This window comes from Podarcis pityusensis (genome assembly GCF_964106645.2).
Source record: "Podarcis pityusensis genome assembly, chromosome: 3".
Classification (NCBI taxonomy): Eukaryota; Metazoa; Chordata; class Lepidosauria; order Squamata; family Lacertidae; genus Podarcis; species Podarcis pityusensis.
This window is the reverse complement of record NC_138026.1, coordinates 71977372-72099267: the sequence shown is the minus strand read 5'-3', so window position 1 is coordinate 72099267 and position 121896 is coordinate 71977372. Positions and strand designations below refer to the sequence as shown.

Below are 121896 nucleotides of genomic sequence, written 5' to 3'. Positions count from 1 at the left end.
GAGGGCCATATAAAGAGGCCTAGAGGGCCATGTGGTTCCCTCACAGGCCTGAGGTTCCCCAACCCATGACACCAAACAGCTTCTCAAAATTAAGAGATCAAATGAGAGCTTATCCATTCATTTATTTACTTTGGACAGCAGTGCTCTTCATCCAAGAAGGCTCCCAGCGCTGCTTAAATAAAATCCCCCAATAAAAAATAATAACAACCAATAAAAGGTTTAAGAGCATGGCTAACAATCATTCTGTGATAAAACAGCTTTGAAATCAAATCTAAAAGGTCTGGGCAAATAAAGGCATTTTTATCTGGTGATGGAAAGAAGAAAGTGATATGATAGCCATGTTCAAATATATAAAAGGATGTCACATAGAGGAGGGAGAAAGGTTGTTTTCTGCTGCTCCAGAGAAGCGGACACGGAGCAATGGATCCAAACTACAAGAAAGAAGATTCCACCTAAACATTAGGAAGAACTTCCTGACAGTAAGAGCTGTTTGACAGTGGAATTTGCTGCCAAGGAGTGTGGTGGAGTTTCCTTCTTTGGAGGTCTTTAAGCAGAGGCTTGACAACCATATGTCAGGAGTGCTCTGATGGTGTTTCCTGCTTGGCAGGGGGTTGGACTCGATGGCCCTTGTGGTCTCTTCCAACTCTATGATTCTATGATTCTATGATTCTAAAGTTTTCACATCAGGCAAATCTCCCTGGGGAGAGCATTCCACAACTGGGGCATCAAACTGTGATTCTATGCTCTAGTGCTAAGTGCATGCTCATGAGTGTATCCCTTGTGGCTAGAAGCCATTGATAGAAGCCATTGTTGGAAGGTGCTCCGCATACGCATGTAGACCTCTTCTATCCAGGAGGGAGGACTCTAGTCCAGCCAGGGTCTCATCTCACATGAAGGAGTGCTAGTGTGTATATCATGATGGAGAGAGTGGGGGTGGGACAGAGCTGCCGTGCATGTTGGGGGCACATGCCTCCCCTGTCTTCTTCATCCATCCACATATGGATGTAGGTGTGTGTGTCATCCATGCTTACAGTTCAAGTAGCGAAGGCGGGTATTTTCAGGATCAGTTAAGCACGATAAAGGTGACTGTGATCTTGCAAAATATTGTCCTGGGTGTGCAAAGCTAGACTGCTCAGGTGGGGAGATTTTATACTTGTGGAGGTATCTGCCTACTGCAAGTGATTAAAAAACAAACCAACCAGAAATGTTCCTTAAAAAAAAGAAGAAGACAAAACAAGCTTGCATTCTTCAAATGGAAATTTGCCTTTCAGTTTCAAGCTGTCGCTATTTCCTGTTTTCTGTGAGTGCTGAGATGCAGCCTTGAAACTCTTACACAGCCTAATTATTATAATCCTCTCAGAGCTTAATTATTGGGAGCTGATGCTGGTGCAGGCAAGCTTAGTTGACAATCTGGCTCCATGCAGCTGGATCCCAGCATTGTGCTTGGCAGTGTCATGCAAAAAGAATCCACTTGGTGAAGTCATCTAAAATAATTATGCCTTAAATATGCACTGTTTCTGCCAAGCCATGTGCTACTGAAACACAGAATCCAGATGCCATGAATTTTCTATTCTCTCCAGCTTCAAATCTGCCATGTGCAGGAAAGAGGTGCATTATAAAACTTCCCCCTTGCCTTTTCCAGTGCAGGAAAGCTTTAATTAGGCATAAATGAGTTTGATCAATGAATCATTAACTTCCATTAAACTTTAAGTAGATTTCCTGACCCGGCTACTTCATTTTGAATTTAATCTGGTACACACTTGATAATTAGAATGAAAGGGGATGAAAGCTGGAGGCTACCCTCAGGCTTTCACACAAAATAGAGTTGAGTCAGCTAATAAGTTATGTTATAGTCAGCTTATAAGGGCAGGAATTAGCCGTAAAGTGTGATTTCCCTAGGAAAAGTGGAGGGTGAAGTGAACTGGCTCTTTGTTTTGATTTTGAAATTTGTTCCGGAATAGTCCATCCTGAGGCTTTAGAATTCCTTGCCAACCATACCCTGCCAGTGCAACAGATATTGTTCCAGATTATGTGCAGAGGGTTGTTTTGGAACCGTGAAGCTGCAGAGTTAATGTCTCACTGATGGCTCAGTTATCTTTAGGATGAACCAACGACATGTTTAGAAGATCCCAGACTATTCAAAACTACAAGCATGCCACCACTGGTATTTTCCAGCAATCCCTATGAACTCACTAGTCAGTGACTCTGGACTCAGTTCAAGCATTTGATTTTTTTCTATGAGCATTCTCCTGCAATTTCCTTTATATAAAACAACAACAACATTCTCTATCAATTAATGGGAAAAGTAACTGCATTCAAGAAATTTCAAAATGGCAAGAAAATTTCAGTGAAATTTTTATCGAATTTCACCGCCCAAACTTGCCCAAATGTATAGAAATCAAGGTAAAGAATGCTGGAAATGTAAAGAGAAAGAGGGGGATTTCTTCCACATGTGGTGGACGTGTACTAAGGTGAAAGCCTATTGGGACATGATATATAATGAATTGGAAAAGGTTTTTAAATATACTTTTAATAAAAAACCAGAGGCGTTTTTGTTAGGTGTAATTGGAGATGAAATTCCTAAAAAAGATGTAAATTTGTTTATGTATGCTACAACAGCAGCAAGGATACTTTTGGCCCAGAAATGGAAGCAGCAGGAACTTCCAGTATTGGAAGAATGGCAGACTAAAATGATAGGTTTGAGTTGAAATATTTTGTAATGTTAATATTGGGAGCTGGTTTACATCTAACAAGGTAAATTTTATTAAGAAAGAAAGAAGGTAAATAAGTGGTTATAGAAATGCTAAGATGTAAGTGATTATCTATCATAGAATAGAATCATAGAATCATAGAGTTGGAAGAGACCACAAGGGCCATTGAGTCCAACCCCCTGCCAAGCAGAAAACACCATCAGAGCACTCCTGACATATGGCTGTCAAGCCTCTGCTTAAAGACCTCCAAAGAAGGAGACTCCACCACACTCCTTGGCAGCAAATCCCACTGTCAAACAGCTCTTACTGTCAGGACGTTCTTCCTAATGTTTAGGTGGAATCTTCTTTCTTGTAGTTTGGATCCATTGCTCCGTGTCCGCTTCTCTGGAGCAGCAGAAAACAACCTTTCTCCCTCCTCTATGTGACATCCTTTTATATATTTGAACATGGCTATCATATCACCCCTTAACCTCCTCTTCTCCAGGCTAAACATGCCCAGCTCCCTTAGCCGTTCCTCATAAGGCATCGTTTCCAGGCCTTTGACCATTTTGGTTGCCCTCCTCTGGACACGTTCTATGAAAGCCAGAGAGTGGGATGGGGGAAAGTCGAAGCTCAGTTTGAGCAATGTTTTTGGTCATGAGATTATTTAATGGAATGTGATTACGGTAAAATGTAAACTTAATAAAATTATTATTAAAAAAAGAAAAATTCTTATCGAATTTCAGCTGCACAGATTCTTATGGATGTAGTGCAGGTTTTTTGCCATGCTTACCTTTCTTTGAGGTGGCTGAGGGATGTTTGTGTTGTGGCAGCAGCATCAACAGCAATAGCCAGGGGTGCTGACTCCCCCCCCCCATTGAGGGGCCCTGCTCTCCTGTAAATGGCAGGGGATGGCAGCCCCCTCAATATTGATGGGGCTTAGCCCCCTCCCTACAAATATTGAGGGGGATGAAGGCCCTTTCTACCCCCTATAGTTGGTGCCCTGGCCACGACCGCAGTATCTCTTCCTTTTCCCTCCTGCTACCATTGCTTTTTTCATAAGTCCTTTTAGTAAAAGGAAATAAAAACCATGGAGAAGTGTGTTAAAAGGTGCCACTGATTTAAAAAATCTGCCCCCTTGAAGTGTTAGCAGAACCACGGAGTGTTTTAGAAGTCCCCAGCCATTTATCTGACGTTTTAGAAGACATTGCTCATTAGAGAATCCATGTGATGCACCAAGCTAGTTGTGATCTTTGACAACCACTCTCATCACCGAGAGGTGAAGGAGTAGGAAAAAAGGAAGGGAAAGCCACACTTGCAGAACTAGCCATTCTGTACCACTTATTAGTTTTCTGAGAAAGTTTTTATTTTAAAGTCAAAGAGCCTGTTTGTACATCAGCCTGGTACAAACAAAAGTAGTTTGATCAAATAAGGAACAGATAAGGCAGTGTTGAAACTTACAGGGCTTTTCTCCTAACTCTGGTCAATTTCAACAGAGAGCAGCACACAGGGATGATGAAGGTGATGAAGGGGCAGGCAGGTGATGAAGAAAGATGGTGTGTGACTCCATCAAGAAACAGCAATGTCTGAATAAAAAACCCAGCACACACACAAAAACAGAAATTAGAACTAGTCAGTGCTGCAGTTGTGCTGGAAGTTCTAAAAAGGACCACTAAACAGTGGCACCTTAGGAAAAAGACAGGCCTTTGGTGATTTTAAAAGGATGCAATCTGGATTATCAAAAATAAATGAGTGGATGAATTGTGTGGATAGGAGAGAAGGGGCCATGTGAAAGTAACTCTGAGCAATTGATGCCTCTGACTTATTCATACCTTCTAAGAATGTTACTGTGATAGTCGCCTCTCTTTTCAGAGGAGCAAAATGCTTCAACAAGGCTTGCTGCCTCTTGTTCATTTGCAAAGCTCTCGTGTAAATAGGAAGGATTCCCAGTTCCTCTTGCAAAGGATTAGGGACAGAAGCTCAATTAGCCACAAAGGAGCTGAATTTCTTATGATGCATTAATAATAATAAGAGGCCGAAAAGACCCCTGGGAGCTGTCAGTCAGCCGGAATCTTCTGAAGCCTTGCAGCATTACTTTGAAAAGCCATCATGGTTCTGTTCAGCCTGCAGTGCAGTGATACTACAAGTGTCAACTTGTCACATTTTATTTCCATTCACACGATGCAGCGGGAACAACAGAATGAAAAGTGAAGGGACATCTTCTTGCCACCCTTTTAGAGTCATATTCTTCCCCGCTCCAGCAAATGCAGCAACAGCAGCGCCATCTGCACTGGAGCAGAGGTGACAGCAGGCGAGGTGACCCTGTCATTCTTCTGCCTCAGGAAGGAAGAGTGTTACATCCCGCCAAAGCTTCCTTCTCTTGAGCTAACCACCAGGGTTGGAACTGCGGCACCTGCTCCTGACTGCAACGAGGAAAATGGGAAGCAGAATTGCTCTGAGGACATGGAGAGTGGAGGCAGATGTCACCTGGCAAAAACACACCAGCCGGCTACTTATTGCTGGGCCTAAGCTCCAGAGAAAAATCAGTATGAAAGTCACTCAAAGTCCTGTGCACCAGTTCTCCTCCTGCCAGCACAATGATGTTAAGAGGGAAAATGTAGGTTGGGAATGCTTTGTTTCCCTCAGAAATATCTTGTGTGGCCCTTAGTGAAATAAGGAAGTATATCGTTATACAGTGGTACCTCGGGTTAAGTACTTAATTCGTTCTGGAGGTCTGTTCTTAACTAGAAACTGTTCTTAACCTGAAGCACCAGTTTAGCTGATGGGGCCTCCTGCTGCCGCCGCGCCGCCACTGCACGATTTCTGTTCTCATCCTGAAGCAAAGTTCTTAACCCGAGGTACTATTTCTGGGTTAGCGGGGTCTGTAACCTGAAGCGTATGTAACCTGAAGCGTATGTAACCCGAGGTACCACTGTAGATCAAATGGTGTGCATGTGCCATGTCATGTGATCAGTTATATGGGGCGGGGCTTACCTGGGCCCTCCCAATATTTTATTCAAGTTGCTAGCCGTGGATCCCAGTAATATTAACAGGGACAATAAAGGTAAAGGTAAGGTAAAGGACCCCTGGAGGTTAAGTCCAGTCAAAGGCGACTATGGGGTTGTGGTGCTCACCTCACTTTCAGGCCGAGGGAGCTGACGTTTGTCCACAGACGGCTTTCTGGGTCATGTGGCCAGCAGGACTAAACTGCTTCTGCTAAAAGGGGACACTGTGACGGAAGACAGAGCGCAGGGAAACACCGTTTACCTTCCCACCACAGCGGTACCAATTTATCTACTTGCTAGGTTGGCAGGAGCTGGGATAGAGCAATGGGGGCTCACTCCATCACAGGGATTCGAACAGGGACAATACATACTCCCTGATTAGATAAGACTACCAAGATAGTGTCTTATATCGAATTCTTGCCAAATGCCCAGTGGAAATGGATCAGGAAAACCAGTCTCATCCCGCAATGCTTACAGCTGAGCAGATCTCACTGAGCTGACTCCCCATCACCTTGCTCATAAACTGAAGTTCCAAGCAATTTTTATAGTTTTCTGTGGTGGAATACAGTCATACCTCGGGTTACAGACGCTTCAGGTTGCGTGTTTTCGGGTTGCGCACAGCGCCAAACCCGAAAGTACCGGAACGGGTTACTTCTGGGTTTCGGCACTCATGCATGCGCAGAAGCACTAAATCGTGCTTTGCGCATGCTCAGAAGTACCGAATTGTGACCCGCGCATGCGCAGACACAGCGCTGCAGGTAGTGAATGCTGTGGGTTGCGAATGTGCCTCCCGCATGGATCATGTTTGCAACCCGAGCATCCACTATACTTCCTTCCCCTTTGCCTTAGCAATTAGGTCTTGAATTGCCTGCCAACATTAGACCAGTGATGACAAACAAAGATCCAGCATCCATGTTGGCACCTGTACTTCAAGCACCCCGTCTGCACTTTCAGATATGACAGATTGGGAGAGATCCAAGAAAGGGACAGGAAGATACAATAGGAATATCCCTTTTGAACTCTTTAGACCCATAAACAGCCAAGACATTATTTAAATCAATGCATAAATATTGTGAAATCCTGCAGTAATCTTGAAAGAGATTCTCTTTATAATTAAAAGTTTGACAGTTCCTTTGATTTTTGCTGCCTAATTAGGAGGCAATTAAGTAAGAGCAGGCAATCTTTTTGATCACAAAATATGTTCACAGCAGAAACAGAACTTCTCTGGGATGCAGTTCTTGATGGCTGCTGGAGCATGGTAGAGAAAGGTAGAGGCTCTCAATATCTAAATTGCCAGCAGTTTGTTCCTAATATTGACACTAATTAGAACACTGGGTGGCATTCTCTGCAAAGACTGAATGCGCATGGTATAGATTTTCAGACTGCATCTTTCATTCTTCCTTGGCAAAACGTGTTTCATATTTCCCCCTATTATCCAGATCAGTATTGATTTCTTTATAATATGTGTTTATTGCTTTTGTGCATGTTTGTCTAAAACAGGGTTGGGGAACCTCCAGATGCTGCTGCAATACAAGTTGCATCATACACGACCGTTGGCCATGTTGGCTGGGGCTGATGGGAGTTGAAGTCCAACAACTTTTGGGGAACCAGAGGTTCCCCATCCCCACAGGTCTTAAAAGTGGTTAAATCTAACTTAAAACAGCAGGTAAATCTCAAAAACCAGGAAATGACAAAACCAACAAGAAATCAACAATAATTTCATATATAACAACAAACATAAGAACCCCAATTATATTAATTTAATTTAAAATATCTACTATTGTTTTTGTTTTATTAAAAAAAGATGAAGGGATTGGAACTTCCTATGCTGAATCAGTTCCAATAAGCCTGCAATCTCCATAAGCCATAAGATGGGCACAGAGAGTATTGCATTTCTCTAACTGCTCAGACTATTATTAATTATTTCATACATGGGATGGGGGGCAGTTGTAGTATGTCCCCAGTATTTGGCATGGGGGCTGACGCCATGGAATTATCTATGGGAACTGTAATGTAGACAGAAAGAAAGGGAATCAGATTTCTCCTCCATCCCTAGGTGCCAGGCTTGTGGAGTGCCATTGTCGCAGGCTATCTACCTAATCAATCCACTGAATATCTGAAACAAACAATGTTAAATGCTCTCTGCTTCCCTGAGTGGTGAGAACTAGTTCTGGGGCAGTTGTTGCTGGGTGTGGTCTCCTTGGAGGTGAGAAGGCCCAAGGTGTGAGTGCCTGCTTGGATATTTCACAGGTAAGCAACCCCTCACCTCTCTCACTGTGATGCAGTTCCAGACAACTTGGACAAGGGAAACTTATTCTTTGTGGAGGTGGTGCGTCTCCATATAATAACACCATTCCAAGATACATACATACATACATACATACATACATATATATATGTATGTGTCTTTATATCTGTACCTATATCTCTCAATATCTACACATCTATATCTGCACCTATATCTCTCGATATCTACACATCTACACATACCTACACATATTTGGAGAGGAGAGGGAGAGGCAGAGGCAATGGGCAGTAATACATCCTCTGTGGCCCCCTTTTGTGGTTCTTTTTTTTAAAGTGAGAAAGTCAAAAAGAGTTGGCATCGTTTCTTTTCATCCCCCGGGCAAGTTTAGGTCTTCACCAAGTGATGGAACTTGCCGCATTGAGCATTAGGGACTTTGGAAAGGTAACTGGGAACAGAGGAATAGCTGAGAAACTGATACTCCAATCAGAGCGACTCGATAGCTCTGCTCTTCAACCTGCCTCTAATAGCTCCTTGAAGCTTAGCTGCAGGCATCCTTGAAAACTCGCATTATGAAAAACCTGGAACTGAAAATCAGGAGCATCGTTGTCAAATCACTCCAGCAAACTTCAGCGATGTCCCGGCCATTAGTAACTGACCTTTGCGTTGTCCTAACTGTTGACCTCAGGTTCCAGCAGTCTATATACGGACACTACAGATAACATTTGGAGCGCCTTTAAATCTCTCTGGGTGACCTTTATGATTACAGTGACTTCCAAGAGGGAAAGATACATATATAGAAGGATGTCAGAGAAATGTCTCGGCAGCAGGAGCATCCATTCAAAACAGCAAATGGGCTGTTAACAAGGCTGTCCTTTGCTCTTGTCTGCCTGGTGTGCAAAGATCACAGCTTTTTCTTTTCTTTACGAAGACCTGAGCATTGTGGTTTTCCACCTTTCTAGGCCTTCTCACCCTTGAAAGTGCATGGACAGTTTTATATATGAGCACACTGAAGTATATAGGGCACTATCCATTCATTTACTGCTGGAAAAAACATGAAAATGAGCAGACCAATTATACCTTGCCAAGGAAAGGAGAATCACAGGCAGACAAACCTCAAAATCCAAAGCCTTGGGGGCCTTGCACCGGCAGGGCAGAAGTGTGGGAAATGTCCCCCCTGCCATGTGTGTGGCTTGAATACTTTGATCCCTGAATCGGGGCAAGATTAGGGAGCTTTGGACCTGCCCCAGCACACCTCTTTCTTCTCCTCTGTGCTGTTAAAGCACAAAAGCAGTAGGGAGATGGTTATGATGGTTTCTGTGGCTGCAAGGAGACATCTCAGGATGGACATTCCCCTCTGCCTGTGGATCTCTCTCTCTCCATGAGCAAAGGGGGAGATCCATTTTCTTCTATGGATCCTGCGATGCGCCCCAAGAAACCCGAGGATTGTGCCCTAAATGTAATTTAAGGGAAATTAAAGTTCAAGTTTAGAGCTTTGCTCTAGCCTGCACCCATAGGAGTTATTAATGTAACCTTGTGATAGTCACTTTGTTAATGGAAGTGTATGTTAAAGTCTCAAGTGAATTGTTTTGCTGACTCAGATCAAGTGCAATAGAAATGCAAACAGCAATAACAATTCCACTTTCAAGTTTCTCTAGTTTTTGTTCACAGGTCTATAAATAATAAAAGCTGAGATCAAATTTTACTTAAATAGATTTATTTTTTTTACCATTTGAGTGGGTTTTTTCACATTTTGAAATTTTGCATTTGAAATTTAGTTGTAAGAAATGCCTTTGAAAGATCAAAATCTTGTTGGTGAATTTTAAGGTGTTCATGACATGAACTAGTTGCATTACATCTTAAGTTCCAATGAATCTCTAACAGCACCAGAACAGATAATAATAATAATAATAATAATAATAATAATAATAATTTAATAAATCAAATTAGTAAAACCTTCATTTTATCCCCCCCATCAAGTCAATTCTACGTGGGAGAATTTGCTAAAGAATTTCTTCAGTTTTTTTTAGCTCTACAAAATATCCCACATTTTGCAAAATCCATTTTGCACAATTCATGCTTGGCTTTCAAGTGTTCATGAACAATTAACAATTTCAATTTATGTTTGTTCAAGCACAACAATAGCTAAGTTCAGTTTGCCGCTATTCAGTGATCTATTTCAGTTTTATCCATGATGAATGTCAAGTGGTGTTTTTATGTCTGATAGGTTAGGTGTCAGACGGTGTTTTGTATGTGCATGCTTACTTTCCCCCAAAATATATTGAAGTTGCAATGCCATAGACTGTCAGAATAGTAATGATTTCAAGTGTGTAATTTATATCAAATAATAATTCATTTTCAGAGAGTAATTATAGACATGTTGTATTTGGCAATCAAAGAGAAAATATATTTTTACCTTCAGATTCATGACAAACTATTCTAAGTTTCGGTAATTATTTATAGTGCAAAGAACTAAAAAGGCATTTGCTACTGACTGTAAGGACAGTTCCATTAAAAAAAATCCCCCTGGAACTGGGAAGGGACCCTGAGGTTCATCTAATTCTAGCTCCTGAAATGCAGGAATATCATGGTGGTTATTGATCCCTGTTAAAGTCGGAAAGGTAGAAGAAGCAATGATTTGTGCAACAATGGGGCCCTGAGGTGTTGCATCACAACCTCTTGGACCAGCTGGACTTGAATGTGTGACTTGTCAGCATCTAAGGGCTGTGATACCAGGAAGCACTTCTAATATCTGAAGAAAGGAGGAACAGAAGGCTGGCAGGGACCAGACCAAAGACTGTCTGCTTTGCCAGCAAATGACTGTTTTCTTCTCTCCATGACTTCTGGCTACGTTGCCCACTAAATGCATCTTTAAAAAAGAGGTTGTGCATGACAAAAAAAAGAGGTCACAGATTTGCATATGCTAATATATACAAATAGATGCAAACTTATAAATTGTTACTGTAATTTAAATAGAAATACAATGCATGGCACTATTGTGGGGAAGGTTGCGGCTAGGTGACCTATGTGCTTGTTCAGCCTCCTGTCCGGGCACTAACAGTTGGGCAATTTCAAGGTCCCTGTTCCTTATCTTTAAGCAGACCTGGGCAGGATAGCCCTTCAAATAGAAGACTGTGCTCCGACAGTCCTTCAGGATACATGGCCAGCCTGCTTGTTGCTTTGTGTCCCCATGACGCTAAGAACAAAACATTTTCCCTCAGTTTCCAGAGGGAAACAACAACAACAACAGATTGTTAAATGGTGAAAGGAGGGAAAGTAAAGTTACATTATATTAAGATAAAATAGAGGACAAAAACTGGAAAAGATGACGCCACAACAGCAGCAAGAATACTTATCGCAAAGCACTGGAAGACACAAGATCTACCTACCAAGGAAGAATGGCAGATGAAGCTGATGGATTACATGGAACTGGCGGAAATGACTGGCAGAATCCGAGACCAGGGAGAAGAGTCGGTGGAAGAAGATTGGAAAAAATTTAAAGTATATTTACAGAAACATTGTAAAATTAATGAATGTTAGAAGGATGCTGGAAAGAAGTTATACGACTCTAGTTGAAATGTTATAAAGAATTAAGTATGAATAGATTGACAATGGGTAAAGGTTAAACTTAGGTTAAATTGCGTTAAGATAAACTATGGAACTAAATTTGAGAAAGAGGGAAAGGACTTGCTGGAACAATTAATTGAACTAGAATACAAAAAAGGGGGTGTGAGGAAGTTGAGGAAATAAGCAAATGAAAGATAAGGATAATACGGGGTCTTTCTTTTTTGTTCTCTTTTTTTTTCTTTTCCAATGTTTTGAGGTACTGTTGATGTTTTGTATTATTGTATTTCCTTTGTTTTTGAGGTCTTGTAATTGTTTATTGCTTGTATTTCTTTTTTTTTCCTTTTTTCTTTTTTGTGATACTTAAACTCTAATAAATATTTTTTAAAAAAACCTGGAAAAGATGGAAAGGACTTGCTGAAATAGCTAATTGAACTAGAATACAAAAAAGGGAGGTGTGAGGAGGTCAAGGAAACAAGTAAATGAAAGATAAGTTATGGGAAGATTCATTGTATTTTTTCTTTATTTTTTCTTTTTTCTTTTTTTCTTTATTGTGATGTGATGTTCTGTTTTTGCTTAGGATGCTGTTCTTTTTTTATTTCTTCTTTTTGTAACCTTTCAAATTTTAATAAATATTACTTTAAAAAAACAACCAAAACAGTTTCCAGAGGTCTTCTGGAACTGCTGCTGTAAACCTCTTCCTGCTCCACACAGATGGATAAGTCCAGATATGGGATTGGGGTGGGGAGTCTACGGAAGATGACCAGAAAGAGCACTTGTTTCCATCAGAGCTTCAAGGCATGTCCTTGAATGGCATAACACAGGTGGGTTGGCAAAGGAAGAAGCCAGAGCTAGATGTTAGCATGTACAAGGAAATGCATTATGAGTTCTCTGTCTCATGAGACTCTGAGCCATTGTGTCTTAGATACTCTAGTGTGCGTTTGCATCTGTTTAAATACATTAATTAATTAATTTTTATAATGAAATATTTTTAGATTGTGTGATTATTTGATTTTTTGATTATTTGATTGTTGTTAGCCGCCCTGAGCCCGGCTTCGGCTGGGGAGGGCGGGATATAAATAAAATTTATTATTATTATTATTATTATGTGTTCTGGTGTGATAAGTACTCAGGAAAGCTGTCTCTGGTGATATTTTGTTTTGCACTGAGACTACGCCATGGTGATTTGCACAATTGTAGCCAACTCAGCTTTTGTATGGCAAATCAATGAACCGCCCTGTTAGATGGTAATTTAGCTGCCCCTATTGACCTTGCTTGGATTTGAACCCTGGGCGTTAAGGCAAATGCCTACAGTGTCTAAACTAATCCTATGAGCTACTGAGTTCAAAAACAGGCATAGTCTGTTCTTGGCAGTTCTTGTGCTGACATGCAAGTGGGGAATACTGGGTATAATATTTCTGCCATTCAGGCCATAAATATATGGATGAAATATCTGGCTTTGGGGAAATTCATCCACCCTGAGCAAGTGAATATCTGGACCTTTGCCAGTTTCCTACTTTGACTCAGAGAATCTTTATGACAGAGTCAGAATTTCAGTAAGGTTTTCTTACAGGATGATGATTCTTGCAAATTATATTTTTAAGCAGTTTACTTCACTGCTACTGTACAGATGGTGTATTGTATATTTAATGTCATTCCCTGCTGGTTTTTTAAGTAACGTGACCGTACCTCTGCACCTTAGTGGGAATGGAGTACAGGGAAATCTTGAACTCTGAGGAAAACATTAGTGGCCTGGTACAGATCCAACATATCATATTGAAAGGTTCACAAATCATGGAAAGAGTGTCAGGTCTGTACGTTCCTCCCTCACTTTCCCCCTCTTCCCTCATGTGCTGAATTTGAGCAGAAATCCTTACTTGTTTGAGGCCAGAGCTCTCTGTTATATCTAAAATGGGGACAATCTTAAAAAATATGCAGTCAGAATCTATGAATTCACAGCTGGCTCATTACCTCAAGCCCCTGTAAAAGGCTGGGCAAAGAGGTGCCTCTTTAGCATGTGTTGAAAGGCAAACTGCATCAGCATCATTCACCCCAGAGAGAAGAGGGCATTCTATTAGCTGGGTGCCACCACTGAGAAGCCCCTAGCCCACATCAGCACACCATGTGCTTCACCCAACAGCAGGACAGCAAGAGGTGTCTCCCCAGCAGATCTTAATTGCTCTAAGGAGAAGACAGATTAATAATAATCCCTATAATAAAAAATAATAAAGTTTATCTTACCCAAGGCAGAACAAGGTGAGCAATTAGATGTAGCAAGAGTGGTTTGATGACACCCTCGGTCATTTGGTTTTACTGATGGGCTGGGGGCTAATTATTTTATATAGAGGATTCAACTATATTATGTGGTAAAGAAGAAAATATTTCACAACTTCATATCCCCATCTATAAAGGTATATATCTCTATATATCTCCTCCCTGTTTAAGAAAGCCTACTCTCAGATTCTTGAGGGCAAGAAGTTCAGCTGTTGTTCTGAATGTCTTAATTTGTTCTACATGGAAAAACTATGACTTCAGATTTCACGGTGAGAACATAACTCAAGAGCAAGAAATCAATAGTTTCATGCGCACAGTTAAGCAAAATTGGGTTTCATATTGGTAAGCAGATCAAATTAATGCTTAGATCTGTAGTTTTGTAACTACCAACACTGCAACTTTAATTGCTCCTAGAATCTGAAATTAATCACTCTGGGTTTGTGATATAAACAGCATCCCTGAAAGTAATGGGTCAGTTGGTTGATGCACGAAAATAGTTGACAGAAATGGTTTGCCCCCCTCCTTTCATTTTTCTTTCTTTTCTTCCAGAGAATTGAATCTACCCTTGGCTATGTATGCATTGATATTTTTTCCCTCTCCCTAAAGTATTGAGTAAGATATGTGCGAGAAAACAAGCCTGCATCCTAGCAGAAAACACCACAAGGAGATTGATGGGAAATTTCTCACTGCAGGGAAGAAAGACTTTTGCAGATGTTAGTTTTTCCTTGCAGTTCTTAAAGACGTGTCAATGAATGGAGCGCTCTCCATATGCCATTTTTCTTTGCAGCTGCGATTCCTATTTTCTATTAATTAGTCTTATTTTAACAGATCAATTAAATAAAGCTCTTCACACCTACACTCCCTCTGCACAGCCAACAAGTTACTGCTCTTTAAGTAGCTTGATTCATTTCTGACATATAATAAGAGAATCCTGACTGCTTCCTTCCCCCTTTCTTCAGAGGCAAAATATATTGATCACCCACCCCCCCTTTTCATTTTAGAAAAAAAAGGGAAATGTTGGTAATTTTATCTGTGCTGGTCTAAAGAGGATTTACAGCACAATGCTAAGCATATTCACTCAGTATAAGTCCCAGTGTTTCTGATTGGAGTTACTCCCTACTAAATGAGTTTAGAATTGCAGCCTCAACGACTGAGAGAAAAATTCATCATCAATACAGAACACATAGATTGGGGCTACATGTTTCCCCTTCTCCCCACATGTCCCTGATAATGTATAGTTGGAAAAACCCCCACATGCCATGATGTCATTGTGTTGGAATATTCACCCTTCAAAAGTTGGTACACTCCAACTGCCATCAGCCCCAGCCACCATGGTCAGGGATGACCATTTGCAACATCTAATTATGATGCAAGCACCACTCTTCACCATCCATGCTCAAGCATGTGCCTCATAATGCCTCCATAAGATGAGCTTTTCAAGGGGTGTGGCATTTCCTATCACTGCCTAGCCCCAAATCAATCTGGGAGCTCCTGGGTGTCAGTGCTTACTAAATCAACATGGCACATTTCAGCAATGCTGCTTTCTTTCTCTCACACAAACCTGACAGATCCGTTGCAGCCAAACCCCAATTCCATTGGGCTCATTATTGCCTCTAACCTGTCTCAGAAGCAGCAGCAAAATCAGCAACTTCTCAGTGGGTGAGTTACAAGAGGACAGAGCACTCATCTGTTAAGTTGGGGAGAGGTGGGCAACGGCTGCCTCATGAGGCTGAATACCCCTGTTGTCTGGATCCCTGACCCATAGTGGTGAGGCCATGACCCCAGAAGCTCACATTCCATGGTGATGGGCCCAAACGTGACTATTATTGCTGCCAAGCAACAGGGGAAAGCAACTTGGGGGCATCTATTTTTACAGCAAGGCTCTTAACTTCACTGCCACATTCAAAATGAGACAGATCCCCCAAATATTTCATTCAGTAGGAATCTTATTTTATGTTTATGAGATATTTTATGATGTGACCCCAACACCCTCTGACTGGGATTCTACTACCCTGCTGGATGATGTAAATTGGGAGCACATTGGAGTCTCTCCCCCCCTTCCCAAACCCAGTTGTGATAGATCAGATGAGTTTTAGTGATCTTAAAAGTATATTAAGCTACAACTATAAGAGAATCAAAGAAAAAGACCATAGAGAGAATAAGCATTACAAGCAAACATTCTCACGCATCTAGGACCTGTTCCTTCTTTCTAACTTGTTTGCCTTTTGTACCCCCATATCCTATTCTAACTTGGGGTGCCTCTTTCTGATTGGCTCCCTAAATCACCATCAGTCACAGCCTTTCACCTATTTCCTTGCCCTTCCTGTCCCAGACAAGAATATTCCTTCATCTCAACCTGCCTCATAATACATGTGTACCCTGTTTTGCTTCACTATTCCATCTTTACTTTAGGCATCTGTCAAAGTATGCTGCTAAAATGCTCCTAACTAAGCACATTGCTGCTGATATCTGCGCCGTAAGCATATTTTTTATTGAAACCCTGTGCTCATCAATTCTATGCTTGCAACATTGCCCAAACATTTTGTATCTGCCTTACTATACTTCTGATTATCTTGTAAGACAAAGCAGTCAGTATTGCTATTGAACAGCTCCACCACTGGTCAGTTTACCCTAGTATTTAGTTGAGATCTGCCTCCTTGCATTTTCTACCCATTTGTTCGAGTCCTGCCTTCTAGCAGAACAAGTCTGCTGCTGTGTCTTCCTTGTGACAGCTCTTCAGATCTTGGAAGACACCCGTCATGTCTCCCCTTAATATTTCTTCTTCCTCATGAGGAATGGTTGAAATAATTGGGTATGTTTAGCCTGATAAAGAGGAGACTGAGAGGAGATATGATAGCCATCCTCAAATTTATAAAGAGCTGTCACATGGAGGATGGAGCAAGCTTGTTTTCTCCTTATCTGGAGGCTAGGACTCAAACCAGTGGCTTCAAGTTACAAGAAAGGAGATTACAACTAAACATCAGGGAGAACTTTCTGATGGTAAGAGCTGTTTGACAGTGAAACAGACTCCTTCAGGAGGTGGTGGGTTCTCCTTTCTTGGATGTTTTGAAGCAGAAGTTGGGTGGCCATCTGTCATGTATGAGATTCTTGCACTGCATGGGGTTGGACTAGATGATTCTTGGGGTCCCTTCCAACCATAGGTGCCAACTCCCTGAGGCCCTGTGTGCCCAAGCACCCACAAAATTCCCCACGAAGGGGCTGGGCACCCACAGATATTGGTGCTAGGGCCATGCACCCACAGTTGGGGGGCCAAGTTGGCACTCCTGCTTCTAACTTTACAATTATTTGATTCTTCATTTCTCATAGGAGTTGGTTTCCTGATCACCCTCCTCTAGGCATGCTCTAATTTGTCAGTGCCCTTAAAACGTGTCTACGACAAGTCATGCTTTTTAATTTCAACAGATCACCAACTCGATACATTCTGCAACCAGTCTGGCAGATGCAGGACAAGAAAATGTTCTGGCATCATTATACCGGGGTTTGATTTTAACGGAACATGTTCTGACAACAAAGGAACAAACGCGAGGTTGCCATCGTGTCAGCCTCAATCTTCCTTGTTCTCGTTGTGTGTGGCAAAGGGAGAAGGTGAAGAAGTTGATGTTTATCAATGAGATCCTACAGTTAAAGGTCAAAAAATTGTGATGCCACATGAGAGGGGATGTCTCTCTCTCTCTCTCTCTCTCTCTCTCTCTCTCTCTCACACACACACACACACACTTTTGCTTGCTCATTCACATGTTATTAAGGCTTGAAACCTTTGCAACAGGGGAAGAAGTGCTGCTGAACATTGGTACTTCTGAGGTTTTTCGTTTTTTAAAAAAATAAATAAACTAAAAAAGGCATATGTTCAAGCTGCAAATCTCTTCTAATATCTCCTCTCCTCTGTATCTCCTCTAATAACAATTGATCACTGAGCTATGGAGAGAGCCTCCTGCAGATACCATCTTATCAGGAGGCCATTCTACACAAGATAGTAATCATGCCTTTAGTGGTGTGGTACCTGCCCTGTGGAATTTCCTCCTGTTAAATATTAGACAGCAGCTGTGGCTCATCTTTCCGGCACCTTCTGAAGACTTTCTACTTTCCCATACTGGAATTGTATTTAGATGCTTTAATTCTTTTATTGCTTGTGTGTTTGCCACCCTGGGCTCCTTTGGAAGCAAAGGCAGGATACATACATATACATTTGCATGTGCATATCCATGCATTTATGGCGTGGGCAGAGAACCCTCCTCCAGGGCTCTCTGTCTGGTCCTCAGCATTCCTCCCATACCACAACCTCTCCCCAGTCACACTCTCTCCTCCCAGGCTTCACTCCCCATCACTGGCCTTTCTCCACACTCTCCTTGAGCAGCTTTTGGTTGGCTGGAATGCCCCCTTGATCTCTGATGGTGACTCTAGTTTGCTAGGATGGAGAACAGAGGTGTGTGTGAAACTGTTTATATATTCATTCCTCCACCCAGTTCCCCTCTGGCCCCATCCACCAATGACATGTGGCCCCCTGGAAGGTTGCCAGAAGGGCACATGGCCCTCAAGCTAGAAAAGGTCCCCCATCCTGTGTTAGGGTGAGTGATTTGGCAGTAATGCATTAGTTGGATTATTGTCCTCCTTGCCCTGGCAAGTATAAGATAAGCTGCTTTGTATGGGATGTTACAGGATGAAACACAATACGTTATAGAGTATAGCATTGCCCCAGATGACCTCTACAGGCCCTTCCCATCAATTAACACCATCCTTCATTGTTTCTGACCCTCTTTAACCTGTTCTAATGACTCCTATATGTATCTGTACTGCAGCAGAAAAAGAACAGCAAGAGTAAGAGGTTCATACACAATGGAGCATGTACTTAATCAGCCAAGGATGTCACTTCTCATCAGTAAAAGCCTTTCTGCCATTGTTCCCAACTCCCTTCCTCTGCTCCAGTGATGTAATGGGGGGCATATGGAACAGACACTATCTATTTATACAGGGGGTCATCCTCTTCCACATTGATGAGAACTGATGCTCTTTGCAGCTCATAGGCAACCCAAAGATCACTCCCTTTCTTTAAAAGCAAAAAATCTACCCGAGATTCTCCACCCTACTACAACATGGAGCTGAGCCTTATCCTGAGCCACAACACATGACCATCTAACTCAGACACATCCAATCCGATTGGTGAAATTTTCCCAGGTCTCAGGCAGAAATATCCCCCTGATCAGCTCTGCAATGTGGATATGCATTTTGCTGGAGATGGCAGAGACTAAGTTTGGTAACTTATGCATGCAAGCCATGCACTCTGCTACTAAGCTTCTACATGGGTTCTTTGTGACAGGATGTGGCTCATAGGTTGCTGCCGCTTGGTTTTCACTGGTCCTTTGCCACCCTGTTGCTTAAGGTCCTTCAGGTGGAGCTGCTGCTGATTTTTGATCCTGGGACTCCGTATGTACACAATATGTACTTTTCAGATCAGCTTCTGAATTATAGATCCCCACAACTAACAACAACAGTAAACAGCATAAGGGCCTGCCATTCTATCCACCCCTTAGGAAAACCCAGTTGTTTTCATTTTGACAGGCTAACACCTCTTTTTCTTTTAATAATGAGGAGGCCAGCATAGCATCTCCATGCAAGTGGCTTTATTGATTTCACCAGGACTGCTCTTTGGATTGAGGACCAAGTTGATTGGCATTACCCTCCGTAGCAACACTGAAATGAGCCCCATCTTGTGTCCTGTGGGCTCCAGTATATTTCCATCCTGCATTACCTCACACAGCTGCTTCCTTTTGGAATACAAACCCCAATCAAAGAATCTCTCCAACCTGGATTTGCTTTTTGAGCATTATGCTGGCTAGCTTCAAATGAGCAAAGTGCATTTAACCAGCCATTTATAAGCTTCAATTGCATGGCTTTGAAGGGATGCCTTTGTGGGCTTCTCCTTCCCTTCGTCCCCTGCCTCTTCGGTGCTAATGCTGTGACAGTTTCTTGCCAATCACAGCATTAGGCTCATATCTGTTTAAGCACACACGGGGGTTACTGTTTCCAGATTGCTTCATGCATACCTGAAACATTGTTTTCCTTTCCACTGGGTCCTTCCCACATTCATTACAGCCTGATAATGCCGTTCTTGGATACCAGCGAAAAACCGCCGCGCTACAAAGCACAGCAAGAGGCCAAGAAGAATAGCTTTGTTTACCTCTCTTTCTCCCCGCCTCGCCTTGTCCGTTTCCTGCTGCAAGATGTGCATGCTGACCCCAAAAAATAATGATTGCACCTAAGGACCCCGAGTGTAAATAGGAATCAACTAGCACTTGGGTTTCATCTCAGGTCACAAAGGAAGAGTGCATAATGGCTGGGCTGAATGTGTTTGAAAAGGAATTGTTTCTCACCAGCTGAATTTCTTAAGAGTGCAATAATAACTATAATTAAACAGAAATGGGCGGGGTGGTGGGGAGTGGGGAGACATTTCAAACTGCTGCAATTTTGTGCAAAATGCACTGCAATTATCTTTCTATTCCTAGCCCAATCGGGTACAAAGCTGTTTCTCTTCTCCTCCACCCCTTTGCTTTCTACACTCTTGTATAGCATCATTGCAGTTTTCTGTTGATGGCAGAAGCACACTGAATTTCACCAGACTGAGCTGCCTTGGAAGGTTTGATATTAATTGCACAGAACATTGTTACTCAGAGCACAGAGCAGCATGACTGACAAATCTGGCTCGGGAATGATGTTAGCAATTTTCTCGTTGCAGTGGTGATTATGGCAAGGAACATTATGTAGCTCATTTAGGAAGCTTCTTATTGTTTAGAATGGTGTGTGTGTGTGTTTTAAAGCACTGCAGAAGAAGAAAAAGGCAAAAAAAGGAGAAGAATTCTAATTTTTTTATTGCAACTAGTTTATAAAATACTACCAGATTCCATTTCCCCTCTTCACCCCTGGCCACAAGTCCTCCTTTAAATTCAGCCTCTTCATTTTCATTGAGGTACTGGCAAGATCTCACAGGCTGCCTTGACTTTTTTTTGGCTTGGAGTGTGAAAATAAAGAGTTCATTTAATTTAATAGCCAGCCTTAAGGATACAATCTATTAGCAAACTGGAGTGATGTAAGTGTTTAGCACCTTGGTGTGTAATTTCTGCGAGCTCTACATGGAAGCTCTTTGAAAGGAGCCGTAGCTTGGTGGTACAGCATACACTCTGTATGCAGAAGTTCCCAAGTTCAATCCCTGTGATCTCTACTTAAAAGGCAGCAGGACTGGGGAAAACCTCTATTGTGGCTGTGGGGAGCCACTGCCAATAAGACTAGAAAGTAGTGGGGTAGGCAGACCAGTGGTACGACTCTGTATACCTGAAGAGCATAATAATAATAAGATTGAGATAGTAATGGATTTGAAAACAATAATGTGCAAATAAAAGACTTAGGGCATAATCAAACCCAGGATGGGGAACCTGCAGCCCTCCAGATGTTGCTGGACTCCGAGACTTCCGGGTCAGCGCCACTGGTGAATGGCGGAGTTCCTCCAACCGGAGGAACAGGCTCCGTGGAAATTGGGTCTTTCCGCCGCGGCGAAGGTGGGGACCCGCTAGAAATCCCAGGCGGAGGAAGCCTGGGAACGTGGGGTTCGGCAGGGCACCAGAAGCGCCCCCCTACTCGCGGGGAATCCCATCTAGGGGCTCCGGAGCGAAGTGGGGTGAGAAGCGCGGTGCTACGAACTGACTGCTACTTTCACGGAGTGAAGCCGCACAGCCATTGCCAGAGAGCGCTGACTTTTTCCTGTGGACAATTGGACTTAAAACAAGTACCCGTGAGTAGAAACTGAAAATTGGATCAAGAAATTGTTTAATTTGGTATCGAAGCGGGAAGGTGCAAACAGGAAGTCCGCCTTCCGCTTCTTGTATATAGACTAATGCAAAAATTTTGCAAGCTAAAGCCGGGAAGCTGTCAAAAAAAGACTAAATTTCCTTCATTTAGAATCACTGAAACCCCCCTTGGAAGCAGGAGAAAAGGGGGGGGGGACTCTGTTTAACCCTAGCAGGAGAGGGAGTGAATAAGGATAAGTTTCCACCGTCTCTAACCTGGGAACGAGGTGTCAGAGACAGAAACTGTTGGAGAGGTTCATTGACTGTGAACGTAATACTTTGACAGATAGCTAATGAAGAGAAACAAGTTGATTCTAATGTTGCCTTTTGCATTTTAAAGAAACAAAATACCTGAAAAACATCTGAAATATCTGAAAAATGAAAGTAACTTTCCTTTGTCTTCAAAAAAAAAAAAAAAAGGATACAAATAGATTGTCTCCTCTAGAGGGAGCTTGTTAAATTGTTGCTGTAGTATATTTGAGACCCAACATCTGTGAGATTAAGACTGTGGGAACAGTCTTTTCTGACCTTGAACAAAGATGAGCTGGGAGGAAGACTGGGTGCTTGCTTTATGCAAGACAAATGCTTTGCTGGAACAGATGCATGAGAAGATGGACTTGATGAATGAGAAAATGGATTTGACTGTTGTGGTTAATAACTATGGACAAACAGGGAACATTGATACAGAAATCATTCAGGAACCAACCTATGAATCTGTACTGACTGGGCAAGTGCAGATGACAATGGAGGAGGATGTGGCTGCACCTCAAATAGTACAAATGGAGAGACCCGAGGCCCTACAGGAGCATAAGCCGCTGTTATTGAAGATTGAAATTGGAGTGGGAAAGGGGAGTCTGGAGATGAGGAGGTTCCTAGCTTTGGAGAGATCTTGAAATTTGATTTTAAATACATTTTGGATTATATCGAGGACTGTGGGGAGTGGGACTGTGGGGAATGGGCGAGCTGGATGAAGGGTGATGGAGACAATTTTGGGTTGGAATCCCCCAGAGGCCTACTCCTCAATGAGAAAGGAAAGAAACTAAGACAGAGACCAAGAAGAAAAGGCCACAACTTTATTGATTACAGCAGTGAAAAGGTATTGGCTTAGGCATTGGATGTCTAAAACAAGGGGGTTTATTCACCAGTAGGTGGAGCCTGTTGATGCTAATCCAACTATAGGCTCTCCCCTGATGTCACCGGGGGTCGTGCCATGGCCTCCCACCAAGCAGGCATCGGACAGAGTACACGACCGCCAGATTCCTTTAACGGAATACCCAAAAATTGAAGGCATAGGCGATGGCCACACCCAGCCCTTTGACACACCACAACACATTATTCCAATGCCTAACCTACCCACCAATACCACAAAAAGTTGTGACGATTGCTACGAGGTAGGCGAAAAAACCAAAAAGCCTAATGCCAAATGGAAAAATTCCTACCAGGCCCCCTAGACAACCAGGGCGACCAACCTAAGGTCCATAGCAAGGCCAAAGAACAAGGACCCTGAGCTAAAAGGGAGTGGAGGGTGGGTGACTCGCGACGAGAGGACGGAGAAGAATGAGGCCGAGGAGAGGCTGGCGCCGCCGCAAAAGGCTGCTGAACACGCCCCCTCGAAGGCACCTGGTTGGATGCCTGCCGAGGGGGCGTGGGCGCCAGCCAGGTGAGAGGAGGAGGCAGGGGGCTAATGCCCCCTGCTAGGGGCGGTGCTCGGTTTCCCGCCCACAACCACTCCCCTCTCTTCCAGGGAGGAGAGTCTTTATTGAAGATTGAAGTTGGAGTGGGCCAAGGGGAGTCTGGAGATGAGGAGGTTCCTAGCTTTGGAGAGATCTTGAAATTTGATTTTAAATACATTTTGGATTATATCGAGGACTGTGGGGAGTGGGACTGTGGGGAATGGGCGAACTGGATGAAGGGTGATGGAGACAATTTTGGGTTGGAATCCCCCAGAGACCTACCCCTCAATGAGAAAGGAAAGAAACTAAGACAGAGACCAACAAAAGACAAGGAAAAGGGCAAGCACAAACAAGATGAAGAAGAATTGCAGAAGGGACATGGAAGAGACTTAAGGGCCTCGGACATAAGGCTTCCAGGTTGATGGACTAGATGGAATGGACAGTAAGGACTGACACGACCCGAGACCAGGAAGAAGAGACGCTGGATGATGATTGGAAGAGAATTTATAATGGAAATTTTTTATTTTAGAATCAGTTTAATGAATATTAGGGAAAATGTTAGAATGAAACTATACGACTCTAGCAGAAATGATATCAGGAGCTATGTATATTTGAAAACTAAGATTTAAGTTTTAAGGTACTTAGGGGTAAGATAAGGTTAAATAAATTAAGGTAATTTGAATAACAGAATATGGGGAAAGATGGAAAGGATTTGTTGAGTTAATTATTAGGTTAAATTGTTAAGATAAATTTTATAACAAAAATTGAGAAAGATGGAAAGAATTTGCTGAAATAATTACTAAACTAGAATACAAAAAGGGAGGTGTGAGGAGGTCAATGAAACAAGCAAATGGAAATTATGGATATGCAATTTGGGATTTGTGTTTTTTTTCTTTTTTACTTTTTTTGCTATATTGTCGTATTGGTTTTTATATTTTGTGCTTTTCTCTTTTTTATTTTTTTCTTTCTTTTTGTATTGTAGTGTTGTTTTTTATTTTTTATTTTTCTTGTAATCCTGAAATTATCAATAAATATTATTTTTTTAAAAACAACAAAAGATGTTGCTGGACTCCCAGCACCCTTGCTGGACCTGATGGGACTTGGAGTCCAATGGTATCTGGAGGGCCATAGGTTTGCCAGTCTTGTTCTAACCTGTCGGCATCTGTCTGTCTCAAGAGACAATGGAGTGTGCCTCCAGGGGTGAAGTCAAACTGCTGCATTAGCAACACCAAAGTGACCTCCCTGGAGCACAAGTGTGGGCAGTGTGTATGGAGGTCCTGGGCTGCCCAGACAACAAGACCCTCCTCTTGGCCTCTCTGATGTGGTCCAAAAGGAAGCAGAGCAATACATTTGCCACCAGCTTGGCTACAGGAGTTGCTGGAAGGAGGTGTACAATACAATATCCTATTGTCTTAGGGACTCCACTCTGGATTGGTGTACAGTTTACTCCTTAGCCTTTTCTTCTCCTAAAGATATCATGCCAAGTAGCGGATGTTCAGGATCAGAGCTTTCCTTCTCCTAGATGGGCTACCTTCCCAGGTTGAGGAGCCTCATCTACCCCTCACTTCCCACAGCAGCAAATAGCCTTCTTGACCACTGGACCCACTATTGGTCTCATCCACTCAATCCACTAGACCCTGTCTTTGCATGAAGTCCCTAATTCATCAAGGGTTTGAAACCCATCAGCCAACTCTACCTGGTTTAGCTGGCCAGTTTTTTTTGTTTTTGTTTAGCTGGCCAGTTGAAGCAGTTCCAGGGACGTGGCCACTGTCACATGCTGACAGCTTCTAGGAGCCACAGGGGAGAAGTAAGTGCAGTGTGGAGACCAAAAGCGGACAACGTGTCCCACCAGAGGTGCTACCCCCCAACACCCCTTATCTAACCACAGTTAAGCATTTCATCATGGCTTTCACTGTGGTGGTTAAACATCCACCTCTACATTTCCATCACTGCATTGACCTTGTCTGGGACATGCCCTTATTTTGTGTATAAGTCTGCAATTATGAAAGCCACTGAAATATGAAAGAGTTGGATGTTATTATGCACAATGTAGTCTCATGACATCTGAGTAGGAGGTATGCTTGATGGTGTCAAAAACAAATGCTGGTTTATGTTGCTGATCTTAAGTTCTACATATTGTGGAATGGCAATGGAGGCAGTGTGTTCTTCTCTACTTACAGGCTCTAATTACCATAATCAGAATATAAGTTATCAGGTACCCATTATGGAAGACAAATACAGTGGTACCTCAGGTTAAGTACTTAATTCGTTCCGGAGGTCCGTACTTAACCTGAAACTCTTCTTAACCTGAAGCACCACTTTAGCTAATGGGGCCTCCTGCTGCCACTGCGCCACCAGAGCAGGATTTCTGTTCTCATCCTGATGCAAAGTTCTTAACCTGAAGCACTATTTCTGGGTTAGCGGAGTCTGTAACCTGAAGCATATGTAACCTGAAGCGTATGTAACCTGAGGTACCACTGTATAGAAATACATGCCCTGGAAATCTCCTGACCTTCCAGCTGCAATGCTACATGAGAATAAAGGTTCTAGGCTCTAGAACAACAACAGTAATGAATTTTAAATGATAGGGTTAACCCATCCCCAACCGCAGCATCAGACAATATAGATTCAGCTCAGGCACAGGTTAAACCCAGTTGTTGTTGTTGTTTAGTCATTTAGTCGTGTCTGACTCTTCGTGACCCCGTGGACCAGAGCACGCCAGGTACTCCTGTCTTCCACTGCCTCCTGCAGTTTGGTCAAACTCATGTTGGTCCCTTCTATAACACTGTCCAACCATCTCGTCCTCTGTCATCCCCTTCTCCTTGTGCCCTCAAACTTTCCCAACATCAGGGCCTTTCCAGGGAGTCTTCTCTTCTCATGAGGTGGCCAAAGTATTGGAGCCTCAGCTTCAGGATCTGTCCTTCCAGCGAGCACTCAGGGCTGATTCGGAGCAGGAACCGGCAAGCCACTCCAGTGTTCCTGCCAAGAAAACTCAATGGACAAAAACAACAGGCATATAAACCCAGTTACTTTATAATAATAGTTCCAGGATATTTTTGATGCCATCTACCCATTGTCAATAACCTATTCTTAACAAGTCCCCCACACTTTCATGTGTACCAGCTGCCCACTCCCTTCAGTCTTGATTCTGAAATGCATCAAAATCTCAATCGCTCACTTTTCTGTTGCTACATTTTCCATCCTCCTACTACCCCTCACCTTTCTATTACACAGTAGCATTAAAAATAATAATAACGAAAAAAAACTCCTACCTACTGTACTGTTTATGATTCTTCCTACAAATTTGCTACATGCTTTGGTAGTGTCATACATCACTGCTTTGAGTTATTAAAAATTGCCTTTGATTGCTCTCAAGTGCTTGAAATGCATTTATAATCTATACTTGCTGCAGTGTGCTGAAACACAAACACGCACACACGCGCACACATATTGATGATATATTGCAATTTTTATATAATCCAGCCCTTTTATATCAAGCACAGTGTGTGTGTTTCTTGGTTCATCCATACTGTTCTGATGTTTGTGTGAACTGGTTCAATGCTGGTCCAATAAAAGATATCACAGATCTGCAATATTTCACATGCAACTTTCCATCTGGAGGAAAGTATTGTACTCAGTGTCCCAACACGGATGCTGTGCTGACTATTTTTAATCAATCAATTAATGCAAACCTAGGCAGTGGAATGGAGCCTGCTCTTGTATTTCAAAGTCAATCATGTGAACTGAGCTGACTCCCAAAGACATTGTCTAGGTGCAAAGATGTGGTCAAAGGTCTTCTTCATCTGCCATATAATCTTCCTTGTGCCTTGATAAATGTTGGAAGCCACTGATGTAAAATTGTTTGAGAAGAAATGCATATTTGGATTACATGCGCAGGAGTTTTAAACATTGTTTCCAATCCACTTTTTATCAAATGTCAGTGACACATAAGATTGCTAAGAACAAAGCAATCAGGATGGTGATAGGTTTGTCTGTGTGTGCGTGGGCGCACACTTTAGCCCCCCTGGATAAGTCGGCTAAGAAGCAATTGCAGCATTTAAATTCATGTTTTGTCATTTCCATTTCAAAATGTCCTATGGGGGGGAGAGATGGTAAGAATTTCCATACGTTACAGACAGAGGGTACTTTGCTCTGAATTTTGCAATTTACACTGGAAAGCATGCATGCAGCCTGATCTCGTGTATGTTGCTCAGAAAGTTCAATTAAGCTAAGAGGGGCTTACTCCTACCTAACTATGCAGTGGATTTTAATCTTAATATTGTAATAATGCTTCCTCTGCCTTCTATATTACTACTAGTTGAATACACTTTTGATTCTAAATTTAATAGTCATTAAAATGAAAATGTGGTAAAAAAACCACCACCACCACCAACCATAACTGATTATAAAATAAAAGCATCCTAGATATGCCTCAAACTGTTTTCTGATAAAATTTCATTGGGACTAATCAGAAAGAAATGCTTCTACATCCCAATGAGGGAAGCAGGCAGAATGCTCAGAATTCAATTGCTTTAGATATAAAAACAGCATTCATAAAGGGTCTGACTCTTCTTTCTATAAGAGCAGGATGCAGGCTGTCCATTCAGAGAAGTTCAGGTAAAGTTCTTTGTCAGTTCCTGAAATAACAAGACCCAACACTGCCAAGAATCTGTCTGCCATGTCTTAAGAATTCCCCTGGTTCCATTTATTCTCCTCTATTGCTGTTTCTTCTCAAACTGCAGAAGTGTCTAGGATCCACAAAGTTGTGTCATAGAACCATAGAGTCATAATATTGTAGAGTGGGAAGGGACCCCAAGGGTCATCGAGCCCATCTCCTTGCAATGCAGGAATCACAGCTAAAGCCTCTGTGACATATGGCCATCCAACCTCTGCTTAAAAACCTGCAGTGAAGGAGAGTCCACCACCTTCCGGAGGAGTCAAGTTCCACTGTCAAGCAGCTCTTACAGTCAGGAATATGATAGCCATCTTCAAATATCTTCAGGGCTGTCACATGGGAAATGGAGCAAACTTGTTTTCTCCTGCTCTGGAGGGTAGGACTCAAACCAGCAGCTTCAAATTACAAGAAAGGAGATTCCGACTAAACATCAGGAAGAACTTTCTGACAGCAAGAGCTGATTGACAGTGGAATGGTCTCCCTCGGGAGATTGCGGACTCTCTTTCACTGCAGGTTTTTAAGCGGAGGTTGGGTGGCCATTTTTAATTTATGTACCACCCTTCATCAAAAAATAAATAAATCTCAGGGTGGTTCACAAGAGACAAAAAGCACAAATAAATCACCGTCTCGTGTGATCCAGTTGAGGTTCCTCATTGCAGGAGATTGGGCTAGATCATGGGTAGGCAAACTAAGGCCTGAGGGCCGGATCCGGCCCAATTGCCTTCTAAATCCGGCCTGCAGAGGGTCTAGGAATCAGTGTTTTTACATGAGTAGAATGTGTCCTTTTATTTAAAATGCACCACTGGGTTATTTGTGGGGCATAGTGATTCATTCATTCCCCCCCCAAATATAGTCCAGCCCTCCACAAGGTCTGAGGGACAGTGGACTGGCCCTCTGCTGAAAAAGTTTGCTGACCCCTGGACTAGATGATCATTGGGCATCTCTTCCAACCTTACCATTCTATGGTTCCATGATGCTAAGTCAAACTCTATTTTAAAGGCTTGTTTTCCCTCTGCCAGGCTTGGGTTGGCTAAGAAGGCAGCAGCCCTACCTCTGAGTGCAGCTTGGAACAGGGGTGCCTTAAGTCTGTGTTAGTTCCACCAGCTTCCTATACTGTAATTAGGGCTGCTCTGTCACTTACTTGAGGATCAAGGCACTTTAGAAATTAGCTGTCAACTCTTCTCTTCTCCTGCTGGTTATCCAGCTACGGTGTGGAGTATTAGTTAATGGCTGCAGTCTATCAGGTGTGAGGATATGTCCCGCTGATAAGGTTGGACCAACACAAATGTATGTGTTATTCTCCAAGTCCTACCTGCCACTCTTCGTGAGTCATTCTGGACCTTTGGCAGTTTTAAATTGCCTGTGATGGATGGAAACGCTATTGGAGGCCAAATGGCTATCATTTTACTGTGAGATGCGGTGAACCCATTTATTTGGCTATCTGATAAGGTTGGGAGTAGTAATGCCTTGCATCAGTTATACTCCAGGAAGCAAAGAGAAGAAAAGACAGGATATAACCTGAATATTAGAAAAAGAAAAAAAATCTCACGGAATTAATATTTGAACGTGTCACAATATAAATCTTAGCCTAATTAAAGTACAGTAAGTTAACTGGCTCTCGTTTAGCGAAGTAATTAATTAATCAACTAAAATAAATATCACAGTGTCTTAATTTGTGTGATATTCTGAGAAACTTAAGGGAAATAGCACGTACCTTTACTAATACTAGGAAAATATCACTTACGACAAGAACTAAATGTATGAAAACTTTTGTGAACTAAGTGTTATTAAAGATCCATGTTTTGAAATTTCTTTTTATAACTTTGAGGGCTCATATCAATGGATTAATGATTTCTGTCTTACTTTCTAAATTATCTGGTTGCATTTTATTTATTTATTTAATAAGATAATCATTTTTCTTGCTGCCATATGCTTTGGTTTGCTGACGAAAGACTATAAGATGAGACTCCTTGGGAGCCCATTGAAATGTGTAAATTGAATTATGAAATGATGTGCTAAATGAAGTGATAGCTTATTCATAATTAAAAACTATTCAGTGTTGAGCGATTTTTAATATAAAAACTTGTCACTTAAGCGTAGTGATTTCAAGGTAAAAGAGGCTTAAACTTCTGCATTAAGACTTACATTTATATTTGTGATCAAACCCATTGAAGTGGCCAGTGCTTAATCTACAGTGGCTATTTCTACGTTTCCTTAGGAATAAATGTCCTGGGCAAACAGCCTTGTTCAAATCCTATTTTTGTTGGTGCAGGTTTGTCATATCCACACACACCTGTTTTTTTTGTCACCATATTCGTTGCCATTCGTACATATACATTCTGCTCCTTGATGTCCACAGAGGCACATGGAACTTAATGAAACTTATTAGCGCATTTCAGGTGCAAAGAGGGTTGGGTCCCTCCCCATAGTAACATTTCCTTCATTCTCCACAAAATGAAATCAATTACCAAAAACAACCAAAATGAAAAGGAGGAAGGCACAAAGAGCATAGAAAGTCAGAGCTAACCATAAATGAATGAATTAAATTAAGCAACAACCAAATCAAAGGTTTGTTTAAACAGATGAATAATGGTGGGCGAAACATCTCTCTCTTCTCCCTCAAATTATGGCATGATTCAGCCAAGGATAAGAGTTTACAGAGCAATCCTATACATGCCTGTTCAGAAGTACGTCTCATCAGGTCAACAGGGCTTATTCTCAGGTACAGAATATAGCAGGAATGGAAAGCCTATGGCTCTCCAGATGTTCTTGGACTACTTCTGGCACCCCGACCAGTGACTCTGCTGCCTGGGGCTGGTGGGAGTCCAGTACCTGCTGGAAGGCTACAAGTTTCCTACCCCCAGTGTGGAGGACTGCAGCCTAAAGTCAGATGCTTCACTCCCGGCTTTGACTTCAGTGGGCCTTAGAGAGGCTTAAATTGGCAGAAGGCTCATACAATTCATATTCATTTTTAGGTGGGACAGAACGAGGGAAAATATATAAGATAGGTCTGATAGGTTAATTATTAGAGCTGTGTAGAACCCCACTATCTGCCCTGTTGCACTGATCCATACACCCCCCTCAAAAAAAATACAGGCTGACCCACCCAGGGTCAATTCAGGGACCCCTTGCCCCAGATTTAGTTTGGGATGGGGATAATGATTAATTTGCTTTAAAAAACAAAATCAAACCCCTGATTAAACACACCAAGAGCAGGTCAGTTCTGGGGTGGGGGGCTTCTTCTCAAGTGGTTTCCTTGCAGAGAACAGCTGTTGTATGGAAGCATCCATTCTGCAGGGTACAGCCTTTGGCTTGGAGTCAATTTGATTCCCTCCCCCTCTTTCTTTTTTCCTTTCTCCTCCTGTGATGAGGCTGCATTTTAATGTTTTAATGTTGTATTTTAATCTTGTTTTTAAGTTGTATTCATTCAACTTGTTTTTATTATTGGTTGTTAGCCACCCTGAGCCCGGCCTTGGCTAGGGAGGGCAGGGTATAAATAAAATTTATTATTATTATTATTAATGATCCAGGGCTGTCTCAGCCCATCTTTACTGATACCAGAATGCCTCAGAATAAGCCCAATTTGGGCCATATTTGACTTGGCCAAATCTGGTGCACAGCCCTATTGTTTACACATTCATGTTTGCCGCCTGAATCCTGAAAATATAAACATCTCCATTAATTTGTTTGGCAAGATGTAAGCTGCCATGTTTTATAATATAAACCCATTTCTGCCTGCCTGCAGTGGAAGTAAACTTTCTCTTTGGACAAATTATTCTGTAATTGTACACACTGGGGTTTCATGATTTATTTATTTTTTTAAAAAATCTTTTCTAGTACCAGCCGCTGCAAGAGATATGATACAGATCTAGGATGGCCTGCTACTCTTCTCTGTTCACCTAAAACAACTTATTTTATCTGCTACAGTGACACTTGCTTACAGCAACAAACGAGAGAACTTTGACCTTAGTCCCCCCCCCCCCCTTCTGTGAGAGCTGGAATGCAAGCATTCATTTCAGGCGCTTTTTAAAAGGTTATTTTCAGCAGAGCTGAAACAGATCTGGTGATTGCAGATCTGCAAACTGAACTTGAGTGTTTGTGGTTTTCAGTAAAATATCTAAATTTGAATTAATAACCTTTCTGAGAGTAGCTTAGCATTTCGCCAATATCTCACTTTAGATGAGTGCAGGCTTGACAGATTCAGTAAGAGACAAAGCTCTTGTAGTTTTAGTATTTTCTTAAAATGGTACATTTCAGGAGGTGTGGACTTTCTCCTAATAGCTCTGCAGCTATACAAGCTGAGATCCTCCTTTTTGTGGGGCAGCAGTCTGCCTGCCCCCTCTACCTTCCACCCTGCATCTGATTTGCACTATATTAATGACAAAGGTAAATAATTTCCTCCCTCAGACAAATGCTTTTATGGCAGTGGTTTTCAACCAGTGTGCCGTGGCACCCTGGGGTCCCTTGAATAGAAGGGTTTGGATGTGAAGAGTTTGGATATGATATCCCGCTTTATCACTACCCGAAGGAGTCTCAAAGCGGCTAATGTTCTCCTTTCCCTTCCTCCCCCACAACAAACACTCTGTGAGGTGAGTGAGGCTGAGAGACTTCAGAGAAGTGTGACTAGCCCAAGGTCACCCAGCAGCTGCATGTGGAGGAGCAGAGATGCGAACCCAGTTCCCCAGATTGCAAGTCCACCGCTCTTAACCACTACACCACACTGGCTCTGAATGATGGTCAGGGGTGCTGTAGGCAACACTGGCCTCTGTCCCTCTTTCCTTCCCTTTCTCCTCTCTTGCCTTCTTGCATGTCTGCCTCCCAAAGGCTTGTACGGCTGTTTGTTGCAGCAGCCCTCGCTGCAAGCTCTGCAGGCAAATGGTGTCTCTGGGGCTGGCCAGGGGGTATTGGTTGCTAGCAGCTGAGGTGACCTCGGAGTAAGCAAGCAAGTGGGCGAGGGAGCCCAGCCAGCCAGTCCACCAGCCCTTGCTGTTGGGAATGGGTAGATAAGTGGGAAGCCAGGCAAGCAGGCAGACAGGCGATGCCCTGGCCTTTCTTGTGCTTGCTGTATGCAAGGCCTGTCTGGCAGCTGAGTGCCCGGTACTGAAGGGTAGCCTTTCTGCCATGCAGGCCTGGCAGATCCAAACTGCTGCCACTGCTGTCTCCCAAGATAAGGTGCTGGCTTCACGTTCACCTTTGGCTAGTCTACGTTGGGCCACTCAGGCTGGGGGCATCCTCTTCCCAGGCCCCTGTAGGAAGGCACCTCTCTTGGAGGCAGGGGGGTGCAGCTCAGAGACCAGGGGCAGCAGCAGCGACTGCCCGGAGGACTCCCAAAGAGAGGGGAAAAGAGAGCAGACTGAGGGAACACTCCACAAGGGAGGGTGTTCAAAAGAGGATGAGAAGCTGTTAGCTCTTCAGGCAAGGGGTGACATAACTGGGCTCCTAAGCCCTTCAGAGCTGCCAAAGAAAGAATGTGGTTGGTCAAGGGAGCCATGGACTCAAAAAGGTTGAAAACCTCTGTTTTATGGGATCAGAGACATTTCAAGGAAGATCCCAAATCAACTTTTAAGCCAAGTGATTTGAAGATTCTCAGAAATTGGAAGAGGCCAAAAGGGATTGGCCATTGGAAAGCTGTTTTTGCCAGGCTTTGCTTCAACCACTTTCTCTCTATTTCCTTGCGTCGTTTCATCTGCTGCTATAATTCTGCCCCCATACTTTTAGCTGTTTCTGTTTTAGCTATAAGCTGCCTTGAGTCCCCATCAGGGGAAAAGGCTGGATATAAATAAATATAATAATATAATTATTCTTAGTGAAATTATATTCTTGTTTTTTGAAAAAAATATTTTTTACCTTGTGTGCTACCCAGAAAACTTGTTACTGACCAAGGGGGGGGGGGAATAAAGTAAAAACCATTCTGCACTGAATTAATTGAGACCCACGTGCTTATTTTCCCTTTCAAATAAGTTCCTTGCACAACAATGAAAGTCATACCTGTTGTATTCTTCACTGGTGAACCCCCTTTTTTTAATATTCCAGCTGAACAATGGGTTTGGATATCAACATGTTCAACAGAAGCAGAGGGGGCAGAGGGTATGAAGTGAATGTAAATCCTGCCCAAAGCGCATGTTTGGCCTTGCATGCTGGAAGTAAGTCATTGTGCACACAATCCTAAACTAAAAGGATCCTGATGTTTTGCCCCTTCTGTTATACTAATTGAATTATTATCTTTTGTTAGGGTGGTTTGTTTTCGGCTGAATGGAAATCGCTGTGCCACTGGGCACCCTGCTACGAATTAACATTCAGCTACAAGGTCTCCAAACATCTGGGTGGTGGTTTTATTTTTTTGTTCACCAGACACTCTTCATAAATATTTAACAAATCAAATAATTAAAGAAGAATATGATCTGCCAGCTGCGGCACCAACGAACAACAATGCCGTTGCCTATCTGGCTGATTACTCTTCCTGTGTAGTGCTTGTCCCTTGACTGTAATCACTTCACAGGGTGCATCATCCAAGTAGAAACCACTACTGTTTGGAGAGCCACTGGTTTCTCCAGAATCAGAACCAAAAATATAGCGATAATTATGTTTATGTTTTGTCAGCTGGGTGCAGAGAAAGAGACAAGGAGAGTTGCTCCCTGAAGCTCATGCTTATAAATTGTGTCAATGAAATTTTTAGTCTACCTTTGGAGTATTCCCATTTGTGTCTCTCACAAAAACAACCACCACCACGTATTGGACGCCTGAAAAGACATGTATTGCGGTGTGGCTTTCATAGACACTGGCAAGACAAATCAGTAAAGGATTCTGTGCAGACAAAGAACATGCAAAGATGGACTATTCAGAGATGGCCCTGCCAGCTGTCCTGCTGATCCCTCTGTCATGTGCATGTCTGCTAGTGCTTTCGTATCTCACCATCTCCTGCCCTTACCAGGTAAGCAACTGTGATGGCATCTGGAGCATGGGGATTATGAGCATGAACATAATTATGTTCATATTGAGAACCAGTGTGGTGCAGTGGTTTGATGGTCAGACTAGGAAATGGGAGATGAGGAGTCCGATCTTAGCCACGAAGCTCACTAGGTGACTTGGGGCCAGTCACTGCCTCTCAGCCTAACCTACCTCACAGGGTTGTTGGGAGGATTAAGTGGGGAAGGGTAAAATAACGCACTGCACCTTGGCCATCTTGGAGGAAAAGGTAGGATATTAAATACTTTCACATTGCTAGGTTGGTGGGAGCTGGGACAGAGCAATGGGAGCTCAGCCCGTCGTGGGGATTTGAACCACCGACCCTCCGATCAGCAAGCCCAAGAGGCTCAGTGGTTTAGACCACATTGCCACCCGCGTCCCAAATATTAAATACATACATACATACACACATACATCCATCCATCCATCCATACAAAGAGCTAAGCTGGAGAAGGCCAAAGGTCTGTCTAGCACAGAATGTTTTCTCACAGTGGCTAACCAGATTTCCAGAGGAAGTCCACAAGCAAGACCTGAGCACAACTACACTCTTCCCTCTTGCAGTTTCCAACAACAATCTGCCAATCTCCCATTCCCACCACCCTTCTGAGTAATACCCCTCCCCACCTTCTCACTATATAGAAGGATCTGGCAACTTCTGTTTCAGTGTATCTGAAGAAGTGTGCTTGCACACGAAAGCTCATACCAAGAACTAACTTAGTTGGTCTTAAAGGTGCTACTGGAAGGATTTTTTTTATTTCCAACAACCGGTATTCAAAGGCACAATGTCTCTGACAGCCAACACGGCTCTTACCATTGATAGCCTTAATCTCCATGAATTTGTCTTTTAAAGCCATCCCTGTTGGTGGCCCTCACTGCCTCCTGTGGGAGCGAATTCCATCGCTTAACTATGCACGGTGTGAAAAGGCAACTGTTAGGTGGATTTGTGGCTGACTGACCAACCCCAAAGAGTGCTCATCATGTGAAATGTAGATAAATAGGCAGTCAGAGGCAAAAACTGGCAAAAACTGACTTCAGCACCCACTTGCAGTGGGCAGAGAAGGTGATGGATATATAGATATTTGTAAATAATGATGGGAGGGGCCAAGGAAGAATGGGATACTGAAAGCAGGGATATCATACATGAGTCAATCAACTGAAAAAAAAAGCTTTCATCAGTAGGGGATGAATATAGCCAATGAAAGTAGGATCATACAACCCTAGCAGTGATTCAATTGCTTTCATGAAGCAAAAATGTTTGTAATGCCTTAAGCATCTTTGGCTTCAACTCAGAAGAAAAGACTTATCAGTAGGTAAGAGGGGAGGAGAGATAAACGGTAAGGGGGTGAGCCAAAAGTCTTGCTCTGAAAAGTGAAATCCTTTCTTAGTTTCTAGACATTGGTGGAAGGAATTCTTTACTTAATTTGATGGACAAGCACAACTGCAAGGTTGAAACAGACTGCCGACAAAATAAGTTCCAAGTGGCACTCATAAGGAGCCCAAACTGTGACAAATGACACGTTTAGATCAGATAAAGCTGTGTGCTCTTCTTAAGTGAAGAAATGACTTTCTGGGAAGTAGGCTTAATTCTCAGCTGAACAAATTCTGGCCAGGTTGGAATTCACCAAAAACTGGGAATGACAGTTGGCTACCTGGTTGGCTGCCTGCTTCATTTTGGCATGTTTTGGAAACATGTACAATGGATGTGTTCAGAAGATGCAGGATTGTGTCTGCTGCCCCTCACTTCCAGGCACACTGTCTCTGGGTGTACAGAACAGTTTGTATGTGTGTAGGCTCTCTTTCTGAAATTGGAGAGGGTGGCAGGATCCTAGGTTATAGAGCCTACCTACCTACAACTTATTTCTGTGCACATGGAACCAATTAATGCATGGTGTGGGGACAGGTGCATGTGCCCTATATGGTTTGGGCCTGTGGGAAAAGGACTAAAAGCACCTCTGGATCTCTGGGATTTGCATTTCTGCCACGTATGAAAGTTTGATATCTGAGGTAGTATGTGAAAAAAATAGATCTGGTTCTGATGTAAGGGGAAATCCATTGTGGAAAAACTCAGACTCATTTGCTCCCCTTTCCCTTTTGTGGACACTTGAAATGTTTGCTGTAGCATTTACAAGATGAATGAGGAGAAGAGAGCAAGAGTGCAGTCAAGAAAGTCAAATTGCTGACAGCTCTGAGTGAAGGTGAGTGGGTGGGCTTCAGGCTGAAGATGGCCCTAGTTAGGGATGGAAATTCTGGAAAACGTGATCTTAATCCACATGGATTCCCCCCCCCCCCCAATTCCATCTCACTTCTTGCTGTTCATGAGAAATGAATTGTTTGTTTGTTTTATTATTCATACAATTTATACGCCGCTTGACTGTGAGAAACTTCAAAGCAGTTAAAAAAAGATAAAACAGTAAAATCAAGAAAAAATCACAACCCTACTTTAAAACATACAAAAAATTAAATACTAAAACAGATTAAAATTACCTCAACTTTCTAAGCATCTGGGTGGGCTTGTCTAAATAGGAACATTTTTAGCAGGCACAGAAGAGTACAGTAAGGAGCCTGCTTGATCTCAGAAGGCAAGGAGTTTTACAGGTTATGCTAAAAAAATAAGCAATTATTGCAATATTACATGCATTATTATATACTTATTATATACTTATTATATGCATATACAGGTTTCATAATGTAACCAGCACATAAACAAAACATACAACAATGCAGATAGCTGTATAAAAATACGTATGTGTTAATATATTAAAAATATGCTTCAGAAATATAGTAGCACATGGGGATTGATGTGTATACCATATGTATTTTTGCATACAATTAGTAAGTTTTTAAAAACAAAAAACAGTTGACAATGTGCAGGAGGCTCAAACGTATGTGGGTGCTCAATGCTAGAGGTGGTCCAATGCAGGCAAAGATTGATCAGGTCAGCACCACTAAATTTCATATATCAGGCATGTCCAACTTCAAGTAGGCTGCGATCTACGATCCAGTATCAAAAACTGGCAGTGATTTACCACACTCTCCCACTGTCATTCTTCAACTTAAACATATTATATTTGACTGAGCTTATGATAAAAACAAAAACAAATGATAATCGCTTCCATAAATCAATATATTTTTATGTGAAACTGCGGGGCCACTCCATCACGGTGTGAAGGGTCCCTCTCAGATGGCCCAAACATCATGCTCAACTGAAGCCCAACACTGCAACCAGCTTCAGAACCACCCCGCCGACCACTCGCAGGACCCTTGGCGGCTCCCAGGGATGGGCGCACATGGCTGAAGCTTGTGCCCTTCTGGATCGCCGTATGCTTCCTACCGTTACTACCATAACTTAGATAAAACATAAGTGGTATATATATATATATATATATATATATATATATAGGGGGTGCTATCCTCTGAGGAGGAAAGAGGATGCATGCAAAAAAATATTGCCATAGTGCAATTGACCAAAATCCATCCCGCAATCAACCGTTCAATCGCGATTGATGCGTTGGACATGTCTGCCATATAAAAATCTGTTTAAAACAGATTCATCCCTCCTCCTGGTCCAGATGAGTTCTACAGACAGAGCTAGGGAAATAGGTTGAGAAGAAGGACTAAAAGGTGGAGAGATGGGAATAGCCACCAAAAGTCACTAGAGGTGTCACTGGCATCTTATGGTTGATTGGACCCCCTTGGAGTCAGATATTCGTACAGATTTAGCTACGAGCACGAGCACGTTTGTGAAGAGGGCTTCCCCGGCAGTGAACAGAGCTACCTTGCCGCTGATGCTGTGCTGCAAGAGGTTCATGCTTCTATGGTTCTCTTTACCCTTGTGGCAGGTAAGCAGCTAAAAGCCATAGGCTCCATTTCAGGTTGTTTCAGAGGCTCAGGTGATGCATCAACATCACGAAACCCTCTACACCCAGGGCACATTCCCCCTGAAGCACATTGCAGATGATACCATTTAGTCTTGTCAGAAACAATATGTTGAACACCCTTCTTAACTACTGCTAGCTCCCCGGCCCACAACTAACTTGACCTGGATTTAAAATATTTATCTTTTGTAGGCTTCTTTTTTTTTGCTCAGAGTTTTAGTTAATATTTTATGGACAACGTTTAGCTGGGAGATTTGATGCTAGCTCCTTTGATGGATACTCACTAGGCACTCACATTATGAGCACCACTGGAGCTTCTGTCTTCAGTTTGCTGCTGTAGGCTCTTTATTTTAAAAATGTTGCGGTCCAGATCCTCAGTTTGCTGACATGAAGCCATCATGATTCTACTGGAGAAGATGCAACTGTGCTTCTTTGTACCACTTTATGGGCTGGCACTTAAGCATAACCTAATATTATTCCAATCTCTAAATCCCTCTTGTTGTTCATTTCTACAACAACAAAAATGTAAATCTTCTCATGAGTTCAGCCGACATAATATTCTGCCTTGAGCTATTTGTTGCCTCTTGTGTTACTTTTATGGATTTTTTTTTAAAAAAAATCTTCAATCTTAATATTGCCATTTCACCTTCAAAAAATCAAAATTGCAGATTCCATTATTTAAAGCATATCCAAAAAGGGATTTGCACAAGGCTGTAAGATCATATGTGCACACAGCCTTTAGAGTTGAGATTTCAGTCAAAGTTTATAATTTTCTTAGGTTACATGCTGGTAGCTTGATAGTTTTATTGCCAGATTATCTTCACTTTTGCCTAATCAGGCATAATTGTGCACTGTTATTATAGAAGTTATTAAGATCATGTTTCACCTTATAGAAGTGCATATGCCTCTCTTCATGTGGTTAGCTTCTATAGTTTTTTTTTAAGCATGTGTTTTCCCCTTTAAATGTTTATATTAAAAAACTTGTAAGTGTTCCCTTTTCAGAAATATATTTTATCAGCTTTCCTTCAATATATATACTTCTCTCCCCCCCACAATGCAAGAGGCTTCTGTATCTTTGAACTAAATCTGAATTTAAAATGAATTGAGCTTAGTCCACTGTCTCCCAAGTGTTGGAAATGTCCTGTCTCCCCTTTTCTACAAGGAATTCCTTCTCATCCGATTTGATCTCATTTGACAGGTATCCAAATTTATTATTAAATCTGCTGGTGTACCATCAGTGTTTGACGAGAGCTATTTGCTATGAAATTGTTCCTTGGAGCAATGCTTCTCTCCACCCCCTTGACTCGGAATGCTATTCTGGTGAAACAGTCAGCAAAATGTAAAGAAGAATAGCATTGGCTGATGGAGCAGAGTCTCTCCTAAAGTCTCCCCACTTTTTAAAAACAGACCTTTCCAGTTTAAATAGTTTCAGTCCTGCAACTTCTTAAATATCAGCACTCTTATACAAACCTGTAAAGGCAAGGAAGTTTAAAAAGCCTAAAGGAGGGAGTATTTTCATTTACTTTTAAAATCCTGTCTCTGACCCCTGAGTAAACAGAGTGAGTCTTTTTCTTCTAGCTCTACAGCACTGCAAACCATCTTAATGCAAGAGGATGGTGGTCATATGAGAATGTGAGGACTTTGTATCCAGTGTTACTAAACACTGTGGGAGTTTTTAGCAGTCAAACCTAACCATGCATATTTGCTAGTTAGTATATGAAGGGGTTAAGGACCACAGAATTTAATTTCTGCAGTAGACTCAGCGGGATTATGCCCCCTCTTCTCCTGAGAGGATGTAAAGCTTGTTTCCTGTTCCTCTTTCTCTCTCTGTTTCCTGAAGTTCAGTAGTTTCAGTGCCCTGTTTTGTTTTTTTAAAGCAACAACACTTCAGCCAAAATAAGTGTTATATCCTTAATTATAGTTTATTATATGGGAAAAAGTTGTTCACCTTCTCTTTCTTCAATTGTTCAATAACATTTTAGCTCAAGTTCAGGATATTTATTTGACCTTTTGTATCTTCTATATATAATGACATTTGATTCATTAGCTTCTGTAAAGATGGCTGACCTTTTATCTAAAAAACAGTCCATTTTACTCTTCTGCTTCCTCCTCTTTTGTGCCATGGAGACAGTTACTCCCCTGGTTTTGATATTTTGTGGTGCTGGAGTTCTTCCTGAGGATGATGCAGTCTGGTGCTGAAACCTGTCCTTCCCATTTCTCAAATGTTTGCTTCATCGGTGAAAGAGGTTTCAATTTTTCTTCCTCTTTCGCAGGGCACTTTATAATTTATTTGGACTTTTTAATGGTCACATCCACATCACACATTGAAAGCACACTGAAAGCACATGGCTTCCCCCCCCCCCCGCCTCCCCTCAATCCTGGGATCTGTAGTTTACCCCTCAAAGAGCTATTGCTATTATATTTATTTATATCCTACCTTTTCCTCAGTATGGGACTCAAGGCAGTTTGCACAAATTAAAACAACACAGGTAAAATACAAAAATATAAACACATATAAAAGATAATAGTTTAAAGACCAATTAAACTCTAATAGAATCAAACCAACAGAAAACCAAATATATTAAAATACATATAGTAAAAAAAGAAAAGAAAGCACAACACTCTTAAAAGCCCTTTCCTTTTTTTAAAAAGTCAGTTCCTAAAGGCCTGTTGGAAAAAAAACAACCTTCACCTGCCGGCAGAAGAACAACAAGGAGGGAGCCAGTCTAGCTTCTCTAGGGAGGGAGTTCCAAAGTCTGGGAGCAGCCACCAAGAAGGCCCTCTCCTGCATCCCCACCAAACATGCCTGTGAGGCATGTGGGACTGACTGAAGGGCCTCTCTTGAAGATGTGAGAGCTCGGGCAAGTTCGTATGGGAGAATACACTCCTTCAGATAGCCTGGGCCTAAGCCGTATAGGGCTTTATAAATTATAGACAACGCTTTGATTTGTGCAAGGAAACAGACTAGTAGCCAGTGGAGTTATTGTCACAAGGGAGTCATATGCTCCCTATATAACCAGCACCAGCCAACAATTGGGCTGTACTTCTTTGGGCCATTTGAGGTTTCTGAGCACTTTTCAAAGGCAACCCTACACAGAGCATGCTACAGATATCCAGACAAGATGTGTGTCACTGTGTCCAAATCAGATTTCTAAAGGGATGGGTGCAACTGGAACACTAGCTTTAGCTGTCCAAATGCACTCTAGCCCACCCCAGAGATCTGGGTATTCATGCTCAGGGATGAGGCCAGGAACATGCCCAAACTGTGAATCTGTCTCATCCCCGGAAGTGTTACCCTGATCCAGCAGCAGCTGAATCTCTATTCCCTGTTCTGCTTTCTACTATTCTAGTGCATATGTACACACACTTTTCTTTTCTTTTTTTCTTTTTTCTTTTTAAGAAAGACAGTCCCAGAGGAAAAATAGAGGCAGTGATTTACTAGGAAATAAAGACTGCTGTAGCATTTTGATGTGGACCAGCTACCAATGTGATCCAAGTGTGGCTTTTTGGCCTCTTTCCTCAGTCTCCTCAGTCAATGCAAATGCTTGATTTATTAATTCAGTCCTTAATGCATTACATCAAACAAAGTTATCTAAATGTTTTGGCCAAAGCCTCTCTCTTTCCAGATTCTGCTTTAACCTAGCTGATACTGAGCAACACACAACCTATAATTCTTGTTACTTCATTCTCCTGGGAGTTCTATGAACTTCTTATCCATCTTTCCTTCCTAAAGCAAATGTTAACATAGCACAATCTCCTATTAAAAAGCATTGGAGATGTAAATAAGAGGGTGTTAGCAGGTGTGGGCTTAAATATTTCATTATCCTGTTCAGCGTGGGATTGTTCTTAAGAAGCTATGAAAAGCAAGGAATTGTGGAAGTGTATGCACAAGGGTGCCAACTTAAATAAAATAGGGGGCCAGGTAAGCATAATCAATCATGAGAGGGGGCGCGCACTCACACACGCGCACGCGCACACACACAAACACTATTTGAATGGCAATGCCCATCAACTTTGGAGGGGCTTGGCCCCCTCAAATATTTTTTGGGGGGCTGAAGGGACCTTAGCCCCTAGGAGTTGGCTCCTAGGCCTATACAGATGGAGGAACATTGAAAAGTCCTGCGAAGGGGTTGACAGTCTGAGCGATGACTTACCTACAAATCATTTGCAGGCCTGTCGGGTGAGGGAGGCACTTGTCATTAGGGATGCCCTTTCAGAATTTAGGGGGATAGGGCAGCAAAGAGGATAGTAGCTGGAGATGATATTGAGTGGCCCAATCTTAGGTACATTCATAGTCAATACACAAAATAATGACCTAATGTTGCTGTAAATAGAGGCTGTTGGAGCAGGTACATCAAAACAGGGAGACTCTCGTGCCTCAAATTAGTAAAGTGCTCAGAGATATAGGAGCTTAAGGATGGGAGAATCTGTCAATTTCAGTTTCAGTGTCTCACTTTGCCACTCTTCAGTTCTCCATGCTTTCACAACTGTTCATGTATTTTTTTCAAAAAAAATTAAAAATGTCCTCACAAGAATGTATCAATATATTACTGTGAATTTCTCCAAACAGGCACATGTGATTTTGCCTAATATACACATTTTAGCAAAGCAAATTCTCTTAATATAATGCATTTTTGTACGCTATTTTGCCTGATACAGTGGTACCTTGGTTGTTGAATGGCTTGGCTCCTGAGCGCCGCAAACCAGGAAGTAAGTGTTCCGGTTTGCGAACATTTTGTGGAAGCTGAACGTCCAACGCGGCTTCTGCTTGAGTGCAAGAAGCTCCTGCAGCCAATTGGAAGCTGTGCCTTGGTTTTCGAATGGTTCTGGCAGTCGAACGGACTCCTGGAACGGATTAAGTTCGAGAACCAGGCTACCGCTGTATATGCATTTTGATGTGTGCTTTATTCCAGTATTTGCATTTTGTACACATTACTTGGCTGGAGAACTGCCCTGCACAATTTGGAGAAGCACACATTTTGAAGGATAGCTTTGTTTTTTCTTTGTGAATCGTTTTGGAAAGTGTGGCTTAAGTAGTTTTTCCTTTAAATGCAAATTACACTGAATTCTGTGCCCATCCTTACTGCGGCTGAAGAATAGTCACACATGGGCCCTGACACATATGGGGAAGAAGGGTGATAGGCTTCCCTATCTTCCCTAAACTTTACAAAATTTCAATCCAGAATCTTACGCAGTGTAAACTTCTACCACATTGCCTCTTTCTCTCATTCCCCCCTCCCCCAACTAAAAAGGTGCCAATGTTGTGACCTTTCCTCATGGGGGAGTTGCTCCCCCCCTTGATCATTTCTGTGGCCTTTTTCTGAACCACTTCCAACTCTACAATATCTTTTTTGAAGTGGGGCAACCGGAAATGTACACAGTATTCCATAGGTGGCTGCTGGATCAAGCCTGTTCTCAAGCCAGTGGCTGACCAGATGACCACAAGAAGGATCTGAGCAAATCACCACTCCCCCCCCAACTCATATTCAGAACATAGCCATTCAGGTTAGTAGCCATTGGTAGCCTTATCCTCCACTAGAAAGGCAAAGGTACGGACATAACGCTAAACTGAAATCAGAAGTAAGTTTCAAATCTTATAATTATAATATAAAATTAAATTCCACCCATCTGACTGGGTTGCCCCAGTCACTCTGAGCAGCTCCCAATAAAAACAATAAAAACACAATACAACATCACACACTAAAAACTTCCCTGAAGTCTTTTAAAAATCACATAGCTGTTTATTTGTTTGACATGTGCTGGGAGGGTGTTCCACAGGGTGGGCATGAGTACCAGAAAAAGCCTCTGCCTGGTTCCCTGTAACCTTACTTATCTGAATGAAGGAACCACCAGAAAGAAGGCCCTTGAAGCTGGATCTCAATGTCTGGACTGAATGACCCTACCAGAGGGTGATGAAGGAGCATGCAAGCCAAAGGTTATAATGATAATAAACTGTAATGATACATCACAGTTTGTTGTGACATTCTAATGCAGTCACCGGGACAACTCACTTACAACATGGTCAATTTCTTTTAATAAATAACTAAATTGTTGAATGCGTATCCCTCCAAAGCATCAGACTGCATACCTTTCAGACGACACTCAAGTCTGTGCCCTGGAGAATGCAGGGTGTTTAATAAAATTAACAATCTCTGCATTTTTGGAAAGGCAGGACATAATATTTGGTTGGTGGAATACATTGCCCTCTGCTCCTTTGCCAGCTTCTCTTACACACACTGCTGAAAATGCGTCCGCATACAAAAGAGAGTCTAATTGACAGGTCCATGGAGGCCGGAGGTGTGATATAACCTGGAATGAGGGCTGTTCTCATAATGAGAGACAGCTGAAAGATTATGCATGTAACCTCTTATATAGACTCTCTGGCTCTTTTTCATAAGCCAGCAGATGGTAGCAGAGTCTGTAGATCTCAGGACAGGCAAATGTGCATTAAATACTGTAACTGCCCTCATTCATTTGCCATTCATCTTCACTTGTCAGTCTCTTTATAAAGTGCCTTCTGTAGTGCTGACCCTGAAATTGCATCATTTAATCTGTAATCGCATATTGCCAACATTCTCTCCATTTTATCGCTTACCGACTGCATTAATTCCGCTGCACTATGGACCACCGATAGCTCTAGGCAACTCTCTGAGGAAAAGAGATATTCATAAAAATGTAGAGATGCAGAAAGGGAAGAGGCTGACATGCCTGAGATAAAGGAAGGAATCTTAAAGGAAGGGGGGGGGGAGAGAAACTTAGAGGCATACAGGCCCCTGGTTTTCTTTTTTCCTTTCTCACCCTGACATGTTGTGCTTTGAATTCTAAATGGCTTATTAGGTTACTATTATTTATAAGAGCTGTCGGTGAGTGCTGCCTTGAAAAGATACAAGAAAGAGCCCCTCCACAGAGAAGCTTCCTATTGAAACACAAGTACCATACAAATGCATATTACTATATCTTGGTATGTGTGTGTGTGTGTGTGTGTGAGAGAGAGAGAGAGAGAGAGAGAGAGAGAGAGAGAGAGAGAATCTTTCCTGAGGATAGATTAGAGAGGTGAGTAAATAAATGAAGTGTTTGTCGAGCTAGATGCCATGACGGATCATGGGCCATTTGGCATATCACATTCATGAATCAGGCAGGGACCAGAGAAGAGTGTGGCTGGATGAGTGTGCTTATCAGCCTCAAAAAGGATTCTGTAGCGCTGGAAAAAGTTCAGAAACCAGAGACCAAAATGATCAAGGGGCTGGAGCAGCTTCTGTATAAGGAAAGGTTACCACATTAGGGTCTTTTTAGTTTTTTTATTAGAAAATGGTGAGGGAAGGGGGGGACATAATAATGCATGGTGTAGAGCAGGCATAGCAAACTCAGCCCTCCAGATGTTTTGGGACTACAACTCCCATCTTCCCTGGCCACTGGTCCTGTTAGCTAGGGATGATGGGAGTTGTAGTCCCAAAACATCTGGAGGGCTGAGTTTGCCTATGCCTGGTGTAGAGACAGCAGAGAAAGAGAGGGAGAGGGAAGGAGGGAGAGGGAGACAGAGACAGAAGTGTAGGTGGGTTTCCACGAGGCAAGACACAGTGATAACAGCAAGAACCTTTATTGAAGTAACAGAACTGGACAACAGGGGCAAAGCAACTGCTTATATACATTTCTGAAGGCCTGGGCCACTCCCACTCCCAACGTGATTAGCTGTCTAAACTTCCAAGCTGCGAATCATGACTCAAAGTTTAAGGGCCAACGGCAGAGGCCCAAATCCTGAAATGTTCTGTGACTGGATATCATGTATCAAATTAGAACACAGGAGCTCAGAATCCTTAATCCAGACTCAAGCTCAGGCAAACACAGACCACTGAATAAATAACAGACAAGACAGACAGACAGAGAGAAAGAGAAAGAGAAATATGCTTTTCTAATACTAGCTCTAATACTAGAACTTGGGAGCATCTAGTGAAGCTGAATGTTGAATGTTTTAAGACAGCCAAAAGGAAATACTTCTTCACAAAATAAGTGGCTTCCAGCTGTTTAGGATTTAAAATTATGGATAGATTAAGATTAAGGATTAGGATTAAAAAAGTTTAAGGAAATGGAAATTTGGTTTTTAAAAGGTAAAATTTTAATGTTATATTATATTAAGAGTTAATATTGGGATTAAAAAAAGAGGGAAAGAAATTGCTGGACAAACAATTTGAACTGGAATACAAAAGAGGGAGGTACGAGGAGGTCCAGAAAATAAGTAAATTTAAAAATGGAGACGAAAAGGTGATATTGTTTTTAATTGTTCTACTTTCTTTTTTGTCTTTTGTTCTTTTGTTCTTTTATTTTTTTCTTTTAGATTATGTATTCTATATTTTGAATTGTGTATTTCTTTTTTATGTTTTATGTTTAATCTTTTATTGAAACTTTAATAAATATCATTAAAAAAAAAAAAAAGGAAATACTTCTTCACACAGCACACAAAGTATGGATTTTGCTCCGACAAGATGTAGCAATGTCTACCAACTTGAATGCCCTTAAAAAAGGATTAGGAAAAAAATCATGAAGGCTAAGACTATCAGTGGCTACTAATTCTGTCTGGTGCTTTGCAGTCTTGGGCTTTTTCCCATTTCCTTCTCAATCTGCAAATCCCCGATAATGTGGCATAAAACCAGATGTGACATTGTACCGGTATAGCTGTTGGCAGGCTCTTCACTAAGCATTTGTGCCCCCCCCCCCCGGCCAGCAGTTATAAAGCCTGACTGTAAGGCTTTGCTAGAGTTGCCAAGGGGGGGGGGGGGAAATAGCAAAGCATTTCCCTCCAAAACTCCTTGAGTGGCTGAAGGTGACGTGGAGCTCAAAATAAGCAGGGCCCTTCCATTTTCATAGGTTTCTGGAAATGAGCTGTGTTGTGTGCATTGCTGAAATAAAATGTGCTTATCTGATATGTGGTAAAATGTAAGAATTGGGCTCTGGAGTCTGAAATCCTATTGGGAATGTTAATGTTGAACAATTTACATTTAACACCCTAAATTCAGCACCACCCATAACTGGGAATGTGCAGAGAATTAAAGTATTTTTTGAAGGCAAGCAAATTTGAAATTGCTTGAGAATTTCCTCCAAAATTTGTTTCCGTGCTAGCTGCTCATAGAGTCAGTTGAAGATACCTTGAAGTGAAATGAATGGATAAGTCCAAGTTCATCCTGAGCTACTTTTTGGTCCCTGATGAAGACGCCAGAATCTTTGGCTCAGGGTATGTGCATTTATGTTAGAGAGCTAAAGAGAGATTTCTGTGGCCACTGAAATGATGTGGAAAGTACTTCCCTTGTTTCCCTATATGTGGTAAACTATATTTTAAAAGATTCAGTCTTGTGAAAGGGCTGTGAGTATATCCTTAGACTCTAGATGGTAGTATGCAACCACAGTGTATCCCTATAATGGCCAATGTCCCTTCAAATATACGTAATGGGTAATGCACAGCGGCAAAATGAAGTCAGCAAGAAATTTATTTTTTAAAACTGAAAACGAAAAGGGCTATAGATTTTTTTCAGATCCCATGTTTACATTATTTTATTTTATATCATGGGCTATGTGTACTAATAATATTTAATAGAATAGGATCACTCCAGGAGGATTTTTGTAGAATTACTCACAAAAATGAAACAACGGACTCCAGTGGCACTTTAAAGGCTAAATGTTTATGGTGGTATGAACAGTTGCATCAGGAAATAGACAGTGATGGTGCTGGAGCTATATAGAAAGAAACAAGAGGCTGAAAGAAAAGGGAGGTGAACTCTATTTTATAAGGGGGAAAGTAATACTGCAATCCCATGTATATCTTTCACAGGCACATGTATATAGAATTTCAGCCTATATACACTTTACCTGTGAGTAAGTCCCATTGAATTCAATTAGACTTTCGTATACTTGGAGCCAACATGCTCTGTTTTTAGGCACCAGACTAAAACACTTCTGTCCACCCAGCTTTTGATAGTTAATTTGGAGGGTAATTACCATATTTTTCGCCCTATAGGATGCACCGGCCCATAGGACGCACCTAGTTTTTTTCTGGGGGGGAGGGGAAATAAAGGGGAAAAAAATTATTTTCCCCCCAGGCGCGGGGCTGGGGCGGGGGAAGCCCGAGCTTCCCCCGACCCCAGCCCCCAGAACTGGCAGCTCTCCGCAAGCCGTGGGAGCCCAGTGCCGGGCTCCCATGGCTTGCAGAGAGCTGCGCTAAGCTCGAAGCCTGGGCGTGCTGAGCTCAGCGCGCCCAGGCTTCAGCATGCAGGCAACTCTCCGCAAGCTGTGGGAGCCCAGCACCGGGCTCCCATGGCTTGCGGAGAGCTGCGCGAAGCCTGGAGAGCAAGAGGGGTCGGTGCGCACCGACCCCTCTCGCTCTCCAGGCTTCAGCAAAAGCCTGCATTCGCCCCATAGGACGCACACACATTTCCCCTTCATTTTTGGAGGGGAAAAAGTGTGTCCTATAGGGCGAAAAATACGGTAGATATGTCCCCTGCCCTCAGTTTGTCATCTTGTAGCAGAATGGGTAAGTAGGATTTGTCCTTTTTATAAATATTGATGGATGAGCATTTTAGGTACTTTGTTTCCCTGATTATGTTTGTGCGATTTCAATGCCTTCTGTGTACTAATTTGAAAGCCTCATTGGGACCCGTTTTGTGAGAAAAGTGATGAATAAATAAAACAATAAATATCAGTAATATAATAATATTTCTGAGAAGACATGCATAGGATTACATTGTCAATCTCATGTGAGTTCAAAGGAACTTGCCTTAGAGTGAAGAGTCTTAAATGTGGTTCTCTGAGCTAGTCAGCAAGCTGTTACCTGGCCTTGAGAAGCTCAAAATGGATTGGGTGAGAGCAGAACTTCCTCAAAACAATCTTTGGTTGCAATTCTGTGTTGCACCACATGGTTTTATAGATGTTGACTGCATTACGAATTCGGAGCCATCATTATTTTAAGAACATAAGAAGAAGTTGTTTGTCAACAGGTAGCACCTTGACAGCAGCGTGAGTGGGCACAAAGGTCACCTGATCACAGTTTTCCCCATTATTGTGAGAAGTGTTGTATTTCTGTTTAATTATAGCAATTGGGAGAGATCCAGCTGTGACAGCCTGCATGCACAACAGGAATCCATTTGCAAACCAGATCTCCTGTTTCTTATCTCCACTCCTCCAGCACCCCACACACTCCCAAAATCTACTCTGGAGAGTTCCCCAACCCCCCAGAGGTTGCCACTGGGGGAAGGAGAGTAAGACAAAACCCCTTATGTGATTGGACATCTGCTTGTGCTATGTTGGATCTTATTTTTAAAATTCTACATACATATTGGCATAAAAGTTGTGGAAATATTTCCCTTCCTTGCCCTCGCATTTGGCAATGCACACTAGTGGTAGATACGCCTTGTGTTGTCACTAATTTAGGTTTGCTACTTGCAAAGAAGAGGGACCTTGGCTACATGGTCAAGCCCATGCTATGCATATCGAAGGTCCCAGATTCAAGCTCTGATATCTCAGGCTATAGGATCTCATGTGACAGGTCTCAAAAAGTCCTGGATGGTTGTTTCTAGTTGATATAATAGTGGGCTAGATGGTCCAGTGAGCTAATTCAATAAAATAAGGTTGCTTCCTACTTCATGTGGGGAACAAAATACCTTTTGGACTCAATTAAATATCAGTTTCCACTTGAATATCACCATAGAATAATTTTAAAACCTCATCCTGTGTAGGAAGAAGTGTGCTTGTAAAAATCTCCCTTTAGATTTTTGAAATCTTGATAAAATATATCCAACCGATAACAAAGCAGGCCATTGTGTCTTATTTGTGCTCCCACCCCAAAAAAACTGTGCAGTGTTGAATTCTTTAGGTGACTGTTTTTCAGCTTAACTGTAGTAAATGTGAACGCTATGGATCAATACTACAAATGTGTGATTAGTGTTCAGTGGGTACCAAACGTTAGAGTATGAATTCTATCTGAGTCAATGCTGCTGAAGGAAGGAAAACCAGAAAATAAATGGACTGAACTAATGAAAGCAGATAATTGTTGCAAAGCCCAACATAAATATTTCCAGCAACTCTTATGAAACAATAAAGTAACTCTAGCAAGTCTTCTTCCACTCATCTATCTCTGTAGATGTTTCCATATCAAATACATTGTGTGGGTTTAAGCCATCAGGCAGTGCTGATATAAAACCACAGTTCACTTTGATAGAGCTTACACACATCAATTCCTGTTTTGAAGGGGGGGGGGAGAACTTGCTGGATTTCAGGCCATTGTATTTTGTTATTTGATGAGTGTATCTTATAGACCAGTGGTTCCCAGTTAGCTAAGTACTGTGGACCCCCTATTTTTCAAAAGCCAAACCATGGGCCCTCTACTTTTGCAAATGTTGATACCTCTGTGGTAGTTTTGGTTATGTGACACTGGTGCCACAGATCCCCTGAGTGGGCTATGGACCACGGACCACCAATTGGGATCCATAGTTTTAGACCATTACAGACAAACAGTGCTCAGAACTTACATACAAAGTCATTTTAAAAATAATAATAATAATAGCTTGGGATTGGGACATTGGGAAGTATTCAACTAACTTTTTGTGCTAGCACAAGGGAATTTCCCCCTCTGCTCCCTGGCACCCACAAATCTGCTCCAGAGGGTTGAGGGTTAACATAGAAGAGATGCACAGAGGGAGGAGAAGGACATCCTGTCATGGAAGGAAAAATCATTGTTCACTTTAGAACTACACTGAATGTTCATTTTAGAACTACGCTGAATATGATCCATTGTGTTTTGTTATTTGATAGGTCTATAATGAAGGACAAAGAGCTATCAAAAGTCTACACTGCCATCTGAAAATTCATGGAAGCAACTTTTACCACAGAAGGAATTCAATATGGGATTAAAGATACAGAGTCATAAAGAAGCTTTCCTTCTCAACACACTTCTACTGTGCCTTCTCTAAGGTGCTTTGATGTGGCTGTCATCCATCCATTTTTACATGGTACGTAGGATAGATCAGTGCTTTAAATGAACAAGCAATCACAAAAGTTGTGTTCCTCCTGCACATAGCACAAAAAAATGGATCACAGGTACATCCTTTAACTGAAACTCAGCGGAATGTTGTTTGCCCTTTGAAAGAGAAATTGCTTCATGTCACTTTCATCAAAACCAAAGCTATGGAGATCATTACATCTTTCTCTTCCTGGTTCTGAAGATCTGTTAGATGGATTGCAGGAGAACGAGTCTGTGAATAGCAAAGTTCATCCGGTTGCATTTCGCAACATATGAGAAGCACAGTGGAAGGCTAGGAAATACGAAAAAGGAAGCATAATTGCATCCTCACTGTTGCTCTACAACCATAATAATAATAATAATAATAATAATAATAATAATAATAATAAAATTCCTTCCTGTAGCACCTTAAAGACCAACTAAGTTAGTTCTTGGTATAAGCTTTCGTGTGCATGCACACTTCTTCAGATACACTCCAGTGTATCTGAAGAAGTGTGCATGCACACGAAAGCTTATACCAAGAACTAACTTAGTTGGTCTTTAAGGTGCTACAGGAAGGAATTTTTTTATTTCGACTATGGCAGACCAACACGGCTACCCATCTGTAATAATAATAATAATAATAATAATAATAATGACATCTATGTACACAACACTTTACAAAGAACAGGATTGCCAATTTCAAATTCAATGTCATTCCTATGTTTCCTTGTTTTCCTTCTCCTGCTGCCTCTGGAATTGCTGCTTCCTTGTTACCCTTGTCCATTATTCACCAACCTGGTGCACTTTGTATGACAGGTCTCTACTGGCAAGGGGTTTACAGTCTGAAATAAATATCGGGAAACAATAAGGTAATACAGACTAGGACAGACAATAAGGCAGGCATCCCCAAACCCGCCCCTCCAGATGTTTTGGGACTACAACTCCCATCATCCCTGACCACTGGTTCTGCTAGCTAGGGATGATAGGAGTTGTAGTCCCAAAACATCTGGAGGGCTGAGTTTGGGGATGCCTGCAATAAGGTATACAGACTAGGACTTTGCCAACCTGGTGCCCTCCATATGTTTTGGACTATAACTCCCACCAGTCCTAACCAGTGCTATGTGTGGCTGATAGGAGTTGTAGTCCAAAACATCTGGAGGGCAGCTGGTTGTCCAGTGCTAGTCTAGGGAGATGGGGGGTACAATAATTCCAGAGACAAAAGGAAGCAGGGAGGCTATAAATAGGGATGAGATTCTGTTTGAAATTTGGAAGCACAAGGCTTTATATGAGTTCATAAGGAGGATTTCTTTTTAGAAAGGCGTATATTATAACTATCAATTGTCTTGGCAACTACACAGTTATTGAAATAACCAAATCCTTTCCCCTAGTGTCATCCCTATTTTGAGCACTCGCTTTGGTTAGAATATCCTTTCAAACTCTGAATCATAGTGCTGTGTTTGCTGAATATCACATTGTAAATATCACGAAAACAGTGTGGCGAGGGCTCCACGCTGCTATTATTATCTTGGCAGTCCTGCGAGGAGCTAAGCATACTTTGCTGCATTTCTTCTTTGAGCCCCGGGGGTGGGGGGAAGGAACGCAAAGTGTTCTGTATGTTTTTTCAGCTCTTGCAGAAGAGTTGCTGCAGATGTGAGCAGGGCAAAACTTCCTGTTGTGGTTATCAGGTATCAGAAAATCCCTCATTATCCCCGCTTGGCATTTGCTCTGTTCTAAAAACTAGCCCACAAGTTGAAAACTTGCTGCCTAAGCAATTAAAGGCAAATGTAATGGGGGCAATGTCTGAGCTCAGTCCGAGCCTTTCATCACCTAATAGCTTCCGCAGGGTGCTTAATTAGTTTCTGAGCATTAGACCAGCAGCAATCCTTAACTTCTGCCCTTCCGAGTCACAACTTAACTCTCCCACCCAACACACACAGAGAACCACCCTCAGACTACTTCTCTGACTACTTATCAGTCATTTTGGGTGCAGGAATTACAGTAGAGTGCTCATGTATGCAACACATAATACTTTAATACTCCTATGAAGAAGTACTTTTTCTGTCTCAAATCTTCAGCCTCATTGGATGTCCATGAGTTCTAGAATTAATAATAATAATAATAATAATAATAATAATAATAATAATAATTTTTATTTATACCCCGCCCTCCCCAGCCAAGGCCGGGTTCAGGGTTGCTAACAAGCAATAATAAAAATAAGTTGAATGAATACAACTTAAAAACAAAATTAAAATATTATGAGAGAGGCAGAAAAAAACAATTCTCCCTATCCACTTTCTCTATGCCTTGTATAATTTTATAAATTTCTGTCATGTCACTTTTTATGTGCCTTTTCTCTAAATTAAAAAGTCATGAACGCTGCAACTGTTCTTCCTAGAGGAGCGGCTTTATCCCCTTGGTCATTTTAATCTCCCTTTTCTGAATAGGTACTGCCATGTTTGTGTTAGGATATTTCCGTTCCACCTTAAAAGGGAGCAGGCTTTGTGAGTCAGAGTCTGCGCATTTCCTGTTCACAGGAAGTTTATGTTTTCTATTGCTTTCGTTTCTCTCTCTGTGTCGTAGACACTGAAGCAGGCAGTCATGTTTTTCTTTGTTCTGATCAACGCTGAATAAAACTTGTAAATAATGCTCTCCTGAGTGCGACTTTGGCTGTGCATTATCTGCTAACAGAGTGTGCATCGGCTCTAGAATGTGGTAGGCTATTTCTGGAGCTCATGTCGCTAATTGCTGATACTGCGTGCCTACGGGAGATCGATGGATCGTCCGGCAGCTGGCTTGGGGCCATGATGGACTTTGTCTCCCTGGCAGTATCCCAACAACAGTTTGGCAGTACACACTTCTTTCAGTGTCCTAATAGCAAGCTATTTTTTTCTTCAAACCTTTAGGAAAGTACATCATAAAAGATTGACTTCAGTGGGTAATGAATCTTCATTGCCCCTGGTTCCATAAAGTCCGAGTCCAATCTGCCAAGTTAGTGGGGGAAATCCTCAATGTCGTCAGGTCCCCAATGCAAAATCCTTAGGTTCTTTAGAGCCAAGCATATGGCTGGTGTTATTCTTCTCTGGAAAATTAACAGCGCTAATTAAGTGCTACTTTCTTAGCTTACATTAAAAGTAACGGGGGTGGGGGGAGGTGGAAGAGGCAGATGCAAAAGTGATGACTGAGGATTTGTAGAAAACAAAACAAAACTCAGCAGCCCAATAAACTGTGTGTTTTATTATTTGGTATTCATCACATAAAAACAACACAAATGAAAAGGCCTGACCTTTTCACTGGCGGCAGCAAAGCTCTGACAATAGTCAATAGTTACAGCTAATAGTGGTGCAATTTAAGGACTGCTATGTAATGATCAGGACTGCAGCACAAAATCTGGAGTCTCCTGCAAGAGACTTTTGGGGGCCCATCATGCCAACTGAGCAATTCTTTTTACTGTCCTTTTTATTTAGTAAACTGTACATTTTATGCAGCAACGGAATTTATATATTTGTGTAAATCCATGTATGTGAGGCATGCCATTGCCTCTGCATGGCCGTTGCTGCTGGTCTCCTACCTTGGACAGCTCATAGTGGCTGCTGGAGAGCAGAGCACAACACTTCTTGTAGGTTTTCTTGTTTGTTTGTTTGTTTGTTTGTTTGTTTGTTTTAAAAAATGCATTGTGTGTCTGCATCTAATCTTGCCCCCTTCTAAAATTTATTTATTGGTGTGTGTTTTTCTTTTTGTAAATCTACCAGAGAATAAAATAAAATAAAATCAGGATTAAGAGGAGGGCATGTGTGCTGTGTCCCTTTGGCATAGTGGTAGTTAGACTCATCCTTCTTCTGACAGGAAATGCTCTGCGGTAGGGGAACAAAAATGGGGGGCTGAGGAGGATCAGTTGGGAGAGAATGAGAAATGTCCCTATTTTCATCTGAGGAACATTGGAGGGTGTGAAGTAGGTCTGGGTCTGGTCACTGCATGCATGAGTTCCATGATGGAAGAAAGGTGGGATATAAATGTAAGGAAGCAGGTTAAATAAATTAACCAGTCTTACATTCTCAAACATTTTTTCTACCAAACTCATGAAGTTCAGCATCCTGGAAATGTTGCTTTCTATTGAAGAAATTTGTTAAGCCAAATATTCTTGGGACACAGTAAATCTGAGATGTATTTATTAAGATTTGTGAAAAATTGGGGAGGGCGATAGCTCAGTAATAAAGCATGCAGAAAGCCCAAGATTCCATCCCTAACATCTCTGGGGTAAAGCTGGGAGAGACGCCTGCCTGAAATACTGGATAGTCGCTGTAGACAATACTAAGCCAGATGGGCAGACTCAGTATACGGCAGCTTCCATTGAAACTTCTGTCCATATGTACCACAGAGACAGGATGTTTGAGAACTGCTTGTGGATGAATACACGTGTTTGGGAATGCTGCAAACAAACAGTTCTGTGAAAATGAATTCAGGACTACCAGTTGAATTATATGGATATATACTTGGAAGTAAGGCCCATTTTTGCTTGGGGAGGGTTACTAACTATTGCAGTTATTAATATTGCACAGTTTGGAGCAACTGGATGCACAAAAACTTACTCCTTTTGGAATGAAACGTTGGCCAGACCCATTAGATTGTTCAAAACTTTACTTGCAGAACTTTCTTCAAAACAGAACAAAAACATCAAAGATACATCCAAATAATTCCCTAGAATATCTTGTGCTGTCCAGCACAGGTTCAGCATCTTAGAAATAAAATATACTTCCAAACAGACCTAGAAGCAGAAGTCTCTCTTTCTACAGCCTCCATTTTGCCCTGAGCTGTATCCACTCCCTTCAGGAGAGTCGTTTACACATCCTTGCTGTCACAGAGTACAAAGACTCAGCCACCACCCTTCCAAGATGGCAAATTTGCAATTCAATAGCTCTCATGTGATCTCATGTGACACTCATGTGTTAGCTACTTAAGAAGAACAACAGTTAATTATCAAACAATTAGAGAGCTCAGAGAGCGCTTCTCGCTTTTCTTTAGCTTCAGTGGAATCTTCCAGTTAAACCCTTTCAGCAATACACATAGGCATTCTCCATTTCAATGTCAATTAAATCATTATACTTAACAGTAACATGCATAACATTGGGCTGCATATATCTGTAAGTATACATTTGTAAACATTTGACTCCCCACTCCATCTCTCTCTCTCTCTCTCTCTCTCTCTCTCTCTCTCTCACTCATAGCTGGTGAAGCATAGGGGAGAACTGCTGCAAGAACTGTACCTCTTTTCTGTTGATATTTTGTCCCAGTACTGGGATTGTCTAAACTTGCTCTTCTGATAATCAGATTAATTCAGAAAACCAGAGCAAGAGAGGCAAAACAGAGCAAGAGGCTGAGGAGGCTGCTTTGCTTTAGCTGATGGCATGAACACCCTGCTAAATCACCTGTGCCCTGCACTTCACCTGCTTAAATGCTCCAGGGTTGCAAAAACACACTGATAACCTTTTGGAGGATATTGTGGCATTAAGGAGACTTTTAAAAAAATTTGGGGGAGAAATGTCAAATGTAACATGATGTGCTGATGTTACCAGGCCTCTAATGCCATCCAGCTGCAACTCTCAAGCCTGGGGAAATGCAAAAAACACATTTCATAACACTTTTGGGGGGTCTCGCTAGACCCTCTTTCTTTTATAATGAACACATATACACCATACAACTAGATGCTTCTTCTTTATCCTTGTTTTTCAACCCCACACTTCAAATGCCCATCATTTTCCCTGTGGGTAGAAGCTGATAGTAGCTATTTCAGGACCTGCACATCTGGTGCCTCATAAAGGGATGCACCAGAACCATCAGAAATGTTTAAAACAGTGTTTAGACCAAATACCCACAATTAATTCAGGTGCTGAGAAAGAGAGAGAGACCAATTAAAATTAACAGTGGGGCCAAACCAGCAGATGTTCCATTGCCTCTGCTGACTGTATGGTGGCAATCAGAGGGCATGTATATGGTTTAAGAAACATGCAAGCTTCCAGAAAGATTTTCTAAAGAATACACTTTGATGAAGCTTCATAGCTCCTTGCTTGACATTGACTTTTCCATTTTGAAAGGCCCAGATAGGATGTTTACATGTGCATAAAATGTTATTCTAGCACAGGGGGGTCCCAAACTGTGATCTGTGGACCACCAGTGGCAGACTAGCTTCATTTAGGTGATCCACAACATGGCTGCAGATTTGTGGTTAAATACGGGACACAGAATTAAGTATGCATATTGATTTTTAATTGTCTTTTAATGCTTCAATTATTTCTTCTACTGTATTTTATTGTATTGCACTGCTAATTCTATGGAATTCAAATTGTAATACAATAAAATATAATATATAAGAAATAAAATCAGCAATAAAAAATCATACAGCATCTGGCACAGCACATTACAACTGCTGAAACAGGCGGAAAAATAATTAAGGGATCTCCAGCAATTTTCAAGTTGTTTGTTGGGAAAACAAAAAGTTTGGGAGCTACTGTTTTCAATTTAAGGGGGAAAAGCTTCTTATTGCCACAGTTAAGGCACTCAACAAAAAGCACACACATTGATTTTGAAACTCAAGATGCTTGCCTTAACATCCACACCATGTAAGCAGTACAGTCTACAATTTCACATAATGTGTTCCTTGAGAAGGAACCCACCATTTTCCTTGGACTTTAAGCCCCAAATAAATAACCTGGAGTTATTCATAATTTTATAATGAACAAAATATTTACTTACTGATTGCATTCATATCTACCCTTTTCTCCCAGGGGTTCAAAATGGTGCACATAGTTCTCCTCCACATTCATTAATCCCCACAACAACCCTGGGGGTATTTTAGGCTGAGAGGCAATGATTAAGCTCAAGGTCACCCTAGTAAGCTTCATGGCTGCATGGCAATTTGTACCCTGGTCTCCCAAGCCATAGTGTGACACTCTAACCCCCACCCTACACCCACACTTAGTCTCAGTTTGTATAATGAAACCATGCTGGGAAAGGTACACACATTAACTAATTCTTGCACTGTGCAAAAGCACACACACATTGAGTTTTGCAGTAGGTGTTGTAGCTTGTGGTATGAGATGGTGGGATGGAAACATACTTGCTTGAGATCTAAAGTGCAATCGGCCCAACTTGCATGAGATCTAAAGTTTAGGATTCCTAGATCAGTCTATCCTTTGTATATTGAGAGATCACTTCCTTGCGTTTCTTCTGCATGTTAAGTAGTCATTGTTCTATGGAAGACTTCAAACAAATATGGTGGTGGCTTGTTGGCAGGTTGGGGAAGCAATGGTATCCTCATGGTGGAGGTGTTGTGTTTGTCAGGATGGTGATGGTTGGGATGAAGCAGCCACAGCAAGAGTAATAAAATGCTGGGATGGGAGCCATGTAAGTGTTTTTGCTCAGTGGGCTTACATTTCAGCTTTGTAAAAGTCCAAGGTTTTTACACACACCTCCATCCAAGCAAGCAAGAGGCATTTTGACAGGTCAAGCACCCATTCCAGCCAGACAAAAGCACTTGAAGAAGAGGTGGCACAGGTCCAGGAAGAGGTGGGGTCTGGGAAGAATCCTAAGGGTCAAAGAGAAAGGCCTAGAGAGTCACATTTCATCCCTGTGCCTGAGGATGCGTGCCCCCAGCCAAGGTGATCAAAAGCTCTCATCTAACTCCATAAAAATACCCAACTGCAGAAAACATGGTAGTTTTGATATGGAAGGAGGCAAACAAAATAGGTAAAGAGTCACCTCTGTTAAACCGTTGTTGAATCCAAAGGTGTCTCTGCTTACCTAGATAAAGATAAGGGGGTTCATTGGTGGCAGCGTAAAATATGGATAGTCTGCTCTTGTTCCTGAGTGCTTAAAGTCTCCCCTGAAGGTGACAAGCATGGAATTGAAATTGTAGAATGCCAATCATTCCGATTAGTCTCTAGAACTGACTGCTGAGGCCAGTGTTGTTTCGGCTGCTTCCTCCAACAAAAGTGGGACTTGCATACAGTGGTACCTCAGGTTACAAGCACTTCGGGTTACAAACACTTTGGGTTACAGACTCCGCTAACCCAGAAGTAGTACCTCAGGTTAAGAACTTTATCTCAGGATGAGAACAGAAATTGTGCAGCAGCGGCACAGTGGCAGCGGGAGGCCCCATTAGCTAAAGTGGTACCTCAGGTTAAGAACAGATTCAGGTTAAGAACGGACCTCTGGAACGAATTAAGTACTTAACCAGAGGTACCACTGTATATGCCTCTTGGTGTAGATTGGCTTATGCACCCCAATGGAAAAACAATGGCCGATCTGTTTACTCCTGTACTACAAAGTGCTGAATAAGTTCTCTCTAAATCAGTTGCTATAATGTGTACCTATTGCCATAGTCGAAGCACAGAGTGGGTGGGGGGACCAGATGCAAGAAAATGATGTCGCTGATCTCCAACTGTCTCGAGGTCATTCCAAGGAAGTTTTGCAGCAGTTGATCATTAACTTAATTCAGTGATAAATTAGAATGTGTGTTCTATCCTGCTAAGATAGTAAAAAATGACTTCTCCCCCCTTTGTTCACAGCTGCAACTGGTAGAAAAAGAAATTAATATTGCTACAAAAAAAGTGGAGCTGGATAGATGCCAAAAACACTAGGTAAGAGCAATATCTCCTTTATCTGTGACTGTGATAGAACAAGAGATTTGTAGAATTGGCTTAGCGCAGTCGATACACACACACACACACACATTCTTTTCCTGCAACTATTATATGAGAATCTGATCATCTGACACTTCAGTTATGCATTGACTGTGATGAATAGAACAAACAAAGCACCATATTTGATTCCTTCAGTCACTGTAAGATGCTGAAGTGTCAAGGCCTGTCAGAGTGAGCTGATTTTTGAGAATTTGAAATGCCATTCCTCCAAACCACGCTTATTTACTAGGGAGTAAGTTCCATTGAACACACTGGGATATACTTCTGAGCCCCCGACAATCTCTAATCTTTTCTGCAACAATGACATGTTCCTCAGGGTGGTTTGGGGGTGAAATTCTAAGGTGCAAGCGTCTACTCACATGATGCACTTGCACAACCAGGTGTCCCAATCACGTGGTGCGCCTAATCATAAACGTGTTTGTGCTCTGAAATTTCACTGCAGACAATCACACACAACACATAGTCATTGCAGAAAGAATTAGAGATGTTGGGGGCAAGGCTAAAAGTGTCTCCCCACTCCTGTCAACACAGCAAGACCCTGCACATGTATGAACAGAGTTCACAGGGTGTTCCACTTGTGTTCAAGTGATGCGAATTAAAGCCGATTGCAGACCTGACCCCCTCATCAACACAGGGAAGGTTGGGACTGAGTGACTGAAGAAGGTTTTTAGTTTGGAATAGTTGTCTACTATTGTGACTAGCAAAAAAACAAACCAAAAACAAAAACACCATTACAATGTTTACCTCTATACCACGCTGCTCCTCTTGTGGATTTTCTTGCATGTTCACTGGTTTTTCTGCATTGTGAACATGGTTCTACAGAATTCTTTAATGGGGGAAGTTTGTTTGTGTTAGTCAAAGTGTGCACAGAGAGTGCATACCAGCCCTCAGAGAGTCATGCGAATCAGTTTGGTTTCTGTATTCCAGCCCCTGAACAGGGAAAGAGGTTTGGATGTAAAGGTCAAAGTTATGCTGTCCAGTTGGAGATCTAGATTTTTGTTTGTTTGTTTTTTGCTGTTGATGAGTCAGTGAAGTTAATTAGTGCATTGATGCAAGCTGCTGTAATTTCCTGATACGGACTAATCTAAAGCCTTTGCTATCCTTGAGGGGCTAATAAGGGGTTATTGAGTCTACTAAACAACTTAAGCTTTTAGAATAAAGTAGACAATCAGTAATTCAACATCAAGACTTAATTTGAACAGGACTCAGAACTGATCTGGTTTTCAGTGCCAGAACAACCTAGGCATGAGAAGCAACAATAAAGAAAATAGCATATTTGAGCATGTAAAGAGTACATTTATTTTGTTCAATAGGAATCTGTATAAGTCTTGACAAAGCCCATCCTGACATTTCTGAAATTTTGAGCTCAGAAATATATTTTTGTTAAAAAAAGAAATTGAGGTTTTTTCCAACTCTTTTTTTTTATTATAAAAAAACACCAGGAGAACAGCACCTTGAGGTTATTATTATTATTGCTATGTTTGTATTCCCATTGGTAAGCATCCCAAATTCTTTGTCCTATAAAGCGAATGGCCAGCTTACTGGGAGTGAACTCAGTGGGACTTAGGTCTGAATAACCATGTATAGGACTGCACTGTAATACTAAGAGGTCATCTAATGAAACAGGCTGGTGTTAGCTGGAGAGTTGCTCTCCTTCTTTGCTTAGTCTCGTTTATATTATACTAGTCATACTAGTTTTAGGATCACAACCTGTAGTCGCCAGAATGGGGCATGCATGCTTGAACTACTGCAACACACTCTATGTGGGGCTACCTTTGAAAGTGACTCAGAAACTACAACGAATCCAAAATGTGGCAGCAAGACCAGGAGCGGCCACTGGAACTATATAACACTGATCCTAAAGGATCTTTATTGGCTCCCAGTATGTTTCTGGGCACAATTCACAGTTAATGCTCGCCTTTAAAGCCCTTTAAAGCACAGGAGAAAAAGTATTCCTTGCACAAAGCTGGGAGTGGAATCTCCAGTAACAGGTACTTCCTACAAGGCAGTTCAGTGGGATGCGGGTGGTGCTGTAGGTTAAACCACAGAGCCTAGGACTTGCCGATCAGAAGGTCGGCTGTTTGAATCCCCGTGACGGGGTGATCTCCTGTTGCTCGGTCCCTGCTCCTGCCAACCTAGCAGTTCGAAAGCACGTCAAAGTGCAAGTAGATAAATAGGTACCGCTCCGGCGGGAAGGTAAACGGCGTTTCCGTGCACTGCTCTGGTTTGCCAGAAGCGGCTTAGTCATGCTGGCCACATGACCCAGAAGCTGTACGCCGGCTCCCTCGGCCAATAAAGCGAGATGAGCGCCGCACCCCCCGTGTCATCTGCGACTGGACCTAATGGTCAGGGGTCCCTTTACCTTTACTTACAAGGTAGTTCATCTTTCACATCTGCTAACATTGTGCCACTTATGCTGCGAACCCAGAGTCTTTCCTTTAGCAATCCTGATGGGCTCACATCTGATACATCTGAAAACTGCAAGCCTTACAGCACAATCTTATACATGCCTACTGAGAAATAAGCCCCATCAAATTCAGTGAGATTTTCTTCCAGGGAAGTGTGCATAGGACCTCAGCCTTTTGGTTAACAATGGCATGCAAGAGTCTTTGAATGGCCTTGCTTATACACCACCAAAGGCATGTATGGGGTACAGCGCTCATCTTGTTTCAGACTGAGGGAGCCAGCGTTTGTCCACAGACAGCTTTCTGGATCATGTGACTAGCATGACTAAACTGCTTCTGGCACAATGAAACACCGTGGTGGAAGCCAGAGCGCACGGAAACACTGTTTACCTTCCCACTGCAGCGGTACCTATTTATCTACTTGCACTGGTGTGCTTTTGAACTGCTAGGTTGGCAGAAGCTGGGACAGAGCAATGGGAGCTCACCCCGTTGTGGGGATTCAAACCGCTGACCTTCCAATCGGCAAGCCCCAGAGGCTCAGTGGTTTCGACCACAGCGCCACTCGCATCCTAGGTAGCCCTGCTCCATAGGCCAAGAAATGCTGGTTTAGATTAAAAATCTAGTCTCTTTTAACTTGAAGGATCTTCATCCAGGGATACAATTGAAGGCTTTAAGATATTTGACTGCAATTGATTCCTAACCTGTTTCTCAGTTTGTAAACCTGTGAGCCCAGGACACAAGATGTTCTCAAATACCTACGAAACATGCATCTGTTCAAAAAATTGAATGTAGCATGACACATATAGAGCACTAAAAGTTCCAGGACTGCTACTGTACTTTACGTTTCTGAATCACAGCCTGCACAAAAGAAAATATTGAAACGCCACTGTTTTATGTCAGAAAAAATGAGAGTTCTTCCAAAGCACTCTATGGAGTAACCTGCTCTGAAGCAACCTGCTTGGCAGGGTTATTATTTCTGTCTTTTATGATCTGCAGATGGTTTTCACTGCACATAAAGCATACTGATCTTAGAGTATCAGATCAGAGAATACCTTTAGGTCTCCAACAGCTACAACAGTGTTAATAATTTGGAAGTACACACTTAAGCAAAGTATAACTGCTATGATGATCTAGGCTGTCTCCTTTTCTTTTCTTTTCTTTTCTTTTCTTTTCTAGGTCAGATAACTGAAGTCACTCTTGCTATAATGCTGAACATGAAATATATTTAGGTTCTATGCACATACATATGTCATATACTAGTATGTCAAAGTGTCATAGGTTCTTCCTATGAGAGCCAGTGTGGTGTAGTGGTTAAGAGCGGTAGTCTCGTAATCTAGGGGACCGGGTTTGCGTCTCCGCTCCTCCACATGCAGCTGCTGGGTGACCTTGGGCCAGTCACACTTCTTTGAAGTCTCTCAGCCCCACTCACCTCACAGAGTGTTTGTTGTGAGGGAGGAAGGGAAAGGAAAGGAGAATGTTAGCCGCTTTGAGACTCCTGAAGGGGAGTGAAAGGCGGGATATCAAATCCAAACAACAACCCTTCTTCTTCTTCTTCTTCTTCTTCTTCTTCTTCTTTTCTTCTTCTTCTTCTTCCATACTGAAGAGCACACAAACAACCAAGATTATAGCAGGTGGCTAGGCAGCTTGGCCAGAAGAGAGCAGCTATCCTTTTCTGGGTTGAAGGCCACACTGAGGACTGGCCACCCTCTGAGTGCATGCACACAGCCATTCTCATGTGCACACCTCCACATACAGCAGATACACACATGCAGTGGGGGGGGGGGGGGTGTTGGAAACAAACTCAGAACATTTAACAGCACACACACATATACACAGCAGCAGCAAGACAATGCTGGTTTCCCTGCGTCTTGTTCCCAGAGCTGTTTACTGCAATGTCAGATGGAGAAGAAGTCCTTTTAAAAGCAAGAAGAGGTGCTCGTTTGAGAGACTGAAGGTGTTTTGGATGCCCCAAGGCCTATTGTGGAAGAGGAGAAAACAGAAAATAGGTTACTATTGGCTTTTTTAAAAAGGCTATATCGGGGGGAGTTTGGGGAGGACGCAAAAAGCCTGCAGCCTAGCCTACAAGCACCAGATTGAGGGCAGTACAGGCAGTTTCCCTGCACCGGTCACAGAACTGAGGGATGCAAAATTGAGAAGATCCATAATTTGAGAAGATCCATTTGAAGGCACCAAATTTTGGCCATGCACAGGGTGCCATATTATGAAAGATTACCAAAGTCCATCCCTCAGCCAGCCCTGATGTGAATCAAAATACATACTGAAAAGAAGATGAATACAAGATTTTTAAAATATTTTTATTTTACAGATAGCATATAGCTACCTACCTACCTATCTCTGACTTTCTTGGGATTCTGATTCTAAACCGGAAGCAGAAATAACTTACCAAAACTTTTCATAACTTGCTTGTGGATGCTGGCTCCCTCTCTCCCCTTGTTAGAATGTTTCATCAAAATGGAAGTTGGCAAAGTGTGCTGCACTCTTTGGAAGTAATGAAAAAAGATGTCAAAGCTTGTTAAGGTCAGTGAGCAAAACAGTGTGGATTGCACAGCATTATGAAATTATTAATTTAAAAATTTATATATGAATAAAAGCATCTGGTGAATGAGTAAGAGTAATTTCTTTCACTTGGCTAATTTAAATGCCAGCTGTCTCTGTCCTCAACCATATTTTCTCATAAAAGCTTTTACAGAGTGTCTGCTTATGAAAATGCTGAATTTATGGAGAGTGCAAGGGCTGGGTAGGTATACATAGATTTCAGCCTATCTTTATAAGGGTATATCAGTTGATTGAAAAATTAAATGTTAAATTTGCAAAATGTCTGAAGGATATTTTTTGTCCCACTTTTGGGAAACACATGGGTTTGGAAAATTAAAGCATTCCACACGGGAATTAATCGGATCTTTTTTTCCCTTTATAATTATCAAGCTCCAGGGCACATTTTGGGGAACATTTATGTCCATTTGGAATATTGACCGATTCAATTATGTAGTTCACCTAGTCAGAACCAGTGCAAGGGCTCCTACTAGTGCAATGAGCACTCCTTCCTCTCCTCTCCCTGTGTGCCTTCACAACCCCCCCATCCCAACTGGCTATGGTGAGAGCAAGAGGGAGGGACAGGGAGGTAGCTTGGTTGAGTAGTCAAAAATACTTGCATGGACAGAACATTTTAGCACAACATTGAGTTCTTCTGATTGTGTGATGCTTTCTTATGATTACAGCCAAACGTGTCAGGTGGACATTTTGGACACATACATACACGTTACTGTAAGAGTTACCATAAGAGCAGGAGTGGCACACCTGGTGAGGCAGAACTGCAACAACAGAGCTTCAGGAGCAGCAACATTGCTGCCATTCATCAAGAGGGGAAGGTTGAGATGGTGTCAAGGTCAAGGCCGTGTGGATGTTTTGGTGGAACCAATCCAGTGCTCCAGCTGGTGCATCCAGACCTTCCAAACTTACTGCTGCCTCACTCCTCACGGTATTGGGCAGTGATGGTGCTGCCAGGAACTTATTGCTCCATCATTCAGCCCAGACACTGTGTCCAGCTCTGAGGGCCTTCTGGTGGTTCCCTCACTGCGAGAAGTGAAGATACAGGGAACCAGGCAGAGGGCCTTCTTGGTGGTGGCACCCGCCCTGTGGAATGCCCTCCCATCAGATGTCAAGGAAATAAATAACGATCTGACTTATAGAAGACATCTGAAGACAACCCTGTTTAGGGAAGTTTTTAATGTTTGATGTTTTATCATGTTTTTAATATTCTGTTGGGAGCCAGCCAGATGGGCCGGGGTATAAATGTATCATCATCATCATCATTATCTCCATCCCACCAGACAAGTTACTTGGCAAGTCATTCTTGCGTAACAGTGCTACTGCACTCATGTATGTGGGCAATGGTCAGCTTACTGGCCACTATGAAAACATAATGTTAGAGTAGATAGGGCTTGGGTTCCTAACCACTCTGGTAATAATAGGATAAGAGAGAGCATGTAGGAGGGAGTACGTCACGTGGTATGTTCCCAAGCCAACTCCATCAGGAACTGGAGAGCTTATATTGGCACTTAGCCCATGATGTCTTCTTATCACTACCATCATTGTGATTTCCAAACATTACAGAAGTAGCATAGACTCCAATTTACTGCATTGATAAAAGATCAAGCTTGCCTTTCAACCTGAATTTTCAAGTTCTCAAAGTGAAGCTCTCCAAAGGGAGAACAATATTAAAATATACATTAAACGAACTAAACCATCAGTAGAATTAACTTGAGAGCAGGGAGAATAACGTGTAACCAACAGACCCCACACGATAACATAAATGCAAACTTTTTTAGATAATAAAGTTTTGAACTTTTAAATAAGTATGCAGAGGACAGGGTGATTAAAGTTGAAAATAAATCAGATACTTAGGAAAATAAAGTCAACAACTTTGATTAAGTTCAGCAAGAGATGATGGATAAGCAGCTAGACACAGATAAATGAATATTTCTGATTAGCAAGTAAATAATTAGACCAGGTTGATGAACTTGATAACAAGATTGATAAAAATTACCCCCAACTTTGTGGGTGCTTATGTGGGGTGTCAGTGAGAGTCCAGGTGATGCCGCTCATATATTTTATCGAATGACAGATTTTTCTTTATAGGAAGGATAGATGTTGTTGGAAGGAAATGTCAGTCATGATAAAATTTTGTTCATTAGGATTTGATAAACAAGTTCACTTTATTCTGTTGTGTTTACCAGTAAAGTCTTATAAAATTCCTTCAGCAGCAATCCTGGCAAAAACCAGATATGATGACACAGTAGTTGCATATATGGTTTTTTTCTGAAAACATTCTTAAGCCACCTTCCCATGTTTTTTCACAGGAACAGACAATATGTGTTAAATTGTACTATGGGTGGCATTTTTAACTCCATCTCTCATGTCACATGGCTCCTCTGAGACACACATTTGCCATCCATGTATGAGTGTAATGTCTGAGGTTAATATGAAGGCATCTATGTGCAGAGGCTTCATTAGATACAATAACACTGATCATACATGGTTCCAGGAGAAATCTATGTGTGAAGGCTTTCTCACCTCACATGTCCACCAGACATCCATGCTGACATGTGAATGACAAGAATGGGGCCAGGAGGAGCTGTGTGATTTTCAGTGGGAGGGCTAACTTTGCAAGCCCCTTTCAATGTAATTTGCCTTTTTTGCAAGTAGCTGTCACGAACACACCAGCTCCAAGTGTAATCTCGCAACTGGCTGCAGAATGCAGTCAGGAACAGGGAGGCTGGGCTTTCATGCCAACACATGAGAGCCTGCAACTGCCAGCATCAAGTCTCCCTGACCTTGGACGGCCGACTGATGAGGGAGGAAGGAGAGCAGACTGGAACACAGCCAAAGTTCCCTGGAAGCCCAAACAGACGCAGAAAGCCACAGAGACAGCTTTTTGGAACAGGAAAGGGCTGCAGCTGACCAAATAAGTCCGAGGCGTAGGCGTATAGGAAGGCTGCTACACAGGAAGCAAAATAAGAAACGTAAAGGTCAAAGGGTCAATCTCTTCTGTCGACACAGGAAGAACTCCTCAGAAGGGTCAACTGAGTGATGGGGGCCAGAGGCTTGCTAGAGCCGTCTGGAGATAATTGCTTGTTTTTTGCAATAAATCCTCCTTTTTAATTATGTACGCTTACTGTGTTATCAAGCCGGGAACCTGGACTCCTAACAGTAGCATATGAAGGGGTTTTATGAAAGTACATTTACTGAATGTATTCCTTAGATTTTCTTGCGCATTTCATGCAATTAACGTCACGCCTAATTATGTGTGTTTGTGCGAGTATCCTTAGGTTTTTAAGGTGTGTATATTAAATCTGAGGCAGAAAGACAAATATTAGTAGATCAGCTTTTAAAAAGGGGATAAGGTGTGTGTTGGGGGACTAACCATGTCAGCACTGTACTGAATCAATGGATATGTATATGTTTACAAATGTTCCTTTGCCATCTTAATGTTACCACAGTTGGGGAGGCAGGATTTTATTTAGGAAAGAGAGGATCTGGACTAAGCTGGCCATTCCTTCACTAAATCCCTCTCTGTTGTCCCAACACTTGTGATTTCTGCATGCCATCATCACATGAAGTTGCACTGGCACATGGGGTTCAGTAGAAATCCTATCCCTGTCCAACTGGCACACTTCTAGGATTGCCAGCTAGATGCCAGTTAGATACAGAGAGATACAGAGAGCTCCCTGCCTCCCCTCCATTTTTTGCTATTCATGATGCAGTTCAATCTCAGTGATATCCGTATGTTTTGATACTGTATACAGACAGCAGTTGTAAATAACTATTTTCCTTTTTTATCTTTGAACAGTCAACGAATGTAAATGCATTTGTTTGCTTTTTGTGTTAAAAACTTCCAAGAATATATATATATATATATATATATATGTATATGTGTGTATATATATATATATATATATATATATATATATCACACACACACACAATACTTTGTAACCAAATATATTGAAATGTTGAAATGTTCTGGGGAAAAATATCACTGAATTTATATGAGCACTATATGCGAGACAAAATGTGAGATTTCACGGTTTTACAAGAAAAACACATTAGCTGCTTTTATATGAAAGAGAGAGGTTAATTTGATTCTGGGTTGTAATAGAGGTTAAGTATAAGCCTTTAATGTTCTCAAGATCATCTCCAAATAATAATTCTTCCACAGAAATGATTCACTTGCAATTCAGGCAGACAAAATGGAGAAAATGGTGAGACAATGTCTACAAGTAGTAGTGAAGATTTAAAACTCCTGAGGCAAACTTTAATATTCCCATTTTTTTAAGAGCTGGAAATGTGTTTCAAAATAATGTAGGTGTTGGATTAGGTGCCTAAATCAAGGCTTCTCAGACAATGATGCCTACACTCATAGGTTAGAAAAAGGTAGGAAAGTCATTTCTGCCCTGGGTGAGGTGGAGTGCAGGTACAGCCAGAGGGGTTTTAATTCACAAAAAATGGCATTATACCATGGCATTATACCACCGCCACAATGGCATTATAGTTCATACCAAAATCAGCATAGAAAGCAAGTGGTTTAATTGGGAAGAAATCTGCCATCTGCTCTAGAAAGACATGGTCTTGAAACATATGCAAGACTGTGGAATAACAAATGCCATTACTGCCAGATCTGTACATATCAGAATTTCAGAAGTTTCTCACAATGTTCTCACAAGAAGCTATTTATTTAAAGGAATATGTACACAGATATTCTTTTTTAAACCACCACCACCACCAAAAAAGGTTGGAGTATTTTATCTCAATTAAAAGTCCACAATGGTGACTTTTTCCCAACCAAACTACGGTACATCATTATCAGAGAAACAGACAAGTTATGAATTACACATCTCTATCTCCAGCTTTTTAGTTTATTACATATGGTCTTAAAGTGACTTATATTGCCAATTATACGACTTATAGTGGTAGTCAAATTCTGCTATGCATGGTTCAGGCTTCTCTAAGGTTACACAAATGTTTCTGAATACAGATTTCTATCTTAATGCACTTTTTGCAATGCAAGAGTGCAATGCAATTTCCTTTCCCTGTATCAAAAGGCTTCCAAAATTCTGGTTATATTGGAAATGGAGTGTTGTAGTAACAGCTTATGCCACCTTAATATGTTACATCCTTGGAAAACTTGCCAGTCATACATTTACCCTAAGCATTTCTCTGCTACATTTGCTTTCACTTCAGTGCCTTCTTATGCTGGAAAGGTATTCTGGCATAGCAGGGGAAAATGAGTCATTGTTATCCTGTGCTATCTGGAAACAAAATGTCATTGCAGCTGTTTGCTTTTCATTTCCTCACATAACCAAAGGCTAGCTAGGCTGCTGTTAAATTTCCTCTAATATATATATATTTTCCCCCTGCTGGGAAGCTTCCTTTCTAATTCATTGGGGAAAATTACCACATTTGTGGCGTTCATTTTGCAGGAGCCACAGAGCTCTAATTTCCCATGTTGGTTTTCTCATGCTCTCCTGATTAGGGAAAACAAATTCATTATTGTGAGGGTAAGTACGTTTGTGTCACCTGACCATACAGGAGAGCACATTATGCCAAAAGGGGCAGAGTCACTCATACAAGTAATAAACAGACTTCACACTTCCCAATAAAGACGGGAATTCGTGTTGAAGCAAAAGGGGCGTAATTTACCCTGACAGCTGAGACAAGTAATATAGTGTGTGCACTTATTGACAAAGCTGGTGTTTGTTTGTTTGTTTGTTTGGTTGGTTTTTGTTGTTGCAAAAAACAAAACTTGTTTCCTTGGCAACTGCTGCACTCTGTAATACTAATGCTAAAAAAAGTGTGGAACTTGCTTTACCAGGAAGAAACCATTCTGATACCTGTGTACAGTTTTTAGGCTTTTATTGGTTTGTCAACCTTGGAAGTTGTTTGGATACTTGGCTAATTATGTTTGAATATTGTTGCACGCCACCTCAGTCTCTGAGATTCCAGGGCTTCCATGTGCTTACTCAATGTTCATTTTTTTCTTTTGAGAGTGGAGACTGTGGTGTCTTCAGGATATATGTATATACAACCTGAGCCTACAATGAAGGGGTTCACAGCATTGACACCCCAAGAGGGTCTTCTTTGTCTCAAATCTGCAGCCTTGGATTCAAACAGAATCCAGTTTTCTTCCAGCTTCTGGTTCACATAACTCAACTCTGAACTCAGGCTTTGTCCCTCTAACTATCCCTGAGCTGAGGGGAACCTGCCATTTTTGAGAATAAAACAGTATTTTATTTTTATAAATACTAATTCTGATAATGAAGTATTTTCTGAGAACAATGTTGACAATAGGGACATAATCCAAAACTGAAGAGTAGAAGTGGGGTGGTTGTTTTTTTTTTGAAAAAGAAATGGATAACTGTGGGGTTATCAATTGACTTACAGAAGTAGAAATTAGCCTAAAATAGTTCTCCTGTCAAGTGATATGTAAAATGGCTGACTGGCAACGGGAACCAAGGGCATAAATAGGCCATTTTCTCCTTAAATTTAAAAAAGGGCCTTAGGTTCTGAAGTAAGGTGCTGCTTGCCTGTTGAAGATTGTGCTCCCTTTAAAGTATAGGGAAATTATGCACGAATCAGTGTAGCTGCCGTTTCAATATTAAAATTGTTCCTCTAGGCCAAAACCTTTCCAAGTTATCAGAACAAGCCTTTATAAGTTTCACTTCTGCCTTAAAAAAATGAACTGAACATTTTGGAATGTTTATCTTCTTCTTCTTCTTCTTCTTCTTCTTCTTCTTCTTCTTCTTCTTCTTCTTTTTCTTTTGATTATAATGTCCATTTTTAGTTAAAATGGAAACATCATGGAGCATGAATAGGATTAGCAGTGAAGAATCAGATCATTTAACTCTTTAAAAACAGTTAATAAAGCCAAGAACTTTTTTTTTAAAAAAAAAAAGGTCTAGGAGTGTAGAAGAGGTGCTAATGGTCTGGGCCATGGGTAGGCAAACTAAGGCCCGGGGCCCGAATCCGGCCCAATCGCCTTCTAAATCTGGCCCACAGATGGTCCGGGAATCAGCGTGTTTTTACATGAGTAGAATGTGTGCTTTTATTTAAAATGCATCTCTGGGTTATTTGTGGGGTTTAGGAATTAGTTCATTTTTTAAAATATATATATATAATATAGTCTGGCCCCCCACAAGGTCTGAGGGGCAGTGGACTAGCCCTCTGCTGAAGAAGTTTGTTGACCCCTGGTCTGGTCTATTGGGTCTTACCATTTGCTTGAATTTAACTCATGAGCAAACAGCATCACATGGAATTTTTATTTATTAGGAAATAATGTAAGGATATTATTAATACATTAATAATATCCCACATTTTCCCTAGAACTGGGACTCAAGGTGGCTCACAAAAATTAAAGCAAACATGAATAAAACATATCAATATTAAAACATATAAAAATATAATAGTTAAAAAGTAATTAAACTATTATATATAAAAAAACAATACAAATCTACAACATTAAAATAATTGGTTCCACCATTTGGAGCTCTACCACAAGTCTATTTCACTTTTATTTTCTGGAAACTAGATAAAAAGGAAGACTGCAAAGAGTTACGGGGAGAAATGGGGCAATGCTCCGGAAATCATAGCCACATTCTGGGTCAGAAGTTTCACTTACTTCAAACTAGTGACTGCAACTCTGAATATATTTTTCTATACACATGAAAATAAGACACTTTCCTGCCATAATACCATTTCACAGAGCACAGACCTGCAGGTCAGGGTGGGTGACAAATGTGATGCAGTTTGAATTTAAAGGCAAACTTACCTTATTCATACTTTCCAAAACAATTTGAGAATCAAAACACAACCATCCTTCAAAATTTGCAGTTTCCTGAATTTTTGCAATGCAGTTCTCCAGTCCAGTAATGTATATAAGTCATTATTGAGTCTTAGGAGGAAATTTTAAACGTTCCTGTTTATCCAAGAATGGCTGGAAGATACCATTCCAGCAACCCCGGAGTCACTGGTTAAACATTTTTAGAATGTTCTAAACTGTTTTAAAAATACCATTCAAAATGTTTCATATTACTGATATGTTCACTGCCTTAGGCTCCTTTGGGACAAAGGGATACAAATTTCATACAGAAATGTGTAAGGATAATTTTTTACTAAATGCTGCTGTGAGTATATTTTAAGAATGCCAGTTGCTGCAGAAATGTGGAGAACTGAATTTAAGATTGAAGAAACTGAAATGGACTGTCCACCCTTACCTTCAGGAAAGCACAAGGTAATTTTGCATGCAGAGAAGTTGCCCTGCATTCCCTATTTTCACACTTCAGCAACACCCTAATTTGGCGGTTGCACACCTCCCCTGTACAGCTAGATTTCAGTGGGACTGATGTGTGAGACTACATTTTACAACATCTTCCCCGCTGTGTGGGAATCAGGCAATCAGGTAATGCATCTATATCAGTGAACAGAGGAGGAATGACCACTAAGAGGACTGCAAACAGAATAAACACCATGGTGCATCTGCAGCAGTACTGTACACCAAATGCCTTCATCTGCCCCAGCTGCAACAAAACATATCTCTTCTGTATCGGTCTCTAAATTCACAGCAGACATTATAACCTTTCAACTGTTTGACTTCACCCCGTAAAGGTGCAGTCAGGAGAGGAATCATAGAATCATAGAATCATAGAGTTGGAAGAGACCACAAGGGCCATCGAGTCCAACCCCCTGCCAAGCAGGAAACCCCATCAGAGCACTCCTGACATATGGTTGTCAAGCCTCTGCTTAAAGACCTCCAAAGAAGGAGACTCCACCACACTCCTTGGCAGCAGAGGGAGGGAGGGAGAGCAGCCTAAGTCCAGAAAATGCGTGAACCTTGTAAAATCTCTTTGCTAAGTCAGCATAATTTACGCCAGTCAATTAACTTTATCTCGCTTAAGCATTTCCTTTGCTCCAGAGCTAACCATGTGAGAAGATACCAAATATAACCATTTAACTACACATCAATTTTATGTTTCTTCTGCTCTGAGTATCTTTGGCAGGCGAAAGGCCTGCTATGGCGCAGTAACTTGTAGTTTAAACAATTTTTACTATTATTATTATTATTATTTATAGTACTGTAAAAATGTAAAACGAAGACACAAAACACATAATAAAACAGCCAACACCAACAGCACAAACTAATACCCCCCCACACAAACACATTTAAAAGGACATAGGATATTAATCAAAGGCCTGGCTATAGACAAATATTTTTGCCTGGCATCTAAAGATATAGAATGAAAGTGCCAGGTGAGCCTCCCTGGGGAGAGAGCATTCCACAAATGGGGAGCCATCACAGAAAATGCCCATTTTCATGTTGACACCCTCTAGACATCTGATGGAGGAGGCACACAAAGAAGGGCCTCAGATGTTGACTGCAGGGTCTGGGGAGTGTGGTTCTATGATCTCAATACGCTACACTTTCTTGGAAATACTCTCCATCCTCTACAAATATTAATATATCCCTCCCTTTTTTTTGGATTTGATTTCATCACTGACAAAAAAAGAAGAATTATTAAAGGGAGTGGAGGGTTCAAGGTTGAGAACAGAATACCTCATTCTTATCTACAATCTGTAAGGGTTTCCATCATTTCTGTCACAGCAACTTGGAAAAATCCTTATGATTAGCACATGAAATCCAGAGGAAAATGTCATTTTTGCAGCATGTAGGTTCTTGAAACTGACCTTAAATCTGTCTCTCTTTCATGGAGTAAAAAATAAAATAAAATCTTTGGCGGTGGCTGTGGATTATGGGATAGTTTCTCATGCCACAGAAAGCGGTATTTATGCCCATCTCTGCAGTGCAATGGTACGCATAAATCAAAAATTCTTCACAACAAATGGGTACTAATTGATGTTAATTCTAAATTAGAACACAATTCCTGTGGCAATACACATTATGCCCACATGAATGCCAAAAGAATTCCTTCTGATGGATGAGGCAACTGAAAATACTGAGGAAAACAATAATGACTTGCCACTGTTGTGTGAAGTGTTGGCCAAGAATCAGTGGAGTTCTCTGTATCAGCCCTTTCTACGTTCCTGTTCCTTAACAGTAGCAATTTGTTATGACAGACTTCCCTATTCAGGAAGACCACAAAGAATCAGTCATTTGTCAATAGGCATTCATACAATTACATACTAATACATTCACTTAAGGCGAACTGAATAGTGCAGCTGAAAATTAATCTCCTTGCATCAGCTGCTAACTGCAACACATTCCTATGTGTTTCAGATATGTGACGTGAAATGTTGATTTATATTTTTATATAAACACGTTTTTCCTTGCACAGTTTTCCTCCCCATGCTGCTAGGTGAATCATCAGCCCCGGTTTGAAGTTGTAGTACTAATTTTATGCAACCATTAAATAGGTTTAAATCCCTGCCCCCCCGCTGCCCTGCTAAACTCCCACTGCTGTTTTGCTGGCAATGTGAAGTCAGTGACAAATGTGGGTGCATGAAACATTTTACCAGAGCTCCATAATATTTTGTTTGTACTCTTTGCTTGTCCGTTCCTGCCACTGGTTGCATGTATGTGTCATCACAGGTTGTCTTATAATGTTGATGATAATGCTATAGATTGCATCCTGCAGGTGAGAGAACTAGACCTCATAGGAAGTTCATTGCACTGAGGTATTTAATGTACAAATAAGCAGCAATTCATTTTTCCAAGACATTGTAAAGTTCTATGATATTATTTACTGTTAGCAAAGTCACTTAAACAACGCAAGCAGAGTCCAGAGAGAAGGCAAATCCCAATAACACTGTAATGAGAAAACGTAACAAAACCCAGTGTATAATCTGAGGAGAAAGAAACAGAGAGGTTTTGTCTTTCTTGGTTCTGAGAAACATTCAACAAAAAATATACAGAGGAAAACTTCCCTCAGAATGAATAACTCTTCGTGTCAAAACTAATGCTCACATTAATATGCTGAATAGTAGTAATAGTAGTAGTAGTACTCCACCTATCTGACTTTGTTGCCCCAACCACTCTAGGCGGTTTCCAACATAGGTAAAAACAAAATAAAACATTACACATTAAAAGGCTTCCCTAAACAGGGCTGTATTCAGATATCTTCGAAAAGTCAAATAGTTGTTTATTTCTTTGACAACTGATGGGAGGGCATTCTACAAGGCGGGCACCACTACCAAAAAGGCCCTCTGCCTGGTTCCCTGTAGCTTCACTACTTGCAGTGTGGGAACTACCAGAAGGCCCTCGGTGCTGGATCTCAGTGTCTGGACTGAACATTGGGGGTGGAGACAGGTATATAGGTACGAGGCAGTTTAGGATTCCAGCTGATGGCCCGTCTGTTTTAGAAAAGAATTTAGAGCATTTGACAAGAGCAGCAGTACTAGTTAAAACCAATTAAAACCATGCAAAACTCTGTTATCATAACTCTTAGAATAAAACATGAATGCAGCATTATTTGGGCATCACCTTTAATAATATTTCAGTGGTCATGGTGGGGCAGGTGTGGTGATGCTGTGTTAGGTGAGGATGATGTCATAATTATTGGGATGAATTATTGGGATGAATTGTTTCAACAGCAATGCCCAAGATCCATTCTCAAAGGCATTCTTCATGAGCTTGCCACTTGGCAGATGTTGAGCGGTTTTTTTTAATCAAATCCATCCAATTTGTCTTAAAAATGGTGCAATCTGTAAGTACATAAAATGCACTGATAGTGAAAAATACAATGAGCAAATTACTGCCAGGAGTACGAATGCACAGAGATGGCAGTTATGCAGTAATGGTCAATGCAAATATATATGGCGTATAATGTACTGCCAAGCCAAGCTGACCCCCAGGTTCTTGTCAAATTCTAATGATGGCGATATATAATGAACAGGAATTGCAAACTTCAGTGAAAAGTAAGCAGCTCTTCTTCACTCAGTGACTTCATTATTTCTCTCATGTTATGATGCAGATGGGAATCCAATTATCAAAATATAATCTAGGTGGAAGTGTGAAGCAACAGTAAAATCTTGATCATGTTGCTGTGGCCAATTGACTCTAAACTTGGGTTTACAGTGCTAGGTGAGGTCAGGAGTTGAACCTGTGGCAGTGGAACAATTCAGTCTATAATGTAAGGTGACATCCTCAAATATAAGCCAATTTGGTCATACTGAAGCGAGTGTCATAACCAGGCTGCAACAGAGGAGGTTGGCAGCAGCATGGTAACGTGTTAAAAATTTGGACCATTCTGTTGTTGACACAAGCTATGGGATACTTGCCTGGTTGGAGATTTAAATCATTCCCAATTCTATTCTTTTGATTTCAGCACTCAGCATGAGGTATTAAATCAATTCAGAATATACAACAGTTTTCAGCATGAAATATCATGCTAAATGAGTTTAGCTCCATCTTCTTCCTCCTCTTCATTTTTTTATTTTATTTTTTAGCAACCTTCTGCTGGAAAAAACCCCTGGTTAAATGGACGATCCTTTGGGATGTTCCTTGGTGCAAGCCTTTTTGGAATGAAATTACTAGGCCTTTACTTATTTGGGTATCTTTTCTTCCTTATTCTAAGGCCTTCAGGCAGGTAACAATATCCTATGCTCATTATGTCATTGCATAACAACTCTTTGAAGCAGGCTAGTCGATGTGACAGTAACTTGCTCAAGGCCAACCGACCTTGGCCTGCCACATTCATTCAGATTCATCCCCCAACTACTGCACTACACCAACTCCGAGTAGATATGTTTAAGATCAGGATGTCAGGCAATATCAAAAGCACAAGTCGGCCGAGATTTGCTTTGATGTCAGTGAATTTAGCTTTGCTTTAGAGGGACCAACCGATAAACAGGCATGCAAATGAAGGCTGTGCACGTATCTTCCGAGTAAGGTTAGAATAGGCCTCAAGCAAGCAGAATGGGCTCTTCAAAGCCTTGTGGTGAGAGGGTGAATCTACATAATAAGTTTAGCAGAATGGATCTCTTCTACCCTATTTGTGCTGTCCCTGGCTGTAGTTCAGGTGTCTCCTGGTCCTTGGTATGCAGGCATCTTTACTTTTTCCACGATATCACAAATTTAAATATACTGTCATGTTTCACAGCAGTTGAGAGAGGTTTTATCCCTGCATGAGTGGCTAACCTGCAAGTGGGCACTGTGTCTAGGTGGGGGCAGTGCTTCTCTTCTGGGGGGGGGGACACAGGCGTACGCATACCCCCAAATATTTTGTGAATCTTTGTACTTTTGTCCATTTACTGTATTCATTTTTCTCGATTTGAACTATGAAATGGTGATTTTCTTGAGTCAAAATGAGAATACCCCTAAACATTTTTTTTAAAAAGTACTGGGTGGGGGCATCTGTTCCCTTCTCCTGAGGCAGTGTCTGGTCCTGGGAGAGAGCACTTGATCTGTCTCTCTGAATCCTGCTCAGTCACTCTAGACTGAGGCTCTGTACCGCCCCCCTCAGGAGAGGTGAAGTCCCATTTCCATACTAGAGCCAGATGGGATTGGTGAGGACAGTGAGTAGGGTTTCCATCTGTTCAAGTTTCACCTTCCCATTCCTCCTTATCTCCTTCTAGCGTTCTCCATCCTAGGCCTGATTCTTACACTGCTGGAGGAGTCGTGATGATAACAGAAACAAAACTTGGTGGAATCATTGAGGAGGGGAGGGACATTGGAAAAGTGCCAGAGGACAGTAGAAGGCACCAAGATTTATGAAGTAGCTGGGATAATGGGAATGGACTCAAACCTAGATGTCCAAGTTTGTGTCTGCATTTCACTCCCCAGTGCTCAGTCCCTACATTTTGGAATCTTGTCAGCATTGGACTTTTGAAGCAGAACAAATTGAATTGTGCAGTTGATAAATTCGGAATTAAAGGTCCTGTTTTGGGCTCATATTCAGTGTGATTCTGGGTCTAAGGAGAACGGTGTCCTTTTTATCATATTAACAAATGTTGATTATAGTTATATAATTTATAGTGCTGAATCATCCCTGTAATACACAAAATAGAAAGCACATCACTCTGTAATAGATTATGTTGATTGGTTTTGCTGGCAGATGTGAGAGAGCATCATTGCTCATTATATAGCAGGCTTAATTGGTTTTCTCCTGAATTACGTAGACAATATTCTCTTAATCTGCTCACACAGAGGGTACTTAAATTCAAAATCTCTGAATTATTGTTTAATTGTTAACATTTTTCAGATAGCAGTTATACTCAAGGATTGATTTATAAACCAAAAAGGGAAAAGGCATGTCCTTTATGAAAAATACTGTAATAGGCATAAAGGTCACATGGGATATAGTTAATGTTACCAGCATGTTCTTCTTGAAATCTGTTGAAAGAAAAAGGTTACAGAATACAAAAGAAACTCCCACTTCCTGTCACTGAACTATTTCCAGTAGGGTGACCAAATAGTAACCAAACACAATATTCTTGCTTTAAGAGAGCATGAATTGTCTTTCTAGAGACAGTGCATTTCAGTTAATACCCATGTGTCACTTCTGTCTATCTTCTATTTATCAACTATCTATCTAGGCTGAATTATCCCAGTTTTTTGGTTTCTTAGAATTTCTGAGCAACATTGGGTACAAGGCTGCTTGTGATCTATAAAAGGAGAGATGCTAGTGCTACGGCACGTTTAGAAACAAAACTCCCTATACTTAAGATACTTCCTACCAAACAAATTTATGGAGTCGGATTGTGGCAATTTAGGGTAGAAGGCAGATCAGGCAAGTCTAATCTGTGTGTGGAGCATATTATTTGCAGTCCTCAAAACATCCCTAGCTATAAGAATGTCAGTAGCTGTTCCAGCAGAGCACCCAGAAATTCCTCCCAAATATTGTCAGTTCTTAAAGTGTGAGCACAGCAGCTTTGTGAACCTGTTTAGGAAAAACAGTACGTATACTTAAAAATAAATAAATTCGCAAAGGAAATTTCCCAAAGGAAATTGTGCTGAGGTGATAAATCGTATTGGCCAGAATCCTGTTTGAAATGGCAGCAGTTCAGAAGGTGAGTAGTGAACATTAAAACCTACACAGATATTTTCCACAAGGATGTGAAGGTTGCAATTCCTTTTTAAGTTTGAATGGCTGTAGCTGCCCCCCCCCCATATATATATATATCACAGAACAGCATAAGCAATGTTGTTCTGCCTACTGAATTTCAGCATCTGCAAGTTTTCATCTCTGCACGCTTGTCTGTGTGTTTTGCGGATGAGTCGAAAGGGAAAAAGAGAATTCCAAACTGTGCTCAGAATAGTCTACAGCGTCTCCACGCACCTTTTCCTTTCCCACATGTCTGCTGGGGAGCTCTGAGGTAAGATTTCATTGAATGGCAACTTGGGGGGAAATTATCACTTTAGGTTGTAGGGCATTAATACCCTGGAATTACTTGACATAACCATGGTAACAAGCTCTGCAGTAATGGCAGTTACTCATATTTCCATAGAAACAGGACTTTAAAAGTGGAAATTACCTTTAATTTATTTCTGTTGCTTACAGTGACAATGGCATAATGTGCATTTCTCCCCACAAGATACAAACATATTTTGGCTACAAAACTGTCAAAAGGTTGTTCAAAAATACAGAAGGATATTCTAAGATACTGGTTGCTTCTTTGTTGTTTACTGCTTATTACTAGTCAGGTGAAGAAAGAAGCATATAAAATGGCATTTATTAAAAATATTAAATTTAGCAGGAACCAGCAAACAAGAAAAAACAACAGCAGGTGTAATTTTTTTTTGTACCATTATTTGCCAATAGCCTCCATTTCTGGACTGAAGATTACTATATCTGAGGTAACCCGCCGCTGCCAAGTATATAGGTGTTTTCAAACTATTTTTCTGTTGGGCAATGTTGACTGGAGGCTGGGTTGAGATATTATAGGTATTTCTTGGATGGGATGGTTTTTAATGTTGCATTGTTTCTGTTGCTTTGCTTTATATTTTGCCTGTTTATTTTCTGTAAGTTGCCTTGAGACTATCTTAGGTTGCCTCCAGACTGTCAGTATTATTATGAATTTTTGGGGGTGGACAGGGAAAGGAAATAGGCTTTATGCTGAGACCCTTCTAACCCCTGGATCCAGCAAGTGTTAATATATAAGCCAGTAGGGTTGCCTTGGGGGGGGGGGCAAAGTTGGGTGGGACCACTTCCTCAGCTTGCAGTTAGTTAGGAAGACGAAGTCAGGGTTTGGAGCAGAGTAGCAGTGATGTGACTTAGAAGTAAAAGCAGCGAGCAGGAGAGAGAATGAGAGCAATGTCTGATTTCTGTTTGAATCCGAAGCTCCCATTATGGGAGAAACATAGTGTTGATGTTGTGAAACCCCTATCGTAAGATTAGATTGTGTATATATATATAAAGGTAAAGGTAAAGGTACCCCTGCTCGTACGGGCCAGTCTTGACAGACTCTAGGGTTGTGCGCTCATCTCACTCTATAGGCCGGGAGCCAGCGCTGTCCGGAGACACTTCCGGGTCACGTGGCCAGCGTGACAAGCTGCATCTGGCGAGCCAGCACAGCACACGGAACGCCGTTTACCTTCCCGCTGGTAAGCGGTCCCTATTTATCTACTTGCACCCGGAGGTGCTTTCGAACTGCTAGGTTGGCAGGCGCTGGGACCGAACGACGGGAGCGTGTGTGTGTAAATAAACTGTATATCATAAAGACATCATTGTACCTCATTCCAAAAGGAAACATGAACCCTGGGTAAGCGCCTGGAACCCTTGGAATCGCACACTGCTTCGAGATTAGGATGGTGTGCAAAAGTATTTTGCAGGATGAATTCAAGTGTATGCCAGAAATTTGTCACCCTGGCACGTCAAATTCACTTCAAAAAAGCAAAGGATTTTTTTGGTGTGTGTGTTAATAAACGTCACACCTGTGCCATACATTGTGCTTCCTCTTAAGAATTCTGGGAACTGTAGTTTATACCTCACAGAGCTAAGATTCCCAGCACTCTTAGCAAGCTACAGCCTGTGCTTCACTTAAATACAGTGGTGCCCCGCAAGACGAGTGCCTCGCAAGACGGAAAACTCGCAAAACGAAAGGGTTTTTCGTTTTTTGAGTCGTTCCGCGAGACGAATTTCCCTATGGGCTTGCTTCGCAAGACGGAAACGTCTTGCAAGTTTGTTTCCTTTTTCTTAACACCGTTAATACAGTTGCGACTTGACTTCGAGGAGCAACTCATAGAACGTGGTGTGGTAGCCTTTTTTGAGGTTTTTAAAGACTTTGGTAATTTTTGAAGCTTTTCCAAAACTTTCCTGACACCGTGCTTCGCAAGACGAAAAAAATCGCAAGACGACAAAACTCACGGAACGAATTAATTTCGTCTTGCGAGGCACCACTGTAAATCATGATGTTAACTCCTCCCATGGGACTTTTTTTCCATACCAGGGAGTGCAGGCAGCTAGGGAGGCTGCCGAGTGCTGGGGAAATGTTTAACAGAAAATAAAACAGCCACACCACCCATAGACACCTCTCAACAATAAGGTAAGCTCGACCCTGCACCCATCAAAATTATAAAGTGCCCCCAGAAAGAGGCAGAAAAACAGAAGCCTTTTTCGCAGAGGAAGAAAACATTTGAGAAACCAGAGGGAAGGTTTCTGCACAGCATTAATCTCTGCACAGCTTTTATGGTATTCTTCTTTTATGTGCAGACATGGTCAGTGTTTTTTTTCTAAAAAAATGTTTAGGGGTACTCTCATTTTCCTACTCATATTGAAATACTGTCCCTCAATGAGGCCAAACTTAGATTCACAAAATGTTTAGGGGTATGCGTCCCCCTACGTCCCCCCCCCCCAAAGCACTGGACATGGTACTTAACAGTTGGTATGGTTATCTTTGCTTGCAACTTTATTACATTTCTAGAAAGTGATTAACAAGAAACTCTGGCTCCAACTAACAGTTAAAATTAATAAATTGGGCCATGCAAAGTGGTCCAAGCAACCCCATAGGTGCAGCTGTGCTGGGGAAGGAGTATTTGCCCTTGGGCTCACGAGAATCCCTTTTGGGGTGCAACACTGGTATCTGTGGATGCTTAGGATCACATGCTACTTCCTGCCTCCATTGCCAGTCCGTTTAACGTGGACTGGCAATGCATCTCTTAGTAACAGTTACAAATCCCAAAAATGTGTCAGTTGAAGCATAGGATTTCATTCTGTCCAGAAACATGAAGCAAGGCCTATCTGCATTCTTGAGGAATTGAATACGATCCATGTTTTTAAATTCTCTATAGTTGTTTAAATAAGTATCCTCCCCAAATATCCCTGTCTGGCACAAGACACTTAAGGAGAGGGAAAAATTACTGGCACAAGTCTATTCCCATGCTCAGAAAGAGAGATTTCAGGTTGATAATTCACCCAGCATTTTATAAACTGCATGTATTTATGTAGTAATGGAAAAAAAATAAACCTGCACATATTTCATCGTAAGGGAAACAAATGAAGCCAAATCTGAGGAGGCTTGTATTTAATCATGAAATGTGCAACATTTGGCTGTGCTGAATTAGCCATTTGTCTTCCTAATGCAATACCTCCAGAGAGCTGGAGGCACAGTGGACACATTCACAGCTTTGTGTATGCATGCCCTCAAGGGACCTTGGGATGAATTCAGAGGGGGGGCACAAAGCCCAGCTCCCCCGGTCCAGGGTTATATCTTTGTCAGTGTGGTCTCAATGGAAAGAATTAGCATATCAATCTGGAATGACACACTGCTTGGGTCACCGGGAAAATGAATGAGGCACAAAAAGGATGATTTGTCATATGGCTGCTCCAGATAAGTAAGTAATCTGTAGTGGCTCTCATCCTACTTACAGCCATTATCACACAAGCTATGGCCTCTCCTCTGCACATTTCACAGGGTTGGTCATGCCAAAGTTACTCATGTGCAAGGCAAGGATGAGGAAACAATTGCCTATTATTTTTTTTTTTTTTTAAAGCATATCAATTTGGGGGGGGGAAGTGGATGAAGGAACTGAGGGAAGCTAATCCAATCTGCGTGGAAGACAGAAGTGCCTGGTGTGCTCTGGTCCATGGGGTCACGAAGAGTAGGACACGACTAAACAACTAAACAACAACAACAACAAATCCAATCTGCAGATGACACCAAACTGGAGGGGTAGCTAATGCCGCAGAAGACAGAATCAGAATTCAAAATGACCTTAACAGATTGGAGAACTGGGTGCAAGCTAACAAAATGAATTTCAATAGGGACAAATGTAAGGTTCTGCACTTAGGCAGGAAGAACCAGATGTGCAAATATAGGATAGGGGACACCTGGCTTACTAGCAGTACATGTGAAAAGGATCTAGGGGTCTGTTTAATGTTTGGATAAGATACAAAGATCTGTTAGAAAATAAAACCCCGAGATGGCTGTCACCAATGGAAGCAAAGGCTCAGAAAAAACTCAGTATGGAGACCAAATGGCCGAAGTATTGGTAAATTCTGGAGCAAGAGGGAGATAGACTAAAACTGCAGAGTTTTGAAAAATTAAAAAATAGAGTGCGAGATTGGCTTCATTATTATCAAATAATGGAGGCATACAATATGGACAAAAAACTAGGCTTCCAGGTAGAAAAATCAAAATTGGAAACAGAATTGTTAGACCCTAAAGTTAAGAATTTGTCAAGGATGTATAACTTGCTGTTGAAATGGAATACTCAAGATGAAACGGTGAAATCTGCTATGATTAAATGGGCACAACATGTTGGACATAATATTATGATGGCTGACTGGGAACAGTTATGGACCACTGGTATGAAGTTTACGGCATGTAATGCCTTAAAAGAGAATTTAATGAAAATGATTTATAGGTGGTACATAACACCAGTCAAGCTTGCAAAAATCTATCATTTACCTGATAACAAATGCTGGAAATGTGGGGAGACTGAAGGTACATTCTTTCACCTTTGGTGGACATGCCCAAAGATTAAGGCATTCTGGGAGATGATTTATAATGAAATGAAAAAGGTATTTAAATATACATTTCTGAAGAAACCAGAGGCCTTTCTCCTGGGCATGGTCAGCCAATTGGTGCCAAAGAAGGATAGAACTTTTTTCATGTATGCCACAACAGCAGCAAGAATACTCATCGCAAAGCACTGGAAGACACAAGATCCGCCCACTAGGGAAGAATGGCAGATGAAGTTGATGGATTATATGGAACTGGCGGAAATGACTGGCAGAATTCGAGACCAGGGAGAAGAGTTGGTGGAAGAAGATTGGAAAAAATTTAAAGTATATTTACAAAAATATAGTAAAATTAATGAATGTTAGAAGGATGTTGGAATGAAGTTACATGGTTTTAGCAGAAATGTTATTAAGAACTAAGTAAAAATGGGTTGTTAATGGGTTAAAGGGTAAAATCTAAGGTCAGATCGGGTTAAGGTAATTTATAGAACAAAAATTGAGAAAGATGGAAAGGATTTGTTGAAACAGCTAAATTGAATTAGAATACAAAAAAGGGAGGTGTGAGGAGGTCGATGAAACAAGTGAATGAAAGATAAGGATATGGAAATACTGGATGTGTTTTTTAAATGTTTTTGTTTTTAAATGTTTTTGTTTTTGTTTTTTCCCCCCTCATTGTTGTGCTGTATTGTTTCTTATTTTTTTGTCTTTTATTGTTTTTTGATGTATTGCATTGTAACTTTTTAATTTCTCTTTTTTCTTCTTTTTTTCTGTAATTGTTAAATTTTTAATAAATATCTTTTTTTAAAAAAAAAAGGATCTAGGGGTCTTGGTACACCACAAGCTTGACAAGTGTCAACAGTGTGATGCAGCAACAAAAAATGCTAATGCTATTCTAGGCTTCATCAACAGAAGAATAGTGTCCAGATCAAGGGAAGTAATAGTACCACTCTATTCTGCCTTAATCACTTGGAATACTGTGTCCAGTTCTGGGCACCACAATGTAAGATGGATGTTGACAAGCTGGAACGTGTGCAGAGGAGGGCAACCAAGATGATCCAGGGTCTGGAAACTAAGCCTTATGAAGAGCACTTGAAGGAGCTGGCTATGTTTAGCCTGGAAAAGAGGAGACTGAGAGGAGATATGACAGCCATTTTAGGGGCTGTCACATGGAGGAGGGAGCATGCTTGTCTTTTCCTGCTCTGGAGCGTAGGACTCAAACCAATGGCCTCAAGTTGCAAGAAAGGAGATTTCGACTAAACATTCGGAAAAACTTTCTGACAGTAAGAGCTGTTCAGCTTTGGAACACACTCCCACGAGAGGTGGTGGACTCTCCTTCCTTGGAAGTTTTCAAACAGAGATTGGATGGCCATCTGTCATGGATACTTTAGCTGAGATTCCCGCATTGCAGGGGGTTGAAGTAGATGAAGTAGATAACCACAGAGTGTTTTTAAAGGAGTTTGAGGTGAATCAAAGCGAATCATTTAGTGAACTCCTTCTCTTATTAACAAAAACCTGTATCAATCAAAGCAGGTCATTGCTGAAAATATCATTAATATTTGAAGCTCTTTAGATAAGAAGCCATCAGCTATATTAATCTTTTTAATCTGCACAATACTAGTTATATCATCTCTACTCTTTTCTTTTCTGCTAGGCCCTAATTAAATTCAATTCATGCGTCATGACATTACCAAATCATTCTGGCTTAAGTTAAGCAAACATGGTCTCACATTCCTTGTGGATCTTTCAGAGTTAGTATTGGCAGGGCACCCCATCCCAGCAATTTTGTTTCAGCTTGCATACGAGATGCTAATCTCCACCTGCTTGTTCCTGTAATTTCACAACTTATTATATTTACCAAATGAGTTATGGAAACTAGCTATTAAAAGCCCCGTTCCATGCCCAATAAGCACAGGACACCCTTGCCCGGCAGTGCTGTGGCCCATAGATTGCAGCAAAATACTGGGCAAGGTTTTGACCAGTATCTTCTCTGTGTGATGGGCTCCTCACAGGAAAAAACTGTCCCATGAGCCTTTGCTGCAGAGGGGAGGGGAAGCCCATATAAGGCTGCTTCCCCTGGAGCTCACAGCCATTTTGCTTTGAGAGCTTCCTGCCCGCACACCCTCATGTTAGAGCCTTCATTGAGCAATTTTGGGTTGCTGGTTGACAGGGCCAGAAATGAATTTGTTTCTCTCTCAACCTGATTGGCACTTGGTTGGGTTTTGTTTTTGCCTTTCCTTCAATGAAATTATGGCTTTCCTTTGTTAGATGGAAAAATGTTGTTTGTATGAGAGAGGAAATGGCATTGGTCAGGATCAATAGTGTATGGACCCCCCATAAGGGGCCTGAGGGGAGGATGGGCCACAGCAAACCCAAGCGTGGGTTTGGTATCTGCCTGGTTGGAATCTGCGCCCTGGTCCCCCAGTGAGACCTTGCTTGCTTGACTTGCACAATGGCAAGTTTCAACCCTGGCCAACTCCATGGTACAAGTTTGGAATGATCCAAACCCAGGTGATCCATTCCATCAACATGGGGCTTGTGGAATGATGAATTGATCCTGGGACCCAGTGCTATGCCAACCCTTGCCCTGCCTGCTGCTGTCAATAAAGCTTTGACCGGATTTTATCCCATCACCGTTGTACAGTTAGGTTATTTTGCTGCTCTCATGGGTCACATAATGCGCCTGCCTGGGCAATGTGTGATTCCTGTTCATCAAAGTAGCTTACCTTAGATGTTTGTTTTAGAATACTTGCCCACTTGATGCAAACATCACTGAATCCTGATGGTGTTTGCATTGCAATGAAACATCGGGAAAGGGAGACAGAATTAGAACAAGAGGAAAGGTTGAGAAGAAGATTTTAACCTTGCTATCAATTAATCTTTTCCCTCTCCCATGGAGATAAAATTACTGGAGTATAGGCGGAGCTGCTTTGCATCTGTGAATGAAAGCATGGCAGGTGTTTGTGCTGTGCATTTGTGTAAGAGTCATAAATGCAGACAGTCTTAGATCTCTGAAAGTGAAGTGATGGTCATGGTGGACCATAGCTGCTCATTTATTGGGCAGTTTGTTTAAAGTTGTCTTGTAACATATGTTTCTTTGAGTAACTCCCACCTGCAGGTTGGTAAGAAGATGACTCAGAATATCTCTTAGGGGACCTATCAGCCTAAATATATTCAAATTTGCTTCCACACTAGCTCTTTTTTTCCTGGAAATGCCATCCTTTGTTGATTTAATTTTTATGGGGAATTTAGGTGAGATAATCCTAGCATTTCTGGTGCTGGCTTCTTGTTATTATTGTTTTTCCAGACCTGGTTTCAACTTACCGTAGCTCTCTTCATGTGTTAATCATGAGGTGGGTGCTAAATAAAAGGAAAAGGGTGTGTGCTGCTGGCCTTACCACCAATATTGCCTCCCAGATCTGCTTCGCAGCCTCTATGCTTGTAGCAAAGGTCAGAAGGAGGAAATGGCTGCACTCATGGAGTTTCCTCCATGTGATTAGCAGGCCTGATTGGGCAGGGCTTCAGTTTATCTGTATGCACAGTGGTACCTCGGGTTACAGATGCTTCAGGTTACAGACTCTGCGAATCCAGAAATAGTACCTCGGGTTAAGAACTTTGCTTCAGGATGAGAACAGAAATTGTGCGGCAGCGGGAGGCCCCATTAGCTAAAGTGGTACTTCAGGTTAAGAACAGTTTCAGGTTAAGAATGGACCTCCAGAACGAATTAAGTTCTTAACCTGTGGTACCACTGTACTTCCATGAGTACAGCTGGCTTCCTCTTCAGACTTTCACTCAATGATTGCAGGGGGAGGGACTGGTGCCATCTTGGGGGCCTGGGAGTGTGGCCTGCTTCCATTTACTGATGGGATTTGATAAATTTGTGAAGTAGACTTTGTGAGGGTGTAGAGGCAAATAGCCTACGAATTGCTCCTTGAATACCTCTCATAATTGCCCCATTGCCATTTTCTGTTCCTGCAGGGCAGCGAAGCATATATTCTGATTTGCTCTCATTGATTTTTCTTTTCATTTTTACAATGAAATGGTATGGTTTCTTAAAAAGAAACAAAAAAACAAGGAAAGGAAATCAGTCATTTGAGCTTCCTCTTCCCCCACAGGAACAGAAATTAAAAGAAATTGGGGGAATTAAGAGAGTATGTTCATCTGCATGCACCTGAAAGCCATAAAATGAGCTGAACCTTTGAAAAGGAAACTTGTAATTAACATTACTGGGATCTTTGCTACATGGGATTTACTTGGAGGGTAATGTAACACCATTGGTGGGATTTCCAGTTCAATTCTGTTTCCAGGTAATTGTGAAAAAGCAGTGCCATTGCTGTAGCATGGCAGCAACTGAAAATAGGGTGGGGTGGGGTGGGGTGAGTGAGAGATTTAAAAAAAACATTTTCTCTTTTTTGTCCACGCGGCTGCAATTATGCAATTCCACTCAAGCAGCTGTTGACACCTGAGACCTATCGTGGGCAGATTCTTTTATTGATGTGGAGACAGATTGTTTTCTTGGGTGTTTTGTTTCTCTTGCGTGTGAGGAGAGGCAGCTTGAGCAATTTGTATTTTCACCAGCTGTCTTTTTGTTATAAAGCAGAAGAATAAGTGAAGATATGAGAAATTTTAAAAATACAAATAACAAATGGGCACACAGGCTTATGGAACACCACACACAAGCATTTATTTCTTCTGACAACCGAAGATTGCAAAGACTCTCAATGAAATTAAAAGGTGACATGTATAAAAGGGATGAAGGGAAATGGCTTTTAATACTAATATATAATTGTTGGACTCATTTCTACAGGATGCTTTAGAGATGACAGCTTAGTGTGTCTATAAGAAAAAGAATTCACTATAAATAAGAAAATGGATGACATATGCTGTAACAATTCTGCAGGTATCAATTCAAGAATGAGTTTGCATTTCTTTGCACCAGTTTCTACCTGTGCCTAGCCAACTAGAGAAGCATTTCTGTTAAGTAAGCAAGAAAACATTACTGAATATAAATTTAATACACTGGTGCGTGTTCACACATTAAACACAATCCAGCAAATATTACCCTTGACTAAATCCCATTGTCATCAATAGAGTCGGACTACCCTAGAAATTATCCCATTGATTTCAGTGGATCTTTCACTCTCACACTTTTCATATTTGGGCTTAATTCTAATTGAGTAAATTGATTTTAGTCTTGGCCCCAACTCTTGTGCTGGAGGAGACTCTTGAGAGTCCCATGGACTGCAAGAAGATCAAGCCTATCCATTCTTAAGGAAATCAGCCCTGAGTGCTCACTGGAAGGACAGATCGTGAAGCTGAGGCTCCATGACGTTGGGAAAGATTGAGGGCACAAGAAGAAGGGGATGACAGAGGATGAGATGGTTGGACAGCGTTCTCGAAGCTACAAACATGAGTCTGACCAAACTGCGGGAGGCAGTGGAAGACAGGAGTGCCTGGCGTGCTCTGGTCCATGGGGTCACGAAGAGTCGGACACGACTAAATGACTAAGCAACAACAGCAGCAGCAGCAGCAGCAGCAGCAACAACAACAACAACTCTTTACTGGATTGTGCCCATTACATTTCTAGGATCCCCTTTGGCTACCTCATCTAGAACTCCCCTCTCCCAAGTCTGGCTACTTATCAACAGGGGCATATGGGAATTAGACTCGTATTTAGCTAACTCATAATCTGTATATAATTCTGATCAAATTTCTCTCTGAATTGCTGTTGAGCAAAACAAGAGCTAGAGATCACACATTCTTTATAAACATAATGAAATATGATTGAGAGGTACTAAATTCTTACCAGCCATTACTATTGCTTTACTTTTAGTCCACCACTATACTTGAGATGCTGGTCACACAATGTTAATTTTCATAGCTCTATTCGCCAGAGGCTGGGTAGTCTCTCAAGTAGCTAGTTCAGCCATATTTTATTCGTATATGATAGGTAGCATTGCATTTATGGTTTTGTTTTTTAAATCAGAAGCAGGTAGCAGTCAGGGCCAATTCGACCCTGGAATAAAAATTGTCCCACACCTCAAATATAGTGAGGTTGGTTCAAAAACTTCAAAAGGTAGAAGGAACATAAAATTCAACACAACGCATTCTCTAAAGCCTTAACCATCAAGTAGAAGAGAATACTGAAATAAGTGGTGAAAAAACCCCCAATTTAAATTTTCTACGTGGCAGATCATTGCTAGGGAGCATCATTAAATTATTTTCAAACACGAATTTAAAATGTTACAATCACTCATTGTATCAACGCAAGATGTTTCTGCCTGTTCTGGAGATAATGTCCAAGATATCTGTCCACTTTCACCAACCAGATGGCATACTGGCATTAAAAAGTTTCATCAAATATTGTTTTGTGTGTGTGTGTGTGTGTGTGTGTGTACACACAAAATAACCTGTGACATGAACAACCTATGCAAATATTCAGTGTTTATTTTGCATGAAAATCTACTCCTATGACGGACTATCTTGTATCTTTTACACTCCAAAGCACAAGATCCTTCAAAAACCTAAGAAGCTTGTTTCCTTACAGTAGGCTGATTTTCCAAGGACCAGTTCAGGTATTTACAAATTCACTCCAAGTGGAGTAGACACCAGCATGCCCAAGGATGCAGCTGAACACATGAAATAATACCTGCCCTGTTTTGTCCTGCACCACCCATATTTATGCCCTTCTGCTCATGTGATTTTCTGATCGGAAGTGACAGTTGTTTCAAGGGATATGTAGGGTCAGATTTTATCTTCCTCCAGGTGGCTGAATCTCCAGGAAGTAACAGTCCATTCTCTATAGAGCGATTTGTAAACATCTCAACCAGCTCCTAGGGACATTGAAGTTTAATATTCCTCTCTTCTAGTTCACTGAAAGTGGTTTTTTATTTTATTTTATGATGACACAAGAGAGGTAGATACGGCCTGCTATTTTTCTTCATTTTAGCTCAGAACAATAAACTGTGACTATTGCCAAGTGTTTCTCATTTTGTTTTTGCTTCTGCTGACATCACAAACAAAGATGATGAGTGCAAAACAAAGTTTATCAAACACCAACGAATTTTGAGCACATTTTTTTTTGTGGTGAATGCAGCTCTTTCGTTTCCCTCATATGCACCTATGCCAGGACTGTGTACCCCCATTCTACAATAATGAAGCTGAGGGTAGTGATGGCTTTTTCCAGGCAATCCAGTTTCTGCACTGGGAAAAGCTGAATTATGTGACTGTTATGAAAATGGGACAAATGTATGTAATGCATTTTATTTCCCCTAAGTCTACCATTGTTTCAGTTTTGCCTAGTGCTGTTTGTGCTAGTCCTGGAGTTGCATGCTGTTCAAGATATTAAATTACCAACCACGGGACATTTTATTTCATGACCTCTTTGGATGCTGTGATATTAATAGGCATTATATTCCCTATACATTTTCATGTATACCTTAACCATCATAAGGATATTTTCCATCATAACCCCAAACAGAGGACATGTTCCCCAAAGCATTCTTCCTTTCTTTTACAAAACCTGAGATTTTTGAGGAGTGCCATTATGCACCCAGTACTATAGTCTACACTCTTCTTCTTGCTTAGTTCCTGCAGAATCATAACATGCACCCACTGCAGGCTCTCACACTTGTTTGTCTTAGGCACATGTGATGTTTTGCTATATCAAGTGAAATGCTTTGTAAACTGGGCTACTACCGATGTTACTTTCATACAGTGTTTCCCACCTATTCAACACATTTGTATCCTGCATATAAGGTTAAGCTACTTTACCCTCACAAAACCCAAATAAGTTAAATTAATTTGAGAGAGAAACAGTTTGCCCAAAGGCCAGTCAGTGAATTTCATTGTTGTGTAAGGATTTGAACCATATTCCCCACATCCCAAACCAACATTCCTGTCAAGCACATCAGTTCTCTGTGAAATTATAAAGCGTTTCATAATTATCTATAACACAAGTGACCCAAACTTCTTCCTCTTTTTTTTTAAAAAAATATACTTTTCAAGTTTATACATTTCACTAATTTTACAATCATTTTGACATTTCAAAGCTTGACTTCTTCCCCTTTTTTCTGCGGTTCCTTAAATTTATTTTTAATATCTTCTGCATATCCACATTAACTTAATTTGCTCATTTAGTCATCTTCTGTAAATATATACTCTTATGAAACTGCAGATTGTTACAATAAATTGTAAAGAGGTAAATTGTAAACAGATAAATTATAAATTGATCCAAACTTCTTCTTATCCCTCCTTACAACAATAGTATTCATTATTTATACTTTAGCCCCCCCCCCCATAAAACTAAAGCTAATTAACTGGAAGCTGGGAGCTCTCCGTTCAAATGTCTCCCCTCAGCCATGAATTCAATAGATGGCCTTAGCACCTGTCTGTCTGTCTGTCTCCTCCCTCCCTCCTGCAGGGCCAGTTCCAGGTTTGAAGGGGTCATCACCAAAATCTATACTGTGTTTGGGCCCCTCCAACATCAATGGTTATCAATGGGTATCTGATAGATCAGTAATGCTGCAATGAATGGAAGGTGACTTAGACCTACCATTTCAATTTTCTGCAATGCCCTGGGGTTACTCTACATTAGGGGCATTGTGGAAAATTAAAATGGCAGGTTCAGAGTAGGCATCAGCTACCTGGATAAGCTATGCACTGGTGGCAGGCCTATTGATCTGTAAGATGTGTATCATATTATAACTACTGAAATGATGGATATAAATTGTTCCAAGCACTTAAAAGCATAATATAAATACGAAGCATTAGTACTAAGAGAGAAAAATGATGCATTCAGAATTTCTAAAAATGTTGAACCCACATCTTTTTGTTTCTGATTTCCAATTCAGCCATGATACTTTTTTCCAGCATAGAAAAGAGCCAGCTATTCTCTTTAATCTTTCCTTATTGATTACCTCTGCGGAAATTCTCTAGTACAAAGACTGTTTGTTGCACATGTATATGCTGTTTCTGCTATTGTGAATGTCTTCATGTGGGCCTTACAGGGATGCCCGACACAAAGCAAATGGGATACTTTCATCAGGTATTGATTTCATGAGAGTACCCATAATTCCGCTTTCATCTGATGATGACACCTGTTGTCCCATGGAAGACCAGGCCAGCCATGATCTTTTTGGTTGAAGAGAGAATAATGAGGATATTGTGGGTGGCAAACATCAGCATTTCTGCTGCTGTAACAGCAGAACTAAAGGTTGGGGAAAGAGCAAGCTAAAGGCCAGGCCATGGACAGACATGATGTGAGGCACCAGATGGTAACAGAAGACAGGAGCCAACAATATCCTTTTGAGATACTGGAATATCACTGAACCTTGATGACCTTGCATAATGCCGTAAAAACTTTGGAAGAAGAGTGACAACAATTTAAATGGAAAGGGGGGGGGGGACGTGAGAAGCGGTGCGTTTAGGAAGCTGTTAACTGTGCAATGAATTGATTTTACCTTGACAACAAATAAACCTCCCTCTCCCTTACAGAGAAGATCATTCCAACTAAAGGCAAGTGCTTGAACTGTGCATATTTACTTCAGAGATATTCTGTATATACCTGTTTTGGGGAACTTTTTCAGTCTGAGGGCCACATTCCATTCTGGGCAAACTTATGGGGGCCACATACCAGTGGGGAGTGGGACCAGAAGTAAAAGTTGACAGAACAACACATGTCAATTTTGCTTTTGTACTGTGGGACACTTTCACTACATTCTTACACACCCCTCTCTGCCCTCTGGGTAGGAAGTAGGCAATCTCAGAGTTCAAAGACAGCTAGCCACCCAAGGAGGGTGAAAAATTGGGACACTTGGAGGGTATACTATCTGAATGTAGTCTTAATGAAGAGCTGACCCCCTCTCTAGACTTTCGGATATCCTCTTAAGTATTGTGAGCCAATAGGTAGTTGCATAATTGGCAGTTTGGCTGCTCCTTATCTAAAGCCATTCTGGAATTTACCTTTTACAGTGGTACCTCAGGTTACATATGCTTCAGGTTACATACGCTTCAGGTTACCGACTCCGCTAACCCAGAAATAGTGCTTCAGGTTAAGAACTTTGCTTCAGGATGAGAACAGAAATCGTGCTCTGGTGGCGCGGCAGCAGCAGGAGGCCCCATTAGCTAAAGTGGTGTTTCAGGTTAAGAACAGTTCCAGGTTAAGTACGGACCTCTGGAACGAATTAAGTACTTAACCTGAGGTACCACTGTAGTTACCTTTTATCCAAAGGAAAGTTGTCTGGGTCTCGCACAGGGAAGGGGGAGTGCTGGACAACTGACCATATCTTCAAAATCAATTTTTGAGACCTGTCTCTGTTCTCATTATTTCTGCAAAATTAGACTTGAGATTTAACACCTGGGAGCCTCAGAAGACCTCTGGAGCCTTCAGGAGAGCGAAGGATTTCAATTTTCAGGATAGCAGCAGAAGCAGAGACACGTGTCCTATTCCAGTCCATACAGAACTAAGCTGAAGTTCAGTAGCAGAGAAGTCTCAGTGAGCCAACCTGGATTTCCATGAAAACTGTTTGATAAATAGACTGATAGAAGCCTTTGGGGAAGTGCTTTGTCACTTTCAAGAGAAATAAATGAATTTTTAATTAAGTTCATAATTTTAATGCCAGGGGCATTTGGGGGTGTGTCTAGTTTTTATATATATAAAAAAACATGATTATGAGCCATCAAAGACAAGACAGAAAGATGATGAAGCAGTTGGAGTTCTATAACTTAGGTTCTGATGATTCATTGCTAATATTGTTTATTAAATACTGTCCTACATTTGCACTGATAATTAATAGGGCAATGATATATATTTTTTAAAAAACCTTTTGACCAGAGAAGCATCAATGACACTGCAGCTCTCCAGTTCATTAAACTGAACAATGTTTTTCTATATCCCCCTTTCCAGCTTCTTCTTTTTTAAAAAACATTATTTGAGAGGCTCCAAGACAAATAGTTCTGGTGGTTGCTTTTGTGTTAGAGCTGCCTGATGAAAATACAGATAACTTTCCCGTCTTTAGATTCCCTGCACAGTGGGAGACAAAGCAACCACAGTGCAGTGTGTTTGGAGACCAGCTCCTTAAAGTAGACAGAGGGAAGGGGTTGCAGCAGCAGGAGCCAGGAGTGTCAGGATGGAAGAGACCAAGGCTGAGTCTTCAGCAAGAAATTTAATTTTAAAGGCATATGCTTGTTCTCCTGGTTGCTACTCCACCTTGTTCCAAAACATGAAAACAGGTATGCTAAGAGAAAATGGAGAAAGGTGGACCAAACAGGAAGAAGAAGAAGAAGAAGAAGAAGAAGAAGAAGAAGAAGAAGAAGAAGAAGAGGAGGAGGAGGAGGAGGAGGAGGAGGTTTGGATTTGATATCCTGCTTTATCACTACCCGAAGGAGTCTCAAAGCGGCTAACATTCTCCTTTCCCTTCCTCCCCCACAACAAAGACTCTGTGAGGTGAGTGAGGCTGAGAGACTTTGGAGAAGTGTGACTAGCCCAAGGTCACCCAGCAGCTGCATGTGGAGGAGCGGAGATGGGAACCCGGTTCACCAGATTACAAGTCCACCGCTCTTAACCACTACAACACACTGACTTTGATGTTATATACAGCTGTTGTGAGATTTTGACCAGCTTCAGGTCCATCTTGAAGCTGATACAGGCTCGTCTCATCTTGAGCCCAAACAGAGTAGTCCACACAGCAGAAGGATAAGCAGTATGTGCCACATTCTTAACTTTATTTCCACTCTATGCTAAGAGAATACAAACATGCATCTTGCCTCTGTGAGAGCAGAGAAGCAACCGTCTCTCTAACAAAGAAACCGAGAGAACAGTGAAAAACAGGAAACCAGTGTACGTCACATCCAGTCTCCCATTCCTGTGGGAATCCAACAGTAACTCTGACTGTGGAATGTAAAACAATGTCTTGTGACTGCAGCTGCTGCTCAGTGAGGGAAATAGAAACCAACAGCTGTTACCTTTTTTTTTTTTTTTTTTTTGGTCAGGGCACTTTAACACTGGATAAGAGGCAGTAAATTCTTTCCTTTTTTGAAATCATTTTTATTTGATTTTGCAAATATAAATTAATTACAATACCTGTTATATATCCATAAAGTGAGATTTCTGTGACTCTTGAGACTTCCCCCTCATCCCCTCTATGGGTCCTATTGTCAACATTTCCAACTGCATATTGTTTCATAGTCTATGTTTTATATCTATCCATATTGTCCATGATATTTGTTACGTTACAAGTGAGATTAAAATCCAGCTAATGTTTTCACCTGCTTACAGTGGTCTCCTAAATAAATTATATTTTTTCCCCATTCTTTCTTGAATTTCTTGTCTTCTTGGTCTCTGAGTTTCCTGGTCAGTTTTGCCATTTCAGCATAGTCTAACAGCTTAATTTGCCATTCCTCTCTGGTAGGGACTCTTTCTTCTAAGAGGCAGTCAATTCAACAGACACTCCTTTACCTAACTGTGATGGAGAAAGCTTTATATTAGAATATCTGTCTGTCATGGGACAGTCCTGGAAAAAGGGGTTGTTATGATGTAGCTGCAAGATTATTGGACTTTGATGGGGTGGGTCCTAATTTCTGTGCTCAGCACAAAGCTCACTGAGCAACCTTGATGCAGACTTTTTTGCATCAGCTCCTGGCTTATGTATTCCTTATGTAAATGCCTGAGGGATCCTGAATTACACGAGTGGGTGTAGCCAGTCATCAAGCTACATGGTCCATGGGTACCCTTCTACTACCCCTCATGCATTCATTAAATGTTTGAGGACATTCATTCCATCACCCCTATGGGGGCTGAAATATAGAGAGGCATTTACAATTGGAAAGAGACAGACTGAGAGGGTTTAAGAGGAGCTGCTTGGTGTTGATGCAGGGAGTGGCAGACCACTAGTGTAAACTAGGTTTAAGCAGAGGGGAGGACATAATAATCAGAGAAGAGGAAGATGAATGTGGCAAAAATGTTTTGATATGACTGAAGTGGGCAGGAATACAGCAAGAGATTATAATCATTTGAACCGTTGAAATGTAGTGGCTAAAAGAGTGTGCTATAAATGAGGAAATTCCCAGGCCTCTGCCCTGAACCCTGAACTTGACCTTAGGCAAGCTGCTTTCTCTCAGCCTCAGTCCTCCCACCTGCAATCAGGGCGATAATAATACTGACTTACATTGTAAGCATTGCAACTAGATAATGAACACGAGGCATTCTGAATGCTATATGAATGCTAAGTTATCTGTATTTAGATGAGAGATGGTAATGCGACAGACCAAGGTTTGAGATGTGAGTGTAGGAATGAACACTGAAAACACAGGAAAGAAATATGTCCTGGTCACAATTGCATTGAAATGGCAACATTTTTCTTTCTTTGTCCATGGCTACATTGTGTCATGGACGATGAAAGGTACCAAGTACAATTCTCAGCAAATACAGATGGCAGTGATGTCTGATTCCTTAGCTGAGCTTATATTCATTGCCAGAATATTGACCAAAGTCTGGGTGAGAATCAGCAGTATTTTTGCACTGTTAAAAGCTGCAGGCTTCAATGTGCAAGTTGCTGGCATTGTGGAGCAACTATCTCAACAGCAATTATTTCCAGGCCACCATCTCTGCGGCATGCTTCTCCTTGTGAAATGTGTTATGAGGCACCGGCACACACCTCTCAACTATCCTGTCTGCTGTACAACGAACCATTGAATAATACAGTTGGAAGAGTCTAATCCCATTACCTGCTCAGTGCAGGATCTGCAGCAATGTCAACCCCTGACAGACACCCTCTACTTCTAGTGAAAGAGAACCCACTCCCTTCTGGGGCATTCTGTTTCATTGTCAAACACACATACCATTAGGAAACTGCTCCCCCCAATGGCCAGTCAAAAACTGTATCCATGCAGTCACCATACATTGGTTCCTGTCTTGCTGTCAAGAGCAACAGAACGAAAGTCTGTGCCATCTTCTGCAGGACAGTCCTTCAGGTATTTCAGAGGTGGAAAACCTTTGGCCTTCCAGCTGTCACTGAACTACACTTCCCATCAGCTCTAGCAAACGTGGCCAGTGGTCAGTGCCTGATTTACGTATAAGCTAAACAAGCTATAGCTTAGGGCCCCACTCTCTTGGGGGCCCCAAAATAATTTAAAGGAAAAAAACTGGGTTTGCTTCGATGAAATACATGTTTTGTTACGTGCAAATGGCTTTAGATACCTATTAGGTCTATAAATGACCATATAGCATATATTCAACACAAAAAACAGCGACAATTTGTTGTTGACAAAGGACAGCTGGACATATAAAGGGCCCCATTACCTTCAGTAGCTTAGGGCCTCATCAAACCTAAATCTGGCCCTGCCAGTGGCCAGGGATGGTGGGAGTCGTAATTCAGCACCATCTGGAGGGCCAGAGCTTCCCCACACCTAAAGTATTTGAAGACAGCTCTCACATCTCCCCTTAATCTTGTCTTCTCCAGGCTAAACAAAGTCAGCTGTTCTGATTGTTCCTGGTAGGACTTGGGTTCCCAGATTCACACCAATTCACTGTCAAGAGTGCCCATCTCTGATACACTCTAGTCTGTCAATGTCTTTTTAAAAACATGTGCACTCCAGATGTGGCCTGATTAGTGCAGAAGGGAGAAGAATCACGTGGTTTTTAAAAATCTGGACACTATGTCTGTTAGTGCAGTGTAAGGCCGCATAGTTTTAGTAGTTGCATTACACTGATGGTTCACCTCCAACCTGTGATCCGTTAAGACAGCTAGATCCTTTTTTTTCACATGTACATGCAAGGCTTTACCTTCATGTCTGTTTAACTTCGTCTTGCTGGTCTTCACTCAGCCTGTGGAGACTGTTTCGGATGCCTTAAGGGGGTTATTTGATCATCCTCATGTGGAGGCTGCTGAAAACTGCTCCTGTCTCCATGCCAGCACCACACGTTCTGGTGGCTGCTGGTGCGAAGACTCTGGGTGGCAAGATCTGGAAGCACTGGAGGTGCTTCTGTGCGTAAGAAGCAGGAATCCAGCACACGCAGATTTCCCTAGCACAGGGATAACAGCGATGGAAAAAAAGCATTGACTACTGAATAATTCCTTGGCTGTTGTACAACTGCTAGATACAGAGGAGATCTCTAAAGGAAAAATTATGGCTAACCCACTCCCTGTGCCTCCTATTATTTCAAAATAAGCCACAAAATTATTTAGTGTGATGCCTTCATACCTAATGGGAACATCTTGACAGTACAGATCTCATTCGCCCTCTCTCAACCTTAGATGCCCATTAATGTTCTCCAGCTATATTCCTTTTGTCTGGAGAGAGAGAGAGAGAGAGAGAGAGAGAGAGAGGAGTGTGTGTGTGTGTGTGTGAGAGAGAGAGAGAGAGAGAGAGAGAGAGAGTTCACTCAGAATGGAGCTGAGGAGCTGATTAGGCAGGAAAACAGCAGATGTAAATGTCAAATTTTCTTACATTTTTTCACAATATAAAAATAGCTTGACAGTATCTTGATTTGGCTTTTGTTGTGTGTGCCTTGTCTGTTTTTACTGAGAAGTTAAGCTCATGTAAATTGCCCAGGAAACCTATGATTTTAGCAATAACCTGAAAAATAAAACCATCTGACACTGGTTGATATTATTTCTCTTTCATTTCTATGGAGGGAGGAAAAATGCCTGATCTGGATGCTAGTAATTGTTCTTGTGGATTTGGCAGAAAGTTCAGAAAAAGGTGATGCAATCCTCCACACCTTCTGTCATCAAACACAGAGGTTACCTCTTATAGCTAGATGTTATGGCACCATCCCATTTTAAGTATTCATGTCTCTGCAACTGTTGAGCGCTTATAAATGGCATCTGGTAAAGTCAGTTTTTATTATATAAAACAATATTTGGGCTCAATAAGAAGCTTACAAGCTATACTGTATGAGGGATTAGTTATTTAATTTTCTTTCTTCTCAGGTGTCAATGCTTATATATATCAGCTTTTTCAACTTCGAATGATTCCTGCCTGAGCTTAGTGGCTTGTTTTCTTTAATTATTATTGTTAAAGAGGATTTCATATCGTTGAAGTGCATGAGGCCAGCCATTCAGAGCATGAACTTTACCCTGCAGTACAGTATTTTGTTTGCCAGGAAAGATGCTGTTAAGCAAATAGGAGCAGGAACAGTGAAAATGTTAACTCCATAACGTTTCATGGATTTTAGTAGTGCTTATGGCCTGCTCTACATATGCAACTAAGTAGATGGCTGAATCCTGGGGTGGTTGAGTGGTAGAGGCTGCTGCTGGTAGAGGCTGCTGTTTTGCAAGGCTTTCCCATGAAAGGAAAGAAAGAAAGAAAGAAAGAAAGAAAGAAAGAAAGAAAGAAAGAAAGATTCAAGCCCAAGCCACACTATGAAAAAGTTAACCTGACAATAGCCAGGTTCACATCTCACTTTAATCTGTAGTTTAAAAGAAATACTAATTTAAGTGGAACTTGAGCTTCGCTGCTCCCCCACTTCATCTATCAGTGTGTCTGGTAAGAAAAAACCCAGAGACTGCCTTCACATTGTGCATGACCTCGGAAATTGCAGTCAAATGTAACTATGCATGAGTACTAGTTAGTGCATGAAGGTGTTAAGACCAGAGAGATCTATTCCTAGACACAGCTATGCCACACCCCATTACCTCTGTGAGGGAGGAAGTGAAACTTCTTTCATTCCTTTCCTCCCTCTCCATGCCATGTAACCAACCAGGACAGACGTGTTTGAACTTGCTTCAAGATCAGACCACATGTTTGAAACTACATTATTTATTTCACACCCCAGAGTAATCTACCTGTTTTCTTGCTGCTGCTGCATGGAGTAACACAGAATCAGACCTTTGGATTTAGTAAGTAAAGCTTTTAAACTTACTCAACAGTGTGTTGTATGTTCATTGCTAGGGGATAGAGAGAGGAGAGGCAAGAGCTCTAAAGCAGACAAAATGGGATATGTAAAAGGGTTTAACAATCTATATTCCATATTATGCTGCTGATTAACTCTGAGAGTGTTGTTAATTCTGCTGCAGGGCTCTATCCTGCTGGAGGGTGCAAAACCCCGTGTTTTGAATGCAGCTGCCCAACTGATACTTTTAACCCACATGTGGATGAGATCTATTTTCCTCCCCCACGAACCAGCTTCATGGTTTGCTTTCCGTGAGCAAACTACCAATGGCAAGCCCAAACAAAGTTTGCATGGTCACATGAACTTTCCAGGAAGCTCTTCTGGGATGAGTTCTTGTGTGCAAAGAGCCTCACACCAAGGAACATATGCAAAACATTTCTAAAATGCTTAAAGAAAAATAGAAAAGGCCTCAGTCACATTGTAGAGTTCCTAAGGTAAACACAGCTTTCTGCCCCCTCTACTGAATTTTTTCTCTCACAGAAACTCTTATACTCCCTGTGGAGAAGGGAGAAATAACAATGCCTCTCTGAAAATCTGGTGGGGGGGGGGAAACAACAACCATTGTTCAGCACTGTACTAGTTTAAAGTGACACGTGAAGCAGCTAAATGCATCACAGATTTCCATGATGCTTAGGCCTAGTCTATGCAAGGAGCCCATATGAGGTTACAGAATTCAGAAACAGCAGGAGTATGTGTCTCATATTTTAATGTCTCCTCCCACATAAAAAAAATCATTGAAAATAAAACAAAATGATAACACCAGAGAGAAGGTTTCTGGACATAGTCTATTTTCTGCTGTGCTACATTCTGCTTTGCTCCCCCCCCCCCTTTTCATTAATCATTAATTCATTAAAAAATGGGATCATCCGTTGCAATCTGAAATGGTAGAATTCCATTCCACCACCTCAAGACTTTAACACAGTGTTTCTCAAACCTGATTCCCAGCTGCTGTTGGATTACAATTCCCATCATCCCTGACCTGCTAACTAGGGATGATGGGAGTTGTAGTCCAACAACAGCTGGGGAACCAAGTTTGAGAAACACTGGTTCAAGCACTTGATTTTGCTGTATTTGTAAGCTTCATCTTCCTCCCGAGCATATCTGCTTATTGCATTTTTCTGGCTGGACTACAGTGCCTTTTACTGCTTTGTGACCAGCAGAAGTTCAACGGGTGCTGCTTTTCCCAGAATGAAAAAAGTCTGTTGAATTTCTGATTGTAACACAGTTATTACAGGCAAAGGAGTCCTCCCACAGTGTAAAAATAGGTGGCAATAATTTATATCTCTGGAAGAAATTATGCCTCCAGACGGTGTTTAAAACTTAAGTCATCAATTCTCAGACATTTCCCCCCTGCACAATGGCCCACTTTCCTTTTCAAATTTTAAATCCCATTTCGTAGTTTTTATACATATACCAAATTACAGTGCTGGTCATTCTGTATTACTGGCTTCAAGGGGATTCTTGGAACTAGGGAACAGGCGTCATGGCAACTGAAGGAAAGGCATCTCCTGATGTTACACACTCAGCAGTACCTGGTATGACCAGCCTTACTGATTTAAATTGTCATTATGAAAATCACTCCCTATCCTGTAGTAGCCGTCTGAATTCACAGCCTCCAGTACTACACACAACCTTCTTGAAAACATAAACACCCTTCAAAAAGAACAAATTTATTAGATGTATGAGATATATGGAAAGGCCAACGATCCTCCATGACTCTTTCATGTGTCAGTTATTTTGGGTCTGATCCAGATAACAAACCAATTTCTTTCTGCTTACTTCAGGGAGCATTGGCTCAGGTTCATGCACCAGTCCATTTTGGGTATGATTGGGTCACACATTGTCAGGTCTGGAGTCAGATGCAGGTCAGCCTTAAAGGAAGCAGATCTCTGTTGTCAGTGAAGTTAACTATTCAAAGAAACAAACATGCAACTCGGCTTAGTGGTCTCAGCCACACTTCCCAGTAGGACTTGGCTCTATGGAGTAGTTGCCAGGACTGAAGTATAGTCAGTGACTCTTGAATAGGCAGGTTCCCTGATCCAATGGAGAGACAACCTTCTGAATGTTCTGTTGACCATGCAAGGGAGAAGTGTCCTCTCCCCTGAAGCTGATTTGGAAGGGCTTTGAATGTGCTGTAAAAATGCAATGTGGGAGGGTAGCTGTCATTGCTGCCAGTGGCAAGCTTCCAATCTGGTATAAATAGTAGCTTTAAGGAAGGGGAATTTTCAGTGTAGTCAGGGTGGAGGAAATGGTTTAACCCCCATCTCCACCCCCCCCAATCTTATACCTTATGCGACTCAGCACCTCAATGTCTCAAGGACCACCTTTCGCCATATGAACTGGTGGCCCCCTCAGCAGGAGGTCTAGAGGGTGGCAACCACAAGGACAGGCCTTTTCAGGCTCAAAAGGCGCCATATGAAAACATTCCTTTTTAACTGGGCCTTTGGCCATTGATGAACTAAAGCCTTTTTGGAGTGGGTAGGATGTTGGCAGCAGGGGTGGGTTTTAGTTATTGTTTATTGTTATTATGTTATGTGTTTTTATGTTGTAAACCTCCCGGTGATCTTTAGTTGAAAGGCGGTCTATAAATCTAATAAATAAACAGACACATAAATAATCATTTTAATGTTTTTCACTCCCTGATTTTAATATATGTATGTGTTTTGTCTTTTGTAAGTCACTTTGAGTTGCCTTTGGCAAAAAAAAAAAAAAAAGTTTTAAACAAATGTAATATTAATTATCTTAACAGTTCTGTGACTACCTATTTTTTTTAAATGATATTTATTGAAAAAAGAGTTTTTTAAAAAAAAATTACACAAAGGAAAAAACAAGACAGAAAAATAAATAAATAAAACCATCATTCTCCAATTCTCCACTTTCAATACCTTCTTTCCTTGACCTCCTCCTCCTCCCTTTTCCTGTATCCTGTTTTATAATAATCACAGCAAATCCTTTCCATAATTCATAGTATTCTGTCATCACATTACCTTGATCTATTTTCATCTTATCTTATAGAAAACCTTAAAGTTTAAAACTTAAATCTTAATTTTTACCAACTTCTCCTAAACCATAACATTCTTACCTAGTTCTTTAGACATTTTTATAAGAGCCAAATAGTTTCATTTCAACATTTTCCTAACATTCATCAATTTTATAAAACAGTCCTAATGATAAGAATAAAAGAAAAAAGCAATTCAGTCTTCAGCCAACGTCCCTTCCTCCTGGTCCCGGGTTTTGTCAGGCCTTTTTATCCTATTAATCTAGCACATTAACCTGGCAATCTTATATCCGAGGCCCTCAAGTCTCTTCCATGTCCCTTTCGTACCTCTTCTTTATATTTCCCTTTTATTCGTGGGAACTCCATCTTGGTAGTGTTTTTGACCCTTTTCAGCAAGACGATCCCTTTTCCATAGTCCAGGATATGCTCGATGTAGTATTTACAAGCATGCTCCAGATTCCCTTCAAAGTTGAGAGCCCCCACAGCTCCAAACATCTGACAGCCCCTTTCCAGACTTGAAAAGTCCAAATCTCCCTGTAAAGGGGGGTCTATCCAACCCCCCATTTCCAAACCAAACCAGATTTTATCTTTCCAAGTCTGATTTTTTCCAAGTTCATTTATCAAATCCAAGAGTTTATATTCCTGCTGGGCCGCAGCTCCCTCCGTCTCTGACGCCCAAGATTCAGCAAGGTCCTCTTCTTTCAGTTGTTCTGTCATGGCACGCTCCTGTTTTGATTCCTGGGTGGGCTCCATATAGTTTCCCATTACCTGTTCAAAGGTTCTGGCCGCATTAGTCATGAAATCCGTCTTCTGACTTAACTGATCCAATAGGGCATTTATTTTACAGAAAGCACCCAACAGTGCTTCTGAAGACATTGTCCTACAAGGTCACAAATCCTTTCCCACAGTTGTAATCAGTGACAGCTGCAAGTTCCCAGGAATTAGTTACAATTTCACAGTTCCCCACTAGGGGGAAAAACTTCTGGTTGTTCTTTTTCTTGAAAACAATAGCAACAAAGTTTCTTTTTTAAGATATTTTGTCCATATTTGTTCTTTTAAAAGACGAAAGGAAACAATGGAGTCACAATGTTTCTCTTCTTTTAACTATCTGTCAAAGACATTTGTTTCTGGTCAATGAGCTTCAAACGTCAATTCTGACACCCCGCTCCAGGGTCAGGACGGTGGAAAATTACTTTGCTTTAGATTCACTTCTGCAGGTTTAAGAAGCTCAGAAAAGGTCCCCCTTCTTCCCCTGCTACCGAAGGGGGGTTCAGCGATTTTAAATGATGAAAGTTGATCCTTTAAAAGTGATTTTTAAGGCTCTAGTTTGCGTTGTCTTTGCTTTGTTCTGACTACGAGGAAACGGAAGGGTGACTTCCTGTTTAAACCTTCCCGTTTCAGTACCAAATTAGGGTTAATTTTTAAGTCCAAATTCCTTTTTATTTCGCCAGTTCTTATTTGAAGTCCAAATATTCAATGTTCCAGTACTCACGGTTGGTTGTTTTAAATGCCAAATTGTCCCAGGAAAAAGGCAGCGCTCTCCGGCAACGACTATGCGGCTTCGCTCCGCAGAAAAAGCAATTGACTCACAGCACCGCGCCACTTCCCCCTCTTCACTTCGGAGCCCATTTGTGGGTTCCTTTGTGGGTTGGGGGGGCGCTAAGGGTGCCTGCCGAGTCCCACGGTCACAGGCTTCATCCGCCTGTGATTTCCAGAAGGGTCCCTGCTACGCCGCAGCGGAAAAGACCCGTTTCATGCGGAGCTAGTCCCTCCAATTCAGAGGGAGTCCGCCATTGCCGGTGGTGCCACCCCGGAAGTCCTGTGACTACCTAATACATGATTGGTTGACCATGGTCCCAGTCTAGATTCTGTCCCTCTCTGTGCTGCTATTGAAATGCCCCCCTATTAGATATGGGCAATGCATATCATGTAGTTTGGCCCAGAGAAGTAGGGATAACAGGGTTGTATGTGAGTTGCACCTTTTTCATTGTTTTGAAAGAGGAATTCAGTGAGCTCCAGAAATCGTTGGAGTCTCACAAAAGGAGCAATATAAGCCTCCCTTGTTTTTTGATTTATTCTCCAGTACACTTATATCCCAACGGAGAAGTTCACAGGTAGACTCTTACCTGGGAAATTTACAGGGGCAAATCCTGGAAAGCAGGTGGCAGTCTTCATTCTTTGGAAAATAAAATGGCTGACGCATCTGCTAAAATCCATTTTAAAGAAATTCAGCAACAAGAAGGGGCAAATTCTGAAGTGATTAGTGTCAGCTTTGCATAGTTGCTCTTTTAAAGAGTACTTTAATTGAGATTCCTAAACAAACTTATCAAATGCCATAGTTTCTGTGAAGATTCTGCTTAGCTCTGGTGTTGGGAAGTAATGAGTTGAGGGCCCTCTGTAGTATAATAGGACAGATCACTTCCCTGTAGGGAAGGCCATCGTTAGTCCTATTTTCCTTGGGGAAAGCACTGCTTACACCACACAGAATCTAATTAGAGGATATTTTCTTATCTCTGAGTTTTAGGGATCTGAGCAATTTTTGCTCTTCGTTAATTAGCTATTATGGGCTGCTTCAATTACCTTTCAAGATGGCTGCTTCAGGTCTTTGCTGCATCCTACTTCGTCTGCACCAGTCAGCCTTATCTTTTATGTTCAAGCCTTGCATTTTTGGTCTGAAACATTAGGCTAAAATCCTCAAGCCTCCTATTAACCCACGATTTGTGCGCTGGTAAACCGTACTGCCACAAATTGCTTGGAGATGATGCTGTTTGGAGGCTGTTTTTAACTTATTACTGCCCAGTAAAATGGGAAGACAGAGGATGAGATGGTTGGACGGTGTTATCGAAGCTACCAGCATGAGTTTGACCAAACTGCGGGAGGCAGTGGCAGACAGGAGTGCCTGGCGTGCTCTGGTCCATGGGGTCACGAAGAGTTGGACACGACTAAACGACTAAACAACAACAAAAATGGACCCGGACGCGGGTGGCGCTGTGGGTTAAACCACAGAGCCTAGGACTTGCTGATCAGAAGGTCGGCGGTTCGAATCCCCGCAACGGGGTGAGCTCCCGTTGCTCGGTCCCTGCTCCTGCCAACCTAGCAGTTCAAAAGCATGTCAAAGTGCAAGTAGATAAATAGGTACTGCTCTGTCGGGAAGGTAAACGGCGTTTCTGTGCGCTGCTCTGGTTTGCCAGAAGCAGCTTAGTCATGCTGGCCACATGACCCTTGGCCAATAAAGCGAGATGAGTGCCGCAACCCCAGAGTCGGTCATGACTGGACCTAATGGTCAGGGATCCCTTTACCTTTACCAACATGGACCCAAAACTCTGCTGTTGTTTTCCTGTATCATAAAAATAAATAAACCAGGCATTTTTGTTTAGATATTCCAGATTAATTTTTTGCATGTTGGCAGAAAACCGGGGATTGGAAAAGGACTCATTTTTCTTAATGAATGCCTTGTAAACAAGGACTAAATTAGACTTCATGGCACCCTTGGCATAATGCCAGCAATAGGCCCCCACTTGACTCTAACCTGGGTCCTGGCTCAGTGCTAATGTGCAATACTACACATTTTTTCACCACCAGTCACACTCACCTCCATGCAGGTGTTTTATAGATGGGCCAATCACTCACTGCATTTTAATGGGAGCTGAACCAGCTCATAACTCCAATATGCAGTGGTTCAGTTACCCAATACAGTATCAGACCCAATGCCCACCGGGGTGAGGTGGACTGACTGGCAGAATGAGTTGGCAGGGTTGGATCAAGCAGCAATGGGTCCTTCTGAGCCCAGTGTCCTTGGCCTGACGAGATTGACCATGGACAACAAGCCTGCTTGTATTTACTGTAACACACACACACAGAGTAAATACTGTATATATGGTACAATGTCCAAGTTGCCACCATGCTTTAAAACCTTGGCCTGCCAACTGATCATAATTGATTGCCAACTACTTTCTTATATTGTAAGAAAAATGGGTATGTCCCTAAAAATGGCAGCCTTGTGCCACAGCGCCCCTTTAACATGTAAAAAAAAATACCTCATGCCTCAAAGTTACAAGATGGATGGTTTCATTGCCCATTTACCAGCAGGCATTAATATTGTAATAGTGTCTGAGCATGAGGTAAATTATTCTAACAATAATAATTTATTATTTATACCCCGCCCATCTGGCTGGGTTTCCCCAGCCACTCTGGGCGGCTTCCAACAGAATATTAAAATACAATAGTCTATTAAACGTTAAAAGCTTCCCTAAACAGGGCTGCCTTCAGATGTCTTCTAAAAGTCTAGTAGTTATTTTTCTCCTTGAAATATGGGGGAGGGAGTTCCACAGGGCGGGTGCCGCTACTGAGTCCACCATTTGGACTTGGTTAGTAGGTCCCAATTTGTGGCAATTCGAGCATTAAAGTCTCCCCCAATTAAGGAGTACGAGTTAGGGCATTTGGTATGACATGACAATAGGTGATTTTCAAATGATTCCCATCTCCAATCAAGATCAGGTGCTGAGCCTTCGGGGGGGAGATAAACATTAGTAATTAGTAATGAGGACTTCCCTTCTGCGATCAGTCCAGAAAGAGCAAAAGGCGGGGAAGCCCGTACCAGAGTGAATTTGGCGCGAAGTTGGAGTGAGATCCCAATCAAAAGACCCCCTTTGGGGCGACCACCTTTCAAGGAAGGGGAGGCCGGAAGTGTTAGAAGATCAAAGCCGTCTATGGTAATCTCTTCCTCATCCCATGTTTCTTGGAATAGGATGATGTTAAATGAATTTATGTACTTCCTGAATTCGGGGTCTGATTTTTTGGTTCTCCAACCAGCAATGTTCCAGCTAAGTATTGATAATGTCGGGTCCTTGTGCTACTGAGAAGGCCCTCTGCCTGGTTCCCTGTAACTTGGCTTCTCGCAGCAAGGGAACTGCTAGAAGGCCCTCGGCACTGGATCTCAGTGTCCGGGCAGAATGATGGGGGTGGAGACACTCCTTCAGGTATACTGAACCAAGGCTGTTTAGGGCTTTAAAGGTCAGCACCAACACTTTGAATTGTGCTCAGAAACGTACTGGGTGCCAATGTAGGTCTTTCAAGACTGGTGTTATGTGGTCTCGGTGGCCGCTCCCAGTCACCAGTCTAGCTGCCGCATTCTGGATTAGTTGTAGTTTCCGGGTCACCTTCAAAGGTAGCCCCACATAGAGTGCATTGCAGAAGTCCAAGCGAGAGATAACTCCATGCACCACTCTGGCGAGACAGTCTGTGGGCAGGTAGGGTCTCAGCCTGCATACCAGATGGAGCTGATAAACAGATGCCCTGGACACAGAATTGACCTGTGCCTCCATGGACAGCTGTGAGTCCAAAATGACTCCCAGGCTGCACACCTGGTCCTTCAGGGCCACAGTTACCCCATTCAGGACCAGGGAGTCCTCCACACCTGCCCGGCCCCTGTCCCCCCAAAGCAGTACTTCTGTCTTGTCAGGATTCAACCTCAATCTGTTAGCCGCCTTCCACCCTCCAACCACCTCCAGACACTCACACAGGACCTTCACTGCCTTCACTGGTTCTGATTTGAAAGAGAGGTAGAGCTGGGTAACATCCGCATACTGATGAACACCCAGCTCAAACCTCCTGATGATCTCTCCCAGCGGCTGCTTGTAGATGTTGAAAAGCATGGGGGAGAGGACAGAACCCTGAGGAACCCCACAAGTGAGAGCCCAGGGGTCTGAACACTCATCCCCCACCACCGCTTTCTGGACACAGCCCAGGAAGAAGGAGCAGAACCGCTGTATAACCGTGTCCCCAGCTCCCAGCCCCTCTAGACGGTCCAGAAGGATGTTATGGTCGATGGTGTCAAAAGCCGCTGAGAGATCCAGCAGAACTAGGAAACAGCTCTTGCCTTTGTCCCTTGCCCGCTGGAGATCATCAACCAGTGTGACCAAGGCAGTTTCAGTCCCATGATGAGGCCTGAATCCTGACTGGAAGGGATCCAAATGGTCCGCTTCTTCCAGGCATGCCTGGAGTTGTTCAGCAACCACTCACTCAATCACCTTGCCCAAGAATGGAAGATTTGAGACAGAGTGATAGTTGGCCATATTGGCCGCATCTAAAGATGTTTTTTTAAGAAGCGGTTTGATAACTGCCTCTTTCAGCGGGTCTAGGAAGGCTTCCTCACAGAGAGAAGCATTCACCACCCCATGAAGCCATCGCCCAGCTCTTCCCGGCTAGCTTTTATAAGCCAGGGTGGGCAAGGATCAAGGAGACATGTGGGTGGTTTCACTCGTCCAAACAGCCTGTCCACATCCTTGGAGGTAACAGATTGGAATTGATCCCACGCAACTTGACTGCACAGGGTTCTAGCACTCTCCCGCCCCGGCCCTGCTCCCACGGTGGAGTCTACCTCTTCCTGAATCTGAGCGACTTTATCTGCAAAAAACATTGCAAAACCATTGCAGGAGATCATGTGGCTCGTACTGGGCCCCAATGGAGCAAGTAAAGGTACCCCTGCCCGTACGGGCCAGTCGTGTCCGACTCTAGGGTTGTGCGCCCATCTCACTTAAGAGGCCGGGGGCCAGCGCTGTCCGGAGACACTTCCGGGTCACGTGGCCAGCGTGACAAAGCTGCTCTGGTGAGCCAGCACCAGCGCAGCACACGGAAACGCTGTTTACCTTCCCGCTAGAAAGCGGTACCTATTTATCTACTTGCACTTAGGGGTGCTTTCGAACTGCTAGGTGGGCAGGAGCTGGGACCAAAAGACGGGAGCTCACCCCGCCACGGGGATTCGAACCACCGACCATACGATCGGCAAGTCCTAGGCACTGAGGTTTTACCCACAGCGCCACCCTTAAGAGCAGGTAGTTCTGCTAAATTGCAAACCACCTGAAAGAGTCTCCTGCTACTGTTTTCTGCAGATGCAATACAGGTGGTGAAGAAAGTCTTCTTCGCCATCGCTACTGCCACTTGGTAGGCTCGACATTGAGCTCTAACCCGTGTCCAGTCAGCTTCAGAATAAGCTATCCGCCAAGAATGAGTTATCCGCCATACATATTTTGAGAGAGAAGGCAGAACTTCCAACTTCAGTGACAGTCCCTTCTTTCTTACAATGTGCTGTTCTGACCACATTTGTAATATATGCCGAGTGTCAGGGTAGCACACAACCCTTAAAACTGCCCTGCTTAGCCCTTAATTCTCATGTGGGCTTCCCTTGAACTTGTTCCCACATTTTACTAAGAATTTGGCTTGACTTTATTTATAGCTGCTTTTATAACTAATTAAACAGCAACTCTGTTAAGCCATGAATAAATTTATGTCATGGTACTTGCCCATGGTGGGTGCAGGGAGGGAGGAGGAAATGGTAATTTTGCTACAAAGTGATTTAGTTTCAGAGGTTTTGATCAAATTAAGTGAAGGATCAAATTAGCTGCCAACTGGCAGATGAATTGTGGTGGAGGAAGGTGCTGTATTTGCAACTGCTGCTTTTCACATGCAAATGCTTATGAAGGGAAATGGGAGAGTCATGCACAGCTGTAACAGCTGGGCATCCATATTTTCATCCCCATTCTGTTCTGCAGTTGCTTTGTTTCTTCCTTTTCTGAATTTTCCAGAAAACCTATTAACATTTTATGTTTGTGGATGAGTCTGTTGTGTCTCATTTGAATCACCCTCATACAGTCACCCTGATTGTTTGACTCCCTGCCTTGAGATCAAAGGAAAACAAGTTAGCTGAGACAACATGGTAATGGCCTTGGCAAGTGATACTCCCAACTCCCCCCACAACATGTTATACTCATAGTGTTCTTCATCCAACCCTGTTTGTCGCTGCTCTGTTACTGTGATGGAAATGGAATCCGTCCTTAAGGTTTGGTTAATTTGGTCCCATAAGCTTCATAATTCCCAGGCCCAACACTTTAAAGCCTTCTTCTTCCCATTATTTGCCACCAGTCCTTTGTATGCGTAATTGTGTTGAATTTCCTTTAGAGCAACTCCATGTCACATAGGTACTCAGGGATGCCAAAGTCACTTTGTACATTTGTATGAGATTTGAAAATATCACTTGCCTGCCTTACATGATGGGTGAGTTTGGTTAAAAAGCTCTTTCTTGCATTACTGATTGGGTAAACTTTAGTACCAGAGAAAATATACAGGAGATAAATGTTCTTTTTAATTGTCCCTTGTGCCCCCCCCCCCCGGAGAGATTCCAGTCGGAATTCACTGATTTGGAGTAGACTTACTGCTTCTCCTTAGTTCTTTGTTCTGAGACGACTTGTAGCTGTCTCTATTTGAAATGTCTTGAATAAAAGACTTTGGGAAACCATGTTATTTTGGACCCTGTCTCATGTAAAACCTGGCACTGTTTTAGTACTGAAGGCTTTGCCTGCAAAAACTTGCATTTTTCTATCATTTTATGCTTTTTACTAGATTTTAAAAAGTTTTCTTTCATAAACCCCCTCTTACTTTTTAACTGCATATCATGCCATTCAGATTTTCAGTTATCAACTACCCACATTACTGCTGGATTGATTTACTAGGTTTGTTTCCAGATAATGTGGCTATTTTCATAATAGGATTTTAATACGACATTCTAACTTTCTGGAAAACCCAGGGGCTGGCCATTCATTTGAAGCTCTTGCATGTTTTGACTTCTGGGCATTCAGATAGATGGGCTTGGACCAAGGCAGAAGCATAAGAAAACTCTGCATCACAGTCACCAACACATGGTGAAAGGGGGATAGATTTTCTATGTGGAGAAGTAGACATTCTTTAGTTTCATAGCTGCTGGTAAAGAGAAAAATAAGATATGGGAGAAATGCAATCCATTTCTAGAGAGATGAAACATCGAGCAAATAACAAATATCCCAAAACTGAAAACATGGAAAATCAAATGTACCCTAAAGGAGATTCAAATGTGGGAGCAGTTTCTATGTATTCCCTTGCTGGATTTGAAACTGCATGTACATTCCAGATGTAAATTTTCATTTGGATGTAATAAGGCATTTGATAATGCTCTCCATTCCAACAAAATAGTCCTGAATATGTGTGCATGTAGATGGAAAGGCATCCTCAGCCAATGAGTATGTATGGTTGTATAAATCCCATCTGGAGTGTGGCCAGACATGGTTGTTATGAATCATATCTGGTGTATGGCTATTTTCCACAGAATATTTGGGTTAATTTTCTTGCACACCCTTTTTGGGGCATTGTCGGTTATGTGAGTTTGAGTTCTGTAGCAGGTGATCAAATTAACTGAAAGAGGAAAGTGCTGTATTTGCAGCTACTGTTTTCACATGGAAATGTTTATGAAGTCTTATTTTGGACACTTAATGTTGTAAAAAGTCAACGTTGGAAGTATATGAAGTGGCATCTCCTCTTATATATGTCCCCTTTTGCATTAAGGTCCTCTAGGAAGGCCTTATTTACTTTGGGTCAAGAAGGTATCCCAGTTTTGGATCTTCTTGACATCCTCACTCTGGAACTAATTGGCAAACTCTTCTTCAATCTGTGGAAAGGCAGTGAAATAGTTTGTTGTTGTCCAGGAAGGCTTCCAGTTGTTGCACTTGAGCCAGTTTTTATTGACTGCTGGTTTGATTTGTATCTGGACATTTTAGTGTGTTATGATAGCTGTTTTAATTGGTTTATCGATTTTACGTGTACTTTTATATTCTGTTTGTAAGATGCTGGGAAAGCTTGTCAGATTAGTTGTCAGGCTATGAAAGAATGTTTGTGAGCACGCACAACAAATATTTACAAAATGGCACGGCTGTCTGACATATATGCAAGCACATTCCACATAGCACTCCTTAGAGCAGAGCTTTCCAAACTGTGTGTCACGACATGTTAGTGTGTCGGCTGCAGTGTGTAGGTGTGCCATGCGAACACTCCCCACGCTCCTCCCAGGGCTGGAAAGGGGTTAGTTTAACTTCCAGTTTGCTAGTAAAACTGAATTACTGTGTCACAAAATGATGCCTGTCTAAAAAGTGTGTCACCAACATGAAAAGTTTGGAAAGCTCTGCCTTAGAGCAATGGAAGCATGAACTCTGTTACATATTTCAAAAAAATCCCAAACATTGAGGGTGGCCAAGTTTTACTCAGAGTAGACACATTGGCATTAAGGAACATGACTAAGCCTGGATCTGGACACGTCAAAGAAGTGATTCAGTTAAATGTGTTGTAAACTCATACAGGGAAATCTGGTAGGGAAAGACGGGACTCCACACTGCCATCTGGTGACACAGTGTTATATCGCATATACAATGCATATAAAACACTTGCTCTTTACCTGAGCCCTAAGTTAGGGCCATTAATTTCAGTGGGTCAACTCTGAGTAAAAATTAGCTGAATACCACCCTCCGTGTTGAGCTCTGAGTCAGTGAGATCCTTTGAAACAACGAAATGTGCATTTATCATGCAATAAAAAATAATAATTTAAAAATAGTTGTCTGAATGCACCCAGCCAGAGTGAAAATAAAACAAACAAAAATACAGCTCTTCGGGCCTGAAGTAAAGTACAACTGGTGCATCTTTCACACATTCTTAATGCACATGACTTTAAAGCAAAATAATTTTATTTGGTAAATGCTTTAACGTACTTTCCCTCACCCATACACCAGTTATTTTTAGATGCAGCTTATTTAAATGTTAGATGAAGCTTCTCTTTCCCTTTTTTTTTGCTAGAAGGAGTTTAGAAAAAAAGTGAGCGACTGTGGTTGCCTGAAATGAAATATTAAAAGTGAAGCATCAAATGAAGCGTAGAACATTAGTTGCAAAATACATTAATGTTCATTTTCTGTTGTTGTTTTCCTACTCTTTGCATGCTGTAGATGGTACAAGTGGAGGTTTGTTCTCAATTACACCAGTGCCCTTTCTGTAATTATAAGGAACCAGGGACAGCTCAGAATTAGCGGATGGATCATTGACAGGGCTTTCCCCTACGCAGACAATGAGCTTTATATTTGACTCATCCTAAGCTGAAACCAGTAGAAAATAATGTGCTCTTCCAAATGAATCCGCCTTTCAGACCGCAAGTTTTAATACAGTGTGTGGGCTTAAAATGTATATTAAGCTTTCCAAAGGAGATAAAGTGCAGCCAAGGCCTCCTCATTAGTGCTTTTCCTTCTCACGTTGACCTACTGCCAGCTTTAGCAATCTTGTTGTGTCTGAATTCGTACTGAAACAGCACTACTTACCTCTTTTTTTCTTTATTTCATAAGTGCCTTTTAACGCATTCAAACACAGCATTTTATGTACAATAAACATTAGGGGAGGAGTAGGACCTCTGGTGGGGGAGACGTCATGCTCCTTCTGGGGTAGTTTGCCCATTTTTGGTCCCCACCCTGCACTCAGTTCTCACCTGTGGCTCTTAAAAGCTGTCAGCCTGGGAACGGCTTCAACCGGCCAGCTGAACCAGGTGAAGGTGGGCAATGGGTGTCAAATGCTTGGTGATTAAGGGACTTTCCTTGCATGATAAGACAAGCTCTGGAGGATTGAGCAGATAAGACCAATAGTGGCTCAAACATTCAAGAAGGTAGTTTCTGGTCAAGAAGGCGGTTTCTGCACATGTTGTAGAGGGAAGTGTGGGGCAGATGGGGCTTGTCAACCTGGGAAGGGAGCCCATCTAGGAGCAGGAAAACTCTAATCCTAAACCTTTGCTGCCTTGCAGGATCTCTTCAGGAGAAGAAAAAAAGCTAAGGAGTAACCCCTACACAAATCCAGAGTGGAGTCCCTAAGACAGTTGGGTAGCATATTGTACGCCTCCTTCTGGCAACTCCTGGAGCCTAGCTGGTGCCAAACATATTGCTCTGTGAGGTCGAGAGCAGGGTTTTGTTATCTGAGCAGCCCAGGACCTCCCTACATGCTGCCCAGGCTGGTGCCCTGAGGAGGTCACTTAGGTGCTACTAATGCAGCAAATACAATGTAAGAGGCAGCAGTTATGAGTTACTGATATCTGCAGCCACAGCAGGCGCTGTGATTCTCCAGTGGTTTGACTTCATCCCCGGAGTGGCACTCCATTGTATCTTGAGGCAGACAGATGACAGCAACAACATGAGTGCTGAAAAATGCCTTCCTGATTTTCAACGCTCACCACAAATACATTTGCTTTGTTCAGTGCTTTTATCTAAAAAAATGTTTAGGGGTATTCTCATTTTCCTACTCATATTGAAATACTGCCCCTCAATGAGGCCAAAGTTAGATTCACAAAATGTTTAGGGGTATGCATACCCCTGTGTCCCCCCAGAAAAAAAGCACTGGCTTTGTTCAGATATATTGTTGTGATTTGACTCTGGCCCTCTAGGACCACTTTCAGTTGATTTTGGTGGGTGAGGCCTCAGGACTGGGCTATTTCAGCTGACCCAGCCCATGGATTTGCAAGCTTCCCCCACCCATCCTTCCTCTGTGTAGCCTGCACTTATTTGAACAAATGTTAGTTGTCCATTGATGGGGCTGGAATTTCACCCACAGTCCCAATAGGCTTTCCCCTTTGTCACAGCAAAAATGTGCATGGTGTGTTGTTTTTCCCAAGAGATGTTGCTTTGGGGAAACACACGTCCAAACACAGTATTTCATAAGAAGAAGCAGAATAGATTGCAGCTAACAGTATGTGTACATCATTTCCAAAGCAGCAGGGTGTACAAAGAACATAGCAGAAGTAGGGGTGAAGACAATGGGGGGTGTGTCACACTGTCCTGCTGGAGGGCAAGCAGTTGGCTGATGTTATGGGTAGACAACTTGCTGCCCTACAGATGTTGTTGAACAACAACTCCTATCAGCCCCAGGCATCATAGCCAATCATCAGGGGTGGTGATAATTGTAGTGCAATAACATCTGGAGGGCACCATCTTGCCTATTCATGGCTTATGTTACCCATTAGACTTGCCATATTTATTGTAAACAAGAAGCTGGAATTTTCCACAATACTGTTAACAAACTTTAAGGTAGTTGGATCTCCGTATGGCACCAATAGATGGCACCAATTCATGTCATCCAAACATCTAGTTATATTCTGTGTTAGCACCTGTGTGTTGCGGTGGTTAAAGGTTTAAATTAACCCTTTCAGCAGCCATGAGCTTTGCACATACTCCATTCTCGCGCAGGAAGATTTTGTAAAGAGTGACTGACATTCACAATGTTCTCTCTCCTCAATTAATCAAGAAGGCTTTAGATTTAAGATGTTATCTCTTTCACAACTGTCCAGCACACTATTTGAATGCTCTGCTTCCTTCTTAAGAAGTGGCATGAGAACAAAGGGTATTAGGAGGAATGGAGAGCCAAACTGAATCACTCCAGAATTGCTGTTGATGGTGTATTGATTTACGGAAAAGATTGCTGAAATATTGTTAGGAGATGAGAACATAAAGCCAGGGTGGAAGCTAATTCCAAGCAAAACTAATGGGATGTGTAATGTTTTCGGAGATGAAATGACTCAGAGAGCTTGGTGGTAATCTTGCGGGTACATTTTAAGTTGGTCAATTCAGTTTAATTCTTAAACATGCCTTTGGATTTGGTTTGGCCTATTTACAATGGATCTTCCAGTATCTGATTGCGATAAGCGTAAAATATAGAAATGAATTCTATTTTTAAATTGTTTATTATCTCATCTGCTTTTCCTTCTTTCCTTCAGGGTAGAATTTGGCCTGATTCAGATGCCCTAGCTGTGACTGGAAGATTTTTGGCAGCTTGGATTTCTTATTTCAAGAATAAAATTAAATCCCTCTTCTCTTTTCTTTTGTAATTTAAATTGCTGATTGAGCAATTACATATGTATCAAGATCTATATCTATCTATCTATCATCTATCTATCATCTATCTATCTATGTATGTATCATCTATCTATCTATCTATCTATCTATCTATCTATCTATCTATCATCTATCTATCTATCATCTACCTCTATCTATCTTATCTCTCTCTGTGTGGGGAGGGAGAGAGAGAGAGAGAGAGAGAGAGAGAGAGAGAGGTGTATAAACTCATTGGCCTTTAGGTCATATCTAGGAGTTGTCCATCTGGTAACATTTTTCAGTTGCCAATGTGCTGTCAGTATGGTAGTCACAGTCCTTTTCCCAGAAGGCCTAACTTTTCTTATATTGAAATATTAAATTATATTGAGGTCATAAAAGAGCAGAAATACCAGCACCTTGTGCTTAGACAGTCACTGCCTTGCCACTTAAATTAACATGATAGCTATCTCCAGGCAACAAAGATGCCCTAAGGGTTAAATGACAGCAAAACCTTTTTTTCTATTATTATTATTATTATTCAGAACTTTTTGGCAATGCCTCCTCTATGCTGGCAATATCCAGCTTATAGTTTTCAAATTGTCCACTCTCAGCAGACATTCTGATTTAAGATGGCCAGCTGTTCATCATTACTCATGGCCCTCATTAAAACCCAGATCTGCTGGGCTCATCATTATACAAAACACAACTTGCGGACTGTAGTGTAAATCAATGCAAAAGCTTGTACTTTGTGAAATGCCTCTGGTTTCCATCTGATTCCTCTGTTGCTTAGGAAATGTACTCTTGGTGCATATTTCTTCACAAGTTAAGTGTTTCAGGGCCCACCCTCCCTGCTCAGCAAATCAAGAGTCTTGGTTTTACATATGGATTTGAGTGGAACTAAATCATTTTTCTTCAGTTAAGTGATAATAAGTCCAATCTGCTTAAAGATATTCAACTGTCACATAAACCTCTGTTATACAACTCTGGTAGAATAGAATTGTAGATCTTGGACTAATGTTTAAAATGGTGGTGGATGAACTCCCCTTGACTTGACTCAGTTTCCACTCTTTTCTTCCTTCAAAGTGCTTGAAGTAAGCACCAACCGCTTTCATAAAGAGTTTGAAAAAGGCATAAGTGGATTATGTGCCATTGCAATTTAAACCCCATGCTGTACTCCCACTGCCTTTCAAGTTTCGTTATACTTGAAAATCAATAAAATATTTAAAAGAAAGAAAGAAAGAAAGAAAGAAAGAAAGAAAGAAAGAAAGAAAGAAAGAAAGAACAAGGCAGCCCCTTTAAAAAATGGTAAGGAATCAGTACAGTTTGTACCTTGGTTGTCGAACGCCCTGGAACTCAGATGTTTTGGCTCCCAAACGCCACAAACCCGGAAGTGATTGTTCCGGTTTGCGAAGGTTCTTTTGAAACCTGAACTTCCGACGGGGCTTCCGTGGCTTCTGATTGGCTGCAGGAGCTTCCTGCAGCCAATCAGAAGCCGCAATTTGGTTTCTGAATATTTTGGAAGTCGAATGGACTTCCAGAACGGATTCCGTTCGACTTCCAAGGCACAACTGTATTGTCTGGTTAGGAGAACACCAGGGATTTCTAGACGTGGAACGTGGCAACTAATCCAACGTGTTAGCAGAGGCCAGTGCAATCCCACTAGTGCAATGGGATCTCCCCCTCCCCTTGCATACCTGCACACCTCCCACAAAACCACTCTGGAGAAATTCAGGAGAACCCCTAGAGCAAAACACGGGGTTGTGTGTAAGAGAAGGGGGAGAATTCCATCTGGCAAGCAACAATGCTTGCACTGATGGAATGATCAGAAAAAAAGCATGACGCTGATTTCCTCCCAATGCTCCTGGAGCATAAGTGTCATTTTCTCCTGAGGAGCATGATATTTATAGTTCATTCTGGCTTCTTAGTTAAATTGGAAGTAGCTTGGCATTTCATCTTAGCAGTGGAAGAGAAATTCAATTCTGTTTGCATTTAAAGGCAAACGCACATAATCCATCCTTTCCAAAACAATACGCAAACTGAAACACAGCCATCTGTTGAAACTTGCACATCTCTGAATTTTGCAATGCAGTTTTCCAGCCAAGTAATGTGTACAAAAATGCATGTGCTGGCGTAAATTATGCATAAAAACACATATATTGGTGAAATAGCATACAAAAAATATATATAATGCATTATATAAGGGGAAATTGTTTTTCAAGAATTCGTATATTATGCAAAATTGCCCTTCCTCTCCCTTGATCCACATTTTAGGAATTACTTTTTCTGCTTGTAAATGGCACCTCTTCTTAAAAATAACAAAATGAATAAATTACGAGATGTTCAACAGGTTAAAAAAAGTCTCTCAGATGATCTTGGACATGCTAAATTATGAGAACCACCATCCTTGGCTTAGTGATTTACATGATCCAGAAGAGAGGCCAGCTAAGCCCTGGCTCAAATTAAGCCATTTGTTCAGCCTTCAGTGGAATGCTTCCTTCGTTGAAGCATTGTTCTAAATGCTGCACTATGCCTATATTTAGAAATGCAATCGTTTGGTTATAACCTCTCCCATCTCTTACTTGAAGCGTATGCAGACTGAAAAGAGAGAGCACTTTTATTCCAAAACGAGCTGTAAAAGCTAGAAAAATGTCAATTTATTAGGAGACATATTTTCCCTTAGGACATCTGCAGCACTTAGGTTCACAAGCCAAGTTGGAATGTTAATGTGCTTCTTTAAGAAGACGCTAAGTAGACAGACATTTTATTTCATTTTTTTTACGGTTTAACATTTTGTTTATGCAAAGAGCTATATCTAGGCATTGCGGCATATGAGCTCCCCCCCCCCTTCTTCATTGCAGTATGTGGGACATTAGGTGATAACTTCCATTACTGTTAATGAGAGCTGCGTGTCTAGCTCACTGTGCTGTGCATGGGAAATACCTCATCCTGTTTTTCACAGTGCCGGTGACGTATTGCC

At 41.7% G+C, this 121896-nt stretch overlaps 1 long non-coding RNA gene across 4 annotated transcripts; it reads left to right on the top strand.

The window, feature by feature from the left end:
• The first annotated feature begins 15127 nt into the window (after positions 1 to 15127).
• Positions 15128 to 79329, top strand: LOC308474465. 4 transcript variants are annotated; one of them, XR_013984747.1, is made up of 7 exons: positions 15128 to 15437; positions 34016 to 34125; positions 34583 to 34913; positions 37068 to 37143; positions 51619 to 51815; positions 60370 to 60441; positions 64788 to 65463. It is a non-coding gene; the product is annotated as an uncharacterized lncRNA (long non-coding RNA). The 4 variants fall into 4 exon arrangements; XR_013984744.1 differs by lacking the exons at positions 34583 to 34913; positions 64788 to 65463 and adding an exon at positions 79029 to 79329; XR_013984745.1 differs by lacking the exons at positions 34583 to 34913; positions 64788 to 65463 and adding an exon at positions 79014 to 79329.
• Positions 79330 to 121896: the final 42567 nt, after the last annotated feature.